This window comes from Hemitrygon akajei, chromosome 13, assembly GCF_048418815.1.
Source record: "Hemitrygon akajei chromosome 13, sHemAka1.3, whole genome shotgun sequence".
NCBI lineage: Eukaryota > Metazoa > Chordata > Chondrichthyes > Myliobatiformes > Dasyatidae > Hemitrygon > Hemitrygon akajei.
Genome location: NC_133136.1, coordinates 9,081,120 through 9,225,298, shown reverse-complemented (window position 1 = coordinate 9,225,298; position 144,179 = coordinate 9,081,120). Strand labels below are relative to the sequence as shown.

Below are 144,179 nucleotides of genomic sequence, written 5' to 3'. Positions count from 1 at the left end.
GATTGAACTTTCAAAGTGACTGGTGTTTTGGTTTCACTCTACTTCCCTTTATTTTCTCTCTTGGCTCAGCCACCGCCCCCAAACCTGATGTGTGTGCATATGTTTAAAATACAGCTTTATCTGCCTGAAATAGAGCTTGAACGTGGGCAAAAAGTTCAAATTTAAATGGGAAGTCCTACAAAAAAAAAGTATGTGGCCCAGTCCATCACAGGTAAAGCCTTCTCCTCCATTGAACACATCTACATGGAGCGCTGTCACAGGGAAGCAGCATCCATCATCAAGGATCCCACCATCCAGGCCATGCTCTCTTCTTGCTACTGACAATGGCAAGGACTTACAGGAGCTTCAGGACACGCACCATCAGGTTCAGGAACAGCTATTACCCCTCATCCATCAGGCTCTTGAACCAAAAGAGATAACTTTGCTTGGCTTCACTTCCCCCATCTTTGAGATGTTCCCACAGCCAATCAACTCACTTTTAAGGACTCTTCTCAATATTTAATGGTTATATATTTATTATCATTATTTCTTACGTTGGCAGGAGTTTAGATTTTCATAGTGTTTCTGTATAGGGATTCGACTGTATGGTTTTGTCACTGAGATGTTGTTCAAAGTTCAAAGTAAATTCATTACCATAGCGGAGGTAGTTAATGAATACTGTGCTTCAGTATTCACTACGAAAAAGGATCTTGGTGATTGTAGGGATGACTTCAGGAGACTGAAAATCTTGAGCATATAGACATTAAGAAAGGGGATGTGCTGGAGCTTTTGGAAAGCATCAAGTTAGTTAAGTCTCCGGGACCAGGCAAGATATATCCCAGGCTACTGTGGGAGGCGAGGGATGAGATCGTTGAGCTTCTGGCAATGATCTTTGCATCATCAGTGGGAACAGGAGAGGTTCCGGATGATTGAAGGATTGCAGATGTTGTTCCCTTATTCAAGAAAGGAAGTAGAGATAGCCCAGGAAATTATAGACCAGTGAGTTTTACTTTCAGTGGTTGGTAAGTTGATGGAGAAGATCCTGCGAGGCAGGATTTATGAATATTTAGAGAGACATAATATGATTAGGGATAGTCTGCATAGCTTTGTGATGTAAGTACAGCAGGTAAGAAGGCATGGGATCAAAGGGGACCTTGTTTTGTGGATCCAGAACTGGCTTGCCCACAGGAGGCAAAGAGTGGTTGTAAGCGGGTCATATCCTGCATGGAGGTCGGTGACCAGTGGTGTGCCTTAGGGATCTGTTCTGGGACCCCTACTCTTTGTAATTTTTATAAATGACCTGGATGAGGAAATTGAGAGATGGGTTAATAAATTTTCTGATGACACTAAAGATGGGGGTGTTGTGGAAAATGTAGAGTGCTGTCAGAGGTTACAGCAGGACATTGATAGGATGTAAAACTGGGCTGAGAAGTGGCAGATGGAGTTCAATCCAGGTAAGTGTGAGGTGGTTCATTTTGGTAGGTCAAATATTATGGCAAAATATAGTATTAATGGTAAGACTCTTGGCAGTGCGGAGAATCAGGGGGATCTTGGAGTCCGTGTCCATAGGACACTCAAAGCTGCTGCACAGGTTGACTCTGTGGTTAAGAAGCCATACGGTGCATTGGCCTTCATCAATCGTGTGACTGCGTTTAAGAGACGAGAGGTAATGTTGCAGCTATATAGGACCCCAGTCAGACCCCACTTGGAGTACTGTGCTCAGTTCTGGTCGCCTCACTATATGAAGGATGTGGAAACCATAGAAAGGGTTTACAAGGATGTTGCCTGGATTGGGGAGCATGCCTTACGAGCATAGAATGAGTGAACTTGGCCTTTTCTCCTTGGAGCAACGGAGGATGAGAGGTGACCTAACAGAGCTATATAAGATGATGAGAGTCATTGATCACGTGGATAGTCAGAGGCTTTTTCCCAGGGTTGAAATGGCTAACACTAGATGGCACAGTTTTAAGGTGCCTGGAAGTAGGTACAAAGGAGATGTCGGGTAAGTTTTTTACACAGAGAGTGGTGAGTGCGTGGAATGGGCTGCTGGCGATGGTGGTGGAGGCAGAACGATAGGGTCTTTTAAGAGGCTCCTGAATAAGTACATGGAGCTTAGTAAAATAGAGGGCTATGGGTAACCCTAGGTAATTTCTAAAGTAAATACATGTTTGGCACAGCTTTGTGGGCCTAAGGGCCTGTATTGTGCTGTAGGTTTTCTATGTTTCTATGTTTCTAAAATATATAAATGTCACCATATACTGCTCGGAAATTCATTTTCTTGCAGGCATTCACAGTAGAGCAAATACAATAGGATCAATGAAAAACTTAACCAAATAACCAATGGGCAAACAAGACATCAGTGCAAACAGAAAATCAATCAATCAATCATGCTGAGAACATGAGTTTTATTGTCCTTGAAAGTGAGTCTATAGGCTGTGGAATCAGTTCAGTGTTGAGGTGAATGATGCTATCTGTGCCGGTTCAGGAGCCTGATGGTTGAGGGGTAATAACTGTTCCTAAACCTGGAAGTGTGGGACCTAAGTCTCCTGTATCTCCTGCAGCAAGAAGAGGGCATGGCCTGGATGATGAGGGTCCTTCATGATGGATGCTGCTTTCTTGTGACAGCACACCTTCTGGACCAATCTGGGGCCCACAGACCCCTTTCTTTATGGTATTGGTCCATGGCATAAAAAAGGTTGGGAACCCCTGTTATAGAGGTTCAAAATATCCTCCTGAATCAATAGTCTTCTAAGGCTGAGCATGTACAGCACCAGCAGGTTCACTGATGGGCAGAAGACTGCCTCATAATAGTATCCTTTGGGATAATTTCCCACCTACGCATTGGAATATTCAGCTGTCACCACTCCATCTTAGAATTATTTAGTGGTTGACCTTCAGGACCTTCAGGAGGTTGCTGAGGCTCAGATGAAACTCACAAGGTGGCACGGTGGCATAGCCGTTAGCATTACGCTCTTACTCGGGTTCAGTTCCGCCGCTGTCTGTAAGGAGTTTGTACATATCTGCCAAGCTTTGTGGGCATGCTGTGTTAGCACTGGAAAGCACATCCTTGTTGGTTGTTAACACAAATGATGCATTTCATAATACTTTTGATGTGCATCTGATAAATAAACTTAAATTTTGAATATTAAATGTTCCCTTTACGACCACATGGGTTTTCTCCGGATGCTCCAGTTTCATCCCTTATTCCAAAGACGTATGGATCAATAAGTTAATTGGTCACATGGGGTGTAACTGGGCATTGGAATGATGCGTTTCTCAATGTGCTGTGTCTGTAAATAAATGTTAATAATGATGATGCTGTTCTGGTAGTGGAAATTCACCCTTCCAGTCCACCAGTCCTCTCTTGTGTCCCCATAGAACTGGATTTAATCCAGTAAATCATTGGCCTAAGTTTGTTATATGTGATGTTCCTGGTTTAGTTTAACCGAGTACACATTAAAGATAACAATTAGCTTTATTTGCCATCTTTACATTGAAACATTAAAATATATAGTGAAATGTGTTGTTTGTAACAACGGCCAACACAGTCCAAGGATAGTTCAAGTTTAATTGTCATTCAAACCGGACACATGAATACAGCCAATCGAAACAGTGTTCCTCTGGGTCAAAGGTCCAAACACAATACTAACAGTCACACACAGCACAAAGCACATATAACACATATAATTATGATAGCAGTGACACATAAAACTGTGCTGGGTAGCCCACAAGTGTCAGCATGCTTTTGTTAGCAACATAGCATATTACCCCTACGCATTTGGAATATGATGGGAAAATGGAGAACCGGGAGGAAGCCCATGCAGTCATGGGGAGAACGTACAAACTCCTTACAGGTGGCAGGAGGAATCCAGCTTGCTGGTGCTCTAACATATTGCGCTAACTGCCATGCTACTGCGCTGTCCTGAATTTATTACATGAATACCATATTCTGCTTTCCGTCTTTGCTTTTCCCTTTGCACTACCTCATGTTCTGAAATGATGTGTATGGACAACTTGAGAAACTAAGCCTCAGGGACAGTTATTAGCTTCAACCATCAGGAAGGAGGTATGGGAGCCTCAGGACCGACACCACCAAGTTCAGGAACAGTTATTACCCATGAACTATCCGGCTCCTAAACCGGAGGGGATAACTTCACTCACCTCAACACTGAACTGTTCCCACAGCCTCTGGACTCATTTTCAAGGACTCTTCATCTCATTTTCTTGATATTTACTTGTTTACCGCCTGTTACATTGCTGGTTAGGGCAGCAATGAAGGTCCCCCATCTTTGGCAGAGTTCAGGGTTTCCTTCAACACGTCTGTAGCTTCCCCTTGGTGTTCAGTACTGTCAGTCCTGGGTGGAAACTCGGGAATACCATCACACACAGATGTAGAAGGATTCTTCATTGCTGTTTCTATAACAGTTTTGTTTTACCAGTCAGGGTTGTTAGCCCTCAGCTGATCCTCTGAACCTGGAGGACCAGTGGACCACTCTTAGTCTGGCCTCTACCCTTCGACCTGTTTGACATGGGTGATCCTACCCAGAAATATAGCGTAAACCCCTGACTTCAGCCAGCATAGCTCTTTGGGTTATTGAGGCACTCAAGCCTCCAAACTACGACAAGGTTGATTGAATATTTGTTTATTATTATTAATATTAATATTTCTTTTTTTAATTTTGTATTTGCACAGTTTGTTATCTTTTGCCCACTGGTTGACTGTCCTGTTGGTATGATCTTTCGTTTATTCTTTTGTGGCTATTGGATGTCGTGAGTATGCCTGCAAGAAAGTGAATCTCAGGGCTATATATGGTGACATTCATGTACTTTGATAATAAACTTACTTTGAACTTTGAACTTCTCACTGGATTTTAATACATGTGCCAATAAAAAAACAATATCCATATGAATAGAAACAGATAAGCACACACAAAATGCTGGAGGTCAGGCCTCATCTAAGGAGAGGAATGAAGAGTCAATGTTTTGGCCAAGTCGCTTCACCAGGGCTGGAAAGGAAGGGGGCAGAAATCAGAATAAGAGAGTGGGAGAAGGGAAAGGAGTACAAACAGGAATGGGATTGGTGAAGCCAGTTGAAGGTGCAGGTGGATGGGTCAGGAGAGGGATGAAATGAGAAGCTGGGAGGTGATAGTTCGAAAGGTAAAAGGGTGAAGAATAGTAACAGATGCCATGATAAAGCTTGAAATTGGTTATATTAGAGAAATTATATTACAAAAGGAAGTAAATCATCAAGAACATCAAGTACTGTAGATCTATCTAGCCCTCTAGTGAATTGCTCATTAGCGGCAGAGCTGGACTTGATGTAGACCACGTTGCCACCTGCTACAGGAAGGCATCGGAGTTGCTGCATGCTCAAACAAATGATGCAAATTATTTTCTTGGAGGTTTTTCCTGTGATTGCAAGACCCTGTTGGACATTGGTAATGCGGAATACTGCGAGTTCAGTTCACTGGTTCATTGGCAAGACCAACGGGTTACTGTAGGTTTACTGCTAACTTATATGTGTTATATGTGCTTTGTGCTGTGTATGATTGTTGGTACTGTGTTTTGTACCTTGGCCCGGGAGGAACACTATTTCATTTGGCTGAATTCAAGGATACTCATGCATGGTTGAATGGCAATTAAACTTGAACTTGATTTCTGACAGTGAGTCAATTTAGTTGAAATAGCTTGGTAAAATGGATTCTTCGTATCTTCTGGGCTGTCTTTTCTGTAACGGGTGCTGAGGAATGTCAGAAACATGGCTGTTTTATTTGTATGGAAACCCATTTCTCAGTAAAGGTTAGTTTTAAAACAGATGTCAAAATATCTGGCCAAATATGAATGGAAGGTGTTAAATAGGACATGGAACACAGAACAGTATAGCAGAGGAACAGGCCCTTCAGCCCACAATATTGTGCTAATCCATTGATATTAGTAATCAAATGGGCAACCTAACTAATCCCCCTCTGCCTACACAATGTCCATATCCTTCCATCTTCCTCACATTCATCTGCCTACGAATACACTCTTCTTGGGCTTCCAGCTGGGTACAGGTGTTGATTTTAAGAAACAGTTCAATAACAAACTCCGCCATTTTCATCAGGGATGATGTTTAGATCTGTGGTATATTTATCCTTGTCATGGCTTTTGGGACCATCTGGGGAAGGAAGCTATTGAAATAAGACTAGAGAATAAGAATTTTAAAAAAGTTGAAATCTCACTCCAAAAAAAAACTGGAAACCTGATTGGTTGAGGACTAACCAATCAGGAGGGACAGGCAACAGGGGTTTTACATATACCACTGAAATAGACATGCCTAGGCATCGTCCCTGATGAGGATGGCAGAGATTGTTATTGAAACCTCGGTTAAAGTCATTACCTGTACCCGGCTGGTTTATTTGTCAGAGACGCCAGGAAAGCGTTACATCATTATTTATGTGCCTATCTAAACGTCTCTTAAAAGTCCTTAATGTATCTGCCACTACCAATATCCCAGACAATGTTGTTCCTTTGTTCAAGCATGGGAGTACGGATGACCCTGGGGGTTGAATTTCAGTGGTGGGCAAGTTATTCTTAGATTCTTAGAAGCAATGTTTACTTTTATTTATTAATTTGCACAGCGTGGAATAGACCCTTTCAGCCCTTTGAGTTGTGCTGCCCAGCAACCCCCGATTTAAACCTGGCACAATTTTCAATGACTAATTAACCTACTAACCGGCACATCTCTGGTCTGTGGGAGGAAACCTAAGCACTCAGAGAAAACCCATGCATTCAACGGGGAGGACGTACAAACTCCTTATAGATGATGCCAGAACATGAACTCTGAATTCTTATGCCCTGAGCAGTAATAGCGTTGTGCTAACCACGATGCTACTGTGGTCCCCCTGGTATTATGGGTATTTGGAGAAGCATAGTCTGATTACTAATAGTTAGCTTGGCTTTGTGAGGGGCAGATCATGTCTCTTCAGCCTGAGAGATATTTTTGAGGATGTGACAAAGAACGTTGATGAAGGTAGAGCAGTGAATGTGGTGAATATGGATGAATATAAGTATCTGTAGTAGCTTTTGGTATCCTCCTTAATATTAATGGCTAGCTTACTTTCATATTCTATCTTTTCCTTCTTACTTATTTTTTGTTGCCTTCTGTTGGTTTTTAAAAGCTTTGCAGTCCTCTAACTTCCCACTAATCTTTGCTCTATCATATGCCCTCTCTTTGGCTTTTATGTTGGCTTTAACTTCTCTTGTTAGCCCCAGTTGTGTCAATTTGCCTGTAGAATACTTCTTCCTCTTAGGGATGTATATATCCTGTGCCTTCCAAATTGATTCCAGAAATTCCAACCATTGTTGCTCTGCTGTCATCCCTGCCAGTGTTCTTTTCCAATAAATTCTGGCCAGCTCCTCTCTCATGCCTCTGTAATTCTTTCTACTCCACCATAATACTGATACATATGACTTTAGCTTCTCCTTCTCAAATTTCAAGGTGAATTCAATCATATGATCACTGGCCCTTAAGGGTTCTTTTACCTTAAGCCCTCTAATCAATTCCAGTTCATTGCACAATGCCCAATCCAGAACAGCCGATCCCCTAGCGGGCTCAACCACGAGCTGCTCTAAAAAGCCATCTCATAGACATTCTAGCAATTCCCCCTCTTGGAATCCAGAACCAACCCAATTTCTCAAATCTACCTGCATATTGAAATCGCCCGGACGATTGTAACATTGCCCTTTTGGCATACATTTTCTATTTCCCATTGTAATTTATAAAACACATCTTTACTACAGTTTGGGGGTCTGTAACTCGCATCAGGGTCTTTTTAGCCTTACCTCTACCCACAATGATTCAACACCTTTCAACCCCATGTCATCTCTTTCTAATGATTTCATTTCATTTTTTACCAACAGAGGAATGCCACCCCCTTGGCCTACCTGCCTATCCTTTCGATACAATGTGTACCCTTGGACATTAGGCTCCCAGCTATAATCTTCTTTCGGCCATGATTCAGCGATGCCTACAACATCATACATGCCAATATGCAACTGTGCTACAAGTTCAACTACCTTCTTCTGTATACTGTGTGCATTCAAAGATAACACCCTCAGTCCTGTATTCACTGTTTTTGATTTTGTCCATCTTTTACATTGCTGTTGGCTGCAATTCTGCCCTTTCATCAGCCTCTCCGTGCTAGTAGTCTCACTACACACTGCTTCTCTTTGTAAACAAACTAACCTCAACTTCAGCACTATCACTCTGGTTCTTATCCCCCTGCCAAATTAGTTTAAACCCTCCTGAACAACTCTAACAAAATGTTGCAGCTCTATAAAATCCTGGTTGGACCACATTTGGACTATTGTTTTCAGTTCTGGTCACCTCAGTATAGGAAGGACGTGGAAGCTCTAGAGATGGTGCAGAGAAGATTTACCAGGGAGCTCTCTGGATCAGAGAGCTTGTCTTATGAGAATAGTATGAGTGAGCTGGGGCTTTTCTCTCTAGAGTAAAGGAGGAGGAGAGTGGTGGCTTGATAGAGGTGTACAAGGTAATAAGAGGCATATATCTACCAGATCTCTGGACTTTTCCTGAGGGTGGAATGGCTACTACGACAGAGCATTAGCTTTAGGTGACACAGGGGGAATGTTAGAGATAGTGTCTTTACAGAGATCAGTGAGTGTGTGGAATATGCTGCTGGGGTGCTGGTACAGGCAGATACACTAAGAGCATATAAGAAACTCTTAGTTCGGCACGGGGATGATAAAAAATAGAGGGCAATGTAGGAGGGAAGTGATCTTGAGTAGGTTAAAAGGTTGGCACGTCATGGGTTGAAAGCCCTGTACTGTGCTGTGCTGTGCTGTTATGTTCTAGTCTATATATATATTTACAGTACATCCTTGTCTTCACAATCTTTCCAGGAATATGTCAGTCATCAGCTCCTACTGTCACAGGCACTGACTCTGCTGCACGGGGCGGGGGGGGGGGGGGGTGGGGGTGGGGGTGGTGAAACAGGTTCAGCAAGCTTGCTCAAGAATATGCACGTTTCAGCTAATTAGTGTTTCATTATTGTGATAGTTAACTTTCTTCTTTTTGATGTAGTCTTGTTGTGACTTGACCAAAAGCTTCACAATGTTTGCTCTCCCTGCTTACCCTCGTCCTTGTCTGGGAAAGTGGACTAGGAATGGTAGTCATTTAGGATTTAGTTATTGCTTCCAACTGCAGTGTTGGCATTTAACTTTCAGTTTGAGTTTCTTAGTTAATAGTCCTGCTATTGTATTTTTTTTTCCTTTAAATTCTGCAACAGTTCTCATTAAAGCCAGTGAACTGTTGACCAGCTTCAGTCTCTCTTTCTCTCTCTCTCTCTGCACTTGGGCCATATCCAAACATTCTGACACTTACCATCCCACTTCAAAAACACTCTCACTTATTGGATATTGTTTTACCCACAATTTGCTTCTGATCAATTTTTACCAGGGTCTTTCCCAAACTATTCAAATGTAAAATAATGCAGTTCAGGTCTTTAACCTGAGGGCCAATGCTAGCTCTTTCAATTCCTGAGCTCTGCATATCCACATAACATTCATGTCAGGAAGAAACTTTGATGTAATTTGAAGAATAAAATATCTTAATCTCAAATAATCCAAAAAACATACAGTAGATGGCGCTGTTGGCCAAACAGTTTTATCACACAATGGCTCAGAACGTATCAATTACAATGGCTGGAAGAAGAAACACATTTCAGATGAAATAGGACCAGAAGACTATACAACGTACAATCAGTGGCCATTTCATTAGCTACATGAGTGGAGCCCGCTGTGGTCTCCTGCTGTTGTAGACCATACACTTGAAGGTTCGATGTGCTGTGTGTTTGCAGATGCACTTCTGCACACCTGCTGCTGTAATGTGTGGTTATTTGTGTTACTGTAGCCTTCCTGTAATCTTGAACCAGTCTGGCTATTCTCCTCTAACCTTTATCATTAGCAAGACATTTGCACCCACAGAACTGCCACTCAGTGGATGTTTTTTTTGTATTTTGCACCATTTTGGAACTCCAGAGATTGTTGTGTGCGAAAATCCCAGGAGAGCAGCAGTTTCTGAGATACTTGGTGGCCATGAAGGAATTAAATTACAGAAAGAAACATTGAACTCAAATGAGTCAAGGACAGTGGAAATAGACAAACCAATTGTTTTTGTTCTTGCCATGTGCTTGAAGGAATGGAGACTGCCAATTTGTGAAGCTGCTCGGAAACCTCCATTTTGTGAACTGGTTTTGCTCAGGAATCGCTGTCTCAAATTGCTTTAAGGTGGACACAACGATGCTCCTGATAATCTGCTGGATTAGAGATAACTTCTGAATAGGAAGTTAAATGTGAGGTGTCCTTTGGTTTGATAGAACATGCAGGTTTACGAATAGGGGAGTCTGTGTTTGGCCTGAGTAACTGGAAGCTAGTAACTGACTGGTCTGCTCTGATTCAGAACAGAGACATTCATTATAAATTGTCACTCGTGAGAAGGGCAATAGAATGATGCTGGCTTGGACCAGAGCCAATGGGAAGGTGAGACTCGTTAGCCTGATAAGCCAGAGCCAATGAGATCAAAACACAATATTTGAATTGATAAAGGAGCACACACAAAATGCTGGAGATGCTTAGCAGGTCAGGCAGCATCTATGGAAATGAATAGATGGTCAACATTTTGGGCTGAGACCCTTCTTCAGAACAGAGCTCAGTCCTGAAGAAGGGTCTCGTCCCAAAGTGTCGACAGTTTATTCCTCTCCATAGATGCCAGTGGCTTGTGTGTGTTGCTTTGAATTTCCAGCATCTGTGGACTCTCTCGTGTTAGTGATTTGAACTGATAAGGAGTGAGAGACTGAATGCAGAGCAGTGGGAACTTTGAAGACTATTGAGAGGAAGACTTCCACACCAGAGCTGAGAGAAGAAGAACCAGTTGTTTGCCAATGGGAGACCCCTATATCGATGTTGTAAATTGGACAAGTGGTCTGACTGAACATCAGTACAGAGGGAACAGCAGAATTCATGAGTTAAGTTTCTCCCAGTACGTGGATTGTTACACCAGGGGTAATAGGACTATTGACCTGCTGTATGCAAACGTACAGGATGCATATAGTGCATCCCCGCTGCCTGCACTGGGGAAAGCTGATCACAACCTGGTTTTGTTACAGCCCAGATATAAATCAATTGTGATGAGGCATCCCACTACCACACGCTCTTTTAGAAAGTGGACTCCTGAAGCTGAACAGGCCCTGAGAGACTGCTTCGGTACTACTGACTGGGATGTACTGCAAGGGGGGCTCTGTGGGGGCGTTGAGGAGGTCACTGAATGCACAACGGACTATATTAATTTTTGTGTGGATGCCGTTGTTCCTGTTAGAACTGTTCGCTGCTATCCCAATAATATGCGGTGAGGATGAGATTGTGCTGTCGAACCTATTGAAGAAGTTGTTCAGCTGGTTCGCTTTCTCCACATCTCCACTTATGTTTGCCCCCCGCTTTGCACCGCATCCGGTGATGATCTTCATCCCATCCCACACCTCCTTCATGCTTTTTTTCTGCAGCTTTTGTTCTAGCTTCCTCCTATACTGCTCCTTTGCCCCCCTTATCTGTACTCTGAGTTCCTTCTGAACTCTTTTAAGCTCCAACCGATCACCATCTTTAAAGGCCTTCTTCTTCTGGTTTAGGAGGCCTTTGATGTGACTAGTGATCCAGGGCTTACTATTGGGATAGCAGCATGCTTTTTGAGTTAGTGATTTAGATGCATATCATATTTTTACTGAGTTAAGTATTGTATGTAATTAGTTTTTGCTACAACAAGTGTATGGGACATTGGAAAAAAAAAGGTTGAATTTCCCCATGGGGATGAATAAAGTATCTATCTATCTATCTACCTATCTAAGTTGTTGGCCCAGGGTCAATGTAACTACGTTAATGTTTGTGCAGACACAATAAAATGCAAACTTTGATTATTTAAGAGTTAAGTAGTGAATTGCCTAACCTAGATCAGTTGTCAGTAGGTCAACATACTCAATCCACCCTGTCTGACATCAATAATCATACCACAGTGTAGAGGTGTACCTAATAAAGTGGATGCTGAGTGTCTTTCCCCTGAAAATCGAGCATTTTCTGAGTGTAGGTCCTGAAGTGTGCTGTTTTGTGGTAGCTGTACAGAGCAATACATAAAAATGATTATAAGTTACAATCAGAAATATATAAGCAGTGCACTAAGAGAGCAGATCACGAACAAGAGATAATCTGCAGATGCTGGAAATCGAAGCAACATACCCACGAAATGCTCATGTGTACAAAGTTGCAAGGAGTAGTGGGAGACTGCAGGATTGGGAAAAAATTAAAAAGCAACAAAGAACAACTAAACAAGAAATAATGAAAAGGAAGATAGCGTATGAAAGTGAATTAGCACAAAATATAAAAACAGATAACAAAAGTTTTTATAAATATATAAAGCAGAAGAGAGTGACTGAAGAAAATGTAGGTCCCTTTTAAGACAATAAGGGGAAATTGATATTGGGTAATAAGAAAATGGCTGAGGCATTGGACGAGTATTTTGCGTCAGTCTTCACGATGGAGGACACGTCTAATATGCCAAAGAATGATGTTATGGACGAAATGGGAGGTGAGGACCTCAATAAAATCACTGTCACTAAAGAGAAAGTGATGAGCAAACTAAAGGGCCTGAAGGTAGATAAGCCCCAGGTCCTGATGGGATGCAACCCAGGTTGCTGAGGGAATTGGCAGTGCTTATAGTGGACGCATTGGTAATCATTTACCAAAACTCTCTGGACTCTGGTCAGGTCCTGGCGGACTGGAAGACAGCAAATGTCACGCTACTTTTTGAAAAAGGATGTAGGCAAAAGACAGGCAACAATAGGCCAGTTAGCTTAACATCTGTAGTCGGAAAAATGCTTGAAGCTGTCACTATGGAAGAAATAGCGAAACATTTAGAAAGGAGTGTTTCCATTGGACAGACGCAACATGTATTCAGAAAGTGCAGGTCCTGTTTGACAAACTTACTGGAGTTCTTTGAGGACATAATGAGTGCAGTGGATAGAGGGGAACTGGTGGATGTCTTATACTTGGAATTTCCAGAAGGCGTTCGATAAGGTGCCACACAAGAGAGTTAAAGATAAGATTCGGATGCATGGAGTTGGAGGAAGTGTATTGATAGATAGATAGATAGATAGATACTTTATTCATCCCCATGGGGAAATTCAACTTTTTTTCTAATGTCCCATACACTTGTTGTAGCAAAACTAATTACATACAATACTTAACTCAGTAAAAAAAAATATGATATGCATCTAAATCACTATCTCAAAAAGCATTAATAATAGCTTTTAAAAAGTTCTTAAGTCCTGGCGGTAGAATTGTAAAGCCTAATGGCATTGGGGAGCATTGACCTCTTCATCCTGTCTGAGGAGCATTGCATCGACAGTAACCTGTCGCTGAAACTGCTTCTCTGTCTCTGGATGGTGCTATGTAGAGGATGTTCAGAGTTATCCATCCTGATTAATAAGGGTGTCAAAGGGTATGGGAAGAAGGCAGGAGAATAGGGTTGGGAGGGATCATATATGAATCATGATGGAATGGCAGAGCAGACTTGATGGGCTGAATTGATTAGTCCTCAGGGTGAGATGGGATTTAGAAGGAAAGGGTTTGATTGATCTTAGAGTAAATTAAGTGTTCGCCACAACTTAAAACTAATAAATAAACTTCAAGACTTTGGCCTCAATATCTTTTTTTTTCATTTCAATATTTTTTATTGATTAAAAAAATTATATGAATAGATACAAATCTACTTATGCAATTGGATCCTCGATTTTCTCACTTGCAGACCCCTGTCAGTTCAGATTGGTAACGTCTCCTCCACGGTCTCCTACAACATAGGTGTAACACATCTGTGTGCTGAGCCCTCTGCTCTACTCAATTTACACTTATGACTGCGTGGCTAAGCACAGCTCCAATACTATATGAAAATTTGCTAATGACACCTCTGTCATTGGCCAAATCAAAGGTAATGATTAACCAGCATATAGGAGGGAGATTGAAAATCTGGCTGAGTGGTGCCACAACAACAATCTCCTACTCAATGTTGACAAGACCAAGGAGCTGATTATTGATTTCAATAGAAGGAAACCAGAGGTCTTTGAGCCAGTCCTCATTGGAGGATCAGAGGTGGAGTCGGTCAGGAACTTTAAATTCCTCAGTGTTATAATGTCTGAATCCAGCATTATGTGCAATTATGAAGAAAGCACGGCAGAGCCTGTACTTCCTCGAAGTCTTTGAAGATTTTGTATGACATCTGAAACTTTAACAAATTTCTATAGATGCGTAGTGGAGAATATATTGACTGTTCCCAGTGAGGCCTCCTGTGCATCGGCAAGACCCGACGCAGATTGGGGGACTGCTTCGTTGAGCACCTCCACTCTATCTGCCATAACAGACACGATCTCCCGGTTGCCACCCACTTCAACTCTGCTTCACATTCCCAAACTCAGGTTGGAGGAGCAACACCTTATATACAGTCTGGGTAGTCTCCAGCCCCTTGGTATGAACATTGAATTCTCCAACTTCCGGTAATTCCCTCCCTCTCCCTTCCCCCATCCCACTTTCACTCTGCCTCCTCTTCCAGCTGCTGATCACCTCTCTCATGATCCTGCCTTCTTCTACTACCCATAGTGCTTTCCCCTTACATTCTTTCTTCACCTCTCCTGCCTATCCCCTCCCTGCTTCCCCTCCCCCACCCCTTGATCTTTCTTCTGATTGGTTTTTCACTTGGCACCTTTCACCCTCCCCCCATCTTCTTTATAGGGCCCCTGCCCCCTCCTTCTTCAATCCCGACGAAGGGTCTCGTCCCGAAACGTTGACTGCTCATTTCAACGGAAGCTGCCCGACCTGCTGAGTTCCTCCAGCTTGTCGTACATGTTGATTTGACCCCAGCATCTGCAGTGTACTTTGTGTTTGATAATTAAACTGGATTTGATTTGATTTGAAGGTGAGTTGTTAAATTAATTCAGTGTTGGGGTGGGTTAAGTTATCCCCTATGGTTCAAGAGTCTGATAGTTGCAGAGTAGTAACCATTCTGATATATCTTCCTGCAAACGTGTTACCCTGTGACTATTTGCAATTTTCTTTAAGGCATGTCTGCTATCTGTCTTTATCATATTCTGTCCTTCCATTAGCGAACACAAACTTCAGAATAACTATTGACCACAAGGTGGCAATGAAGAGTCAACAACCTGCATCATGAATCACATGCAGCTTTTTTAGCTCTGTTTTTGCACTACTTATTTAAATAGTCCAGCATAGACTGGATCAGCCCAACAGCCTTTTTCTGTGCTTAGTGTTCTATGAGTTTGACTCCAATTGAACTGTAAGTATCCCAGCTATGTTCCCTGTCTTTATCCTTGCAGCTGCTCTGTTTGGTTACCTGTGAGAAGTCAGGATGTGTATGTGCTATGTAATAATTCAGCTTACACATCTTGAGTGCATCAGTTCAAACTTCAGTTGAGTGCAAGGGGTTGGGAACATGGGGGCGGTGTGGGTGCAGATGGACCCACCTGAGGCACCAGGCAATTTGACTCCAAACAATTGGTTTATTGATCATTACGGAACGTCTCTCTGGTGCTTCCCGCTCCCTCCCCTCTCCCTCCCCCTTTTCCCAACCATGCTTCCCCTCTCCCTGCCTCCTTCCCACTCTCAGTTCACAACACAGATCCATATCAGAATCAGGTTTATCATCACTCACAGATGACTTGAAATTTGCTTTTTTTTTTACGGCAGCAGTACAGTGCAATACATAAAATTACTACAGTACTGTGGATAAGTCTTGATATATATATAATGTGCCTAAGACTTTTGCACAGTATTGAATGTACAGTTGGCCCTCCTTATCCGCGGGTTCTGCATGCGTGGATTCAACCAACCGCGGATCAGGAAAACCCGGAAGTTCTCTCTCCAGCACTCGTTGTTTGAGCATGTACAGAATATTTTTTCTTGTCAGTATTCCCTGAACAATACAGTATAACAACTATTTACATAGCATTTACATTGTATTGGGTATTATAAGTAATCTAGAGATGATTTTAAAGTACAGGCAGTCCCTGGGTTATGAACAAGTACCGTTCCTGAGTCCGTCTTTAAGTCGGATTTGAAGTCAGAACAGGTACATCCGGTATTATTTAGCGTCAGTTAGTCAAACGTTTGTCTTAGTATATAGTTTATATTTTACCTTTCTATGCATATAAAACACCTAAGAAACATATGTATTTTAATAATTAAACCACTGCATTGCTTAGTAATAATTGTAGCTTTCATCGGGGCAGGGCCTTTCACATGCTCCATCAAAATTGTTCTGACTGTTGACCAACTGTAGCCTAACACTTTTCCAATGACCGATGGCGTTTCACCTCTTTCCGATTGCTTTTTAATTCCACTTTATTTTCAATCATGATCGTCATTATTTTCATGAGCACAAACACTGCAGATTCAGAGCTGCACCGCCCGGTCCTAATGTCCACCACACTGAGACAGGTTAAATAAGGTCCGGGGTTCCACTGGGTCCTAAAGACCACTGTACTGAGACAGGTTAAATAAGGGACTTGAGCATCCGCGTTTTTTGGTATTCGCAGGGGGTCCCAGAACCAATCCCCCGCGGATAAGGAGGGCTGACTGTATGTATATATATCTCATTGTCATTTATAGATTTTTAAAATATATTGCTACAAAACAACACATGTCAGTGCTATGAAACATGTTTCTGAATCTGAAACAATCTCCTCGCTCAGCTGGTCAAGTTTGGATTGCTCCAATAAGAAATGTTCTAATTGCATTTACTCCAGACGATGTACAAAAATTCAGGATGATTATCTTGGTGTAAATAATCTCTCAACCTTGAACATTTTGTGACTTGAGGATAATCCTTTAAATGTTCTCTTTATTGGTTGCTCTCTTCTTGCTGCTGCCGTCAGGAAGGAGGTGCTGGAACCTCAGGACCCATGACACAAGGTCCAGAACTGTTATTACCCTTTAACCATCAGGTTCCTGAAAAATTACAGGAATAATATTAGTATGGATAGAGGATTGGACAATTGGTAGTAGGTAAAGAGTAGGAATGAAAGGAGCCTTTTCTCATAGGAAGGAAAGGAGCCGGTGACTAATGGTGTTCCACAAGGTTTGGTGTTGGAACTGCTTCTTTTTTACATTATATGTCAATGATTTGGACGAAGAAATTTATGGCTTTCTGGCCAAGTTTGTGGACGATAAGGAGGTGGTGTTGGGGAGGCACAAAGGCTGCAGAAGGACATATTCGGATTTGGAGAATGAGCGAAGAAGTGGCAGATTGAATACAGTGTAGGACAGTGTATGATCGTGCAGTCTGGGAGAAGGAACAAAAGCATAGACTGTTTTCTAAACGGGCAGAAAATTCGAAAATCGAAGGTGCAAAGAGACTTGAGAGTTCTCATGCAGGATGTCCTAAAAGTTAATTTGCAGGTTGAGTTGGTGGTGAGGAAGACTAGTGCAATGTTAACATTCTTTTCCCGAGGACTAGAGTATAAGAGCAAGGTTGCAATGCTGAAGCTTTATCATGCAATGGTGAGGCCTCACTTGGACTACTGTGAGTAGTTTTATCCTCTTATCTAAGAAAGGATGTGTTGACATTGGAGAGGGTTCAGGGGAGTTCATAACAATGATTCCAGCAATGAAAAGGTTATTGTTTGAGGAGTGGTTGATGGCTGTGGACCTGTACTCATTGGAAGTTAGAGGTGCTGGGCAGGGTGGCGGGTGTGGAATCTCATTGAAACCTATTGAATATTGGAAGGTCTGTATAGAGTGGATGTGGAGAGAATATTTCCTGTAGTTGTTGAGTCTAGGACCAGAGGGACAGACTCAGAATAAAGACACGTCCATTTAGAACATAGATCAGGAGGAACTGCTTTAACCATAGGGTAGTGTATCTGCGGAACTTGTTGCCCCAAGCGGCTGTAGAGGCCAAGTCATCGGGTGTACTTAAGGCAAAGTTTGATAGGTTCTTGATTAGTCAGAGTATGAACGGTTACGGGGAGAAGGCAGGAGAGTGGGGTTGAGAGGGAAAATGGATCAGCCATGATGAAATGACAGACAGGCTAGACTCAAAGGGCTGGATAGCATAATTCTGCTTTTATCTCTTATAGACTTGTGGTCAGATTGATCTTAGAGAGGGTCGACACAACAGCGTGGGGCAAAAGGCCAGTACTACGATGTAATCTCCTATCTTCCATGATCTTAAAAAACTGGCAAACATTTATTGTTGTTCCTAACTCCTCCGAGAGGGTAGAGTGAGCTACCATCGAGTTGATGGAACTCGAGCAAGCGACGTTGCAGATTGTAACATGGCAACGAGGGGATAATGCCACTCTTCTCGCAGTGACAGGAGTGATCTCTCTCTCACCCTCATTCATGAGAGGGAGAGCCTGTCTGAGAGATCAGACTGATGGGATGGTAGTTTTTGATGGATCCTCAGGGGCCTGCTATTGTTTGCACGGTGGGCAGTGGGGGGTACTGATGCTTTTGCTGGACCAAGTGGTGTGGGGGCGGGGGGACGGTTGATGCTTTTGCTGCTGCTGGTGTGTGGGGGAGGAGCTTTGGGGTTCTAACATTTTTCTGTCATTCATTCTTTGGGGTTTTACCCCTGTTTACGTGGATTTCTGGGAAGAGTAAGAGCTTCAGGTTTATACTGTATGCACTCTCTGATAGTAAACTGGACCATTGAACCTTCAATCACTGTGCTCCATTGTGTGTAGGATCTCCCCAGTGTGGCTGAGGATGGGGTCAGCACCACATCGTGGGCTGAAGGGCCTGTACTATTCATAGAGTAATAGAACAGAAACAGGCCAATCAGCCCATCCAGTCCATGCTGAAGTATTCATCTGCCTAGCCCAATGATCTGCACCTAGACCATAGCCCTCCATTCCTCTTCCCATCCATGTACTGATCCAAATTTCTCTTAAATGTTGAAATCAAATCCACATCCATCACTTGTGCTGGCAGCTCGTTCCACACACTCACCACCCTCCGAGTGAAGATGTTTCCCCCTCATGTTCCCCTTCAACATTTCACCTTTCACTCTTAACCCAGGTCCTCTTGTTCTGGTCTCACACAATCTCAGTGGAAAAAGTCTGTTTGCATTTACCCTATTTATGCCTGCATTAAATTTGTGTACCTCTACCTAAATGGGAAATGTTCTATCTTGTTTCATGGATTTGAATTGGAATTCTAATTGGTGTAGTGTACAGAAGTTATTTAGTAACTAGTTCGGAGGTATAACATCACTGAAAAATGATAGTCCATTTCAGACAGAACAAGTTTAAATGCTATAAGAGATAAGCAAATTATAAAATATACGATTGAATAATGAATGATAAACTACAGAATGAATCTTTCTTTCATTACAACAGAGATAACATTTTCAAAACTTGACGGGAAAGAACTTTGCTGGTCATATTGCATAGTTTTTAGCAGTTGCTTGGGAGGGAAAAGCAGGCAGGAGAATGAGAAATTGTGTCACAGTAATGGCAGATCACCAGCAGAGGGCACCACAGGACAATGAGGCAAGTTTGTGCCCGATATCAGAATCAGAATTAAGTTTATTACTGCTGTATTGTGAAATTTATTGTTTTGCAGCATCAGTACAGTGCAAGATATAGAAACATTACTGTAAGTCAGAATAAAAACTGTTAAAAAATAAGTAGTGCAAAAGTAGTTGTCCTTCCACAGTCCGAAGATGTACCATTTAGTAGGTTAATTGGTCATTGTAAATTGTCCTGTGATTAGGTTAGTGTTAAGCAGATTGCTGGGAGGTGTGGCTCATTGGAAAGGAAGGGCTTGTTCCATGCTGTAGCGCTAAATAAGTAAATAATGGTTCAAGGTTATGTCTCTGGGTTGATTGGTCTGACTTCTTTTGGGTGTCATGACACAGTAGCGGATAGCACAACTCTATTACAGCTTGGGGCGTTGGAGTTCAGAGGTCAATTCTGGTGCAGTCTGTAAGGAGTTTGTACGTCCTCCCTGTGAACATATGGGTTTCCTCCAGGTGCTCTGGTTTCCTCCCACGTTTCAAAGAATTACCAGTTAGCAGGTTAATCGGTCATTGTAAATTGTCCTGTGATTAGGCAAGGGTTAAATAGGTGTGTTGTTGGACAGTTCAACTCACTGGGCCAGGATGTCCTGTTCCACACAGAAGAGAGAGCAACATAATGAGGTTCATGTGTTGGTGGCCCATTCAGAAACCTATTGGTGGAGGAGTACAAGCTATTCTTAAAACATTGGGTGTGTTTCTTCGGGCTGCTGTACCTCTTCCTTGATAGTAGTGATGAGAAGAGGGCATGGACTGGATGTTGAGGGTCCTTAATGATAGATGCTGCCTTTCTGAGACACTGCCTTTTGAAGATTTCCGTGATGGTGGGGAGGCTAGTGCCCATGATGGAGCTGGTCGAGCTCACAACACAATGAAACTTTTTCCCGATCCTATGCAACAGCTCCTCTATATCAGAGAGTGATGCAACCAGTCACAACGCTCTCCACGGTGCATCAGTAGAAATTTGCTAGAGCGTTTGGTGACATACCAATTCTCCTCAAACTCCTAATGAAGATCGGCATGCCTTTTTCTTGATTACATCAGTATATTGAACTCAGGATAGATCTTCAGCGATGTAGACACACAGGAACCTGAAGCCGCTCACCCTTTCCATTGCTGATCCCTCGATGAGGACATAGCCATAGCTGATTTTACATTTAGAATTAGAATGGAGATGAGGAGGAATTTCTTTAGCCAAAATGTGATGTGAATCTGTGGAACTCGTTGCCACATGTGGCTGTGGCAGCTAGATCATTGGGTATAATTAAGGTGGAGGTTGATACGTTCTTGATTTGTCAGGTCATGAAAAGTTACAGGGAGAAGGCAGGAGAATAGGGTTGAGAGGAAAATGGATCAGGCATAAGACACAGGAGCAGAATTTGGCCTATTGAGTCTGCTCCGCCATTCAATCATAGCTGATCATTTTTCCCCTCCTCAGCTCCACTCCTCAGTCTTCTCCCTGTAACCTCTGATGCTGTGTTCAGTCAGGAACCTATCAAGTTCTGCCTTAAATATACCCAATGACCTCAGCTGCTTGTAGTAACAAATTCCACAAATTCACCACCATCTGGCTAAAGAGATTTCTCTGCACCTCTGTTTTAAATGGACACTCCTCTATCTTGAGGGTGTGCCCTCTTGTTCTAGACTCCCCCACCATGGGAAACATCCTTTCCACATGTACTCTGTCTAGCCCTTTTAACATTCAAAAGGATTCAATAAGATCCCCCCTTATCCTTCTAAATTCCAGTGAGTACAGGCCAGAACCATCAAATGTTCCTCGTTTGATAACTCTTTCATTCCCAGAATTATCCTTGTGAATCTCCTCTGAACCTTCTCCAAAGCCAGCACATCTTTTCTTGGATGAGAAGCCCAAAATTGTTCACAATACTCAAGGTGAGGCTTCACCAGTGCCTTAAAGCCTCAGCATCATATCCTGCTCTTGTATTCTAGACCTCTTGAAATGAATGCTAACATGGCATTTGCCTTCCTCAGCACCAACTCAACCTGCAAGTTAACCATCAGGGTGTTCTGTACCTGGACTCCCAGTTTTTTTGCATCTCAGATTCCTGGATTTTCTCCCCATTTAGAAAATAGTCCACACATTTATTTCTACTACCAAAGGCATGACCATGCATTTTCCAACATTGTATTTCATTTGCCACTTTCTTGCCCATTCTCCTAGTCTGTCTAAGTTCTTCTGCATCTTACCTGTTTCCTCAACACTACCTGCCCTTCTACCGGCCATTGTATCATCTTCAAACTCGGCAACAAAGCCATCTATTCCATCACCTAAGTCATTGATATTTACCATAAAAAGAAGTGCCTCCAACACCGATCCCTGTGGAGCATCACTAGTCACAGGCAGCCAATCAGAAAAGGATCCTTTTATTCCCACTTGCTGCCTCCTATCAATCAGTCAATGCTCCAATTATGCCAGTAGTTTTCCTGTAATACCATGAATTCTTAACTTGGTAAGCATCCTCATCTATAGCACCTTGTCAAAGGCCTTCTGAAGGTCTGAATATACAACATCCACTACATCCCCTTTATCTATCCCACTTGTAATCTATTCAAAGAATTCCAACAGGAAGAAATGGTGAAGCAGACTCAATGAGCCGAATAGCCTAATTGTGCTCCTATGTCTTATCGTCTTATGCTCAGGAGTAGGATGGGGCTGAAAATTTCCAATGTGGACATTACCCTCCCCTTCAAGAAATCACACTATGCTATTTTGGGAAAAGATATGGCTTTTTGTTTATAAAATATACATGAAAAGTATTTCACCAATTCATCAATTACTTTACCAAGAAAGGTGAATGTGACTGGGGAATCTTTTTAATTGATGGAGGATAGTAACAGGCTGGCAGTAGTGTGGTACAAAGTCTGGAGCAGCCTCCGCTTGATTTGGATTTGGTTTCAAACTCATTTATATAATGATAGAGGAGCTGAATTAAGCCATTCAGCCCATCAAGTTTGCTCCCCCATTCCATCATTGATGATTTACTATCCCTCTCAACCCCATTCTCCTGCCTATCGCAGATACACTGGAACATATGGTGAAATGTTACTTGAGTACTTGCAATGGATTGAAAAGCCCAAGTACTTACAGTGGACTGAAAAGCTTGACAAAAAGACATTAAGAAAGATGATGTGCTGGAGCTTTTGGAAAGCATCAAGTCGGATAAGTCACTGGCACCGGAGGTGGGAGGTGAGGGAGAAGATTGCTAAGACTCTGGCAATGATCTTTACATCATCAATGAGGATGGGAGAGGTTCTGGAGGATTGGAGGGTTACAGATGTTGTTCCCTTCATCAAGAAAAGGAGTAGAGATAGTCCAGGAAATTATAGACCAGTGAATCTTACTTTCAGTGGTTGGTAAATTGATGGAAAAGATCCCAAGAGGCAGGATTTATAAACATTTGGAGAGGCATAATGTGATTAGGAATAGTCAGCATGGCTTTTTCAAGGGCAGGTCATGCCTTACGAGCCTGATTGAATTTTTTGAAGATGTGACTGAACACATTAATGAAGGCAGAGCAGTAGATGTAATGTATATGGATTTCAGCAAGGCATTTGATAAGGTAACCCATGTAAAACTTATTGAGAAAGTAAGGAGGCATAGGATCCAAGGGGAAATTGCTTTGTGGATCCAGAATTCAGACAGACAGACAGACATACTTTATTGATCCCGAGGGAAGTTGGGTTTCATTACAGCTGCACCAACCAAGAATAGTGAAGAAATATAGCAACATAAAACCACAAATAATTAAATAATAATAAGTTAATCATGCCAAGTGGAAATAAGTCCAGGACCAGCCTATTGGCTCAGGGTGTCTGACACTCCAAGGGAGGAGTTGTAAAGTTTGATGGCCACAGGTAGGAATTACTTCCTATGACACTCAGTGTTACATCTCGGTGGAATGATTCTCTGGCTGAATGTACTCCTGTGCCTAACCAGCACATTATGGAGTGGATGGGAGTCATTGTCCAAGATGGCATGCAACTTGGACAGCATCCTCTTTTCAGACACCACCGTCAGAGAGTCCAGTTCCATCCCCACAACATCGCTGGCCTTACGAATGAGTTTGTTGATTATGTTGGTGTCTGCTACCCTCAGCCTGCTGCCCCAGCACACAACAGCAAACATGATAGCACTGGCCACCACAGACTTGTAGAACATCCTCAGCATCGTCCAGCAGATGTTAAAGGACCTCAGTCTCCTCAGGAAATAGAGACGGCTCTGACCCTTCTTGTAGACAGCCTCAGTGTTCTTTGACAGTCCAGTTTAACGTCAATTCGTATCCTCAGGTGTTTGTAATCCTCCACCATGTCCACACTGACCCCTTGGATGGAAACAGGGGTCACCGGTGCCTTAGCCCTCCTCAGGTCCACCACCAGCTCCTTAGTCTTTTTCCCATTAAGGTGCAGATGATTCTGCTCACACCATGTAACAAAGTTTCCCACCGTAGCCCTGTACTCAGCCTCATCTCCCTTGCTAATGCATCCAACTATGGCAGAGTCATCAGAAAACTTCTGAAGATGGCAAGACTCTGTGCAGTAGTTGAAGTCTGAGGTGTAGATGGTGACGAGAAAGGGAGACAGGACATTCCCCTGTGGAGCCCCAGTGCTGCTGACCACTCTGTCTGACACACAGTGTTGCAAGCGCACATACTGTGGTCTGCCAGTCAGGTAATCAATAATCCATGACACCAGGGAAGCATCCACCTGCATCACTGTCAGCTTCTCACCAAGCAGAGCAGGGCGGGTGGTGTTGAACGCACTGGAGAAGTCAAAAAACATGACCCTCACAGTGCTCGCCGGCTTGTCCAGGTGGGCGTAGACACGGTTCAGCAGGTAGACGATGGCATCCTCAACTCCTAGTCGGGGCTGATAGGCGAACTGGAGGGGGTCTAAGTGTGGCCTAACCATAGGCCGGAGCTGCTCTAGAACAAGTCTCTCCAGGGTCTTCATGATGTGGGAGGTCAATGCCACCGGTCTGTAGTCATTGGAGCCACTGGGGCGTGCCGTCTTTGGTACAGGAACGAGGCAGGACATCTTCCACAGCACAGGAACCCTCTGGAGACTCAGGCTCAGGTTGAAGACATGGTGAAGTACTCCACAGTTCGCTTTCCCACAGAAGGCAAAGAGTAGTTGTAAACGGATCATATTCTGCATGGAGGTTGGTGACCAGTAGTGTGCCTCAGGGATCTGTTCTGGGACCCTGACACTTCGTGATTTTTAGAAATGACCAGAGTGTGCTAGCCTCTCTGACTGGAGGCCTGTGACTAGCGATGTGCTGCCGGTGCCATTGTTTATTGTCATCTCTATCAATGAGCTGAATGCTAATGTGGTTTACCGGATCAGCAAATTTGCAGGTGATCCAAGGCTGTTCACCTTGGAGACCTGCTGTGGATATGGGTACGGCCCGGTGCGAGACTTACACCATCTCCCCCGGATTTTCAAGGGCCAGCGAGAGTTCACCGGCATAGTGGACAACAAAGAAGGCTGTCGGGGTTTGCAGAGGGATCTGGATCAGCTGGAGAAAAGGGTTGAAAAATGGCAGATGGAATTTAATGCAGACAAGTGGGAGATGTTGCACTTCGGTAGTGAATGGTAGGGCACTGAGGAGTGAAACTATGTGATCTGGGAATACAGGTCCATAATTCATTGAAATGGCGTCACAGGTAAGTAGGGTCGGAAAGAAAGCTTTTGGCACATTGACCTTCATAAATCAGAGTATTGAATACATGAGATGAGATGTTATGTTGGAGTTATATAAGACATTCATGATGCCTAATTGGAGTAGTGACAGCAGTTTTGGGCACTTACTACAGGAAAGATGTAAATAAGATGGAAAGACTACAGCAAAAATTTTCAAGGATGTTGCCGGGTCTGGAGAACCTGAGTTATGAGGAAAGTTTGAATGGATTAGGACTTCATTCCTTTGAACGGAGAAGACAGAGAAGATATTTGATAGAATATCCAAAATTATGAGGGATATAGATAAGGTAAATGCAAACAGTTTTTTTCCACTGAGGTTGGGTGGGACTACAACAAGAGGTCATGGGTTAAGGGTGAAAGGTGAAATATTTAACGGGCATATGAGGGGAAACTTTTTTCAGTCGGAGGGTTATGTGGAAGGAGCTGCCGGCACAAATGATGCATGCAAGCTTGTTTTCAACGTTTAAGTGAAGTTTGGATAGGTACATTGGTGTTAAGGGTATGGAAGGCTATGATCCTGGTGCATATCGATGGGAGTAGGCAGTTTAAGTGATTTCAGCATGGACTAGATGGATCAAAGGGACTGTTCCGGTGCTGTACTTCTCTCTGACTCCTTTGCTTCAGAGAGAAAAGCCTTAGCTTGCTCAAATGGATGCCAATTAAAGAACAGATTAAAGTCCATTGATGCTGAAAAGAGCACGTATCCCCTCAGAAATCTGATCTGTCAATATCAGGTTGAAGTGGGTTTGAACTGCAGACTGAAAGCATTGCAAGAAATCAATGCCATGGGCCCTGTGGGCCTCTACCGTTTGCCATAAAGAGTTGGGATTCTAAATTTCTCGAGCATCTGTATTTACTAATTGTTGTCTCAAATAGAGTCGTTAAGCCCTTGTGCTTTCTGTTTCATCTTGCCAAGGTAATTGTGAGGGGCCTGGTTTTCCGCTTTCTCTGATTATTTAATTTGGACTCTCGATTAGCACTGATTGCCAAGTCCCTGTGTTGAGAATGCTGAGCAAGCTTTGTGGCTCAGTTGCACCTCCGATGTTCTGTTGGAATTCCTTTGTAAAACCTTTCGTTCCAATCTCCACATGGGAGTCTGCTGTTTCTCCGCTTCTGGGTTCAGTTGTTGCCAGCACCCCTTTGCACAGCACTTAGTTAAATAAGTAAAGCAAAAAAAGAGCAAAAAAAAATAGTGAGATAGTATTCAGTGTCCATTCAGAAATCTGATGGCGGAGGGGAAGAAGCTGTCCCTAAGATGCTGAGTGTGTGCCTTCTGTACCTTCTCCTCATGGTAACAATGAGAAGAGGGCATGTCCTGGGTGATGGATGCCACCTTTTTGAGGCGTTGTCTTTTGAAGATGTGTTCAGTACTGAGGAGGTTAGTGCCCATGATGGAGCTGACTAAGATAGTAACTTTTTGCAACTTCGTGCAACTTTTTCTGACCCTATTGAGAAAACTTGAAGGACGATCAGGGTGCTTTTGAGGTAGAAATGGGTGTTTGCTGATCAGCATGGGTGCAGTGGGCAGAAGGGCCTACTTCCATATTTTATTCTGTATGGCAATGACATTTTCAGTTGAATAGCCTTACTCAATGCTGTTAGAAAAAGGAAATCCACCAATGGGAGAGGAAGGGAGTGTTGTATCAAAGCACCTTTGTTCCACTTTATTGTGTTAACTCTGACTGGTTTCATTCACTTCTCACTGTAGCTTTGTTTTACTTAACCAGGTAAGTAATGTCAGCAGGTTCAAGTGTTGCAACATAGCCCTTGGTGAATCAGCCTGTCAGATACATAATAGTACAGCAGGTATCGGTGGCACAATAGCGTGGTGACTATTGCAATTGCTTTATGGTGCCAGTGATCACAAATGGGGGTTCAATTCCCACCACAGCCAGTGAGGAGTTTGTAATTTCTATCTGTGACCGTGGGGGTTTACTCTGTGTACTCCAGTTTCCTCCCACATTCTCAAGATGTACATTACCGTGCAAAATTCCTAGGCAAGGGTACCAAAGGCTTTTGCACAGTACTGTAGTAAATTTATGTATTGCACTGTCCTGGTGCTGCAAAAAAAAAAACAACAAATTTCATGATATGTGTGAGTGATGGTAAACCTGATTCTGATACAGGTCTCAATTGTGGGCTGAGAGTGGGAAGGAGGCGGGGAGAGGGGAATCATGGTTGGAAAAAGAGGAAAGGAGAGGAGGGAGTGGGAAGCACCAGAGAGACATTTTGTAATGATCAATAAACCAATTGTTTGGAATCAAATGACCTTGCCTGGTGCCCCGCAATCCCCCGCCCCCGGCACAGCTTCTCTTGTGGCACTGCAGACTTACCATTCCCAACATCCTTTGCTCTCACCAGATTTACAAACTTGCTCTCTGCTCCACATTGACAGATACAGTGCTGTGCAAAAGTCTTGTGCACCCTCGCTATATATGTGTGCCTGAGTACTGTACAGTTGGGATTAGTAGGTCATGAGCATGCTATATTGGCACCAGAAGCACGGTGACACTTGTAGCCTGCCCTCCAGCACATCCTCGTACTGTGTCGGTTGTTGACTCGAAACAACGCGTTTCACCTTATGCTTTTGATGCTTCGATATACGTGTGACAATGAAAGCTAACCATTAATCAGATGGATGCTTATAGTTACTCTGTGAAAGATGGCTAATTCACACACAGGTACAGAGCACTGTATGGATCTTTGTAGGATTCGTCTGTTGCTCTGAAATCTCCACACCATGCTGCTGTATTCCTTTTCTTTTTGTTGTAGTTGTTTTTACCCTTCATCGGGAATGAGGTTGTTTTGCCGTTGTTGCTTTGTTGCTTGTTGTGTTCTGTGTTGTTCTGCTGAGCATTGTGGGCATTTTATGTTGGTGCCAGATTGTGTGGCAACGCTGGCAAGCTGCCCCCAGCACATCCTTCGGTTGTGTTGATTATGATCATAAACGACACTTTTCACTGCATTTCACATGTGAACCAAGCTAAAACCAAGAGGGCATAGGATTGTGATCATAATTTGAAAAGGACATCATGGGCAGCTTCTTCACACAAAGGGTAGTGTGCATTGTCAGGAATAATGGTTGAGGTTGGCACATCAGCAATGATAGCATAGCAGTTAGTGTAAAACTATCACAGCAAAGGTCGTTGAAGTTTGGAGCTCAATTCCAGTGCTGGATTTTGTACATTTTCCCTGTTGAAACACATGGGTGCATTTACGAAAGGGAAATTGCATGTTTTGTACATATAGAGTTTTATGTTGCATTAATCTAGAGGGTGAGGAAGTGTAATGTATGGAACCATTTCTTTTAGAGCAATAAACCACTCTTAGCACTATGTATTGATCTGTTGTCTATGCATGTGTATTGTTCTCTCTCTCTCTCTCTGTCACTGCAATGTGAAAAGACTTATTAAAGCCATCTCCTGCATGTGTACTTTCATTTAATGTTTATGTAGTTGTGCACAGACACAACACACTACTGATAGAAGATCTGTTTAAATTCATGAAGGGTTGAAGTTACTTATTTACAGAGAAACTCTTCCTTCCCACTGACAAGAACCAGTAATGTAAGATTATCTATAAAGAAGCAGAGAACACAATGCAGGAGATGATTGCTGTGATCTGGAATGTACTGCCTTCAAGATCAGTACACGTAAATTCAGTTGTGTCTGCCACAGAGGAATTGTCTAAGTGTTGCCTAAGAAAGTTACATTAAAGTATGAGGAGCATTTGATTGCGCTGGGCCTGTTCTCACAGGAATTTAGAAGAGTGAGGGGAAGATCTCATTGAAAGGCGTAGATAGAATGGATATGGAAAAAATGTTTCCAATAGTGGGTGAGTCTAGGACCAGAAGGCACAGTCTCAGAATCGAGTTATGTCCCTTTGGAGCAGAGTCGAGGAGGAATTTCTTTAGCCAGAAATCAGTGAATCTGTGGAATCTATTGACAAAGATGGCTGCAGAGGCCAAGTCATTGGGTATATTTAAAGTGGAAGCTGATAGGTTGTTTATTAGCCAGGGTATCAAAGATTATAGAGATAAGCATTGAGTTGAGAGGGATAATAAATCAGCCATGATAGAATGGTGGAGCAGACTTGATTTGCTGATAGAGCAAAACACTTGTTGTTCATACAGACCAAATCATTACACAGTGCACTGAGGTAGTACAGGTACAGCACGGTAGAGTAATAGTTAGTGTAACACTGTAACACGCCAGCAACCCAGGTTCAATTCCTGCCACTACCTGTCAGGAGTTTGTACGTTCTCCTCGTGATCATGTGGGTTTCCTCCCACATTTCAAAGACCTATGGCTTAATAGGTTAGTTGGTCACAAAGGCATAATTGGCAGGAGTCAGGCTTGTCGGACCTACTACCATGCTGTATCTCAAAGTTCAAAGTAGACTTACTATCAAAGTCTGTATACTATATACAATCTTGAGATTCGTCTCCTTACAGTTAGCTGCAAAAGAAAGAAACCAAATAGAACCCAATGTGCAGGAAAAAAACAAATCATGCAAACAATGTAAGTATGCAAATACTTAAAATTCATCGAAGTGGGTCTAGAGCCACAAACCCAATCACAGCCAGTCCAGGAGCTCGTAATTGCCTCAGTTCAGTGCAGAGATGAGCAAGCAGATCACTGGTCCATCTCTCACCTCCGGCCCCAACACCATGAACTTTTCAATTTGTCCTGGTGCTTAAATTGGCCAAATATTGGTTCATTCCTCGCTCTCTTATCTAAATGAAATAAAAAAATAAAAATAAAGCAAATCATCATCATTACATGCTGTGTTGTATGACATAGGTGATCATGGTCTTTATGGCCATGATTGGTCCAGGCAAATGTTTCTACAGTAGTGGTTTGTCATTGCTGCCTTCTGGGCAGTGTCTTTACAAGATGGGTGTCCCCAGCCATTATCAATACTTTTCAGAAATTGGCAGTGGTCACATAACCAGGACTTGTGACATAAGACCATAAGATATAGGAGCAGAAGTAGGCCATTAGGCCCATCGAGTCTGCTCCGCCATTCAACCATGGGCTGATCCAATTCTCCCAGTCATCTCCACTCTCCTGCCTTCACCCCATACCCTTTGATGCCCTGGCTAATCAAGTACCTGTCTATCTCTGCCTTAAGTACACTCAATGACTTGGCCTTCACAGCCGCTTGTGGCAACAAATTCCACAGATTTACCACCCTCTGACTAAAGTAATTTCTCTGCATCTCTGTTCTAAATGGACATCTTTAAATCCTGAAGTCGTGCCAACTTGTCCTAGACTCCCCTACCATGGGAAATAACTTTGTCATATCTAATCTGTTCAGGCCTGCTGCTTATATGCACCAGCTGCTCATACAACCATCTACCGCCTACCCCCTGCTTATCAACTCAAGTTTAATTGTCATTCAACTGTACATGAATACAGCCAAATGGAACAGTGTTCCTCCTGGGCCAAGGTACAAAACACAGTACCAACAGTCACACACATCACAAGGCACATATAGCACATAGAAGATAGCAGTAAACATACAGTCACACAAAAATATATAATATAGGCCAGATCCCTGAGTGACATGTCCTGTAAATTGATGGTGCATGGGTGTTATCAGCAACAGCAGGCAGCTCCCAGCAGTCGCAGATGACCATATGCACGCACCCAATTCAGCTTGTCATCGTACCGATCAAATACTGATAACAGCGTGAGGGTAGGACTGATCAGGGTTGAAGAGAAACCGTGCCTGGAGTCAGTGCAGGTATAGGAGATCCTTCATGAAAACTTTGCTTTAGCATTTACTATTGAGAGGGACTTTGTTGTTTGACTTTGGCACACCTTGAACTGCTGGTAGGGCCTACTTCCACTGTAGCCCAATAAATAAATAAACAAACAAACAAATAAATAATTATCTTCTTATTCCGGGTTCTTCCCCCTTCCTTTCCAATCCTGATGAATGTTCCCAGCCCGAAATGCTGACTCTTTATTCATTTCTATCGATGGTGCCTGACCTGTGGAGTTCCTCCAGTCTTTTGTGTGCGTTACTCTAGATACAATCATCTCCCTTGTTTACTACACTTCATTTTAAACTCACAGTTACAGTTTGATTGTTGTGAAAATTCTACATGGTAATATACTAAACATCACGTTGTTGTATGCTAATTTGTGAGCCAGTAGCTACAGTAAACGTGCTTTAAACGTGTTCTCTGTCTGGTTTTAACTAAAACACTCGCAATACCAGTTTAAAGGATTTTTCTCCAGTGACAGCTTAGCTGACTCTATTCAAATGGATTTCCATTTCCAATTCAGCACTCTGTTTCACAAGAATCCTACACTGTGAGCAGCTGAATGTACGGCTGTTCACCTTTAAACGATGTCGTCACGGTTGGCAAACTGCCAACGAGGAAATACAAAGGTACAGCTTAGTGCTTCTTCAACAGGTCACATCCTGCGCAATGCACGCAAGTATTACTGAGTTTTAAACGATCACCAGCTGCAAAAAGCTTTAATCAACTAGTTGAATGAAAACTATCATGATCCAAGATTTGGATAACATACCTACAAATCCTCTGCATCCGTGGCACTTCCCTTAACAGCTGCCGAATTACAGGTATATCCAGTTTGAAAGAACTGCTTCCATTTTAAAACGGTGAGTACTATTAATTCTCTCTGATATTTCATTCAAAGGCAATAATTCCACAGCTGTAAATTATTTTATTTTTGAAATCTACTTTTTGTTTTCTGGTTGAAGTATTACATAGAACCATGCCAATTAATGGATACTTCCTTGGCTTTGAATAAGCAGGAAAATTCATTTTAGTACAGAGAATAGAATATAGAACATCATAGTCCGTCATGTTGTGCCGACCTTTAATCTACTCTAAGATCAATTTAACCTTTCCCACCCACATAGTCCTCCATTTTTCTATCATCTATGTGCCTATCTAAGAGTCTCTTAAGTGTCCCAAATGCACCTGCCTCTAGCAGTGCCTTGTACTCCCTTTGTAAAAAAACTTAACTCTGGCTTCACCCCCCTCCATAATTTGCTCCAATCACCTTAAAGTTATGCCCCCTCCTTTGGAAGTGAAATATTCCATTGTTCAATGCAACCTATATTATTTGTCCTTTTACAAACACGAGAAAGTCTGCAAACGCTGAAAATCCAGAGCAACACCCACACAATGCTGGAGGAACTCAGCAGGCCAGGCAGCATCTATAGAAATGAATAAACAGTCGGCGTTTCGGGCTAAGACCCTTTGCAGGACTTGTAAGGGGAAAAGTCAGAATAAGAAGGTGGGGGTGGGGAGGGGTGGTTGGTGATAGGTGAAACTGTGAGAGGGGAGGGGTGAAGTGAAGAGCTGGGAAGTTGATTGGTGAGAGAGATAAAGGGCTGGAGAAGGGGGAATCTGATAGGAGAGGGTAGAAGACCATGGACAAATGGTCTTCTACCTTTATACCTGTACATATACTATATACATGTGCACAACAGACACTCCTCTCCACAGCCCCTTAGCACCCGCAGACTGAGGCGTCTAGCCATCATGCCTCGATGCGTAGGCTTCTGATTGACTTTCAGTCTTTGATCTTCATTAATAACCCTTGGATAATGAATGAGGACCGCGGATTAGGGCTCCAAGCTCTCGACCTCAAATTCCGGACTCACTGATGGCAGGACCTTGAACACTAGGTCTCAGAGTCTGTACTTGCCTACTAACTGGGGGGTCTCCAGCACTCGTGCCTTCTACCACATGGACCTCTGATCCCACAAGCCATCGACAACTCACTGACCTGAGTGGCCACCAGCCCACATCCTCACTGGTCTCCCCAAGGATGTCCTTCATCACTTATACACATTGCAAGAGTTCAAACCTGGAGCGGCCACCTAAACTCTAGTTTGACCTCTAATTCCCCCAGATCCTTGTCCCTAAACCTTAACCTGACCCCAGACTCCCCTCTCTGTCACCAAAACCATTTATACCAACCTAAAAATCAATTAAACAGAAGGCAGCATCTATCACCAGGGACCTCATGACCTAGAGCATGCTCTTTTCTCACTGCTGCCATCAGGAAAAAAGGTACAGGAGCCTCACGACTCATACCACCAGGTTCAGGGACAATTATTACCCCTCAAACATCAGGCTCCTGAACCAAAGGGGATAACTTCACTCACCCCATCACTGAACTGTTCCCACAACCTATGGACTCACTTTCTCAAACTCTTCATCTCATGTTCTATATAGTTATTGCTTATTTTATTATTATTATTATTATTAATATTTCTTTTTTTTGTATTTACACCATTTGTTGCCTTTTGCACACTGGTTGAACGCCCAAGTTGGTGAGGTCTTTCATTGGTTCTATTATTGTTATTATTCTATTAAAGATTTATTGATTATGCCCACATGAAAGTGAATCTCATGGTTGCATATGGTGACATATATGTACTTTGATAATAAATTTACTTTGAACTTTGAATTTGTAAACGACAACTAAGTCTGAGGCATATTCTGAACGGAGACTGCAGCTCAATGACATCTTGACCGGAAGCTTGGTAATTCATTTTTAGATCCCTGCTTCCCTCTGATGTTCATGGTCATGTCTGGTACAGGTTTAGAGAGGGTGCAGAGGAGATTTACCAGGACACTGCGTGGATTAGAGAGCACATCTTATTAGGATAGTTTGAGCAAGCTAGGGGTTTTCTCTTTGGAGCGAAGGAGGGTGAGAAGCATATTGATGGAGGTACAGGTATATAAGATTATGAGAGGCATAAATAGAATGGACAATCAGCATCTTTTTCCAAGAGTAGTGTTAGCCAGTTCCAGAGGACATCTGATTAAGGTTTGTGGTGGAAGGTTTAGCAGAGGTGTAGGTATTTTACACAGAGAGTTGTGGGTGCCTGGAATGCACTGCTGGGACAAGTGCTAGAGACCAGTACAATAGGGATATTTAAGAGACTCTTAAGATTGCCGTTGTTTTATTATTTCTGGTCCTGTAGATGCGGCCTCCTCTATATTGGTGAGACCTGCTGTAAATTGGGGAAACCACTTCTTTGGCATCTCCACACCACCCGCCACAAACAGGACTTCCTGGTGGCAAAGCATTTTAATTCTGATTCCCATTCCCATTCCAATGTGTTGGTCCATGACTTCCACTTGTGCCAAGATGAGGTGGAGGAGCGACACCTTATATTCCTTCTGTGTATCCTCCAAACTGATAGCATGAATATCATATTCTCCTTCCAGTATACAAATTTCACGCCCCCTCCCATTTCCTCTATTCCCCACTTTGTCCTTTTATTTCTCACCTGCCTATTACCTCCCCCTGGGTTCCCTCCTCCTTCCCTCTCCTGTAGTCGACTCTCCTCTCAAATCAAAATCCTTCCGTTGGCTAGAAAAAGCTACTTTCTATAAATCAGTGAATTCAAATGAATCAAGGGCAGTGGAAGCAGACAGACTAATTGTCTTTGTCCTTGCCACGTGCATGGGGATAGAGGCTGCCATTTTGTGAAGACACTTTATTCTCCATTTTGTGTGCTTGACATGCTGGGCTTGATCAATATTTTAAAGAAGACACAATGATACTTCAGGTAATCTGCTAAGCTGCAGATCATTTCCAAATAAGAAGTTATTTGTGCGATGTTCTTTGGTTGGATATATCATGCAGGTTTGTGAATGTTGGGGTTGGTGCCTGCCTGGAGTGATTCGAGCTGGTTGCTGATTGAGAACAAAGAACCATAAGTTATCAATTGTCATTTGATGGGAAGAGGGCAATAAATGGATGCTGGCTTGGAGTAGAGCCAATAACAAGTTGTTAAAGGACAGACACATTACCTGTGGCCAGTGACACTGGAATGCAATATTTGAATTGATAAGGAATAGATATAAAAGTGGATGGTTCGTGTGTGCTGCCAGCGATGACTTCGAAGAATAACCATCGCAGAGTGACCCTGAGTGAATTGGGACTACGAGAAACGCCTCGTAGACTCCTTTGCTCAGGTAAAACCTTTGCTGATCTTTCTTTATTCAGGAGAGTCAGGCCGTCGTTCACACAAGATATTTCATGTATGAATTTATGTGTTTGTTAATTTAAACAATAAAGGTACTGGTCAGTAAATTCTCATCACCCTGTGCCTCAGTGATCATTCTTATAAGAGATAATTTTTACCACACTTTTTTTTCCAGTCCTTGACCTTTCCCACCCACCTGGCTTCACCTATCACCTTCCAGTTGACATCTTTCCCCTCACCCCCCTACTTATTCTTTCCAGTCCTGAAGAAAGGTCTTGGTCTAAAACATTGACTGTTTATTCTCCTCCATGGATTCTGCCTGGCCTGCTGAGTCCCTCCAGTATTTTGTGTGTCTTGTTCTGTATTTACAGCATCTGCAGACTTCCTCACATTTATTCTACCTAGTTAACACTTCATGAATCAAGGGTGGTCTGAGCAGTTCACTACCCCAATTAATATGATCTCAGTCTATACACATTGTGCTTGGGCAATAAAGTAATATATTAAATAAATTTCATTGTGATTAGGAATACTAAAGGCTGTTCCTAATCTGTAGATGTATAACTACTGAGATGTCCTCCATCTTCAAAGGTGGAGGCTTCTCTTCCTCCACCATCAATGCATCTCTTCCATTTCACACACATCTGCCCTCACCTCATCCTCCCACCACCACACTAGGAATAGGGTGCCTTTTAACCTCACCAGGAATAGGGTGCCTTTTGACCTCACCAGCCTTCATGTCCAGCACATGATTCTCCATAACTTCCACCATCTCCAGTGGGATGCCACCAGCAAGCCCATCTTTCCCTCCCCCACACTTCCCACTTTCTGCAGGGATCCCTCCCCTACGCAACTCCCTCGTCCATTCATCTGTCCCTACTGATACCCCTCCTGGCACTTATCCTTGCAAGTGGAACAAGTGCCCCTATACCTCCTCCCTCACTACCATCCAGGACCCCAAACAGTCCTTCTAGCTGAAGCGACACTTCACCTGTGAGTCTGTTGGGATCATCTACTGTATCCAGTGCTCCCAGCTGGCCTCCTGTGTATCGGTGAGATCCAATGTAGATTGGAAAACTGCTTCACCAAGCACCTTTGCTCTGTCTGCCAGAAAAAGCAGTATCTCCTGGTGGCCACCCATTTCAATTTAACTTCCCACTCCCATTCTGACATATCAGTCCATGGCTTCCTCTACTGTTGAGATAAGGCCACAGTCACGTTGGAGGAGCAACACCTTATATTCCGTCTGGGTAGCCTCCAACCTGAAGGTATGAGTACCGATTTCTCCAGCTTCCAGTAATTGCACCTCCACCCCTTCACCATTCCCCATTCCCACTTCCCTCACTCATCTTATCTCCTTACCTGACAATACCTCCATCTAGTTCCCCCCCACTTTCCTTTCCTCCATGGTCTGCTACCCTCTCCTATCAGATTTCCCCTCTTCCGGCCCTTCATCTCTTTCACCAATCAAGTTCCCAGCTCTTTACTTCACCCCTCTCCCAGTTTCTCTTATCACCTGCCACCTTGTACGTCTTCCTCCGTTCCCCCCTCCACTTACTCTTTTCTAGTCCTGATGAAGGGTCTCAACCGAATACATTGACTATTTACTATTTTCCATAGACACTTCCTGGCCTGCTGAGTTCCTCCAGCATTTTGTGTGTGTTGCTATTGTGGATGCATTCCATTTTAAAAAGGGACATTCAAAAAGATTATCAAATTACCAAACACACCCAAGGGATTGTGTTACCAAATTGTGGATGGTGCTATTTTGTTTAAAACCCTTCTCTCCCATCTTGTTCTGCTTTCTGGAAGTCAGAAATAGGAAGGGATCAATCACTGTGCTGGGAGTAGTCTATAGGCCCCCAAATAGCCTTCGGGACACTGAGGAGCAGATAAGCAGGCAGATTTTAGAATGGTGCAGGAAATACAGGGTGGTAGTTATGGGTGATTTCAACTTCCCTCACATTGACTGGCACCTCCTGAGTGCAAGGGGGATAGATGGGGCTGAATTTGTCAGGTGTGTTCAAGAAGGATTCCTGACACAGTATGTGGACCGGTCGACGAGAGGAGAGGCTATACTGGATCTAGTTCTGAGTAATGAACTTGGTCAGGTGACAGACCTCTTGGTGGGGGAGCATTTTGGTGAGAGTGACCACAACTCCCTTAGCTTCAGCATAGCTATGGAAAGGGATAAAATCAGACGAAATGGTAAAGTGCTTAACTGGGGAAGGGCTAACTTTGAAGGGATGAGGCAGGAACTAGCGAGAGTAAATTGGAAACAGATGTTCAAAGGGGAAAGCACAGAAGTAATATGGGAGAAGTTTAGGGACCACCTGATCTGGGTTCAGGATAGGTTTGTCCCACTGAGGCAAGGAGAAAATGGTAGGAAAAGGGAACCGTGGTTGACGAAACACGTGAGGCAACTTGTCAAGAGGAAAAAGGAAGCATATGTTAGATATAAGAAGCAGGAAGTAGGAGGGGCTCATGAGAAATATAGGGTAGCCAGGAAGGAGCTAAAGAAAGGACTTAGGAGAGCTCGAAGGGGGCATGAGAAGGCCTTGGCATGTAGGATTAAGGAGAACCCCAAGGCGTTCTATGAGTATGTGAAGAATAGGAGGATGACGAGGACGAAGGTGGGACCACTAAAGGATAAAGAGAGCAACATGTGTCTGGAGGCGGAGGAGGTTGGGGAGGTCCTAAGTGAATACTTTGCTTCAGTATTCACAAGTGAAAAGGATCTTGATCAGGATGAGGTCGAAGTACATCTGTGTGCTGGACAATGTGGAGATTAAGGAAGAAGTGCTGTACCTTCTTAAAAACATTAAGATTGATAAATCCCTAGGGCTGGATATGATACACCCCAGGTTGTTGTGGGAATTGAGAGAAGAGATCGCAGGAGCATTAGCTATGATCTTTGAATCCTCTTTGGCTACAGGGGAAGTGCCAGAGGACTGGAGAATGGCAAATGTAGTTCCCTTGTTTAAAAAAAGGTAATAGGGAGAAACCTGGGAACTATAGACCGGTGAGTCTTACGTCAGTGGTATGCAAACTACTGGAAAGGATTCTTAAGTACAGGATCTACGAGCATTTGGAGAAGTACAGTCTACTCATAGATAGATAGATAGGTACTTTATTCATCCCCATGGGGAAATTCAACATTTTTTCCAATGTCCCATACACTTGTTTTAGCAAAAAAATTACATACAATACTTAACTCAGTAAAAATATGATATGCATCTAAATCACTCTCTCAAAAATCATTAATAATAGCTTTTAAAAAGTTCTTAAGTAGTTTACTTAGATACATTAAATACAAACAACCCCGGCACTTTAACATATCTTACTCCTGGCGGTTGAATTGTAAAGCCTAATGGCATTGGGGAGTATTGACCTCTTCATCCTGTCTGAGGAGCATTGCATCGATAGCAACCTGTCGCTGAAACTGCTTCTCTGTCTCTGGATGGTGCTATGTAGAGGATGTTCAGGGTTTTCCATAATTGACCGTAGCCTACTCAGCGCCCTTCGCTCAGCTACCGATGTTATACTCTCTAGTACTTTGCCCACGACAGAGCCCGCCTTCCTTACCAGCTTATTAAGACGAGAGTCAACATGGCTTTGTGAAGGGAAGATAGTGCCTCACGAGCCTGATTGAGTTTTTTGAAGAGGTAACAAAAGAAATTGAAGAGGGTAGGGCTGTGGATGTGGTCTACATGGACTTTAGCAAAGCGTTTGACAAGGTCCCTCACGAGAGACTCATCCAGAAAGTCATGAGGCATGGGATAAGTGGAACCTTGGCTGTTTGGATAAAAAAATTGGCTTAAAGGAAGAAAGCAGAGGGTAGTTGTGGAAGGAAAGTATTCTGCCTGGAAGTTGGTGACTAGTGGAGTACCGCAGGGATCTGTCCTGGGACCCCTGCTATTTGTGATTTTTGTAAATGACCTGGATGTAGAGGTGGAAGGATGGGTGAGTAAGTTTGCGGATGACACGAAGATTGGAGGAGTTGTGGATGGAGCTGTAGGTTGTCGAAGGTTACAAGAGGATATAGACAGGCTGCAGAGTTGGGCAGAAAAATGGCAGATGGAAGTTCAATCCAGACAAGTGTGAGGAGATGCATTTTGGAAGGACTAACCAGAAGAATGAGTACAGGATTAATGGTCAGTTACTTAAGAGTGTGGATGAACAAAGGGGCCTTGGGGTTCAAATTCATACATCCCTCAAGGTCGTTGCACAGGTTGATAGGGTAGTTAAGAAGGCCTATGGGATGCTAGGCTTCATTAACAAGGGTATTCAGTTCAAGAGTAGAGAGGTCATGTTGCAACTCTACAAATCTCTGGTGAGACTGCACTTAGAGTATTGTGTTCAATTCTGGTCACCTCATTATAGGAAGGATGTGGAAGCTATGGAGAGGGTGAAAAGGAGATTTACCAGGATGTTGCCTGGTTTGGAGAACAAGTCATATGAAGCAAGGTTAGCAGAGCTGGGACTTTTCTCTTTGGAGCGTAGAAGAATGAGAGGGGACTTGATAGAGGTCTACAAGATTATGAGAGGCGTAGATAGGGTGCATCATCAATACTTGTTTCCCAGGGCACCAATAGCAAACATCAGAGGGCATATGTACAAAATTACGGGAGGGAAGTTTAGGGGAGACATCAGGGGTAAGTTTTTTACACAAAGAGTTGTGAGTGCCTGGAATGACTTACCAGGGATGGTGGTGGAGGCTAAAACATTAGGGGTATTTAAGAACCTCTTGGACAGGCACATGGATGAAAGGGAAATGGAGGGTTATGGGATAGTGTGAGTTTAGTACTTTTTTTTAAGGATTATATGGATCGGCACAACATGGAGGGCTGAAGGGCCTGTACTGTGCTGTAGTGTTCTATGGTTCTGTGGTTAAATTCAATAGCCTCAGTAGCATAGCAGTATGTGGAATGCTGTTACAGCTCAGGGCATTCCGGAGTTCAGAGGTTAATTCTGGCACCATTCTTGAAGGAGCCTCTGTAGGTCCTCCCCATGAAATGCACGTGTTTTCTCCAGGTGCTCTGTTGACAATCATCTTGAATGCTACAATGAAAGTGAAGATTTGGAGGATGCAGTCATCAAAACATGTAAGAAGGCAGTCCATTATCTGCACTAGGTGCCAGTCCACAGACACACCCGGTTGGTTAATTGTTTATTGTAAATTAGACCATAAGACTATAAGATATAGGAGCAGGATTAGGCCATTTGACCCATCGAGTCTGCTCTGCTATTTCATCTTCCCTCTCAGCCCTAATCTCCTGCCTTCTCCCCGTTTCCTTTCACGCCCTCACCAACTAAGAATCTACCAACTGTTACGTACCCTGTAACTGGGTCACTTACCAGCAAAGATAGAGAGGTCTGTTGAAGTCTGATGGTACTATTTTTAACAGTATTTATTGATAGAAATACACAAAAATAATACCAATGCAAACACACAGATAATATACGTCGTCAATACTAAATCTAAAAGTGCGGGTATAATAATAATCAATAAGAAATAGCTCTATTGTTGTCTAGGGGATAATGTATTGTCCGATGGAAATATAAAAGTCACTTTAGTTCAGTCAAGCTGTAGGCTGCAGCCTTTGGTTGGAGAGAAAGACAGATTAAAACTTGCCCATTCCTTTTATGATGTCAATCCTTCGAGAGTCGTTGGGAGTTGAGTTCCCCGTTGTTAGCTAAAAACCGTTTTTCTGTGGCAAAGGCCACCGATTCTGGGGCAAATGGAAGCGGACGCATGTGGCCTTCCACCGGCTTTCGCTATTACGGGATCGCTAGCGTTTCTTCTGGTGCGTCTGAGGGGCTGTTCCCCCAGACCCTCTTTTTATCCTGACTCACAGGGTCGCAGATGTCGATCAGGTTGGGATGATGCAATCCCTCCACCAACCTCCCCCTCGGTTCATTGCCTGGGGGGGGGGGGGGGGGGCTTCGATGAATTGTGCAGGATGCAATACACAAGTCCGTCTCCAAGAGACAATAGCCGGTATCAATGGGTCCGCCTTTCGGAGGCCAGGACACATTCCAACCCTTTTGTGGATTCTGCATGTCTTTCTCTCATTTCCTGTGTCCCCTGAACTGACTTAATAGTGATCTTGCGATTCTCACAAAGGAGGGGGCTACCCCGCACCCTTCGGCCCCTCAGAGCTGTGGCACATTCGTAACACAGCAAATATGCATAAAACTTGGCCTCTACAGGCATCTGTGGCAATGAATTCCACAGAGTCACGACTCTCTGGCTAAAGGAAATTCTTCTCATCATTCTAAAAGGACCAGGGGTGCAGTGCTAGCCGAAGCGCACCCGGCACATCTTTAAGAAAAAAGCCGAACTAAACAAGCTAATTAATTAGGTGCCACCCGGGGTGATTTGACTATCTCAGAAACTGCAGATCTCCTGGGATTTTTACGCACAACAGTCTCTGGAGTTTACAAAGAATGGTGCCAAAAACAAAGAACATCCAGCGAGTGGATTTAACAAGATTGTTTTGGTCACAGAACAGCCACTCGCTGGATTTTTTTTTGTTTTTGGGACCATTCTTCGTAAACTCCAGAGTCTGTTGTGCGTAAAAATCTCAGGAGATCAGCAGTTTCTGAGATACTCAAATCACCCTGGGTGGCACCAAATTAATTAACTTGTTTAGTTTGGCTTTTTCCTTAAAGATGTGCCGGGTGCGCTCCGGCTAGCACTGCACCCCTGAAAAGGACGTCCCTCTATTCTGAGGCTGTGCCCTCTGGTCTTAGACTCTCCCACCATAGGAAGTGTCCTCTCCATATCCACTCTACATCCACTCTGTCAAGGCCTTTCAATATTTGATGTTGTCCCATGATTACGTTAGGGCTAATCGGGTTTGTGGGTTGTCGGGGTAGAGTGGCTCAAAAGGCTGGAAGGGACTGTTGTACAGTTCCTGCACCAATGACAATGTTCATGTATATTATGTATCTGAATCACAATCAGGTTTATTATCACTAAGGAATGTTGTGGAACTTATTATGTGACAGCAGTACAGTGTAGTACAGCCCTCTGTAGGCTACTCAGACAGAATTCCGCCAACAATTTTTTCTCTCTGGTGCCCTTCCTCCTTCCCTTTCTTCCATGGTCCACTGTCCTCAGCTATTAGATTCCTTCTTCTTCACGCGCTTCACCACTTCCATCTATCACTAGCTTATTTTTCAAGCACTTCCTTTCGAATCCCAATGAAGTTGCTCTGCCCGAAAAGCTGACTGTTTATTCCCCTCCATACATGCTGCCTGACCTGCTGTTGTTCTGGGATGCTCGAGGTTTCCAGCATTTGCAGAATCTCTTGTGTTTGAGATTTGAGCCTTGTTTTCTCATCTTTGGTGTCCCGTGGCATGTTTGTAGAGTCATAGGACAATACTACATAGAAACAGGTCCTTTAGTATCGAGTCTGTGCCGAACCGTTTATCTACCTAGTCCCTTCGACCTGCACCAGACCATTGCCCTCTGTGCCCTTCCCATCCATGTACCTATTTAAAGTTCTTGTAAATGTTGAAATTGACCCTGTGTGTCTATATATATATCTGTATGTGTGTGTGTGTGTGTATTCAAGTTAATTGGGCCATCAGTTAATTGGGGCAACTCTTAAAAACAAAGATAAATTTAGAAAATTGCCTTGATTCCCTTCATTTATTTGGGATGCTGAACCGCTTAATGGGGCAGGAAACTTGCCAAACTGGTTTTTACTAGTGTCATTCGTGTGCACTTTAGTGGTCACTGGACACTACGCCATGCTTAAAACTAACAGTTTTTAAATAGCACAAGTTGCGTGTGTTTGTATTCAGTGATTTTTATCACTGAGAGTTGGTGAGACATAAGCAATGAGACAATTCAGAACTGTTTTGCTCACTGTGGTTTCAAGCGTTCAAGCTTGGAGATGCCAGAAACAGCCAGGAGTGAAAATGAAATGATTTCACTATGTCAACAAGTTAGGGACGATGAAGAATTTGAGTTATCTGTTGACAATCATCTTGAATGTTACAATGAAAGTGAAGATTTGGAGGATGCAATCATCAAAACATGTATGAAGGCAGTCCATTGTCTGCACTAGGTGCTTGTCCTGATTTTCTTCGTTGCAGACCCTCACTTAATTCCTCCATCAATGACTGTTCGAAACTAATATACAGTTCTGTAGTGTTCTTATATGTTGTGTATTTCATTTAAATAAGCAATTTGCTACTCAGTTTGTATTTTTTATAACTTTTTAACTATTTCCATGAAACTTCGGCAAAATTGTGGCAGCAGCTTAGTTGGGCCAAAATGTACTGGTCCTAACTTGTCCCAATTAACTGGCATCCAAAAAGCTGGAACGGAACAAAATAGTATTCACTTGGCCTCTGCGTCCTTAGTGTATCTCTGTAGTCTGGTAGCCAGAGCTGTTAACTGTTACTTGACAGTTTCCAGGGCTTCAGCTATGGACTTCCATAGTAGCTGAGACGAGTCTTGGGTCTTCCCACCTTTCAGTTAGTCTATGCACTCTTCTCCAAAGAAACAGGAGAATTATTTGCACAGTCCCAGACCAACAACATGCCAGTACCTGAACCAACCAAAACAGCATCTGAGGAGTACTGGAAGAGTATATGGGAGAAGGAAGCATCATGTAACACCAGAGCCCAATGGCTGAAAGACCTACAAGCAAGCCTCTGCAATCTCCCAGAGGAAGAACCAGTCACCGTCACAGCAGAAGATGTCCAGCAACGGGGAGCAAGAATGAAGAACTGGACATCACCAGGGCCTGACATGATCTATGCCTGTAGGCTGAACAAACTAACAACATTACATACATGGCTGGTAGCTCAAATAAACTAGATGCTTGAAGCAGGCTCCCACCCCAACTGGTTAACTCAAGGAAGGACAGTACTCATAGTGAAGGGTCCTCACAAAGGAGCAACACCATCAAACTACCGGCCTATAACCCGCCTGTCAACAACATGGAAACTCCAGTCAGGCATCATAGCCACCGATCTGAAGGAACATGTGTGTAAATTCCTGAGACCTGCTCAGAGGGAGATTGGTAATGGAACCAGAGGTTCCAAACACCAACTACTGGTAGACACCGCAGTCATGTGAGACCGCAAGACCAGGCAAACTAACCTAAGCACAGCCTGGATTGACTATCAGAAAGCGTACGACTCAATGCCCCACACATGGATCCTGGAATACCTGTCTCTGTACAAGGTCAACAAGACACTAAGGACCTTCATCAAGAACTCAATGGGCCATTGGAACACAATGCTAGAGGTTAACTTGAAGTCAATAGCACAAGTGGCCATTGGATGTGGAATATACCAGGGTAATGCACTATCCCCATCACTGTTCTGCACAGGCTTGAACCCCCTCAGCCAGATCATCTCAGAGAGTGGACATGGGTACAGGCCACCAGCCACCTTCTGTACATGGATGACATCAAGCTGTTTGCCAGAAACGGAAGAGATATCGACTCACTAATCCACCTGACAAGGGTGTACAGCAGAGACATTGGGATGTCATTGGGCTGGAAAAGTGCAGCCGGATGGTAGTGAAAAGAAGCAAACCCATCGAGGCTGAGGGAGTTGAATTACCTGAAGGCCACATACCAGATGTAAAAGACAGCTACAAATACCTGGAGATCATGTAGGCACATGGAAGCCACGACGAGGACACAAGGAAGGCTGCAACATCCAAGTACCTCCAAAGAGTGAGACAGGTCCTAAAAAGCCAGCTGAATGGGAAGAACAAGCTCAGAGCCATCAACACATTCACCCTACCAGTCATGAAAAATCCAGCCATAACAGCGTGCAGGCCAAGGAACGAACTGGAAGCCACTGACATCAAGACTCAGAAACTACTAACAATACATGAAGGACTCCATTCAAAGTCCAATGTCAAGCGACTGTACACCTGCCGGAATAGAGGAGGACAGGGACTTGGAAGTGTCAAGGCCACAGTCCTGGATGAAATGTGAAACATCCATGAGTATATCAGGAAGATGGCCCCCAAGGATGATCTGCTAGGAGAATACCTCAGACAACAGTCAGAGGACATGGAAATGGATGTGGGTGAAGCAAAGCCAGAGGCCATGGCAGGACAAACCACTACATGGGATGTACCATTGCCAGATACCAGAGGTGGCTGACATTAGAAAGTCCCACCAATAACTGGAAATGGCAGGGCTGAGGGAGAGCACAGAGGTACTGCTCATGGCTACACAAGAGCAATAGAAGCTGGGTCTAACACACCAGACAAGATCCAAGATGAAGATTGTGCAAGGAATCCACTGAAGCATTCCAGCACATAGTGGCAGGGTGCAAGATGCAGGCAGGGACTGCATACAGTGAATGGCACTAACAAAATGGCACAGCACAGGAACATCTGCACTGAGTGTGGATTGGACACTCCCAAGTCCAAATGGGAAACACTCGAGAAGGTATGGAGAATGACAGAGCTGGGATCCTGTGGGACTTCCATAAGCAGTTACTGGCCAGCCAACCAGACATGGTAATACTGGACAAGGATAGGAAGAAAGCAATCGTAATAAATGTGGATCAGCGAGGATACTGTGCTGAACCCTCAAGCTCCCAAGCCTCTGGCAGTGGACATGTGATTGAAGAAAAAATCCACATAAATACCACCCATCAGGGGTGAGAAAAAAGTAGTATATAGTTCTTTTATGCATTGTACTGTACTGCTGCCACAAAGCAACACATTTCCCAACATCTGTCAGAGGTAATAAACCTGATTCCGATTGTGATTCTGACCCATTGAAGTCATTACCTGCCATTGTATTGCTCAGTGTTGCATATTTATCACAAGTAGTGCCTGCAGAAAACTTATCTTTACCCACAACTCGTTTCTGTCAACACCTTCAGAAGGTGGAAGAGGTCATGCAAACATGGGAAAGTGCAGTAAGGTCGAGACCGACATTGAGCCTGTAGCAAGGTTGCAAAATATGGGGGGGGGGGGGGGGGGAGAAAAAGTGAAAAAATTGTTAGGCTTTGCCTTGTTTTTACCAAATTGTACATCGTAAACAGAGACGTTTAAACAGAAAGGCAGAAGGTTTATATTGTAACAGTGTGAACAGGTGGTGTGTCATATTACACAAGTCTGTCCACATTTGTCATTGAGAGGTGTATAAAGGAGATTGACTCAGCTGCAAGAGGAATGTTCAAGAGAAGGTTGCTATGGGATACTAAAAGCTTTTTTAAGTATATAAAGTGTAAAAGAGAGTTGAGGGTAGATACAGGACCAATACAAAATGACGCTGGAGATATTGTAATGAGAGACGCAGAGATGGCAGAGGAACTGAATACGTACTTTGAAACAGTCTTTCCAGTGTAAGACATCTGCAGTATACTGGACATTCAAGAATGTTCGGGAAGTGAAGAATGTGCAGTGAAAATTATGACTTAGAAGGTGCTCAGAAAGCTTAATGGTCTGAGGGTGGATAAGTCTCCTGGACCTGATGGAATGTACCCTCAGGTTTTGAAGGAAGTAGCTGGAGGGATAGTGGAGGCATTAACAACGATCTTTCAAGAATCGATAGATTCTGGCATTGTACCAGATGACTGGAAAATTGCAAATGTTACTCCACTATTGAAGAAAGGTGGGAGGCAGCAGAAAGCAAACTATAGACCTGTTAGCCTGACATCAGTGCTTGGGAAGTTGATGGAATCGATTGTTAGGGATGAGATTACAGAGTACCTGGAGGCACATGACAAGATAGGACAAAGCCAGCATGGTTTCCTGAAAGGAAAATCCTCCTGAATACTGCAATTCTTTGAGGAAATTACAAGCAGGGTAGGCAAAGGGGATGCAGTAGACGTGGTGTACTTGGATTTTCAGAAGGCCATTGACAAGGTGCCGCACATGAGGTTGCTTAGCAAGATGAGAACCCATGGAATTACAGGGGAGTTACTAGCGTGGGTGGAGCATTGGCTGGTCAGCAGAAAACAGAGTGGGAATAAAGGGATCCTATTCTGGCTAGCTGCCAGTTACCAGTGGAGATCCACAGGGGTCGGTATTGGGACCGTTACTTTTTACAATGTATGTCAATGATTTGGACTACGGTATTAATGAATTTGTAGCTGAATTTGCCGATGATACAAAGATAGGTGGAGGAGTGGGTAGTGTTGGGGAAACAGAGAACCTACGGAGAGACTTAGATATTTCAGGGGAATGGGCAAAGAAATGGCAAATGAAATACAATGTTGGAAAGTGTATGGTCATGCACTTTGGTGGAAGAAATAAATGGGTAGACTATTATTTAGATGGGGAGAGAATTCAAAATGCAGAGAAGTAAAGGGACTTGGGAGTCCTTGTGCAAGATACCCTAAAGGTTAACCTTCAGATTGAGTCGGTTGTGAAGAAGGCGAATGCAATGTTGGCATTCTTTTTTAGAGGTATTGAATATAAGAGCAGGGATGTGATGTTTAAGCTCTATAAGGCACTTGTGAGACCACACGGAGTATTGTATGCAGTTTTGGGCTTATTTTTAGAAAGGACTTATATTGACATTTATACTGACATTGGAGAGGCTTCAGACAAGATTCACGAGAATGATTCCAGGAATGAAATGTTTACCATAACAGGAAAGTCTGGCAGCTCTTGGGCTGTATTCCCTGGAGTTCAGGAGAATGAGGGTGGATCTCATAGAAACATTCCAAATGTTAAAGGGCCTGAACAGGTTAGATATGCCAAAGTTATTTCCCATGGTAGGGGATTCTACGACAAGAGGGCACAACTTCAGGGTTGAAGGATGTCCATTTAGAACATGGATGAGGAGAAATTACTTCAGTCAAAGGGTAGTAAATTTGTTGCCACAAGCAGCCATGGAGGCCAAGTCATTGGGTGTATTTAAGGCAGAGATAGATAGGTTCTTGATTACCCAGGGCAACAAAGGGTATGGGGAGAAGGCAGGGGAGTGGGGATGACTGCAAGTATTGGATCAGCCCATGATTGAATGGCAGAGCAGACTCGATGGGCTGAATAGCCTACTTCTGCTCCTATATCTTATGGTCCTATATCCTTAACTATCTTGTGTCAGCAATTTATACAGCAGCATGTTGAGAAACACAGCAGTGGTCATCAAACTTTCAATAGGACAGGGATGGAGGATGAACTCTACAATTTATGTTCTCAGTATTATTAATTTTTATTTGCACATCGTTTGTCAGTCACGTTTGTGTCAAATATTCATAAATTCAATTGTATTTCTTTATTTTCCTTTAAATGCCTGCAAGAAAATGAATCTCAATATAGTACATTGTGACATATACCTATTTTGACAATAAGTTTACTTTGATCATCGAGCACTACTATGGCCTGTGGTGGAACTGGAATTGGAATTGGTTCATAATTGTCATGTGTACCAAGGTACAGTGAAAAGCAAGCCTTGCCTACTGATCATGCAGATCCTTTATCAGTCTTTGTTTATCTATAGTTTTTCAAAAATGTTATCGTATTTCTTTACTTTTCTGATATCATTCCATCAAAATTAATCTCAAGGTTATATGTTTTGTTGTATGTTTCCAGCCACTGTCTGTTAGGAGTTTGTACGCTCTCCCTGTGAATGCTTGGATTTCTCTGGGTGCTCCGGTTCCATCCCACAGTCCAAAAATGTAACGGTTGGTAGGTTAATTGGTCATTGTAAATTGTCCCGTGATCAAGGCTTGGGTTTAATCAGGGCTGCTAGGTGGCATGGCTCAAAGGGCTGGAAAGCCCTGTTCTACACCGTATCCCAATAAGTAAATAGGCAGACAGACAAATATATTTTTAAAAAAAAGCAAATCTTTTAATCTGTGCTGATGGCGGCAATGTTTTGGATAGCCAATCTTCATTTGGAACAGTTACACAAGAAAATTTACCAATGGTCTGATCTGAATGTTCATCATGCCTCTCAGTGGCCACTTTATTAGGTACATCTGTACACCTGCTCATCATGCAAATATCTAATCATCCAATCACGGGGCAGTAACTCACTGCACTAAAGCATGAAGATATGATCAAGGGGTTCAGTTGTTGTGCAGACCAAATATCAGGATGGGGAAGAAATGAGATCGTAAGACCACAAGACATAGGAGCAGAATTAGGCCATTCAGCTGATCGAATCTGCTCTGCTATTTCATCATGGCTTATCCTGGGTCGCATTCAACCCATACACCTGCCCTCGTCACCATACCCCTGATGCTGCAACCAATCAGGAATCTATCTAACTTCTGCTTTAAATATACCCACAGACTTGGTTTCAACTGTAGTCTGTGGCAGAATATTCCACAGATTCACCACGCTTTGGCTAAAAGAATTCTTCCTTACTTCTGTTCTAAAAGTTTGAAGTGACTTTGACTGTGGAATGGTTGTTGGTACCAGATGGGGGGTGGTTTGAGTATCTCAGAAACTGCTGATCTCCTGGGATTTTCATTCTTGACAGTTGCTGGAGTTTATAGAGAATGGAGCAAAAAGCAAATTAAAAAATCCAGTGAATGGCAGTTCTGTGGGTAGTGTCAGAGAGATCAGAAGAAAGTGGCCGGACAGGTTCATGCTGACAGGAAGGCAACAGAAACTCAAATGACTCTGAAATTTGTTGCCACAGACAGCTGTGGAGGCCAAGCCTTTATGTATATTTTAGGCAGAGGCTGAGAGATTCCTGATTGGCCAGGGCATGAAGGGATACGGGGAGAAGGCAGGAGACTGCAGCTGAGAGGAAAAATGGATTCGCCATGATGAAATGTTGGAGAAGACTCAGTGGGCCAATTAGCCTAATTCTGATCATATATCTTATGGTCTTATGGTCTTATAATGGTGTACAGAAGGGCATCTCTGAATGCACAACATGTTGAACCTTGAAATAGATGGGTTACAGCAACAGGAAGGCACCATCATACACTCAAAAGCCACTTTATTAGGTGCAGGAGGTAGCTAATAAAGTGGCTACTGAATGTACATCTGATTAGAAGAAGTACAAACACACCATTCAGAGTTATGAAACATCTAAGCAATATATAGGATTCTCTAATATCTTTCTTTTTTTTTTCTTCAAATAAGGTTATATAATTATTGTGCCCACAATGTACCACAGTGAAATCAGGACATTGGAAGTCAACAGCCATGAAAAAGAAGAAAGAAAACCACTTTATGGATCTGCTATCTCACAAATCAAAGAAGAGACTGAATACATTAAAAAGGTGAAATATTAATAATTCTGATGACAATCTACTTTGCTTTTGAGTGAATATATGGCTTCACAGGAGCCGCAGGTGGATACTTTGCTTTTGATCTACAGGTGGATAAATCAAAATAACCACCCGTGGCTCCTGTGAAGGATAATTTATTCAGGGTGGGGGGCGAATCTGTGGAATTCATAGTCACATATGGCCGTGGAAGCCAAGTCATTGGGTATATTTCAAAGGGAGGTTGATAGGTTCTTGATTAATCAGGGTCACAGGGAGAAGACAGGAGAAAGGCCATGAGTGACTTTGTCAAGCACCTTACTAAAATCCATGTAGGGCAGACACATCCACAGCACTACCTTCATCAATCATCCTCATCAGCTGATCAAAGAACTCAATCAAGTTGGTAATACACAACTTGCCCTGCACAAAGCCTAGATGGCTCTCTCTAATTAGACCATAGTTTTCCAAATGCTCTTAAATCCTTCACATGTTGGATTTGGACTTGCCCAAAACCAGCTGTTGTCAATTAACACTCCTTAGCTCCTTTCAAATGCCTTTGTAATTTGTCCTTCTCCAATTTAATACTCCCCCGCAAATGTTGTTGCATGAATGAAATCACTGAAGGAAAGTACTGGTGGATATGAAGCAGGCATTATTTGGAGCTGCTTTTGGTGGAAAGATCTGGCTAACCCAACATGGGGCTTAATATTTTATGTGCTAAACATTTCCATATTTACAATGTATCTACAATGGTTTTCGTTGAAACTACATGCAAACTTCATACATCCGAAATTGCACCCCCACCACAGACATCTAAGTGAATTTTAATCAGCGTTGTGATTTAGGCTTTTAGGAACCTATTGTTCAGAGTTGCATTTTAAACTAAGTCTACATATATTCAGATTTGAAGATTAGTGGCTGACGTCATTTGCTAAATATAAGTGTGCTGAGAAGTTGTTCGAACAGCAGAGTCCATACTTATCTTTATCTATAGCTATCTTAAAACTTATGGTGTTGTGGTCACTGTTCCATAACTGCTCACTGTTGGGGGACGGGGAGGTGTCTGCAGTACAGTCCCACAGAGGGATTCCACCTTTCCTGGTTTTGAGTTTTCCCCATGTAGACACTATTCTGGCCCCTCTAAATGCAGCTGCGATATTGTCTCTGATGAGTAGTGCAACTCCGCCCCCCCCCACCCTTCTCTATCTTTTCTAAATCATTGAAACCCTGGGATATTGATCAGCTATTCTTGTCCCTCTCTCAATAAAGTCTCTGTAATGGTTATACCACATCATAGTTCTGTGTATTGACTGATGCTCTAACTTCATCACCTTTACCCATAACACTCCTAGCATTAAAATACACACACTTCAAACTGTCCATCCTGTCGTACCTCTTTACTTTGCTCCTGCCTGACATCTACCTTTCTCTCCATCCCTCCACTTTCTGACCTGGTGTTCTGGTTCCAACCCCCTGCAAAACTAGTTTAAACCCTCCCGAGCAGCACCGGCGAACCTCCTGGCCAGGACATTGGTTGCCTTCAGTTTCAGTGCTTCCCACCCTCTTGTACAGGTCACCCCCTTCCCCAGAAGAGGTTTCAATGATGCAAGCATCTGAAGCCCTGCCCGGTACCAGTTCCACAGCCATTCATTCATCTATACTATCATTCTATTCCTGCCCTGACTCATACATGCCACTAGGAGTAATCCAGAGATTGCTACTTTGAAAGTCTTTCTCCTCAGCCTCTTTCCTAATTCCCAAAACTCACTGTGAGGATCTCTTCCCCTTGCTACGTATGTCACTAGTGCCAATATGCACCATGACCTATGGCTGCTCATCATCCCCCTTGAGAATCTTCTGCAACTGCTCTAAGACATCCTTGACGTCCATAGTTTTTGGGAACAGTTCAGTGATAGACAAGTAATGGGTCATTTGATTACTAATTTTATTAGTTGAGCACAACATTGTAGGGCTTTCTCATGTGCTCTACTGTTCTATGTTCTATATTCTAACTCTGATAATCTGATACCCTTACAAATTTGGTGGTGTCAGAGTGGCAGGGTTTCTGTAGATTTATTAATATTCCAACATAATTTTAATTCATATTCTTTAGATATTTAGTAGCAGCATTTTAATTTATCCAGTTTAAAGGGAATGCAGAATGGGTCCCTGATGATTTAAATCGAGTGTGGGAAGTAGTGTCCAGTGAGTGTTATGGAAGTGCGGAATTTAGGGTCCCAGTTAGTTTAAGGAAAAGCCTGGGAAATTGGACCTGGAGAACTTGAAGGAAGTATGAGAAACCCTGTGAACACCATCATGGGTACAACCCTCCCCACCATTGAGGACATCTTCAATAGGTTATGGAGATGTCTATCAAGAAGGTGACATCTGTCATTAAGGACCCTGAAGATCCAGGACACATCCTCTTCTCATTACTACCATCAGGGAAGAGGTGCAGGAGCCTGAAAAAATGCACTCAACATTTTAGGAACAGCTTCTTTCCCTCTATCATCAGATTTCTGAATGGTTCATGAATACCTCACTACTTTGTTCTCTTTTTGCACTTTTTATATTTCTTATTGTAACTTATAGTAATACTTTATGTATTGCACTGTACTGCTGTTGGTAAGCAACAAATTTCACAATGTATATCTGATAATAAACCTGATTCTGATTCTGATTATGGACACTGAACTTTTGAGATTTCAGACAATTATTATTTTGTGTTACGAGTGTTATAAAGCATTAAACATTTAGCAAAAACAGGCGAAGAACTACTTTTCATTTTAGACAAAATCCACAGGAGCCCCAAGAATTTGATTTATCAACAGATTCAGAGTTGTTGAAATTCTGATTTTTCCCAAACTGTTATCCTCCTAGATGCGAATTACACTACAGAATCTGCGATGGGAGATGTTTGAAGCTGAAGATGGACTAATTCACAGCCCAACTCAAGAGGTAAAGGTACTATTAGATATGTTTGTTGATCTTACTGCAGCTGGCGGACGATGTCAAAGTCAAAGTAAGTTAATTATTAAAATATGCATACTGCATCACCATATTCTACATTGTGATCCATTTTCTTGCAGGCAGTTACAGGAAAATGAAGAAACATAATACATCCAAAACCAGGAATTTATAGGCTGATGGGTCCAACATTAGTTGAGGGAAAGTTATTGGAATGTATTTTAAAGAATTGGATATATGAGTATTTGGATAGACATGGACTGATTAAGGATGGTCAGCAGTGCTTCCTGTGTTGCAGGTCATGTCTAAGTAATCTTATAAAGATTTTTGAGGAAGTTACCAGGAAAGTGGATGAAGACAAGGCACTGGATGTTGACTACATGAACTTTGTAAAGTAGTTGACAAAGTCGCACATGGCAGGCTGGTCAAGAAGGTTCAGTGATTCGGCATTTAGGATGAGGTAGTAAATTGGATTAGGCATTGGCTTTGTGAGAGAAGCCAGAGAGTAGTAATAGAGGTAACACACACAAAATGCTGGTGGAACACAGCAGGCCAGGCAGCATCTAGGGAGAAGCACTGTCGATGTTTCGGGCCGAGACCCTTCGTCTGGACTAACTGAAAGGAAAGATAGTAAAAGATTTGAAAGTAGGAGGGGGAGGGGGAAATGCGAAATGATAGGAGAAGACCGCAGGGGGTGGGGTGAAGCTAAGAGCTGGAAAGGGGATTGGCGAAAGTGATACAGAGCTGGAGAAGGGAAAGGATCATGGGACAGGAGGCCTAGGGAGAAAGAAAGGGGGAGGAGAGCACCAGAGGGAGATGGAGAACAGGCAGAGTGATGGGCAGATAGATTAATGCCCCTCCTCCCCTTCTTACCTCATCCCTGATATATTTAAACAACACACACAAAATGCTGGTAGAACACAGCAGGCCAGGCAGCATCTATAAGGAGAAGCACTGTCGACGTTTCGGGCTGAGACCCTTCGTCCTGACGAAGGGTTTGAATTTCCAGCATCTGCAGATTTCTTTGTGTTTGCATGATATATTTAATCTTTTTCCCCCTCCACCTTTTTTAGTCTCTCTCTCTGCCCATCACTCTGCCTGTTCTTTATCTCCCTCTGGTGCTCCCCTCCCCCTTTATTTCTCCGTAGGCCTCCCATCCCATGATCCTTTCCCTTCTCCAGCTCTGTATCCCTTTTGCCAATTACCTTTCCGGCTCTCAGCTTCACCTCACCCTCCACGGTCTTCTCCTATCATTTCAGATTTCCTCCTCCCCCTCCTACTTTCAAATCTCTTACTACCTTTCCTTTCAGTTAGTCCTGTCGAAGGGTCTCGGCCCAAAACATCAACAGTGCTTCTCCCTATAGATGCTGCCTGGCCTGCAGTGTTCCACCAGCATTTTGTGTGTGTTGCTTGAATTTCTAGCATCTGCAGTTTTCCTCGTGTTTGAGTAGTAATAGAGGGTTACCTATCTGACTGGAGGCCTGTGACTAGTGGTGTGCAGCAGGAATCAGTGCTGGGTCCTTTCCTGTTTATCATCTATATCAGTGATCTGGATGAAAATGTGGTAAACTGGATCAGCAAATTTGTGGATGACACTAAGATTGGAGGTGTAGTGGACAGTGAGGAAGGCTTTCACGGCTTCCAGAGGGATCTAGATCAACTGGAAAAATGGGCTGAAAAATTGCAGATGGAATTTAATGCAGGCAAGTGCGAGGATTTGCATTTGGTAGGGCCAACCAGGGTAGGTCTTACACAATGAAGAGTCGGGCACTGAGGAGTGTGGTAGAACAAAGGGATCTGGGAATACAAAGGCATAATTGATTGAAAATGGCATCACAGGTAGATCGGGCTGTAAAGAAAGCTTTTGGTACATTGGCCTTCATAAATCAATGTATTGCATACAGTAGATGGGATATTATGTTGAAGTTGTATAAGACATTGGAGAGCCCTAATTTGGAGTATTGTGTGCAGTTTGTTGTTTACATCATACCTACAGGAATGGGGTAAATAAGGTTGAAAGAGTACAGAGAACCTTTACAAGGATGTTGCTGGGTCTAGAGGACCTGAGTTATAAGGAAAGATTGAATAGGGTAGGACTGCATTCTTTAGAACATCAAAGATTGAGAGGAGGTTTGATAGAGGTATATAAAATTATGAAGGGTATAGATAGGGTAAATGCAAGCATGGTTTTTCCATTGAGGTTGGGTGGGACAACAGCTAGATGACATTGGTTAAATATGAAGGGTGAGATGTTTAAGGGAATATGAAGGGTCAGAGGGTCGTGAGAGTGTGGAATGAGCTGCCAGCACAAGTGGTACATGCAAGATTGTTTAAGAGAAGTTTGGGATGGTACATGGATGGTAGGGTATGGAAGGCTATGGTACTGGAGCCAGTCAATAGGAGTAGGTAGTTTAAATGGCTTTAGCATGGATTAGAAGGGCTGAAGGGCCTGTTTCTGTGCTGTGCTTCTCTATGACTCTGTGACTGGTGGAGTGGGACCTACGGCTCCTTACCTCCTGCCCAACTATGATAATAGTGAGAAGAGAGCATGGCTTAGATGGTGGAGGTCCTTGATGATTGATGCTGCTTTCTTCTGGCAGTGCTCCTTGTGAACGTGCTCTATAATGGGGGTGGCTTTGCCTGTGATGGGCTGAGCTGTATCCACCAGTTTTTGTGAACATTCCTGTTCCTGGGTACTGGTGTTTCCAAACCAGGTCATGATACAACCAGTCAGGATACTGTCCACTGTGCATCTAAGGAAGACTGTCGAAGATTTAGATGACATGTCAAATCTACGCAAATCTCTTAGAAAGTAGAGGTGCTGTTGTACCTTCTTATAATGGCACTGACTTGCTGGTCCCAGGCCAAATTCTCTGAAATGGTGATGCCATGTATTTAAAGTTACTGACCCTCTCCACCTCCAGTTTCCCGAAGAAAACTGGCTCATGGACCTCCAGTTCCCTTCTCCTCCAATCAACAATCAGTTCATTGGTTTTGCTGATGGTGGGTGAGAAGTTGTTGTTGAGGCACCATTCAACCAAATTTTCAAACTCCCTCTTTTATGCCAATTTGCATCTAGATTTGATTTGGTCAATAACAAAGATGTCATTAGCAAACCTAAATATGGCATTAGAGCTGTACTTAGTCATAGGATATAGGGTAGGGGAAAGTTGCTGTATGTCAACTGTGATGGTTGTCTGTCGTGTCCAACAATGACAGGGGACTTTTGGCGGGAGAATTTTGAAAGCGGAAAAGCCATTGCACTGGGCCAGTTCCACTATCTTGACTTCAGAAATCCACGTCCGGTGGTACAAAGAAGTGACACAAACTGGGTCCTTCCTTGGTTGCAGTGGATGACCAGGACATTCTCTGTGCTTTGTCATCCCCTTCGATTTCCATGACACACTGCAGAACCACCTTCCTGTCTGCCAGAGCTAACTTTGCAGGCTAGGATAGGCATGTCCCTATCTCACCAGGGTATGACACTGCTGGCTACCCTCAGCATCATGCCAACGGTAATCCATTATCAATAGGACACCATGATGCTTAGGAACAGTTATTAGCCCTGAACCATCAGGCTCTTGAACCAAAGGGGATAACTTCACTCAAGTTCATTTGCCCCTTTATTGAAATGTTCCCAAAACCTATGCACTCTCCTTTAAAGATTCCTCATCTCATATTCTTGATATTTATTGCTTATTTATTATTATTATTAGTCCTCTTTGACCTTGCACAGTTTATTGTCTCTGCACAGTGGTTGAATGCCCGAGTTGGTACAGTCTTTCATTGATTCTATTATGGATTTATTGAGTATGCCAACAAGAAAATGAATCTCAGGATTGTATATGGTGACATATACAGTATATACTTTGAAAATACAATTACTTTGAACTTTAAACTTTTTACTTGTCTCACAGTGGGTTAGGCCTTCCTCTGCCTTGAAGTTGTCAGTTGCTTCTGCACCAGATTATGTTGTTCATTCTAGTTGGTCCAGGGCACCATCTTCCTCAAGGAAGCTGATTCCCAGTGCATGAGAGAAGCCTGTGGCAGCAGAGAGCAAGGGTCAGCTAGCACAAGCAGATGGCAATACTGACTTTTTCCCAGAGTGAAAATGGCTAATACGAGGGAGCATAATTTTAAGGTGATTGGAGGAAAGTATAGGGGGAGGTCAGAGATAGGATATTTACACAGTGTATTGGGTGCATGGAGACCCCTGCCAGGGGTGGTGGTAGAGCAGATACATAAGGGACACTTAAGAAACTCTTAGATAGGCATATTGATGATAGGAAAGTGGAGGGTTCTGTAGGTGGCAAGGGTTAGATTGATCTTAGTGTAGGTAAAATAGCCGACACAACGTCATGGGCTTAAGACCTTGTATTGCACTGTACTGTACTGTTCCATGTTCTATATAACATCCAGTATTCATGTCAAAATGCTCTTTGTTATTTAAACTCTGTGAATATCTTTGACATTGAGAAGTATTCAAAATCACATGAACCAATTAGAAAAAAACCAAAATGAAGTTAAATTAAATTGCGTTAATTGAATCATAGAGTCATAGAACATTGTAGCACAGAAACAGACCTGTTGACTCATCTAGTCCAAGCTGGACTATTATTCTGACTGGTCCCATTGATCTGCACCTGGGCCATAACCTCCATACCCCTTCCATCCATATACCTATCCTATCGTAATGTTGAAATTGAACCCATATTCATCACTTCCTCCCTCAGCTCGTTCCACACTCCCACCAATCTCTGAGTAAAAAAGTTCCCCCTTGTGTTCCAATCAAACTTTTCACCTTTCACCCTCAACCAATGATCTCACCCAAACTTAGGGGAAAAAGCCTGCATACATTTACCCAATTTACACCCATCATAATTAAATTAAGTTTAAACTGGGGAGAAAACAAATGCACTTCTAAAAAAGATGTAATTGTTCCGTCCTTGTCAGTTGTTTGTTTTGTAACATGTCTAGAATGATGTAGGCGATCATGGTCTTTCCATGACCATGATTGTTGTTGGCAAGTTTTCTACAGAAGCGGGTTTGCCATTGTCTTTTTCTGGAGTGTGTCTTTACAGGATAGGTGACCCCAGCCATTATCAATACTCTTCATCATCTGTTAATTGATTTGTTGTGTGTAAAGGTTTTGAAAATATAGTATCAATAGAAATTTTGTTTCCGTCTAGTCCTCTAATATAGTACATAGAACATTGAACAGTACAGTACAGTGCAGTGCAGGCTAGTCGATCCACGATGTTGTGTGGACCTTTAAATTTACTCAGAAATCAGTCTAATCCTTTCACCCTGCATTACCCATTTTTCTATTATCTATATGCCTATTTGTTTATTAAATGTCCTTTCTGTATTTGCCTCTGTGACCACCACTGGCAGAGCATTCCATGGACTTACCACTCTGTAGAAAAAAAACTTACCTCGACATCCTCCCCGATATGTTCCTGCAATCACCTTAAAATTATGTCCCCATGTATTAGCCATTTCTATCCTGGATAGATGTCTCTGGCTGTCCACTCGATCGATGCCTCTTATCATCTTGTACTCAACAGTATAGGAACAGCTTCTTCAAACTTCAAAGTTCAAAGTAAATTTATTATCAAAATACATAAATGTCACCATATACAATCCTGAGATTCATTTTCAAGAATATGAGGTGAAGAGTCCTTGAAAGTGAATCCATAGGCTGTGGGAGCAGCAGTGAAGGGGTGAGTGAAGTTGAGAGAAGTTATCCCCTCTGGTTCAAGAGCCTGATGGTTGAGGGTCAATTACTGATCCTGAACCCCTGGTAGTGTGAGTTTTAAGCCATTAGAATTCTGAATGGACATTGAACCCATGTATGCTACCTCTCTTTTTTTTCTTTATTTGCTCTCTTTTTGAACCACTTATTGGCATATACATATTTATATATAACATTATAATATACAGTTTTTAAAAAATAATTATATATTGAACTATACCACTGCTGAAAAACAACAAAATTCATGACATACAATATGCCAGTGATATTAAACCTGATTCTGATTCTGACATTGTACACCTCTATTAAATCACCTTATGACTAACTTAGTCATATTTTAACTTTTAATGTTGTTTTTACTTGAGTACATACGCCCACAACAAAATATGATTTGACTCACTATATGACACCACCTGTTCCATGCTACACCCTAAGTGATGCAAGAGTTATCTTTGTTGTCACACCTAATATTGTACTTCATTGCCATTCCTTGGGAATTTCTATTCATAACAATGGATTTCTGCTCCACCTACCTTGATAAAAATTCCCCGAAAGCTGCTCCATTAATTAGCAAACACGACGAAATCTGCAGATGCTGGAAATTCAGACAACACACACAAAATGCTGGTGGAACACAGCAGGCCAGGCAGCAGCTATAAGGAGAAGCACTGTCGACGTTTCGGGCCACGACCCTTCCACTGTCGACATTTCGGGTCGAGACCCTTCCACTGTTGACGTTTTGGGCCAAGACCCTTCCACTGTCGACGTTTCGGGCCTCGACTCTTCCACTGTCGACGTTTCGGGCCGCGACCCTTCCACTGTCGACGTTTCGGGCCGAGACCCTTCCACTGTCGACGTTTCGGGCCGCGACTCTTCCACTGTCGACGTTTTGGGCCGAGACCCTTCCACTGTCGACGTTTCGGGCTGAGACCCTTCCATTAATGAATTGCTTTGTTTGGAATTGAGATATACACTCAATGGCCACTTTATTAGCTACCTCGTGTATCTACTCAAATGGTCTCTGAGTGTATGTTCATTGCCTTCTGCTGCTGTAGCCCATCCACTTCAAGGTTCAACGTGTTGTGCATTCAGAGATGCTCTTCTGCACACTTCTGTTGTAAAATGTGTTAATTTGATTTACTGTCACCAGTTTGAACCGGTCTGGCCATTCTCCTCTGATCTCTCCCAATAACAAAGCAATTATTGCTCACAGAACTGCAACTCACTTGTTTTTTTGTTTCTTGCACCATTCTTTGTAAACTCTAAAGACTGTCATATGAAAATCCCAGGAGATCAGCAGCTTCTGAGATACTCAAACCACCCCGTCTGGCACCAACAATCATTCCACGGTCAAAGTCACTCATATCAAATTTTTTTCTCATTCTGATGTTTGGTCTGAACAACAACTGAACCTCTTGACCATATTTGTATGTTTTTATAAAAACACAAAATTCTGGCAGAACTCAGCAGGCCAGACAGCATCTATGGAAGGAGGTAGTGACGACGTTTTGAGCCGAAACCCTTCATCAGGAGGGTTTTGGCCCGATGAAGGGTTTCCTGATGAAGGGTTTTGGCCTGAATCGTCGTCACTACCTCCTCCCATAGATGCTGTCTGGCCTGCTGAGTTCTGCCAGCATTTTGTGTTTTTATTTATTTCCAGCATCTGCAGATTCACTCGTGTTGCCTTTGTATGTTTTTATGCAGTTGCTACCATATGATTGGCTGATGAGATATTTAATTAATGAGCAGTTGTACAGATTTACCTAATAACATGGCCACTGAGTGTAGTTTATGGTCAGGAATTTGAACTGCTGGCATTTGCCAACATTGTGATGGCAATTTTGGGATATCAACACAAATCTTGTCCAAGCTCCACCAGAGAATTCAGACACAAGAGCTTCTGCAGATTCTGGAAATCTGAAGCAAAACACATAACATACTCAAGGAACTCAGTAGGTCAGGCAACGTTTATGGAGGGGAATGAACAGTCAGCATTTTGGGCTGATGGACCAAGACAGTGGTCAGAGGCTGGAATAAAAGTCTGGGGGGGGACGGTGAAGGAGAGGACTATGTGCTGGTAGGTAATAGGTGAGACAGGAAAATAGGAAGGTGGGGGAGGGAAGGGGTAAAAGCGAATGATTGAGAATCTGGGAGGTAATAGGCAGAAAGGGCAAAGGTCTGAAGAAGAAGGAATCCAATAGGAGAAAAGAGTAAACTGTGTGATAGAGAGAAGGAAGTGAGGAATCAGAGTGAGGAAGATGTGGATAATGAGTAGGTCACACAAGGGTGGGGGTAAGGTGAAGACAGGAGGTAAAGAGGGCACAGGGATAAGGGAAAATCAAGAGTAGGAAATCAGAGAGGAGCACTTTCTGGAAGTTAGAAAAGATTAAAGATTACACTCACTCTTTATTCTTCTCTATAGAAGCTGTCTGACCTGCTGAGTTCCTCCAGCATTTTGTGTGTGTTACTCTAGATTTCCGGTATTTGCAAAATCTGTGTTTGAGATCAAAGGTTAGCTTTACTTGTCACATGTACATAAAAATGCATCGTTTGTGTTAAATCAAATTATTGAGCAGCCCAAGAGTTCCAGTGCCAATATGGCATGCCCACAAATGACTAACCCTGACTGTACATCTTTGGACTACGGTAGAAAACCAGAGCACCCGGAGGAAACCCACACAGTCAAGGAGAGAATGTACAAACTCCATTACAGACAGCAGTGAGATTCAAAGCCCCGAACTTAATAGTGTTGCACTAACTAGTACGCTATCATGGCACCCCTAAATCAATATTGTTGCCAACTCTAAATCTAATTTTCTAATTTCACTCTTAAATGTATTCCAATATTCTTTATACTCAAGCGACTGCTTGATCCTAGATCCGATATCGAGCATATTCTTCCTTCTTTTTCCTGACCAGATTTTCTCAGTATTCTTCTTCATCCAAGATTCCCTAATCTTGCCTGTTTTCCCTTCATTCCAAATAGAACATGCTGTACCTGAATTCTCCCTATTTCATGTTTAAAAGCCTTCCATTTACCATACATTCATTCTCCTGCAAGCACAATAAATTTTTGTGAATTACAAACCAGTTTGCTAGGATTCCCATTCTCCAAATCCTTATGGCCTTCCCACAATTGAGCACATCTACATGGAGCATTGTCGCAGGAAAGTAGCTTACATCATCAGGGACCCCCACCACACAGATCATGCTCTCTCCTCATTGCTGCCATCAGGAAGGAGGTACAGGAGCCTCAGAACTCACACCACCAGGTTCAGGAACAGTTACTACTCCTCAAACATCATGGTCTTGAACCAGAGGGGATAACTTCACTAAACTTTACTCGTCCATCATTGAAATGATCCTACAATCTAGTGAACTCACTCTGAAGGACTCTTCATTTCATGTTCTCAATATTTATTGTTTATTTACTTACTATTATTATCATTATTATTTCTTTCATTTTGTATTTGCAGTTTGTTGTCTTTTGCACATTGGTTGAATGCCCAGCTGGTGAGATCTTCCATTGATCCTATTCTGGTTATTAATTCTATTATGTATTTATTTACTATGCCTGCAAGAAAATGAATCCCAGGGTTGTATATGGTGACATATCTGTACTTTGATAATAAATGTACTTTGAACCTTGAACGATCGAGAACATGAGATGATTGGTCCTTGAAAGTGAATCCATAGATCAGTGATGGGGTGAGTGAAATTGAGAAGTTGTCCCTTCTGGTTCAAGAACCTGATGGTTGAAGGGTAATAACTATTCCTGAATCTGGTGGTGTGAGTCCCAAGGCTTTGGTACCTTCTTCCTGATGGCCTGTGTGGTAGGGTCCCTGATGCTGGATGCTACTTTCCTGCGACAATGCTCCCTGTAGATATAAACAGCATTATAAAAAAGTGGTTTGAAGTGTTTACAACGCAATGCAGTGACTGGGGGTGGGGGGGGGGGGGGGGCTACATAGAATGGTTGATCAGATTAACTGCCTGGGGAAGAAACTTTTAAGATGGCGTGAGGTTATTTTGTTAATAGCCCTAAAGTGTATTCCAGGAGGGGGCTTTTGGAAAAGGCAGTTTGCTGAGTGAGTGGTGTCCGCAATGATTTTTCCTGTCTGTTTCTTTGTCCCGGACACATACAAGTTCTGCAGTGATGGTAGTCTTTTCTTCTGACCTGACAGTTTACTTTAGTTTTCATATGTTGTGAGAGGATGTGGCAACAAACCAGAACTTTATAGTTGATGCTCACATTTAATCGTCATTCAACCATGCGTGAATACCCATGAATGTAACCAGATAAAACAGCATTCTTCCAGGGCCATGGTGCAAAACACCACACACAGTCATGCACAGCACACACCACACATTCCTGTAGCATATATAAGATAGCAGTAAACATGCAGAAGCACAAAAAATAATAATACAACCTGAGTGTCATGTAAGGATGGTCTCAATGCTGGCAGTGCAGGATTGCACCAGTATGTTCTGGGGAAGATGGAATTTTACCAAAGTAACAATAACCCAATGGCCAAGTCATTGAGTATATTTAGGGCAGAGAAAACAAGAACATAAGAAATAGGAGCAGGAGTTGGCCATCCGGCCCATCGAGCCCGCTCCACCATTCAACAAGATCATGGCTGATCTGACCATGGACTCACCTCCACCTACCTGCCTTTTCTCCATAACTCAATTCCCCTACTATGCAAAAATCTACCCAGCCTTGTCTTTTAAAATATTTATATATTTACTGAGCTAGCCTCCACTGAGGTTGATAAGTTCTTGATCAGTCAGGGCATGAAGGGTTACTGGGAGGAGGCTGGATATTGGGACTGAGAGGAAAATGGGCCAGCCATGATGAAATGGTAGAGCAGATGTGATGGACCAAATGGCCTCATTCTTTTCCTATATCACATGGACTTATAACACTTTATGTGATTTTTTACAGATACCACTGGCAGAGTCATCTGATACAAATGAATCTGACCCGTCTATGACTGAACTGTGCTCCAAGTATCATCAGATTCTGGATGAGATTAAAGCCAAGGATGCAGAGCTTTGCGCTCTTCTACAAGAAAACGAAGAACTGGCTACACAGGTATGGTGTGGCAAATCATAAACATCTCCTGATGAAGGGTCTTGGCCCAATAAGTCAACTGTTTGTTCCCCTCCTGTATTGTAAAGGGTTAATCTTTGTGCTTGTTGAACATCTCGCCACCACTGTGGCCTTGAATGTCGCAGAGCTGGCTGCAGGTTCCTAATGTGGGAACATTGTGGAAGTTAGTTGAACACAGGTAAGGGACTCACTGAGGTTGTTTTTAGCCAGGGGAAATGGTGGGATTAAGCCCCCAATTGCTGTTAATGCTCTCAGTGGCATGCATCTCAAGCTGTCTCTGACAACTAGGTCCAGCTCCTGGCCTTCACAAGCCTGGTGGAACCCTTTCTACTGACAGGAGAAGGGGCAAAGGCAGGCTACTGGCCTTAAAAACCAGTCACTTTAGACAGACGAGGCTTGTCTGCTATGGTTGGCAGCTCATCTTGGAGGAGGAAAACTCTGATCTCAAACCTCTACTGCTTTGTGGCTATACCCACTCATGGGGAAGGCATTGGGAGTAAACCCCGAGGGGAACATCCAGAGCTGAATTCCCTAAGGCTGTCTTAAATTCCGTTCAACACTGACCGGCAACTGCTGCGATGCCGCTGGTGCTGAACTGTATTGATCTCTAATGTTCCTTTGGGCTTATCAGCTGCGTGGAGAGGGGTGGCCTGTTGTATGGGTGCTGTTGTCTCTCCATATCGTACTGGTGTGCATTTCATGTAGGCAACTGGGATGCCCCATCCATAGTTAACCCAGACTAATGGAGGTCCTCAAGGGATGGTATTTGTAAATAGAGATGACGAGTGATGATTGGTTCTAATTCAGTGGTTTGAGATGGTGCTATGTATTGGTCCACTCACAGCAGAATTTCGTATCAGTGGAACACTATAAAATAGAGCATTTGGGGGCTTGGGGTAGTTCTTTTGGGGCTTCACTGTTGGGCTGGCCATGAACAGTATCACAGATCAGGCAGTACTGGAGGAGTGCTGCAGTGAGAGGGGCCCAAGCATGCCTGGATAATTATTTTAATGCTTGCTGTGTTCTGTCCTAATAAACGTAGTTTTGTAGTTTTAAGTAGATAATTGGAGTTGGTGTTTTTCTCTCTTATCGAGTTGGATACAAGAATGCATTGTTTTATCAAAACCATAAGACCATACCACAAGACATAGGAGTAGAATTAGGCCATTCAGCACATTGAGTCTGCTCTGCCACCCCATCGTGACTGATCCATTATCCCTCTCAACCACATTTCCTGCCTCTCCCTATAGGCTTTGGCACCCTGACTAACCAAGAACCTAGCAATCTCTGCTTGACTTGTCTCCACAACTGACTGTGGCAATAAATTCCAGAGATTCACCACCCTTTGACTAAATAAAACTCTCCTCAGTGCTGTTCTGACTACACATATTTCTATTCTGAGGCTGTGTCTTGTGGTCCTAGACTTCTTCCACTGTAGGAAATATCCTCTCCATGTCTACTCTATCCAGATCTTTCAATATTTGATAGGTTTCAGTGAGATCACCCTTCCCCTATTCTACTAAACCCCAGTGAATACAGACCCTGAGCCATCAAATACTCCTCATAGCATTCCTGAGATCATTCTTGTGAACTTCCTCTGGACCTACATTTCCATAGACGCTGCCTGACCTGCTGAGTTCCTCCAGTATTTTGAGTGTGTTACTCAAGCTATGTCTTGTTAAATGTTGTGACAGAGACTATGGTGCAACAGGAAAGCAAACTGGATCTACAGGTGGGAGCACAGGTCATGAATTCAGTACTGTAGGAGGTTGTTTGGCTTAAGATGTTTTTCCTTCGGGCGGAATGTTGTTTATCTGGCATTAGAAATAATGCAGTTCTCAACTTGCCTTTGTTAAAATTCCTCCCTCAACCAACATCACTATGAGAAAGCATAGTTAGTCACAGAAACCAAGGTGCTCTTTCTTCCTGAAGAAGACAATAAGACCATTGCTGTTCTATAGGGACATCCTCAGAATCAGATTTGATATAACTGGCATAGGTCGTCAAATTTGTTGTCTTTGTGACAGCAGTACAATGTAATACGAAGTAGGTAGCCATCTATCCTGGGGGTCATGGGTTTGAGCCTCTGGTGGACTGTGTCCTCTCCAGGGTGCAAGCCTGGGCGGGAAGATTTGAAGAACTGGCTGTTGCCCATGCAGCGGGTTCCCCATCTCCATGTCACTGATGTATTCCAAGGGAAGGGCAAGTGCCAGTACAGCCTGGCACCAGTGTTGTCACAGAGGTTGTCAGAGTGAAGTTGTAAACAACATCAAACTGCCTTAGGGATCCCAGCTCCGGATTTCTTCCTCGCGGTTTACTCCCGAAGCCTTTCCCATGGGAAGGTATGGCCGCAAGTAGCGGAGGTTTAAAATCAGGTGAGCTGCCATCCAAGGCTGACGAGCCCCACCTGCCCAAAGCAACTGGTTTTGAGGTGCCAGTAGTCCACCTTTGCCCCTTCGCTTGTCAGGAGAAAGAGTTCTGTCGGGCCTAGTAGCCAAGCCACATGTGAAGGCCAAGAGTTGGACTTGGTTGTCAGAGGCTGTTAAGTGATGCATGCCATCTGGAGCACTTTATAGGTAGTGGGAGATTATCCCCACTACCACCCCTGGCTGTGACAACCTTAGGAACCAATGCAATACGTAATAGTAGAAAAAAACTGAATTACTGTAAGTACAATATATATACTAAATAATTAAATTGAATAAGAAATGCAAAAATAGAAACAAAAAAGTAGTGAGGTACTGTTCATTGGTTCAATGTCCATTCAGAAATCAGATGGCAGAGGGGTTGAAGCTGTTCCTGAATCTATAAAGGTGTATCATCAAGCTTCTGTACCTCCTCCTTAATGGTAGTAATGAGAACAAGGCATGACCTGGGTGATGGGGGTCCTTATTGAAAGCATCCAGAGAATTGGCCTCCACTACCTTCCGAGGCAGTGCATTCCAGACCCCCACAGCTCTCTGGGAGAAGAAGTTTTTCTTTAACTCTGTCCTAAATGACCTACCCCTTATTCTCAAACCATGCCCTCTGGTACTGGACTCTCCCAGCATCTGGAACATATTTCCTGCCTCTATCTTGTCCAATCCCTTAATAATCTTATATGTTGCAATCAGATCCCCTCTCAATCTCCTTAATTCCAGCGTGTACAAGCCCAGTCTCTCTAACCTCTCTGCGTAAGACAGTCCGGACATCCCAGGAATTAACCTCGTGAATCTACGCTGCACTTCCTCTACAGCCAGGACGTCCTTCCTTAACCCTGGAGACCAAAACTGTACACAATACTCCAGGTGTGGTCTCATCACGACCCAAATGTCTTTGATGCTGGGGAGGCCAGTGCCCATGATGGAGCTGACTAATTTTACAACTCTCTGCAGCTTATTTTGATCCTGTGCAGTAGCACTCACACCCCACCACCAGCCCCCAACCCCCATTCATACCAGATGGTGATGCAGCCAGTTAGAGTGCTCTCCATGGTAACAACTATAAAAATTTACAAGTGTCCTTCTATTCTGAGGCTGTGCCCTCTGGTCTTTGGTTCTTCACTATTGGAAACATCCTTTTCAGATATCACCTCTTTATGCCATCATAATACTCCTGTATTATTGTTGAAACTATCACTGGTCAATTATGTCATCCAATCCTGCATTCTGCACGTCTGCAATTCTCACACAGCAAAGCTGTGGGTTACATAGAGCAGTACAGCACAGTACAGGCCCTATGGCCCACAATGTTGCGCTGACCTTTTAACCTATTCCAAGATTAATTTACCTCCAAGAGGATCATAACTTTGTTGTAGGGTTTGAAGGCTTGCATTCCTCAGTGAGAGCTATGCTGGACAGAGTCAGGTCCTTGTGCTTTGGTTCTTGATCGAGTCACCCATGCCAAACAGGTCAAAGGGTAGAGGCCAGACTAAGAATGGTCCACCAGTCCTCCAGGCTCCGGGGTTCAGGTCAGGGCTAACAACCCTGACTGGTCAAACAAAACTGTTGTGGAAAAAGCAATGAAGAATCCTTCTACATCTGAGTGTAACAGAGATGGAGGACTTTCATTGGTGCCTTACATGCCAGTGGCATAATGGGCAGTAAGTAAAATCAATCTAGCCTTTCCCTCCAAAGTAGCCCTCCATTCTTCCATCCATGTGCCTATCTAAGAGTTTCTTAAATGTCCCTAAAGTATCTGCTTCTAACTCCACCTATGGCAGCATGTTTCACGCATCCACCAGTCTCTGTGTAAAAAAAAAGCTACCTCTGACATTCCCCCATTCTTTCTTCCAATTATCTTAAAATCGTACCCTTTTATTCTTTATTCAGATTTATTTATCACATGTACATTAAAATATACAGTGGAAAGAGTTGTTCGTAGCAGTTAGCGTAACACTTGCACTATCCTAACCGCTATCTATAAGTACTTTCTCCCCGTGACCCAGCGGGTTTCCTCCAGGTGCTCCGGTTTCCTTCACATTCCAAAGACATATGGGTTGGTAGGTTAATTGGTCACGTGGGTGTAAATGGGCCAGGAGGGCCTGTTACTGCTCTGTATCTCCAAATAAATAAATCAACACTTCTGACTATCCTGGGGGAATCCAAAAGAGCATATCCACAATACTCAGCAAAATACCACAGGGCATAGCAGGCAGCTAATGTCTCTTGTATCAGCCATTCCCACTCTGCGACAGTGTCTCTAGCTGTCCACACTATGTCGTTTATCACACAGATCAACCTTGAGTGGATGGTGATGAGTTAATTTCCTAAAACACTACTTCTTGTAAGTATGGTGCTGTTGGGGAGGGAGTTCCATGGCTTATCACTGGCACCAGTGAAGGAACTTTGAACTGAATGTCTCTATGTGCTGATTCCCCTGCCAGAGAGTAGTATCCCCGTGGAGAACATTCTAACTGGTCGCATCACCACCTTGTATACAGGAGCCACTGAACAGGATTAAAAAAAGCTGCAGAGCATTGTACACTCAGCCATCTCCATCATGGGCACTGGGGACAGCATTAAGGACCCCCAACACCCAGTAAAAATATAAAAATATAAGTAGTGCAGAAAGAGAGCAAAATATTGAGGTAGTGTTCATGAGTTCTTGGTCTGTTCAGAAATCTGACGGCAGAGGGGAAGAAGCTGTTCCTAAAATGTTGAGTGAGTGTGCATCTTCAGACCCCTGTATCTCCTCCCTGGTGGTAGCAATGCAAAGAGAGCATGTCCTGGATGGCGAAAGTTCTTCATGATGGATGCTACCTTCTTGGAAACACTGCCTTTTGAAGATGTCCCTGATGGTGGGGAAGCTTTTGCCCGCGATGGAGCTAATTGAGTCTACAGCCTTTGGCAGCTTTTTCTGGCAAGGGGAATTGGCCCCTCCATACCAGATGGAGACAGAACCATTTAGAAGCATGAAAATGGAGCATGAAATGTTTAAAATCAACCACTGGACTTCTTACAAGTAAATAAAAACAAAGGGATACCAGTAAAGCTGGACCGAAGGTTAAGACTGTGGGTTCTGCCCTCTTCTAGATCCATTATCTTCAGTTACCATTTACAGTATTCAATATTCATTATTTACATTTGGTTACAAGCTTTGGAAGAATATTAAAATCTGTACCTCTGCTTTTCCCATAGAGTAGTGGGTCTGTGGAATTCTGTACCCAGAGAAGCAGTAGAGTCTATCTCATTAAATAGATTTACGACAGATAAACACAAGAGATTCTGCAGATGCTGGAAATCCACAGCAATGCAAACAAAATGCTGGAGAAACTCAGCAAGTCAGGTAGCATCTATGGAAAGGAATAAGCATGCTGAGCCCCTTCAATAGATATGTTTTTATAAAGCAGGAACATTAAGGGTTTTGGGAAAAGGCAGGTAGGTGCAGCTGAGCCACACACAGATGCATCATGTTCTTACCCAATGGTGGAGCAAGTTTGACGGGCCAGACTCCTTCTCCAAATTTCTGATAGTCCTATATTGTGCAAAATATTCAACTTTTCTTGCCACTAGCAAATCAATCACTTCTAATAGAAACTCAGAACAGTTCAAAGCTACAGTATTAATAACTGTATCTGTGTTGGTGTCTAATATTATAATGAAGGACTCACACCTCAACCATTATGCTTGAACCAAAGGGCTCAACTTCACTCAACTTCAGTCACCCCAACATTGAAATGTTTCCACAATCTATGGACTCACTTTCAATGACTCTTCATTTCATGTTCACAATAGTTATTGCCTATTTAATTATAATAGCTATTTCTTCGTTTTTCAATTTGTACAGTTGGTTGTCTTTTGTACATCAGTTGAATGCCCAAGTGGTGTGGTCCTTCACTGATTTGGTATGGATTTATTATTCTATAGATTTATTGATTATGCCCACAAGAAAATGAACCTCATGGTTGTATATGATGTTATACACGTACTTTGATAATAAATTTACTTTGAACTTTGATGAGACATTTGGTTAAACAAATCAGCAGATTGCGTTTCTTTATATTCAAAGTGAGCTTCATTGAACAGGGTGCTGGAGGTAATAATTGTACAACTCAGTTCCAAGGTTCAGGACTGGAAGATGGAAAGGGTGAAGTGATGGTCAGTGGTGGGTGTAGTGTAATTAATTTTTCAGTAACATTTGAGTAGTATTGTAAATACTTCTGGTTAATATGGCACACCTGAACTCATGCAACAGCCTACTGGTAGTTCAAGAGGTGAGAAATGCATCACTAAAAACTCCTTTTCTGGGGTAAATTGTATTAAGTTATTGCTGCAAACAGTGAGGAGGAGATTGATGGCTAGCGGAACGGTGTGTTGCAGAATCGATGCAGATGGCATGAGCCAGTCAGAGAGGAGAATTTGGAGCAGTGGAGTTCCAATGTCTGTATAACTGACCGAAATGTGAGGTTGGGTCGTTTGGGACACCAAGCTGATTTGAAGAGCTTGAGAGCGGCTTCGGGATGGGCGACAAAACCTGGGTCCAGAGTGAGCCACTGGGTGGCATGGTCTAGGCCCCAAGCCCTTTGCAGCAGCCAGATCCTAGAGTGAGCTATGATCTGCTATTTAGACAGTTTAAACACTAGGCCAGATCAGAGGTGAGAATTGATTTTGCTCGCTTTTCATGGTGTTCATTCCTTCTCCAGGGTGCCGGAGCCTTTTGCTGTTCTGTTGTTTAATCAATTTAAACACTGGTCCGAATAAACCGAAAAGACAGGGTGTCGGTTGAGAGAAGGGCTGATTTTGCTCGTTCTCTGCGGTGGACCTTGCCATGGCGCTGAGGCTATGTCAACTGCCCCAACTGCTGTTCTCCGTGCCCACTAATATGATGGTCTAATAAGTGAGGCTTTGGGCCTACTCTGGGCTGCTCCGGGGGTTCGAATCCGAGGACTCAGTTTGGTTTGGAATGTTGTTTGTTTGTTCGCATCAATTGTTTGCATGATTGAGTGAGTGAGGTGCTACATTTTAGAAGGAATAATCCAAATAGGACATACATGGTAAATGGTAGGGCATTGAAGAATGCAGTAGAACAGAGTGATCTAGGAATAATGGTGTATAGTTCCCTGAAGGTGGAATCTCATGTGGATAGGGTGATGAAGAAAGCTTTTGGTATGTTGGCCTTTATAAATCAGAGCATTGAGTATAGGAGTTGGCATGTGATGTTAAAATTGTACAAGGCATTGGTAAGGCCGAATTTGGGGTATTGTGCACAGTTCTGGTCACTGAATTATAGGAAAGATGTCAACAAAATAGAGAGAGTACAGAGAAGATTTACTTAGAATGCTACCTGTGTTTCAGCACCTAAGTTACAGGGAAAGGTTGAACAAGTTAGGTCCATATTCTTTGGAGTGTAGAAGGTTGAGGGGGGACTTGATAGAGGTATTTAAAATTATGAGGGGGATAGATAGAGTTGACGTGGATAGGCTTTTTCCATTGAGAGTAGGGGAGATTCAAACAAGAGGACATGAGTTGAGAGTTAGGGGGTAAAAGTTTAAGGGTAACATGAGGGGGAATTTCTTTACTCAGAGAGTAGTAGCTGTGTGGAACGAGCTTCTAGTAGAAGTGGTAGAGGCAGGTTCGATATTGTCACTTAAAGTAAAATTGGATAGGTATATGGACAGGAAAGGAATGGAGAGTAATGGGCTGAGTGTGGACCAGTGGGACTAGGTGAGAGTAAGCATTCGGCACGGACTAGAAGGGCCGAGATGGCCTGTTTCCATGCTGTAATTGTTATATGATTTATGTTTTTTTACCTTTTTCTCTTGGGCATCGGGTGTTGGTCTTTTATTTTATTTTCTTTAATTGGGTTCTTTCGGATTTCTTGCTTTGTGGCTACCTGTGAGCGAAGCTGTATAATTTATGCATTCTTTGATTACACTTTGAATCCTTAAATATTGTTTGATTAAACATTTGTTTCATTATGGGTTAAATGTAAGAAGTACGCGAATGGTATACTTCATTATGCAACATGTCATATGCGGGTGTCATCATCATCATCATTATGTGCCTTATCGTATGATGTGGGCTATCATGGCTCTTGGCAAAGTTTTCTACAGAAGTTGTTTGCCATTGCCTTCTTCCAGACAGTGTCTTTACAAGAGGACACAGGTTTAAGATGCTGGGGAGTAGGTACAGAGGAGATGTCAGAGATAAGTTTTTTACTCAGAGAGTGGTGAGTGTGCAGAATGGGCTGCCGGCAACGGTGGTGGAGGCAGATACAATAGGGTCTTTTAAGAGGCTTTTAGATATGTACATGGAGCTTAGTAAAATAGAGGGCTGTAGGTAACCCTAGTAATTTCTAAGGTAGGGACATGTTCGGCACAACTTTGTGGGCCGAAGGGCCTGTATTGTGCTGTAGGTTTTCTATGTTTATAAGACAGGTGACCCCAGCTATTATCAATACTTTTCAAAGATGGTCTGCCTGGCGTCAGTGGTCACATAACCAGGATATGCACCAGCTGCTCATACAACCATCCACCAGCTGCTCCCATGGCTGTGCATGACCCTGATCAGAGGGGCTAAGTAGGTGCTACACTTGTCCAAGAGTGACCCATAGGCTAGCAGAGGATAGGAGTGCCTCACACTTCCTTTGGTAGAGACCCACCCTGCCACCCAACATATGTGAGTGCCTCACTAAAAAAAAAAGAAAAGAAAAACTAAGTGGACAAGTATCCTGACTCCTGTGTTTTTCCTTCAATTAGTTTCTGGAATTGCAACAGTGGGGTTGGTGACTGAAGCCTGGCGATCAATCAGTAATGGGGATCTGCACTCAGGTTTAGATCAGAGATTTTGGACTCTACATCAGTCTATATGTTAGAGTCAGGGATTGTTGATGAGGGTTGAATTGAGATCAGAGCAAGGGTTTGACATCAAGTTCAATAAGCAGTCAAAATGAAGAAACCGAGATTGCGATCAGGTCAGGGATCTGAGATTGTGGTCAGGTCAAGGAAAGGAGCCAGCAATCGGTTTAGCCAAGGAACTATGATGGCAGGGTGGGTCTCTACTAAAGGAGGTGTGAGGCACTCCTATCCTCTGCTAGCCTACGGGTCACTCTTGGACAAGTGTAGCACCTGCTTAGCCCCCGATCAGGGTCATGCAAAGCCATGGGAGCAGGTAGAGAGGTGTCTCCACCCCACCACCCACAAAAAAGCCTGAAGTTTAAAAAATATTTTCAAAGACACTTGTGATTTTTGTTGAAGAATACCACATTTATAGAACAAATAGGGTAATTTTTCTCCAGGAGAATGGTGCAATAAGGAGATCTTGCATTGTTTTAGCTTGTTATCTTATCTCAAAGATAGTTAGAAGAAGATTACAAAGAAGTTTAATGTGATCTGTGTAGTGGGATATAATTATGTAAAATTTATGTTGTAGCTAGCAGACAGCTATTCTAGAATGACAAAAGAATTCCTTTTCCATTAATGAAGTGAACACTAACTACAGCAAAATCAGAACTATTTTAAGAACTCAGCCAGTCAAGCAGTATTTATGGAAATTGGTTCAAAGTTCAATGTAAATTTATTATCAAATTATGTATACAGTATATCACCATATATTACCTTGAGATTCATTTTTTACAGGCATTTACAGGAAAATAAAAAATACAGTAGAATTTATGGAAAAACTACCCTTAAGTAATTGGTTTATTATAGTCAAATGTACTGAGATAGAGTGAAAAGCCTACTTTGCATGCTGTCCAGGTCGATTATGTCATATATGAGTACATCAAGGTATTACAGAGTGAAAAGTTAAAGTCCAATAGCAGAATACAGAATAAAGTGATACAGTTACAGAGAAAGTGCAGTGCAGGTAATCATATAAGGTGCAAAGGTCATGATGAGATAGATCAATACGTCAGGAGTTTTTTTATCATGCAAGAACCAAATTCAGGTTTAATCTCACTGGCCTATGTTGTGAAATTTGTTGTTATATGACAGCAGTACATTGCAATACATAATAATAAAAACTGTGAATTACAGTAAGTATATATGGTTAAATTAAATAAGTGGTGCGAAAAAAAGAAAAAATAAGTGAGGTAGTGTTCATAGCTTCAATGTCCATAAAGCTGTTCCCAAATCGCTGAGTGAATGCCTTCAGGCTCCTGTAACTCCTTCCTGATGATAGCAATGAGAAGAGGTCATGTCCTGGGTGATGAGTGTCATTAAGGATGGATACCTAATTTTTCAGACATTGCTCCTTGAAGTTGTCCTGGATGCAGTGGAGGCTAGTGCCCATGATGGAGCTGACTGAGTTCACAGCTTCTTTCAATCCTATGCAGTAGTAACCAACCCCGCCCCCTCTCTACCAGACTGTGATGCAACCAGATAGAATGCTCTCCATGGTATATCTGTACAGATATGTTGAGTGTCTTTGGTGATATACCAAATTTCCTCAAACACCTAATGAAATGTGCCACTATCATGCCTTCTTTGTAGCTGCATCAATATGTTGGGTCCAGGATAGATCCTCAGAGATATTGACACCCAGAAAATTGAAACTGTTCACTCTTTCCGGCTATTCCTCTTTTGCACAGTTTATTCATTTTTATACATGGCCCTGTACTGCAACCACAAAAAAAAAAACCAGATTTCATGATATAAGTCACTGATTAAAAACCTGATTCTGATTCTGAGAGGTCTTTGTGAAAAGCAGACAAGGGAGGAGAGGGGAAGATGTGACAGGAAGTGGGATCATGTTAGAGCTGGAGATTTTCATACCTCACAATACAAACATAGAAGGAATCTTCATTGCTGTTTCTGTAACAGTTTTGTTTGACCTGTCAGTGTTGTTAGCCCTGAGCTGAGCCCCCGAACCTGGAGGTCTGGAGGAAATGTTGTGAAATTTGTTGACTTTGCGGCAATAGTACAATGCAATGAATAATATTAGAGAGAAACTGTGAATTACAGTAAGTACATATACAAACGTTTGTATATTAAATAGTTAAATTAAATAAGTAATACAAAAATAGAAATTAAAAAAGTAGCAAGGTAGTGTTTATGCTTTCAATGTCTTGTCAGAGATCAGATGGCAGACGGGAAGAAGCTGTTCCTAAATCACTGATCATGTGCCTTCAGCTTCTGCACGTCCTTCCTGATGGTATCAATGAGAAAAAGGCATGATCTGGGTGATGGTGGTCCTTAATGATGGAAGCCACCTCTCTGAGGCACCTTGGGTACTGTGAAGCCTTGTGCCCAAGATGGAGCTGATTAATTTTACAACTCTCTGCAGCTTACTTCGATCCTATGCAGTAGCTCCCAATACCAGATGGTGATGTAGCCAGTTAGAATGCTCTCCACAGTACATCTGTAGAAATTTTGGAGAGTTTTTGATGACATACCAAATCTTCCCAAACTCCTAAAGAAGCCTGCAAGCCACAACAAGGTTGTTGTCCTCTTGGAGGTACAGTATAAGTAGTTGATGCTGGCAGAAGAAGCCAGATAATATAAAACATTTCTCTTCTGAGTCTTCACACCCTTCACCTAGCTATGAGGTAATTGAACGTGTTTACATTATAATCCTGTAAAGGAATGTGTGATGTAATGTTTTGCCGCCACTCACCTTCTTAAATGTATCTTGTCTTTAGTTGGAGGCCACTCAGGAAGCAGGTGCTGCAGCACTCCGGAATGCTTCACAGAAACTCTACAAGCACTATCAGAAGCAAATGGATGAACTGAAGCAGAGGCATGAGCAAGAGATGCAGAGACTGCAGGTAATGGATGGCATGGTGGTGTAGCTGTTAGTAAAACACTTTTACATCACCAGTGATCCGGGTTCAATTGAAAGGCCTAGAGCAGGGGTTCCCAACCTGGGGTCCATGGACCCCTTGCTTAATGGTATTGGTCCTCGGCATAAAAAAGGTTGAGAACCCTTGGCCTAGATAGAACGGATGTGGAGATGATGCTTCCTATAGTGCATGAGTCTGGGACCAGAGAGCACAACCTCAGAACTGAGGGACATCCATTTGAAACAGAGATGATGAAGAGTTTAGCCAGAGGATGGTGAATCTGTGGAATTCATTGCCACAGACAGCTGTACAGGCCAAATCATTGGGTATATTAAATGCAGAGGTTGATAGATTCTTGATTAATCAGGGAGTCAAACGTTACAGGGTGAAGGCAGGAGAATGGGGTTAAGAAGGATAATAAATTAACCCTGATGGAAGGTGCAGCAAACACAAAGGGCCACATGGCTTAATTCTGCTCCTTTGCATTATGGTCTTATGGTCAATACTACCACTGTCTGTTTGGAGTTTGTACATTTCTCCCCATGATCACGTGGGTTTCATCCTGATGACTATAAGTCTTAAGTGTAGACTTAAGCCATTTGGCTCAACAAGCCTGCTCCGCCATTCCATTATGGCTGGTATATTTTCCCTCTCTATACCATTCTCCTGCCTTCGCCCTGTAACCATTGACACCCTTATTATTCAATAACCTATCAAACTCTGCTTAAAATGTAGCCAGTGACTTGACATCCATTGCTATCTATGGCAATGAATTCCAAAGATTCACCACCCTTTGGCTAAAGAAATTCCTCCTCATCTCTGTTCTAAAGGGATGTCCTTCTATTCTGTGACTTATGCCCTCTGGTTCTAGATTCCCTCACTGTTGGAAACATTCTCTTCATGTCCACTCTATCTCAGCCTTTCAATTTTCGACAGGTTGCAATTAAATCCCCCCCCCCCCCCCACCGCATTCTTCTAAACTCCAGCAAGTAAAAACTCCGAGCCATCAAATGCTCCTGATACATTAACCCTTTTTCCCCCTAGGATTAATGTTTTTGAACCTCCTCTGGACCCTCTTCAATGTCAGAACATCCTTTCTTAGGTAATGGGTCCAAAACTCAGGTTTCCTTTGACATTCCAAATTCGTATGGACCAAAATGGTTAATTAGTCACATGGTGTATTTGGGCACAGTGGGTTCATTGGGCTGGTAGGGCCTGTTACTGGGCTGTATCTCTGAATAAAATAAAAGTAAATGTCTGAATATTATATATTAGAAAGAGTAGGAAGAATGGGTAAAACTAGGACTTTTGATATTCTCTATCAGATGGAATCATGTGTCAATAGATTTCTTTATCAATGTTTCTGGGTAAGGGGCAAAGATCAGCGTTATAAAAAATGGTGCTAGACTTTTTGCATAGTACTGTAGTAATGTTATATATTGCAGTATACTGCTGCCACAAAGGAAAAACAAATTTCATGACATACGTGAGTGACGATAAACCTGATTCCAATATGAGTCTCTATTGTGGACTGAAATAAGGAAGGGGGCAGGGAGAGGGGAACCATGGTTAGGAGAGGAACCATGGTTAGGAGAGGGATCATTCTGTAATGATCAAACATCAAATGACCTTGCCTGGTGTCTCAGGGCTGGGTGCGTCTGCCCCCACACCATCCCATTCCCTGGCATTCCTGCACTCCTTCTCTGCCACCTGTCCTGCACCCTTCCCACAGTGCTCCACGCTCACTATTCCCAACATCCTTTACTCCCGCCAGATTTACAAACTCACTCTCTGCTCTATGTTTGCAAATACAGTACTGTGCAAAAAGTATACTTGCCATGGATGGTGGTGGAGGCTAAAACATTAGGGGTATTTAAGAGCCTCTTGGACAGGCACATGGATGAAAGAAAAATAGAGGGTTGTGGGTAGTGTGGGTTTAGTACTTTTTTTTAAGGATTATATGGGTCGGCACAACATGGAGGGCTGAAGGGCCTGTACTGTGCTGTAGTGTTCTATGGTTCTATGGTCTAAGTCTTATGCACCCTAACTATATATATGTTCCAAGGTTGTCAAGCCGAGGAGTGGTAGTGAAGACAAGCTCCCACTACCTAAAAGTTCTCCTCATGGCATGAGCCTCAAATAGCCTCTGACAACCCAGCCCAACTCCTGGCCTTCTCGTGTGGCTTAGCCTGTAAGCCCGGCAGAACTGTTTCTACTGACAGGAGAAGGGGCGAAGGCGGGTCCTGGCGCCTTAAAACCAGTGCTTCGGGTAGATGGAGCTCGTCAGCCTGGGAAGGCAGTCCATCTAAGAGAGGGAAAACTCTGATTTCGAACCTCCGCTGCCTTGTGGCCATACCCACTCATGGGAAAGGCTTCGGGAGTAAACCTTGAGGACAAATCTAGAGCTGGAGTCCCTAAGGCAGTCCGACATTGCCTTCAACCTCGTTCTGGCAACTCCTGCGACGACACTGGTGCCAAGCTGTATTGGCCCTTGTCCTTCCCTTGGACAACATCGGTGGCGTGGAGAGGGGAGATTCACTGCACGGGGAACTGCTGGTCTCCCATACAACCTTGCCCAGGCCTTTGCCCTGGCGAGTACACTCCAGCATCGCCTCACCGCGATGGCACAACAAGACTTTCCAGGCACAGATCCATGGTCTCGCGAGACTAACGGATGCTTCACTCTATATATATATATATATGTGTGTCTAAGACTTTTGCACAGTACTATACATAAATATATATCAGCATGTATATACAATGTAAACAGCATTATTTAGTGTTTACAGTGCAATGACGGGGGTTATAGATGGAGGTGGGTGTATGGGCATTGATTAGATTTACTGCCTGGGGGGAAATGTCTTTTAAGTTGGTGCGAAGTTTTTGTTTTAATAGCCATATAGCTTTCCAGAAGGGAACTTTTGGAAAAAGCAGTTTTCAGGGTGGGTAGTGTCCACAAAGATTCTTCCTGCCCGCTTCTATCCAGTATAAGATTGACTGGAATCTATCCAATCCAACATGGAAGGTGGGTTATCTTCTGTTGATGAAAATTACAAAGCTGCAGGTGTTGGGCATCTAAAATTAAAACCAAACAATACTCAGCAGGTCAAACAGCATCTGATTAAACGGCACATTTTCCACTTGCCGTTCCTATTCCACTTTCAATAATAACATTTCTTCACTCTTTTATCGGTAGCCACCTACTCCAGAGATTGCAGTTCTATCTACTGAAAAGGTAGTCTCATCTTCTAATAAGAACACAGGAAAACAGCAGCACCTCCCTGCCATTCAATATGATCAGAACTTTGGGCACCATGGAAGCATAGCAGTTAGTACAAAGCTATTACAACTCACGGCGTTGGAACTCGAAGTTCAATTCAGATACTGTGTATAAGGAACCTGTGCATATCCTTCCTGTGGAATGCATGGGCTTCCTCCCGGTGCTCCTGTTTCCTCCCACAGTTCAAAGATGTATCGAGCAGGGCAATTGGTCATTGTAAATTGTTCCGTGATTAGGATAGGGTTAAATTGGGGTTATCAGGGGATTGTTGGGGTGGCGCAGTTTGATTAGCCTATTCTGCACTGTATCACCCAAATAAACAATTATATAAATGGTACCAGAGTTTCCAGCTTTGTCTGGTTTTACTTGATCTCCTTTTGGTCTCATTCCCAGCAGAGATTTGGAGGCAGATTGGCCTCCAGTCAGACCCTTCTGTGTGTTATAGTGTGGATCGAAGGGAAGCCATACAGATGTTAGAAAGCTATCATTGTTAGAAGATCAGGTAATCTGGCAGTCTTTGACCAGTGCTGATTTAGGGTTATGGAAAGACCATTACGTTAGCAGTGAAACCTTTACCAGGGCGTTACATACAATAGAGGTCAATGAGTTTGAAACAATACAGAGATCTTGCCAGGACTTAAGGTCTTGAATTATAGGAAAAAGTTGAATAGGTTAGGACTTTTTTTTCCTGGGAGCATTCAAGAGTGAGGAAGGATTTGACAGAGATATTCAGAATCGTGAGAGGCGTAGATAGGATAAATGCAAAGCAGGCTTTTCTCCAGTAAGATTAGGTGAGTCTTGAACTAGAGGTCATAGGTTAAGTGTGAAGGGGAAATATTTAAGGAGAACCCAAAGGGGAAGCTCTTCAGTCTGAGGGTGGTGAGAGTGTGGAAATAGCTGTTAGCAGAAGTGGTGGATTTCAATTTCAACATTTAAGAGAATTTTGGATATATCATGGATGGGAGAGGTATTGTAGATATTGGTTCAGGTTAGGCAGAGTAACAATTTGGCATAGACTGGATGGGCTAAATGGCTTGTTTCTGTTCTGTTGTGCTCTATTTTGCTTTAATTTCCCTTGTTTTGCTTCCCTTTTAGGCATTTGCGGAGAAGCAGGAGAAACAGTTGCAGAGAAGTATCGAAAATTTCAATGACCTTGAGGTGAAACTGCAGCAGAAACAGAACAGAGCGATGGAGCTGGAAAGGAGAATAGAAAGGATGGAAAAGGTAGAATGAATGAGCCTGAACAAAAATAATTACTAACTTGGGACATGTACCTAGTACTGTACATGATTGCATTAAGGTTTGGCAAATGAAACTTATAATGAGAAAACAGCTTTGTTATTCATGAGATGCTAATACCATCTAGGTCTATGTCAAACTCAGCACTTTAAAATTGCTTTTTGACTTTTGATCTCAGCAGGCAGAGTTAAGATTCGTGTGGAGATTACTGATTAAGGTCAAGATCAAAGTCAAAGTCTTGAGTTTATTGTTCCACAGTACTGTGGAAGAGTCTTAGGCACCCTAGATTGTTTATAATTGTTTCAGATGGTATGGCATCCAGAGAGCCCTGATCTCAACATCAATCAGGCTGTCTGGTTTTACCTGGAGAGGCAGAAGCAAGCGAGACATCCAAAGTCTGCAGCAGAAATATGACAAGTTCTCCAAGATGTCTAGAACAACCTACCAGACAATTTTTTAAAATAAAACTGCATGACAGTGTTCCTAAGAGAACTAATGCAGTTTTAAAGGTGGACAACACCAAAATATGATTTTAATTTTCTACTGTTTTCTGTTCTCTATAGTAATTTTTTTGAAATTTAAAAACTTTTAATTTCATAATTTTTGAAAGCATCTTTGCTTTACATATTTTTTACACGTGCCTAAGATTTTTGCACAGGCTGTTTGTACAAGTACTTGTTTGCACAGGTGTAATTAAAAATTACTTGCAGCAACTTCACAGGTAAATAGTTCACATATGTAGCATTCACAAGAAAAACATAAATTAAACATAAATTCTACACAACGTTTACAATAAAGTACATTAGAACAAATCCATTTTAGTGGAAAATGATCATAGTGTTGCCAAACTGTAGTGATTAGCGGTCTGCTGGTTGGTTCAAGAACTGAATGGTTGAAGGGAAGTAGCTGTTCTTGAACCTGGTGGTGGGGGAATTCAAGCTTCCGTACCTCTGACCCAATAACAGCTGTGAAAACGTGGCATGTCCCAGGTTGTGGGGATCTGTGATGATGGACATTGACATCTTGAGGCAGTGCCTCCTATGGATACAACCGATTGAAATATTATTGGACTATATTGTGTATTCAATATTTAACTAATATTTGAGTAATCTATATAAATATGTGAAATGAATATATTACCATACTACCATGTGATATGCAGCCTCACTTAAAGACAAAGTTAGATCTGCACTCCCAGATTCCCGTGTCTTCCTTTGAATTAGTTTAATGTTTTCAAGTTACAAACATGACAGGCTAAGTCCACTACTCTCTACAGCTTCTTAAGTTCTTCCACATTCCAACTGATGTCTCAGGTCACAATGCAGGCAAGCAAGATACACACTTTTACAGAACACCTATAAAAGTTTGCTGGAGTTTTCCACACAAGTCAATCTCCTTAACCTCCTAAGAATGTAAAAATGCTAGTGCACCTACCTTATGATTGTATCTATGTGCAGGTCTTCAGATCTGCTAACATTCAGGAATTTAAAGCTGATGGCTCTCCACTGCTGTTCTCCAGATGTAGACTGTTCACTGTACTTCCACTTTCCTGAAATCAACAATTATCCCTAAAGTTTAAACACAAGAGATTCTGAAGATGCATAATTCCAGAGCACCACACACAGTATGCTGGAGGAACTCAGCAAGCCAAGTGGCATCTTTGGAAATGAATGAACAGTCAAAATTTCAGGCCAAGAGGTTAATTTTGTGGCACAAGGTGACCTACCTCATTCCCGTAGATTTAAACATCAACAATTAGATCACAAAGATTTGTCATATGTACACCGAAACATACAGTGAAGTAAGTAATTTTGCATCAAAACAAATACAGTAGTGCTAGAAAGTTTGTGAACCCTGTAGAATTTTTTCAACTTCTGCATAAATATCACCTAAAATGACGATAGACAATAGACAGTAGGTGCAGGAGTAGGCCATTCAGCCCTTCTAGCCAGCACCACCATTCACTGTGATCATGGCAGATCATACACAATCAGTACCCCATTCCTGCCCTCTCCCCATATCCCTTGACCCCACTATCTTTAAGAGCTCTATCTAACTCTCTCTTGAATGCATCCAGAGACTTGGCCTCCACTGCCTTCTGGGGTAGAGCATTCCACATATCCACCACTCTCTGGGTGAAAAAGTTTTTCCGCATCTCTGTTCTAAATGGCCTACCCCTTATTCTTAAACTGTGGCCTCTAGTTCTGGACTCACCCATCAGCGGGAACATGCTTCCTGCCTCCAGTGTGTCCAATCCCTTAATAATCTTATATATTTCAATCAGATCCCCTCTCATCCTTCTAAATTCCAGTGTATACAAGCCCAGTCGCTCCAATCTTTCAACATATGACAGTCCCGCCATTCCGGGAATTAACCTTGTGAACCTACGCTGCACTCCCTCAATAGCAAGAATGTCCTTCCTCAAATTTGGAGACCAAAACTGCACACAATACTCCAGGTGTGGTCTCACCAGGGCCCTGTACAGCTGCCGAAGGACCTCTTTACTCCTATACTCAATTCCTCTTGTTATAAAGGCCAACATGCCATTAGCTTTCTTCACTGCCTGCTATACCTGCATGCTTACTTTCATTGACTGATGTACAAGAACACCTAGATCTCGTTGTACTTCCCCTTTTCCTAACTTGACTCCATTTAGATATTAAACTGCCTTCCTGTTCTTGCCACCAAAGTGGATAACCTCACATTTATCCACATTAAACTGCATCTGCCATACATTTGCCCACTCACCCAACCTGTCCAAGTCACCCTGCAATCTCATAACATCCTCCTGACATTTCACACTGCCACCCAGCTTTGTGTCATCAGCAAATTTGCTAATGTAACTTTTAATCCCTTCATCTAAATAATTAATGTATATTGTAAACAGCTGCGGTCCCAGCACTGAACCTTGTGGCACCCCACTGGTCACAGCCTGCCATTCCGAAAGGGACCCGTTAATCGCTACTCTTTGTTTCCTGCCAGCCAGCCAATTTTCAATCCATGTCAGTACTTTGCCCCCAATACCATGTGCCCTAATTTTGCCCACTAATCTCCTATGTGGGACTTTATCAAAAGCTTTCTGGAAGTCCAAGTACACTACATCCACTGGCTCTCCCTTGTCCATTTTCATAGTTACATCCTCAAAAAACTCCAGAAGATTAGTCAAGCATGATTTTCCCTTCATAAATCCATGCTGACTCGAACTGATTCTTCTACTGCTATCCAAATGTGTCATAAATGTAGTAAGTTCTTCACGTATTTCCTAAAACTAGATAAAGAGAACCCAATTAAATAAATACCACAAAAACTTTATACTTGTTCATTTATTTATTGAGAAAAATGATCCAATATTACATGTATTTATTGGAAAAAATATGTGAACCTTTGCTTTCAGTATCTGGTGTGACCTCCTTGTACAGCAATAACTTCAACCAAACATTTCCGGTAACCGTTGGTCAGCCCAGCACATCGGTTTGGGGGAATTTTAGGCTATTCCTCCTTACCCTACTTGAAGAACTGTGCTCAGTTCTGGTTGCCTCACTACAGGAAGGATGTGGAAACCACAGAAAGGGTGCAGAGGAGATCTACAAGGATGTTGCCTGGATTGGGGAGCATGCCTTATGAGAATAGGATAAGTGAACTTGGCCTTTTCTCCTTGGAGCAATGGAGGATGAGAGCTGACCTGATAGAGGTGTATAAGACAATGAGAAGCATTGATCCTGTGGATATTCAGAGGCTTTTTCCCAGGGCTGAAATAGCTAGCACAAGAGGGCACAAGTTTAAGGAGCTGGGGAGTAGGTGCAGAGGAGATATCAGGGGTAGGTTTTTTATGCAGAGAGTGGTGAGTGCGTGGAATGGGCTGCCGGCAACTGTGGTGGCGGCGGATACGCTAGGGTCTTTTGTGAGACTCCTGGATAGGTACATGGAGCTTAGAAAAATAGAGAGCTATGGGTAATCCTTGGTAATTTCTGAAGTAAGTACAGCATTGTGGGCCAAAGGGCCTGTATTGTGCTGTAGGTTTTCTGTTTCTATGTTTCTGCATCTTTCATGACAAAAGCAGTTGCTGTCAGTAACCTGACTTTGTGTGTCATTTTTATAGGGCAGGGCACCTCCACAACCCACACCTCCAATCTCATCTCAGTGATTGGAACACCTGACTCCAAATAGTTTTGTAGAAGGCATTTACCCCAGAGGTTCACATACTTTTTCCAACAAATGCACCTAATATTGGATCATTTTTCTCAATAAATAAATGAATAAGAATAATGTTTTTGTGGTATTTATTCAAATGGGCTCTCTTTATCTAGTAGTAGGACTTAAGTGAAGATCTGATCACATTTTGGGTCATATCTCTGCAGAAGCAGAGAAAAATGTTCTGGGGTCCAGCACAACTGTACGTGAGTATTGTGATGGGCAGCCTGCAAGTGCTGTCACGATTCCAGCACCAACAATGCATGTGCGCCACTCATTAACCTGCATATCTTTGGAATGTGGAAGGGAATTGGAGCACCTGCAGGAATCCCATGCGGCCATGGGGAGAACATACAAACTCCTTTCAGACAGCAGCAGAAAGCATGCAGACCTGTTCAAAAGGTTCAGTTGTTTCCATTATCAATATAAAGTGTATATGTTCTCCTTGTGACCACATGGGTTTCCTTGGGTGTGCCCACACCCCAAAGACATATGGATCAGGTTAGTAAATCGTGGTTAGTAAATGTTATGCTGATTCTGGAAGCATGGCAACACCATGGACGTGGCGAGGATGTTTCCTCTTCTGACACAGTCTAAGACCAGAGGGCAGAGGCTCAAAATTGAAGGACATCCCTTTAGAGCAGAGATGAAGAGGAATTTATTTAGCTAGAGGGTGGTGAAACTGTAGAATTCGTTGCCACAGATATCTGTGGAGGCCAAGTCATTGGGTATATTTAAGACCATAAGATACAGGAGAAGAATTAGGCCATTTGTCCCATCGAGTCTGCTCTGCCATTTCATCATGACTGATCCAATTTTCCTCTCAGCCCCAATCTCCTGCCTTCTCCCCATATCCCTTCATGCCGTAACCAATCAAGAATCTATCAACCTCTGCCTTAAATATACATAAATACTTGGCCAATGTGGTGAACTACATATACCTGTCTGGACACGCCCCCTCTGCTGACTGCTCCTGTGGCTCCTCCCACAGACCCCTGTATAAAGGCGATTGGAGGCACTGCTCCTCCCTCAGTCTCCAGGATGTTGTGTGATGGTCTCTTGCTGCTGATAGTGCTCTCTTCCAGCTAATAAAAGCCTATCTCTCGCCTCATGTCTCCGAGAGTTATTGATGGTGCAACAGCCTCCACAGCTGCCTGCAGCAAAGAATTCCATCGATTCACTACTCTCTAGCTAAAGAAATTCCTCTTCATTTCCATTCTAAATGGACACCCTTCTATTCTGAGGCTGTGTCCCCCAAGAAGGCTGCGTGCTCTGGTCTTAGACTCTACAACCACAGGAAAACCCTTTCCACATCCACTCTGTCAAGGCCTTTCACCATTTGATAGGTTTCGATAAGGTCACCCCTCATTCTTCTGAATTTAAAGTGGAGGTTGATAGGTTCTTGATTAGTTGGGGCATCAAAGGTTACGGGAAGAAAACAGGAGAACGGAGTTTTGAAGGAAAATCAATCAGCTAGTGTTTCTATGTTTCTACATTCTCCCAGTGATTATGTGGGTTCCTCTGGGTGCTCTAGTTTTCTCCAGCATTCCAAAGATGAACGGGTTAGGGTTAGTGAGTTAAGGGCATCCTATATTGGTGCCAGAGGCATGGCGACACTTGTGAGCTGCCCCAGCACAGCCATGGACTATGTTGGTCATTGACACATTGACACATTGACGTATTTCACTGTACATTTTGATGTACATGTGACAAATAAAGGTAACCTTTAACCTTTAACTATGTCAAGTAACTGTGAGGAGCCACATTTTGGTATTGGTATTGGAATAGTTGAGTATTGTCACATATGCGAACTATATTGGTCTCTGCTGTTCATTTTGGTTCATTAGATGTGTGGAGAGGGGGAGTTTGCTACATGGACAACAGCTTGCTCTCCATATCGTACTGCCCTGGCTTGTGTATCTAGGCAGCTAGGACGCAATATCCATGGATGCCTACCATACCAAGATTCAGTGAAAAGCTTGTTTTGCATACCATTCATACAAATCAAATAAAGCTAATCTTTATCAGTAATTAGCATCGATGAAAACATGGAACTGTCTAACAGCTAAAATACTGTAACCACACAGTGGCTGCAAAAGACAATTCAGTTCTTTCAAGCAAATGAAGATAGGCCTTGATAGCAAACCATGCATGACACAAATACATGAAGGTTGGTTTTGTATAATATCTAATTTTGTATTATTTAAGATGAGTGGCAGGCTGAGAAGAAGAAAGATGTAAACAACTTCTTGTAGTTTAATTTCTTCCAGTGCTTGTACAATCACATCAAATTCATTATCAGTTCTGTTTTTACAAAAATTGCTTTAACCATTAACATTATCAGTTCTGTTTTAACATAGGCTGGTTTAACCATTAATATTTGTCTTAAACTAGCTTGTGAAGGAAGTTCAAAAGTGTATATAAGCCAATATTGTTCAAGTAAGTAACTAGAAGATAAAAGCAAGGACGTGTGTTACATGTGCGTTGTGTGTACTTCTGTGCCTTACATCCTGGTCTAGAGAAACGTTCTCTCATCTAACAGTACACCTGCACATAGTTAAATGACAATAAACTTGACTTGACTTGACCTAACTAATGTTGAGGCATTTTAAGGCACTGGTGAGGACTTACTTAGAGTACTGTGAGCAATTTTGGGGCCCTTATCTAAGAAAGGATGTGCTGACATTACAAAGGATTCAAAGGAGGTTCATAAGAATGATTTCAGGATTGAAAGGCTTAACATTTGATGGCTCTAGGCCTATACTCACTGGAATTCAGAAGAATGGGGGGGGATCTCATTGTAACCTATTGAATGTTGAAAGGCCTTGATAGAGTGGACGTGGAGAGAACGTTTCCACGTGGGGTATCTGAAACCAGAGGGCACAGCTTCAGAATAGAACAACGTTCATTTAGAATGGAAATGATGAGGAATTTCTTTAGCCAGAGAGTGGTGAATCTGTGTAATTTGTTGCCACTAGGGGGCTGTGAAGGCCAAGTCACTGGGTATATTTAAGAGAGAAGTTGATAACTCTTGGTTAGTCAGAGCATGAAGGGATACAAGGAGAAGGCTGGAGACTGGAGCTGAGAGGGAAATGGATCAGCCATGATGGAATGGTGGAACAGATTCAATAGGCTGAATGGCCTAATTCTTATGGTTTTATTGTCTAATGGTAAGTAATACAGTACTGTGCAAAAGTCTTAGGCACATATACATAACTAGGGTGTCAAAGACTTTTGCACAGTACTTAGATACTTTATCATGTTGATTGGGGAACTGTCTTTTCAGTTACCAAATAACAACACTACAGAGCTAATACAAAGCAGAGTACTTTTATTTCTGTTTCCCAACCGCTTTCCTATTTTAACCAATATACAGTACTGTGCAAAAGTGTTTGTCACCCAAGGTATATATACGTATATGTGCCTAAGAGACACACACACACATGTGTGACTGCACGTTTACCACTACCTTGTATGCACAACATGTGCCTTGTGTTGTGTATGACTGTTGGTACTGTGTTTTGCATCCTGGCCCCGTAGTAACAGTTTTGTTTGGTCGTGTTCATGGGTATTCATATATAGTTGAATGTTAACTAAACTTAAACTTGAACTCGAATTTGTACATTATATCCTCCTGCTGGTCTTGACTGAAGACCGGTTAACTTTTCTCAATCCTATCTATTTCAAGTTAAGATCAGTTCTATTAATTTGGAAATGTGCTGTACAGTTAAAGGGCTCTCATACTCAAATATATTTTTCACAGGAGAAGAAAGAGTTAATGCAGAGGAAGCAGTTAGTGGAGAATGAGATGGAATGTACGCATCATGCTTCTATGGATGTTCCAGACAGCGCAAGGAGGTAGGATGTTTACTTCTCAGACATTTCTCCTTAGATACTTTTTCATGTTCATTTGCTTGCTTGGTTTGCTGGTAGAGAGAACACAGGTGGAGCTGAAGAGGCCTAGGGGCCAGGAAAATTCAATAAAAGAAAGCAAGGCTCGAAAGCCAAACACACAAGGTTCTGCAGATGCTGAAAAAAACCACACAAAATGTTGGAGGAATTCAGCAGGTCAGTCAGCATCTGTGGAGGGGAATAATAAGTTGAAGTTTCAGGCCGAGATTCTTCATCAGGACTGGAAAGGACAATGGAAGAAACCAATATAAGAAGGTGGGGGAGTGGAAGGAGTACAAGCTGGCTGGTGATAGGTGAGAGTAGGTGAGGGCGAATAGAGGTGGGTGGGGAGGGTGGATGGAGTGAGAAGCTGGGAAGTTTTGGGGGGGGGAAGTGGTTTCACTGTAGTCAAGTGAAATGAACACATAAGATGCATTGTTAATTACTGTGCAGGCAATAGTTAAGTCTTCATCACTTTTTCATGGTGCCCTGAAGAAGGGTCTCAGATTGAAACATCATCCGTTTATTACTCTTCATTAATGATGCCTGACTTGCTGAGTTTCTCCAACATTCTGAATATGTTGCTCAAGATCTCCAGCATCTGCAGAATCTCGTGTTTATCACTTTTTCCTAACATTGTGGTATCATCTCTATTTCTTCATATCTCCTATGATCTGTATTGTTCATCATTCCTCTACTTCTCTTCCTCTAGTTTACTTTTATTCTCCTTTGCTTGTTACTAGTCATTACAAAATACATTCAGTGACCTCTTTTTCAGGTACTTTTATGCATTGAGTTGCTGCCACATGATTGGCTAATTAGATATTTGCATTAATGAAAATGCAGACATGTTCAAGAAGTTCCACTGTGGTTTAGACCAAACATCAGAATGGGAAAGAAATGCAATCTTTAAAGGCTTTGACCATGGAAGGACTGTTGGTACCAGATGGGGTGGTTTGAGTATCTCAGAACTGCTGATCTCCTGTGATTTTCACATTCAATGGTCTCTAGATTTTACAGAGAATGATGTGGAAAAAAAACCCAAAAAGAAATCCAGTGAGCAGTAGTTCCGTGGTAAAAACACTTTGTTAATGAAAGTGGTTAGGGGAGAATGGTCAGACCGGTTCAAAATGACAGGAAGGTGACATCATCATCATCATCATTATTGTGTGCCATGTCATATGATGTAGGTGATCATAAGACCATAAGATATAGGAGCAGAATTAGGCCATTTTGGCCCATCAAGTCTGCTCCACCATTCCATCATGGCTGATCTAATTTTCCTCTCACCCCCAATCTCCTGCCTTCACCCTGTATCCCTTCATGTCCCGACCAATCAATAATCTGTCAACTTCTGCCTTAAATATGCATAAAGACTTGGCCTCCACAGCTGCTAAGACCATGGTTGTTCTGGACAAATTTTTCTACAGAAGTGCTTTGCAATTGCAGTCTTCTGGGCAGTGTCTTTACAAGATAGGTGACCCCAGTCATTATCAATACACTTCAGAGACTGGTGTCAGTGGTTGCATAACCAGGACTTGTGATTCGCACCAGCTGCTCCCATGGCTTTATTATAGGAAGGCAACACTAACTCAAATAGTCAGTGGTGAATTTCTGATTGCAGAACATGTTGAACCTTGAAGTGGATGGGCTACAGCAGTAGAAGACCATGAACAAACCCTCAGTGGCCACTTGTTCAGTATAGGAGGTACCTAATAAAGAGGCCACCAAGTGTAAATGTAATAAAAGTGAATATATGAATAGATTAACACTGGCTTCTCACTGCAGGGAAGTTTACAGATATTTGTCTGAGGTACACACTGGATTGAAGAATTGTAGATGATTATCTGCTTCAAGTGTACAGTTCTGTCCGGCCCTCACCACCCGTGTCCGTGCATCCCCCTTCTAGTCATACAACTCTTCAGTGAGTGAAAAGGAAAGAAAAATCTAGATAAACAATATACCCACACTTCTGAAATCTACTCTCAATGAACCAAGCTTGCAGTAGCATTGTAGAAATAAAAAAAATAAATTTATCTACAGCCATATTAAAACTGACACCGAACTGACTGACTCCATTTCACTTTCCTCTCAGGATCGGTTACTTTTCTGATGAAGATTTTATTCTTCAATGAATAAAAGAACCATGAATTATTTCTTCAAACAATCGCTGTTTATCATCTGCCGTCACACAGCTTAATCTAATCTTCCAATATACCTCATTCATCCTACTCCTCATATCATCTGAACAGGGTACATTTGCTTTTAAAAGCCTGGAATTTAAATATAAAATTGTATCATATTGTGACCTTCCTTCACACAAAGATTCAAATCAAATTAAATCAAATAAAATCAAGTTCCACCATACATGGGTGCAGTTGAATGAAACAGTATTCCTCTGGGGACAAGGTGCAAGTCATGCACAGCATATTCAAAACAGCAAGCAAAGAAACATATACTTAGCCCAAGACTCCGAGCGACATGTCCCAAAAATTAATGGTACAGTACCCAGCATATCAGCCTGTCATTCCACTGATTGAACACTGGAGGGCAGCACCCACAGGGGAGGCCAGTCACAACTGAACATGGATGCCACACTACACCGCTTCCAGCATCTAAGTAACATATATTTACATTGAACAGAAGTTAAAAATATTTTTACCCTTTCTTAACTGATCAATATATTGCCTCAGGCCATGGATTCATCTTTCAAGCTCTTTTTTAAAGTTCATATGAATATTGAAATGAAGCGTGATTATTGTGTTATCTTTGTTCCATGGTCTTTGAGCATTCCGAATTATACTCTTCAGAAGGCTACAGTGCATATAAAAAGTATTCACCCTCCCTTGGAAGTTTTCATGCTTTATTGTATTATAACATTGAATCACAGTGGATTTAATTAGGCTTTTTTTGACACGGATCAACAGAAAAAGAGTTTTTCAAGTCAAAGTCCCAGGGATGAAGTAGTTGCCACAAGAGGACACAGGTTTAAGATTCTGGGGAATAGGTACAGAGGAAATGTCAGGGGTAAGTTTTTACTCAGACAGTGGTGAGTGTGTGGAATGGGCTGCTGGCAACGGTGGTGGAGACAGATATGACAGGGTCTTTTAAGAGACTTTTGGATAGACACACAGAGCTTAGAAAAATAGAGAGCTATGGGTAAGCCTAATAATTTCTAAGGGTGGGACATGTTCGGCACAACTTTGTGGGCTGAAGGGCTTGTATTGTGCTGTAGGTTTTCTATGTTTCTAAAGTGAAAACAGATCTCTACAAAGTGATTTAAATTAATTACAATTATAAAACAAAATAATTGATTCCATGCATTCACCCCCCTTTAATATGACATACCAAATCATCACTGCTATAGCCAATTGGTTTTAGAAGTCACATAATTAGTTAAATGGAGATTATTGTGGGCAGTCAAGGTGTTTCAATTGATTGTAGTAAAAATACACCTGTGTCTAGAAGGTTCAACTGTGACTGGCCAATGACCAGGAATTTAAGGACTTTATTAAGGAAATGGTTGTAAAACCGGATGTAGTGTGTATTCAGGAAACTTGGTTGAAACCAGCTTTAGACTTTGTGGTATATGGGTATACAATGATAAGGAAAGATAGAAATCTAGAGGGAGGAGGGGATTGTGCTATGTTAATCAAGCAAGGTATACCGTATAGGGTACTGGAAAAAGGAGACGATCAGGAATGCATAGTGGTGGAAATATGGTAGAGAGGGGAGGGAGTGGTTATAATTAACTACTACAATCCATGTAAAAGGTTGGATTTGGACAGCCTATTAAGGATACAAGGACAAAATAGACATAAAGTAGTGTGGTGTGCAGATTTCAATGCTCACAGCACAATATGGGGGGATCTGATTACAGATTCAAATGGAAAGGTAATTGAAGATTTGATGGAAGAAAGGGATTTGGTGTGTATGAATGATGGTAGAGGAACAAGGATAAACATAACAGGAACTGAGTCAGTATTAGATATTACGTTAGTGTCTAATGTCTTGGCTGGCATCAGTAACTGGGGAGTTTGGACTGCTTCAACGGTAGGCAGTGATCACTACCCAGTTGCATGTTCAGTGGGTGAAAGAGTTGAAGTAAGACCAGGTGGTGGAATCCCAAAGTGGGTGTTTGGAAAAGCAGATTGGGGTAAGTTCCAGAAGTTAAGTGAAGAAGCATTGACAAAGATGGACATTTCTGGAGATATAGATGAATTAAACAGTCAGGTGACTTCAGCAATTATTATGGTAGCAGAAGGATCTATACCCAGGAGTAAAAATAGGATGAATAGAAAACTAGTGCCATGGTGGACAGAGGAATGGAGGAATGTTGTCAGGCTGTAAAAAACAGAAATAGAGCATTCAGGCTAGTTAAAAGAACCCATAATATGCAGCATTTGATTCAATATAAGAAGGCACAGGCAGTGGTGAGAAGAACTATAAGTCAAGCTAAAAGGGCAAGTTGGAGTTTTTGCAACAAAATAGGAAGAACAATGCCTGTGGGAGAGGTATGGGGAATGATTAAGAGGATGGGGGGAGATAGAAGGGAATGGGAATATCCAGTAATGATATCTGAGGAGGAAACAGCAGTCTCCAGCAGGGATAAGGCTGAGATCATGGCCAAGTCATTTGTAAAGATACATAGTTCAGAAAATTTGTCTGAAGGAGGGAGAAGGAGAAAGGAAAGAACAATGAGTCAATACCCAGGTGTGTTAAACAGGAGGGAAGAAACAGATGATATAATTGATGATCCATTTACTTTGGCAGAAATGGTGAGAGCAATAAAGAGATCGAGACCAACCTCCCCAGGGCAAGATCTAATATGCTATGTTATGCTAAAAAATCTAGGAGAAGGAGCGCTCTTGAAGTTACTGCATTTTTACATCAGAGTGTGGGAGGAGGGAAGATTACCAAGTGTATGGAAAGAAGCAGTAGTAATTCCAATAAGGAAACCTGGCAAGGATCCGTCAAAACCCACTAGCTTCAGGCCAATAGCACTAACATCAAATATATGTAAGGTAATGGAAAGGATGATAACAGAAAAGGTTATCAAATGATCTTAAGAAGAGAGGAATGCTGGCAAGTTATCAGAGTGGTTTTAGGAAGGAAAGGAATGCCATGGACCCAGTGATAAGGTTAGAGACTGAAATAAGAAAGGCCCAGGCAAATAAAGATTCAGTAGTTGCAGTGCTTTTTGACATTGAAAAAGCCTATGATATGATGTGGAAGGAAGGATTATTAATTAAATTGCACAAGATGGGGGTTGGGGGGAGAGTTTTGTAATTGGATTAAAGATTTTTTGTTTGGTAAAAAAATTCAAGTTCGGATTGGATCAGAATGATCAAAACAGTACATAGTGGGAAATGGCACACCTCAGGGTAGTGTGATTAGCCTGTTACTTTTCATCATTATGATCAATGATGTCTTCACAAAGGTACCAGTGGATATAGGTAGGTCACTGTTTGCGGATGATGGAGCCTTGTGGAAAAGAGGCAGGAACATGGAGCATATTATCAGGAAACTACAAGGAGCAATTGATGAAGTGGTAGAGTGGGGTTATGATTGGGGATGTAGATTTTCAGTAGAAAAAACTCAAACTGTATTTTTCACTAGGAAAAGAATTGAGGTAGGGAAGAAGTTAAGGATGTATGGGATTGATTTAGAAAGGGTTGGATCATTTAAATTTCTGGGAGTTATATTTGATTCACGATTAACATGGGCAAACCATATCAGGAAAGTTGAGGAGAAATGTAAAAAAGTAATAAACGTGATGAGATGTTTGACTGGTAGGGAATGGGAGCAAGTTGTTCAGCATTAAAGAGAATGGATGTGACTTTAGTAAGATCTGTGTTGGATTATGGACGTGTAGCATATGGATCAGCAGCTAGGTTTCTTATAAGGAAACTGAATGTGATTCAGGCTCAGGTTTTGAGAGTGTGCAGTGGGGCTTTTAAAACATCACCAGTATCAGCCCTGCAGGTAGAAATGGGAGTAATGCCTTTGGAATTAAGAAGGATGCAATTGATAGCAAATTACTGGGCTAATTTGCAGGGACACAATGATTCTCACCCTGCTAAAGGAGTGTTGCAGGAGTCCTGGGAAAATGGGAAGTTTCAGAGGGAAAACTTTAGTCGGGTAAGGAATGATATTGCTAGATCATGTGGAGTGTTTGATCTAAGGATAAGTCCTTCAGTAGTTTATCCGGTTGTAGCTCCATGGAAGCTGGTATGGCCTGACGTAGACTGGCATTTGTTAGAGGTAAAAAGGAAAGGAAAACATAAAACTGATTTGGTAAGTGCATTTAACTGTCATGTGATGGAAACGTATAGTGATTATACTCGGGTCTATACAGATGGTGCTAAGGAACCTGAAACAGGAGTGACAGGGTTTGGGGTGGCTATACCAGCAAAAGCAATTGCAATCAGCAGAAGAACATCTGATAAGTTAGCGGTGTATACAGTGGAGATGATGACAGTGTTGGTTGTGTTGCGATGGGTGGAGAAAGCTAGACTAGTCAAAGGGTTGATATGCTCAGATTCATCCTCAGTACTAGCAAGTTTAAGGTCTTCTCACTCAAACAGCCGGCAAGATGTACTTCATGAAGTCCTTCAGTCAGTCACAAGAGTTGCAAATCAGGGAGGTCATGTTAAATTTCTATGGGTTCCAGCTCATGTAGGGGTGAAGGGGAATGAAAGGGTGGATGAGTTGGCAAAGAGGGCATTAAAGAAAGAAAATATAGAAATGCACATTAGTATCAGTAAAGCAGAGGTTAAGTGTGTAATCTGGGAAAAAATCAACCAAATGTGGCAAGAAAGATGGGACAGGGAGGCATTTATATCAAATGCAAAAAAAGTGTTGCAGATACTAGGGTAGGTAGTAGATACAGAAGAGAGAAAATTGTGTGGACTAGGTTAAGGCTGGGGCACTGTGCACTAAACCAAACATTGAAATTGATATGGAAACACCAGACAGGACTGTGTGAGGAATGTCAGGAAGAGGAGTCAGTAGAACATGTAGTTCTGAGTTGCAGGAAGTATGGGATACAGAGAGAGATGATGAGAATTAATCTAAGGGAATTGAGGGTGCAGGAATTCACATTAAAAGGGTTGCTGGGCATGGGTGAGAGAACACAGGTTAGGGTATTTTTAGCTTTCTTAAGGGGTACAGGGTTTTTTTTTATAGGATATGATGGATAAAACAGGAATAGGGTACTAGGATGGCCAAAGATGGGAGGATAAAGTGTAGGTTAGGGTATGTGTGTGTGTGTGCGATTGGGTGAAGGGATTTAGAATGTGAGTCTATCGCACACTCCGGAGCAGAAGGTGGTGGTAATGCACCATTAAGCTGGGTGCCAACTGCCATAAAGTGTGTGTGTGTGTGTGTGTGTGTGTGTGTGTGTGTGTGTGTGTGTGTGTGTGTGTGTGTGTGTGTGTGTGTGTGTGTGTGTGTGTGTGTGTGTGTGTGTGTGTGTGTGGGAGAGGGAGAGACACAACTGTGATAGGTTGTAAAATTAGATTTACATGGATACCTGTGCATGGAGGGAAATGAAATTGTGAATGGCATTGCAAATTCTTCCTTATAGAGTGAGCAGTTAGGAATTAGAATACCCCTAGGCAGAGCAGAATTGAGAAGTAGGATTTTTTTAAAAAAAGGTATAGAGAAGAAATGGCAAGAGAATTGGAAAAATGAATTAAAGGAAAGTCATTTCTTTTCTAGTCACCCTCTAGTTAAAAAAGTCTCAGACTGTTACTCTTTAAATCATAGAGATATGGTGAAATTAACAAGACTTAGGTTGGGGCATTGTGGGCTAAACTATTACTTAAAGATAATAGGAAAACATACAACTGGATTATGTGACTGTGGTAGTCCAGAAATAGTTCAGAATGTTTTGCTGAGTTGTAATCGATATAAAACTGAAAGAAGAATATTGTTCAAGAGGCTGTCTGACTTAAATGTATTTTGTTTTTCTATTAAATCTTCGTAAGGCCACCAAGAGAACCACCATCTGATTGAAAAGTTTATTATTCTGTTTCTACATGCGACTAGTTTATATTTGAGAATTTGAGTTTGTTGAAATTCTGTAATTAATTGTACATCCTGCGGAGGGCAGTAATATACCCAGATGCGTCTAAACTGCCAGAAGTAGTAGAAGAAGAAGAAGGTTCAACGGCTGGTGAGTCAGTATCCTGGCAAAAACTACACCACAAAGACAAAAGAACACTCCAAGCAACCTTGCAAAAAGATTATTGAAAAGCTCAAGTTAGGAGATAGATACAAGAAAATTTCCAAGTCACTAAATATCCCTTGGAGTACAGTTATGTCAATCATCAAGAAAAGGAAAGAATATGACACAGTTGCAAATCTGTCTAGAGCAGGCCGTCCTCAAAAACTGAGTGACCGTGCAAGATGGGAGGTCACCAAGAGACCCTTGACAACTCTTGAGGAATTACAAACTTCAGTGGTTTGAGATGGGAGAGACTGCCTGAGTGCTTCACCAGTCACAGCTTTACAGTGGGAACGGCAAAGAGAAAGCCACTGTTGAAAAAACCTACATGAAATCTTAGCCAGAGTTGCCAGAAGGTTAGGTGGGAGACTCTGAAGTTAGCTGAAAGAAGGTTCTATGGTCTGATGAAACCAAAATTGAGCTTTTTGGCTGTCAGATTCAGTGCTATGTTTGGCATAAGCCAAATACCACATATAATCAAAACACACTATCCCTACTGTGAAGCATGGTGGTGGCTGCATCATGCTGTGGGGATGCTTCGCTGCAGCAGGCCTCGGAAGGTTTGTGAAGGTAGAGGGTAAAATGAATGCAGCAAAATACAGGGAAATCCTAGAGGAAAATCTGATGTAATCTGCATGAGAACTGTGACTTTAGAGACGATTTGTTTTCCAGCAAGACAACTACCCCAAGCGTAAAGTCAATGATACACAGGAATGGCTTTAAAACAACAAAGTTAAAGTGGTGAATATTTTTTATAGGCGCTGTATAAGCTAATTTCATCCATGTATTCTCTACTTTTGTTTCTATTGCCCATATAAATAATCTATATTTAATTTTCTGGGCTGAGAAAAAACCAGGCTTCATTGCAGCCTTCAGGATGAGACCTAACCCAACTGTTATTTTCATTTTGCCTATATTCTTGGAGGTCGGTGACCTGTGGTGTTCCACAGGGATCTGTTCTGAGACACTTACTGTTTAAGCTTTGTATAAATGACTTGGATGAGGAAGTGGAAGAGTGGCTTAGTATGTTGGCAGATGACACAGAGGTTGGTGGTGTTGTGGATAATGTAGAAGGTTTCCAAGGGTTAAAATGGGACATTGACAGGATGCAGAGCTGGGCTGAAATAGTGGTCAACCTGGAAAAATGTGAAGTTATTCACTGTGGAAGGTTGAATTTTAAGGCAGAACACAGGGTTAAAGGCTAGATTCTTAACAGTGTGGAGGAAGAGTGGGATCTTGGGTTTCATGTCCAGAGATCTCTTGAAGCTGTCGTGCAGTTTGGTAGTGGTTAAGAAGGGATGTGGTGCATTTGCTTTCATTAGTCAGGATATTGAGGGAATTGCACATCAATGCAATTCCAAAGAAAGCATGGCAGCACATCTACTTCCTTAGAAGTTTATGAAAATTTGGCTTGGTATCTAAAGCTTTGGCAAACTTCTATAGATACATGTTGGAGAGAACATTGACTGGTTGCATTACAGCTTGGTATGGAAATACCAATCCCCGTGAGTGGAAAATCCAACAGAAAGTTGTGAATACAGCCCAGTCCATTCTTGGTCTTGCTGCTTCGGCCCCCGCAGCTTCTGCTCCAGCCTCCCACATGATCCGAGAGAACACATTGTCAGGCAATGGGAATTTAGCAACCATAATTTGCCTCAAGATGGCAAACACTTCCGCCTTTGTAATCTGAATAGCATCCGTGACCTCACTGCTGCATTGCCTCACACCTACAGCCTCTGTGTCCATCTCCCGAGTAAATACAGATGCAAAAAACTAAATCCATAAGATATAGGAGCAGAATTATGCCATCTTGCCTATCAGATAGTCTCCTCCACCATTTCATCATGGCTAATCCAATTTTCCTCTCAGCCCTGATCTCTTGCCTTCTCCCATGCCCTCTTTCATGCTCTGACCAATCAAGAATCTATCAACCTCTGCTTCAAATATATATAAAGACTTGGCCTCCAAAGGTGCCGGTGAGTGATTCATCACTCACTGGCTAAAGAAAATCCTCCTCATCTCCATTCTAAAAGGATACCCCACCATTCTGAGGCTGTGTCCTCTGATGTTAGACTCTCCCACCATAGGAAACATCCTCTCCATGTCCACAGTATCAAGGCCTTTCATCATTCGATAGGTTTCAATGAGGTCACCCCTTATTCTTCTGAATTTCAGCCAACACAGGCCCAGAGCCATCAAACAGAGCCTTCATATGGCAAGCCATTCAATCCTGGAATCATTTTCATGAACTTCCTCTGAACCCTCTCCAGTTTCAGCTCATTCTTTTTAAGATAAATGACCCCAGCAGTGCTTTATAAAGTCTCAACGTCACATCCTTGCTTTTATGTTCTAGTCTTCTTCAAATGAATGCTAACATTGTATTTGCCTTCCTCACCACAGACTCAACCTGCAAATTAACCTTGAGTGAATCCTGCACAAGGTCTCCCCAGGTACCTTTGCACCTTGTTGTTTGTGTATTTTCTTTTCATTTAAAAAAATAGTCTATCCTTACATTTCCTCTACCAATGTGCATGACCGTACACTTCCTGCCACTGTATTCCATCTGCCATTTCTTTGCCCATTCTCCTAATCTAAGTTCTTCTGTAGCCTCACTACTTCCTCAAAACTACCTGCCCCTCCACCTATCTTCATATGGTCTGCAAACTTTGCAAGAAAGCCATCAATTCCATCATCCAGATCATTGACAGATAACGTAAAGAGGATAGACCCAAAGACAGACCCCTGTGGAGCATCACTATTCACTGGCATTCAGCCAGACACAGCTGCCTTTCTTCCCACTCTTTGCCACTGCTTTATCCATGCTAGAACCTTTCCTGCAGACCATGGGTTTGTAACTTTTTAAGCAGACTCGTGTGGCATCTTGTCAAAGGCCTTCTGAAAATGCAAATGCACAACATCAACCGATTCTCCTTCATTTAACCTACTTGTTATTTCTTCAAAGAATTCTAACAGATTTTTCAGGCAAGATTTTACCTTAAGGAAACCATGCTGACTATGGCCTATTTTATCGTGTGCATCGAAATACCCTGAGACCTCATCCTTAATAATCAACTCCGACATTTTCCCAACCACTAAGGTCAGACTAACTGGCCTATAATTTCCTTTCTTCTGTCTCTCTCCTTTCTTGAATAGTGGACTGACATTTGCAATTTTCCAGTCTTCCTGAATCAATCTAGAATCTAGTGATTCTTGAAAGATCATTACTAATGCCTCCATAATCTCTTCAGCCACCTCTTTCAGAAATCTGTGCTGTACACTATCTGGTCCAGGTGACTTATCCAACTTCAGACTTTTCAGTTTCCCAAGAACCTTCTCTCTAATTAGGGTAACTTCACACACTTCATGCTCCCAGACACCTGGAACTCCCACCATACTGCTAGTGCCTTTCATTGTGATGACTGATGCAAAATACTTATTCAGTTCATCCACCATATTGTTGTTCTCCTTTACTACGCCTGCGGCATCCTTTTCCACTAATCTGACACCCTCACTTTTACAGTTTATGTATCTGAAGAAACTTACAATATCGTCTTTAATATTATTGGCTAGTTTACTTTCGTATTTCATCTTTACCTTTTTAATGACATTTTAGTTGCCTTCTGTTGGTTTTTAAAAGCTCCCCAATCCTCTAACTTCCAACTAATTTTTGCTCTATTATATGCCCTCTTTTTAATGTTGTCTTTGACTTCTCTTGTTAGCCACAGTTGTGTCATCGTTCCTTTTCTATACCTCTTCTTCTTCGGGATATATATATCCTGTGCATTCCAAATTGCTTACAGAAATTACAGCCATTGCTGCTCGCTATCATCCCTGCCAGCGTTCTTTTCCAATCAATTCTGGCTAACTCCTCTCTCATGCCTCTGTATTTCCTTTATTCCGTTGTGATGACTTCAGCTTCTCCTTCTCAAATTTCAGGGTGAATTTGATCATATTATGATCACTTTCCCCTAAGGGTTTTTTTTTACCTTAAGCTCTCTAATCAATTCTATTTCATTACACAACATCCAATCCAGAATAGCTGATCGTCTAGTGGGCTCAGCCATGAACTGCTCTAAAAAACATCTCATGGGCACTCTAGAAATTTTTCTTCTGGAATCCAGCACCAACCTGATTTTTTCAATCTACCTACATATTGATGTCCCCCATGACTATTGTCACATTGCCCTTTACGTGTGCATTTGTAAACACCCCAGCTTGCTGAGGTGTTTACAAGTATATTTAACCTCTTGCTGCAACAAGCTGTTGTTTCAACATGCCTTAAAACCTCCACCATCATCCCAGTGCCCAAAAGATCAGCTGTGAAGTGCCTGAATGACTATCGCCCTGTAGCACTGACACCCATAGCCATGAAGTGTTTTGAGAGGCTTGTGCTCTCACACATTAAGGCCATAATCCCACCTGATCTGGACAAACATCAGTTTGCCTACTGGGCAAACTGCTCCACAGAGGATGCAATCACAACAGCCCTCCATATTGCTCTGACTCACTTAGAGGAACCGAACACCTATGTGAGGAGGTTATTTGCAGACTTCAGTTCTGTATTTAGAACCATAGAACATTACAGCACAGAAACAGGCCTTTTGGCCCTTCTTGGCTGTGCCGAACCATTTTTCTGCCTAGTCCCACTGACCTGCACCTGGACCATATCCCTCCAAACCCCTCTCATCCCCGTACCTGTCCAAGTTTTTCTTAAATGTCAAAAGTGAGCCCGCATTTACCACTTCATCTGGCAGCTCATTCCACACTTCCACCACTCTGTGTGAAGAAGCCCCCCCTAATGTTCCCTTTAAACTTTTCCCCCTTCACCCTTAATCCATGACCTCTGGTTTTTTTTCTCCTCTAGCCTCAGTGGAAAAAGCCTGCTTGCATTCACTCTATCTATACCCATCATAATTTTATACACCTCTATCAAATCAACCCTCATTCTCCTACGCTCCATTTAACACAGTCATCCCCCATAAACTGGTCAGCAAACTGAACACTCTTGGCCTTGGTTCCTCCCTGTGATCATGGGTCATGGACTTTCTCACAGACCGACCACAGCAAGTCAGAGTTGGTAAGCACACCTCCACCACTCTCATCTTAAAAACAGGCACCCTGCAGGGCTGTGTGCTGAGCCCTATGCTCTACACACTCTTCACGCATGACTGCACCCCCATCTACACCTCCAACTCCATAATTAAATTTGCAGATGATACCACAGTGGTTGGCCTGATCTCGGACGAGGATGAAACAGCCTACAGGCTCAAGGTGGATCATCTGACGGAGTGGTGTAAGGACAATGACCTGGTCCTTAACACTTCTAAAACATAAGAGATGATCATTGACTTCAGGAGATCAAAGGAGAGAGTACACCCCCCCCCCTCCATATACATGGAGAGGTAGTGGAAAGTGTGGAAAACCTAAAGTTCCTTAGAGTTATGTTGTTGAAACAGCTGACATGGACCACTAACACCTCGCTGCTTGTAAAAAAGGCAGAACAAAGACTCTTCTTCCTCAGAAAGCTGAAACAGGCCAAACTCCCACAAAAGCTGCTACTTAACTTCTACAGAAGCACAATTGAAACCATCCTGACAAACAGCGCCACAGTGTGGTATGCCAGCTGCACAGCCGCTGAGTGACAAGACCTGCATCGTGTGGTGAAGGCAGCCCAGCAAATTGTCAGGATGGAGCTCCCAGGACTGGACACCATCTATTCCAGCAGACTCAGGAGGAAAGCAATCAGCCTAACCAGCGACATCACACACCCCGGCCACTCCCTGTTTGACCCGCTGCCGTCCAGCAAAAGGTTCAGGACACTAAAAGCCAGAACAAATAGACTGAGGAACAGCTTCTACACCAGAGCTGTGGCCTCCATCACACCACTCCCACAGAACAGAGACTGAAACTGTGAGCACACACAAGGACTCAAATACTTGCACAAACGACACTTTGTGCATCACTGTGATATTCTGGTGCTGCTACAACTTATTTTCTGTTACTTATCTATTTAATACTGTTTTTCTATTACTGTCTTGCTTTTATCTACCGCTTTATTTAATTGCCTGAGAGGAAGCCAAGCAGAGTTTCATTGTACCTATGTATAATGACAATAAAGATCATTCACTTCATTCATTCATTCATTTTCTATCTCCCATTGTAATTTGTGGGCATCATTTCTTACTACTACTTGGGGGTCTGTATACAACTCCCATCAGGGTCTTTGTACCCTTTCAGTTCTTTTGCTCTATCCATAATGATTCAACACCATCTGACCCTATGTCATCTGATTCTAATGATTTGTTGCCATTTCTTAACAAAGCAACACTGCCCACTCTGCCTTCCTGCCTGACCCTTCTATACAATGCTTATCATTGGACATTAAGCTCCAGTAAAGATCTCCCCCATATGTTAAGATTCTCCTTCACCTTGTCTGTTAGGGCAACCTCACATTTTCTTTCAGCCTTCCTAATTTTCTTTTTAAGTGTTCTCTTGCATTTCTTATATACTGTACTCGTCAAGTACCACATTTGTTTCTGCCTGCCTATACCTCCTATGCACCTCCTTTTTCTTAATCAGGGCCTCTGATCACTATTGAAACATGTCTCGATGTGTCTTCTAGTTCAGTCTCATTTATCTCCATCTGAATCAGTAATTCATCTTTCTGGTTCCAAATGGGGTGTGAATTTGTTTTATTGAACTGCAGAGAATTGTGAATGCTATTACCTGGAAGCACGTGGTTCCAGTCTAATCTATCCTACCGAATGAGCTTTCGTAACAGGGCGCCACGATCACGGTCGTGTAATTCAGTCTCATTGTTTTCATCTGCATTTACCACAGTACCTTGCATCTAACGTGTACTGAAAAAAACTGAGGCACCTCCAGCTGTATAACTGAAGTCCCTTGAGCAGACACAGCCACAGATATATTCTCCTCTCCCCTCCCTTAAATAACTAAACCAATCAAATGTAAGCCCCTCTTTGCAAAGAGAAAAGAATGGTTAGACTTGTAGCATAATGTGGTGAATTACATATACCTGTCTGGACACCCCCCCCCCCCCCCCCCCGCTGACTGCTCCTGTGGCTCCTCCCACAGACCCCGGTATAAAGGCGATTGGAGGCACTGCTCCTTCCTCAGTCTCCAGGATGTTGTGTGGTGGTCGCTTGCTGCTTCTGCTTTCTTCCAGCCAATAAAAGCCTACCTTAACTCATGTCTCTGAGAGTTATTGATGGTGCATCACATCACAAAGAGATTCAGAATCGAAACAGGCCCTTCTGAGTGTGTACTAAATCAAAGGACAGGAGTTGGGATGTTAGGAACTTGCATAAGACCAAATTTGGTGCATTGTGTGAAGTTCTGGTCATCTACCTACAGGAGAAATATCGATAAGATTGAAAGAGTGCAGAGAAAATTTACAAGGATGTTGCTGGGACTTGAGGACCTGGTTATAGGGAAAGGTTGAATCGGTTAGGTCTTAATTCCACAGGGTGTGGGATAATGAGGTGAAATTTGATTGTGGTATATAAAATTATAAGTGGTGTTGATTGGGTAAGTACAATCAGGCTCTTTCCATTGAGGTTGGATGAAACGGGAGCTAGAGGTCGTAGGTTAAATGTGAAAGGTGAAACATTTAAGAGGTATCTAGGGGAACATCTTCACTCATAGGGTGATAGGGGTGTGGAACGTTCTGCCAGTGTAAGTGCTGGATGCAGGTTTGATTTCAACTCTTATCGGAAGTTTGGATAAGTACATTGATGGGAGGGGTATGAAGGGCTATGATCCAGGTGTGGGTCGATGGGACAAGGCAGAATAATAGTTTGGTATGGACTAGATGGGCTGAAGGACCTGTTTCTGTGCTGTATTGGTCAATGACTCCGTGACTCTATGACCATCGATCACCAGTTATGCTAATCTTGCAATAATCTCATTTTCAAAGTTTCAAATGTTCAAAGTAAATTTACTTTCGAAGAATGTATAAATTATGCAACCTTGAGATTTGTTTGCCTACAAGCAGCCACAATGCAAGAAACCCAAAAGAACCCAATTTTTACAAAATTAATAATTTTATTCTTCCTGCTTTCTGCTCACCCCTTCCCTGATTCTGCCACACAGCTACATGCCAAGGTCAGATTTCAAAGCCCTATTAATTTACTAAATCACATTTCTGTGAGACGTGTGAGGAAACAGGAACACAAGAAATATTCCATGCTGTTGCCGGGGGATCGTTCAAACTCCACGCAGGCAGTTCAAGATTCAACCAAGGTCTCTGGCAGCATGAATCATAGATTCTACTGACTGTGTGCTTCTTGCAAGGGTAGACCTTCCCAGATAATTCTCTCATTCCTGGATGCATTGGAAAATTCAGAACTCACACTTCAGTTTAGGACCCCCACCACCCCATCCTGGCCATGCTCTCTTCTCGCTACTATCATCCTGTGGGAGCCTTAGGTCCCATACTAGTAGGTTCAGGAAGAGTTATTACCCTTCAACCATTAGGCTTCTGAACTGGAGTTGATAACTTCTCACCTCAACACTGAACTGATTCCGCAACTGACAGCCTCACTTCAAGGACCCGACAACTCATATTCTCAGGATTATTTACTTATTTTATTTCTACAATTTGTCTTCCTTTGCACATTATTTTTTGTCAGTCTTTGTTTATGAAGAGTTTTTTGTAAATTATATTTTATTTCGTTATTTTCATGTAAATGCCTACAAGAAAATGAATCTCAGGGTAGCATATGGTGACATATACATACTTTGAAAGTAAATATATTTTGAACTTTGAACTTAGATGTAGTTGCATGAAGTCCTAACTCTCTCCATTTATAACCATGAATTGCAGAATACCTTATCTCTAACTGACCTTGTTTATGTTAGGGCCACCATGGTTACATAGCTCAGGGCATTGGAGTTTGGAGATCAATTCCGGCGATCTCTAAGAAAGTTTGTACGTTTCTTCCCGGGTGTGCATAGGTTTCTAATCAATTGCAATCTTACTGTACTGACACATGGTGCACTGAGCTATTATTAATAGGTATTTAAAGAAATCAGCTGGATAACTACACACTTTTCAAAATCCTGGTTTATTTATTTCAGCACTTTATCTTTGATCCTTAACTTGCTTTGATTTATATTTATTTACATTTGTTCATTTTTAAATATTTTCTGTTTTTATGCATTCACCTACAGAGTATTTGAACACAGGTAAAATCTTAAATTTTGCTATGATGAGCATCGTTTATTAAATCCCTCTCCGCTCCTCCACGATCACCACCATTAACACAGATCATAGAACATTACAGCACAGTATAGGCCCTTCAGCCCACAATGTTCTGGCAACCCTTTAACTTACTTGATCAATCTAACCTGACTGTCCTCATGAAGGGTCTCAGCCTGAAATGTTGACTGTTTATTCTTCTCTATAACTGCTCCCTGACCTCCTAAGTTCCCCCAGCATTTTATGTGCATTGCTCTAGACTTCCAGCATCTGCAAAATCTCTTGTGTTTATCAATCTAACCCTTCCCTACCCCATAGCCCTCCAATTATCTATAATCAATGTGCTTATTTAAGAATCTCTTAAATAATGTATCTGCTTCTACCAACACCCCTGTGGAATGTTCCACATTCCTATACTCTCTGTGCAAAAATATCTACCTCTGACATCTCCCCTATATATTCATCCAAACACCTTAAAGTTGGTATTAGCCTTTTGTCTTGTATTCTCTGTAGGTAGGGGGAAGTCTAGGACCAAAAGGCCCTGCCTCAGAATAGAAGGAAGACACTTTGGAATAGAGATGAGGAAGGATTACCAGATGGTGGTGAATCTGTGGAATTCATTGTCACAAATGATTGTGGTGCCCGGGTCATTGGGTGTATTTAAATCAGAGGTTGATAGGTCCTTGATTAGTAAGGGAATCAAATGTTATGGGGAGAAAGCAGGAGAATGGGGTTGAGAGGGATAATATATCAGCTATGATGGAATGGTGGAGCAGACTCATTGGACCAAATCACCTAATTTTGCTCCTTTCTCTTATGGTCTTATAGATCCATATCCCTACCATGTTCCATGTACCACATTGGTCCACATGAACTCTTCTGTCACTGGTTATACACTCAAAAAAACAATCCTCTATAACATCCTAACTTTTGGCCATACACCTTCTGCTACCGCTTTTGACTTGACAGCTGTTTATATATCAGTGAAGCAACTTTGATTTTTTTTAAATGCATGTTACTATATAAATGTAGTTGTTGTTGTTATTGCATTCCTCAAACCAGCTCTGGAGAATCCAGTCTAGGAATGAAATAAGTTGATATTTGTTCATGCAGAACCTCATCTTGTTTGTCCATGGCCTGTCTTTCCTTAACCTTTGGCTCAATCTATGTAACGTGTAAACATCCTGAAGTTCCTTGAAGAATTCAAGGACAAGGAGATGGCTGATGAACTAAATGAGTATTTTGCATCAGTCATCACTGTGGAAGACAATAGCAGTGTGCCTGATGTTGTGGTGTGTGAAGAAAGAGAGGTGAGTGCAGTTACTATTACAAGAGAGAAGGTGCTCAAAAAGCTGAAAGACCTAAATCACCCAGACCAGATGAACTGCACCCTAGAGTTCTAAAAGAGGTAGTGTTAGAGATTGTGGTGGCATTAGAAATGATCTTTCAGAAATTATTGGACTCTGGCATGATTCCAGAGGGCTGGAAAATTGCAAGTATCACTGCACTCTTTAAGAAAGGAGGAAGGTGCCAGAAAGCAAATTATAGCACAGTTAGCTTGACCTCAGTGGTGGGGAGGATGTTAGAGTCAATTGTTAAGGATGAGGCGATGGAGTATTTTGTGACACAGGACAAGATAGTACAAAGTCAACATGGTTTCTTTCAGGGAAAATCCTGCCTGACAAACCTGTTGAGTCTTTGAGGAGATTACAAGTAGGATAGATAAAGGGGATGCAGTGGATGTTGTCTATTTGGACTTTCAGAAGGCCTTTGACAAGGTGCTAAATATGAATCTGCTTCCCAAGTTAAGAGCGCATGGTATTACAGGAAAGTTACTAATATGGTTAGAGCATTGGCTGATTGGTAAGAGGCAGCGAGTGGAAATAAAATGATCCATTTTGGGTTGGCTGCCAATGATTAGTGGTGTTCTGCAGGGGTCAGTGTTGGAACCACTTCTTTTTATGCTGTATATAAATGATTTAGATAATGGAATAGATGGCTTTGTTGCCAAGTTTGCAGCTGATATGAAGATTGGTGGAGGGGCAGGTAGTGTTGAGGAAACAGGTAGGATGCAGAAGGACTTAGACAGATTAGGAGAATGGGCAAGAACGTGGCAAATGAAATTCAATGTTGGAAAATGCATGGTCATGCACTTTGGTAGTAGAAATAAATGTGTGGACTATTTTCTTAACAGGGAGAGAATCCAGGAATCTGAGGTGCAAAGGGCCTTGGGAGTCCTTGTGCAGAACACCCTGAAAGTTAACTTGCAGGTTGAGTTGGTGGTGAAGAAGGCAAATGCCATGTTAGCATTCATTTCAAGAGATCTAGAATACAAGAGCAAGATGTAATACTGAGGCTTCATAACGCACTGGTGAGACCTCACCTTGAGTATTGTAAACAGTTTTGGGCCCTTCATCTTAAAAAAGATGTGCTGTCATTGGAGAGGGTCCAGAGGAGGTTCACAAGGATGATTCCAGGAATGAGAGGGTTGTCATATGAGGATTGTTTGATGGCTCTGGGTCTGTACTTGCTGGAATTCAGAAGGATGAGGGGGATCTCATTGAAACCTTTCGAATGTTGAAAGGCCCAGACAGAGTAGATGTGGAAAGGATGTTTCCCATAGTGTAGTCCCAGAACTATCAAAATCTCCTCACATGTTAACCCTTTCATTCCCAGGATCATTCTTGTGAACCTCCTCTGGACCCTCTCCAATGCTACATTCTAGCTGGTGTGATTTCTATAAGATTGATGTGGAAATATTTGTTAGCAGGTTCCAGAGTCTTCAACTGGAGTCTTCCACATTGCAGGAAAAGATCTTTCACCTGGATAATGTTGTCACACAGCAACACCGAAATCTATACAGTGTGATCAACAAGGTAAGCTGGATGACATAAAGTTTATTATATTTCTTAAAGTTAAATATTAATTTCAATAGGGATCAAAAAACCCCTGTCTCCTGCTGCCTTGGTTGATCAGAATTACCTACTTAATTATTCCTCATTATGCCACTGATGCTTAGGGCAGCATCGACCATCTCTGGCAGTGTTCATGGCTTCCTTAATCATGTAAGTAGCTTCCTCTGGGTTTTCACTACTGTCAGTCACACAAGTCCTAAATGGAGACTCAGGAATACCATCGCACTCAGATGTAGAAGGAACCTTCATCGCTGTTTCCGTAACAATTTAGATTTAACAGTCTGGGTTGTTAGCCCTCAGCTGAACTACTGAACCGAGAGGACTAGTGGATCACTCTTAGTCTGGCCTCTACCTTTTGGTCTGCTCGGCATGATCAAGAGGCAAAGCATAAAGCCCTGACTCCAGCCAGCATAGCTCTCCGGGTCATTCAGGCACGCATGCCTTCAAGTACAACAACAAGATTGTGGTTCTCTTGGAGGAGAATCAGAAACAGATTCAGATTCAGGTTTCTTATCGTTGATATATTTTGCAAAATTTGTTTATTTATTTTATTTAGAGATGTAGCACAGAACAGAACCTTTCAGCACTTTGAGCCGTGCTGCCAACAACAGCCAATTTAACCCTAGTCTAATCACAGGACAATTTATAATGACCTATTAACCTACTAACCAGTATACCTTTGGACTGTGGGAGGAAACTGGAGCACTTGGAGGAAACCCACATCATCACGGGGAGAATGTACAAACTCCTTACAGAGGACACTTGGACTGAACTCCAAATTCCAACACCCCAAGTTGTAACAACATCGTATTAACTGATAAATGTTGTTTTGTGGCAGCAGTACAGTGCACTACATAATAAAAACATTGTTACAGTAAGAAATTTTAAAAAAATAAATAGAAAAATAAAAAGAGGGCAAAGTAATGAGGCAGAATTCATGGGTTTACTGCCCATTCAAAAATCTGATGGTGGAGGGGAAGAAGCTGTTCCTAAAATATTGAGCATGTCTTCAGACTCCTGTATCTCCTTTGATGGTAATAATGAGAAGAGGGCATGTCTTAGGTGGTGGGGGTCCTTAATGATGGACATCATCTTTTTGAGTCATCACATTTTGAAGATGACCTCAATGATGGGGAAGTTAGTGCCCATGATAGAGCTGGCTGAGTTTACAACTTTTGGCTGCTTTTTCCAATCCAGTATATTGGCACATCCATACCAGATGGAGATGCAATCAGTTAGACTGCTCTCCATTATACATCTCTAGAAATTTGCTAAAGTCTTTGATGACATACCAAATCCCTTCAAACTCCTAATGAAATATAGCTACTGACGTGCCTTCTTTGTAATTTTATCAATATATTAGAAACATAGAAACATAGAAAACCCACAGCACAATACAGGCCCTTCAGCCCACAACACTGTGCCAAACATGGACTTACTTTAGAAATTACCGAGGGTTACCCTTAGCCCTCTATTTTTCTAACCTCCATGTACCTGTCCAGGAGCCTCTTAAAAGACCCTATCGTATCCATCTCCACCACAGTCACCAGCAGCACATTCCATGCACTCACCACTCTCTGCGTTAAAAACTTACCACTGACACCTCCTCTGTACCTACTCCCCAGCACCTTAATCCTGTGTCCTCTTGTGGCAACCATTTCAGCCCTGGGAAAAAGCCTCTGATTATCCACATGATCGATGCCTCTCATCATCTTATACACCTCTATCAGGCCACCTCTCATCCTCCGTCTCTCCAAGGAGAAAAGGCCAAGTTCACTCATCCTATTCTCATAAGGCATGCTCCCCAATCCAGGTAACATCCTTGTAAATCTCCTCTGGACCCTTTCTATGGCTTCCACATCCTTCCTGTAGTGAGGCGACCGGAACTGAGCACAGTACTCTAAGTCAGATCTGCCAAGGGTCCTATACAGCTATAACATTATCTCTTGGCTCTTGAACTTAATCCCATGGTTGATGAAGGCCAATGCACCGGATGCCTTCTTAACCACAGAGTCAACCTGTACAGTAGGTTTGAGCGTCCTATGGACACGGACCCCAAGATCCCTCTGACCCTCACACTGCTAAGAGTCTTACCATTCTGCTATCATATTTGACTTACCAAAATGAATCACTTCACATTTATCTGGGTTGAACTCCATCTGCCACTTCTCAGCCCAGTTTTGCATCCTATCAACGTCCCGCTGTAACCTCTGACAGCCCTCCACACTATCCACAACACCCCCAACTTATCTGTCATCAGCAAATTTACTAACCCATCCCTCCACTTCTTCATCAGGGTCATTGATAAAAATCACAAAGGGAAGGGTCCCAGTACAGATCCCTGAGGTACACCACTGGTCACCGACCTCCATGCAGAATATGACCCATCTACAATCACACTTTGTCTTCTGTGGGCAAGCCAGTTCTGGATCCACAAAGCAATGTCCCCTTGGATCTCATGCCCTGCATGGGGTATCTTATCAAATGCCTTGCTGAAATCCATATACACTACATCTACTGCTCTTCCTTCATCAATGTGTTTTAGTCACATCCTCAAAAAATCCAATCAGGCTCGTAAGGCATCACCTGCCTTTGACAAAGCCATGCTGACTATTCTGAATCATATTATGCCTCTCCAAATGTTCATAAATCCTGCTTCTCAGGATCTTCTCCATGAAAGTACCAACTGCTGAAATAAGACTCACTGGTCTATAATTTCCTGGGCTATCTCTACTCTCTTTCTTGAATAAGGGAACAATATCTGCAACCCTCCAATCCTCTGGAACCTCTCCTGTCCCCATTGATGATACAAAATCATTGCCAGAAGCTCAGCAATCTCCTCCCTCACCTCCCACCGTAGCCTGGGGTAAATCTCGTCCGGTCCCGGTAACTTATCCAGCTTGATACGTTCCAAAAGCTCCAGCACATCCTCTTTCTTGATGTCTATATGCTTAAGCTTTTCAGTCCACTATAAGTCATTCCTACAATTGCTAAGGTAATTTTCTGAGTGAATACTGAAGCAAAGTATTAATTAAGTATCTCAGTTATCTCCTCTGGTTCCATACACACTTTTTCACTGTCACACTTGATTGGTCCTATTCTCTCATATCTTATCCTCTTGCTCTTCAAATACTTGTAGAATGCCTTGGGGTCTTCCTTAAAGCTGCTCACCAAGACTTTCTCATGGCCCCTTCTTGCTTTCCTAATTTCATTCTTAAACTCCTTCCTGCTAGCCTTATAATTTTCTAGATCTCTATCTTTACCTAGTTTTTTGAACCTTTCATAAGCTTTTCTTTTCTTCTTGACTAGAGTTACAACAGCCTTTGTACACCACAGTTCCTGTACCCTACCGTCCTTTCCCTGTCTCGTTGGAACATACCTATGCAGAACACCATGCATCTTTCCAAACTCTGTCTCCCTATCTGTTCCTCGATGTCCCTGTTACTATTGGGTGGTCTAAAAAACACCCAGTAGAGTTATTGAAGCCTTCCACCCACAGAGACTCAGTAGACAATCCCTCCATGACTTCTCCCTTTTCTGCAGGTGTGACACTATCTCTGATCAGCAGTGCCATGCTCCCACCTCTTTTGTCTTCTTCATTGTCCTTTCTGAAACAACTAAAGCCTGGCACTGTAAGTAGCCATTTCTGTCCCTGAGCCATCCAAGTCTCTGTAATGGCCACAACATCATAGCTCCAAGTACTGATCCACACTCTAAGCTTGTCAGTTTTGCTCATGAAATTAGACACATTAAATTGCATTAAATTAGACACATCTCAAACCATCAGTCTGAGCATGTCCCTTCTCTATCACCTGCCTATCCTCCCTCTCACACTGTCTACAAGCTTTCTCTATTTGTGAGCCAACTGCCCCTTCCTCCATCTCATCAGTTTGGTTACCACCTCCCAGCAGTTCTAATTTAAACTCTCCCCAATCGCCTTTGTAAACCTCCCCGCCAGGATATTGGTCCCCCTCGGATTCAAGTGCACCCATCCTTTTTGTACAGGTCACTCCTGCCCGAAAAGAGGTCTCAATGATCCAGAAATCTGAATCCCTGCTCCAATCCCTCAGCCACTCATTTATCTTCCACCTCATTCTATTCCTAAAGTCACTGTCATAAGGTACAGGCAGTAATTCCGAGATTACTACCTTCAAGGTCCAGCTTCTCAACTTCCTAACTCCCTGTAGTCTGTTTTCAGGACCTCCTCCCTTTTTCTTCCTACGTCGTTGGTACCAATATGTACCACGACCTCTGGCTGTTCTCCTTCCCACTTGAGGATATCATGGACACGATCAGAAACATCCTGGACCCTGGCACCTGGGAGGCAAACTACCATCCATGATTCTTTCCTGCGTCCACAGAACTGTCTGTCTGACCCCCTAACTATAGAGTCCCCTATCACTGCTGCCATCCTCTTCCTTTCCCTACCCTTCTGAGCCACAGGGCCAGATTCTGTGCCAGAGGCATGGCCACTGCCGCTTCCCCCAGGTAAGTTGCCCCCCCCCCAACAGTACTCAAACAGGGGTACTTATTGTTAAGGGGGACATCCACAGGGGTACTGTCTAGTATCTGACTCTTGCCCTTCCCTCTCCTGACTGTTACTCACTTATCTGTCTCCCGAGGCCCCAGTGTGACTACTTGCCTATAGCTCCTCTCTATCACCTCCTCAGTTTCCCTGACCAGACGAAGGTTATCGAGCTGCATCTCAAGTTCTCCAACCTGGTCCCTAAGGAGCTGCAGCTTGACTCACCGGGTGCAGTCATCTGGGAGGCTGGGAGTCTCCCGGACATCCCACGTCTGACACCCAGTACAGAACACCGGCCTCACAGACATACTTCCTATTCCTATTCTTCACAAGTAAGTTACCTCGCCTCAACCCATTATCGCCGAAGCCCCGTTGAGCCAAAGCCCTCCTACTCTGACCCCCCCTACTCCATCACTTGCTCCTCTAATGCCCACTCTGTAAAGCTGTCTTCTTTTAATACTCTTCCCGCCAGTCTAACTCACTGACATCCATGCGCCTGCGCAGTCATTCCTCGCTCCTCAATATTGGGCCAGGATAGATCTTCAGAGTCATTGACACCAAAGAACATGTAACTGTTCACTATTTCTAGTGCTGACCCCTTGATGAAGACTGTTATATGTTCCCTTGACTTACCCTTCCTTATGTCCATGATCAATTCCTTGGTTTTACATTGAGTGTGTTGTTGTTGTAAGGACACCACACAACCAGCCAATCTGTCTCACTCCTCTACACAACCTTGTCACCATCAGAGATTCTACCAGCAACAGTTGGCAAATTTATCAATTGTGTGTGTGCAATATCTAGCCACATAGTCATGGGAGTAGAGAGAGTCGAGCAGTGGGCTAAGCTTGCACCCCAAGGATCAGCATTGTATTTTCCTCGAGGATAACCTCACACTGTAGTAGTGAGCGATAAAGAGGGTGCTGTGCTCATTCCTCCATACTGTGCAAGATTACAGTCCCAAGTTTGGAGATCAATTAAAATGAGTTTCTTGGCCCCCTGCCAGCACTCAGTATCAAAGCTAACACATTGTAAAACTGCAGTGGTGGATGTATCACCCTGAAGAGGACCACAACCTTGTCATGGTTTGAAGGCTTGCATGCCTCAATGACCTGGAGAGCTATGTTGGCTGGAGTCAGAGTTTTGCCCTTTGACTCTTGGAAGGGTCACCAATGTCAAACAGGTCAAAGAGTAGAGGCCAGACTAAGAATGGTCCACTGGTCCTGCAGGTTCAGGGTTTCAGCTCAGGGCTTAGAATCCTGAATGGTAAAACAAAGTTGTTATGGAAACAGCAATGAAGGTTCCTTCTACATTTGAGTGTGATAGTTTTCTTGAGTCTCCATTCAGGACTTGTGGACTGACAGTACTGAAAACTGAGAGGAAGCTACTGACATGATGAAAGAAGCCATGAACACTGCAAGAGATAGAAAACTTTTATTAACAGGCAGTAAGTTAGTGGAGGTAGCAGAGGACTTTGGGCATTTTCTAGATAATGGAAAGTAGGTATCAATGGTTCCTCTGAGGTGTGCACATGTGCATGCAGACTCAACTTTTGCTAATAATGCACAAAGGAATTTAAACTGAGCTCGAAAGGTTGTCACCATCTACCTCATTGGCACGTTAAGTATATTTCACAATCATAATCAATCACATTTCCTTATCTGGTTTCTGATGCGGACAGTGTTGACAACCATGGAGTTTGCGATGATTTATCTGCAGATTTTAGAACTGGCTTATTTCTACTGTGTTTATTGAAGAAATTATTGATTCACTATGTCAAATTCCAAAGTATCAAAGGGCATGAAGTGCAAAAGAACTGCTCGTTCATTTAAAGCAAAATAGCTAAATGAAATAGTAGAAACGCTCATGAGGTCAGGAAGGTGCAGCTGCAAGAAATATTTATGGACAATACAGAAACTGGTGTTACCTTCATGAATTGTCACTGGAGAAAATGCATGTGGGAAGAAGTGAAGTGATATTTGGAAACTTGAATTTTAAAAGCATCATTTAGCAGGTAAATCACATGTGGATGGTGTGCAAAAGCTCCAGTGAGAAAATCCTTCAATACCTGCTACAGGCCTGCTAGTATGTTTTGTGATAGTGCAGATAAATGAGAGTGAAAATGATCAAACTCAGAGGAGATCAAAGTTCTTATTGACAGTGTTTTGCTAGCTGTTAAAATGAATGCTTCCATATATAAAATTCAGTATGCACATGTTGTTGCCACTGGGCAAAAAATTACACAGCACAAGGCTTTTGCGCACACTGGTCATTACAAAGTAGAGGGAACATTGGTCAGTATCAGAAATGTCAAGGAAAGGGATTTGGCTGGCAGCTGTGCAGAAGCAGACTTCAGAAATATGTTAAAGTGTTCTTCATCCTTTTGTCTGAGGCAGTTATTGGCCAAAGAAACTCCAAAATGGTATGGTGCCTTGAGCTGAAATTTGCTGGGCACCACTGACCATATCTGGAGCCAATCTTATATTGTGTGTCATGTGCACAACAGATAGAGAAATTCCTCATTTTAAGTAATACTTCATCTTTAAGGAAAATTGGTTCAAAACAGAACCTCAAAATATGGTGCTACATAAATCTAAAAAAGATGGCATGAAAATGTCTCAGTATCCAATGATTCTTATGTTTATCTGTTTTCTGTATGGTTAAATAAAATCCCATTTTGTATTGGGCATTTGGGCTAATAACAGGATGTCATTTTATGCAACGATTATTCTCAGCCCCCTCCTTTGCTCTCTGTATACCCATGACTGTGTCAGCACCCTCAGCACCAATCTACTAATTAAATTTGCTGACGACACTACGCTGTTTGGCCTAATCTCAAATAATAACGAGGCAGCCTACAGAGAAGAAGTCATCACTCTGACACAGTGGTGTCAAGAAAACAACCTCTCCCTCAATGTCACAAAAACAAAGGAGGTGGTTGTGGACTACAGGCTCCTCTAGTGGAGCCTGGATGGATCTAGGGTTGAGAGGATGAACAGCTTTAAGTTCCTTGGCATAAACGTCACTGAGGATCTCACGTGGTCTGTACATACCAGTTGTGTGGCAAAAAAGGCACAACAGTGCCTCTTTCACCTCAGAGGGTTGAAGAAGTTTGGCATGACCCCCACATCCTAAGAACTTTCTATAGGGGCACAATTGAGAGCATCCTCACTAGCTGCATCACTGCCTGGTATGGGAACTGTACCTCCCTCAATCGCAGGACTCTGTAGAGAGTGGTGCAGACAGCCCAGCGCATCTGTAGATGTGAACTTCCCACTATTCAAGACATTTACAAAGAGAGGTCTGTAAAAAGGGCCCGAAGGATCATTGGGGACCCAAGGCACCCCAACCACAAACTGTTCCAGCTGCTACCATCCAGGAAATGTTACCACAGCATAAAAGCCATAACCAATTGGCTCTGGGACAGCTTCTTCCACTAGGCCATCAAACTGCTTAATTTCTATGATATATTGACTACCCTGTTGTAGATGATGTTTATTATAAATTACTATAAATTGCACATTACACATGTAGATGGAGATGTAACGTAAAGATTTTGACTCCTCATGTATCTGAAGTAATAAAATATCTAAAGTAATAAAGTAAGTAATAAAGTCAATTCAATTCATTTCAAGTTTTGGTTGGGAAAAATCAGTTAGTTGATCACTCACTTCCTGGAAGCCCACTTGAATAATTACCTTGCCAGTTTTCTGTAGTGCTTTGTGCGTCCAGCATTTCCCTAGATGTAAATGGTGGGCGATATAATATAAATTTATTTAGTGATACAGCACAGAACAGGCCCTTCTGGCCCAACAAGCCGTGGTGCCCAGCAAACCCCCTATTTAACACCAGTTTAGTCACAGGACAATTTACAATTAGCCTACTAACCTGGACCTCTTTGAACAGTGTGAGGAAACTAGAGCACCTGGAGGAAACGTACATGGTTACAGGGAGAACATATAAACTCCTTACAGATGGCACCGGAACTGAACTCTGAAACCTGAGGCCCTCAGCTGTAATAGTGTCATGCTAAATGCTACACTATCATGGCACCCTAATGACAAGAGATACGGAGCTTAGGCACATACATTGAGGTGTAGATCAGCCATGATCTGATTGCTTAGGAAACTTGAATGGTTGAATGATTCCTCATGATGTTAATATCAAAATAGCCATTTTGATTAACCAGGAATCCTTAAGCAGTTACAACTTAAGTTAACTAATATTGACTATTGGATATCCCACAAGATTTGTTATATCAACGATCTTTATTTGGGGCAGCATGTTATTGTAGTGGCTAGTGTAACATTACTACAGCACCAGCGACTTGGGTTAAATTCCGCCGCTGTCTGTAAGGAGTTGGTACGCTCTCCCGTGACCTTGTGGATTTCAAACACTAGAAAATCTGCAGATGCTGGAAATCCAAAGCAACACACGCAAAATGCTGGAGGATCTCAGCAGGCCAGGAATCCTGAAAGAGGGTCTCAGTCAGAAATGTCGACTGTTTACTCTTTTCCATAGATGCTGCCTGGCCTGCTGAGTTCCACCAGCATTTTGTGCGTGTTCCACATGGATTTCCCCTGAGTGCTCTGCTTTCCTCCCACGGTCAAATAATGTGCGTTAGGATTAGTAAGTTAGCATGCTATGTTGATGCAGGAACCATGGCAACACTTGTGGGCTGCCCCCAGCACATCCTTAGATTGTCTTGCTCATTGACATGAGATGGTGTATTTCACTGTATGTCTCGATGTCTCAATGTACAATGACTTTTTTAATGTAACACATACAAAATGTAGGAGAAAGTCAGCGGGTCAGGCAGCATCTATGGAAAGGAATAACAGTTGACATTTCCAGCCCAGACATTTCAATCCTGATGAAGGGTCTCAGCCCAAAACGTTGACTCTTTATTCTTTTCCATAGGTGCTGCCTGACCTGCTGAGTTCCTCCAGCATTTCCTGTGTTACTCAATGCACATATGATAAATGAAGCTGTCTGACCAAACTCGCGTGACGGTGAAATCATGTCTGCCTTACCTTTTTTATTTGACACTTTTTGTTTTCTTTTATTCTCTTCACAGATTCAAAACTTAAAAATGGAGTTGGAGAAACAGGATCAAGTCATAGCAAAACTAAAGGAACAATTGGGCATACTTGAAGCAGAGGTATTTATTGATTTATTGGGATACAGCACGGAACAGGTCCTTCCAGACCTTCAAGCCATGTGGCCTGGCAGTCCCCCAATTTAATCCTTGCCTAATCACAGGAAAATTTATAATGACCAATTAACCTACTAAATGGGCAACACAAACAAAATGCTGGAGGAACTCACCAGATCAGGTAGCATTTATGCAAAAAAGTAGAATCGACGTTTTGGGCCGAAACCTTTCAGCAGGACTGAAATGCTTGGGCCCGAAATGTTGACTGTACTTTTTTCCAGAGGTGCTACCTGATCTGCTGAGTTCTGCCAGCATTTTGTGTGTATTGCTCGGATTTCCAGCACCTGCATGTTTTCTCTTGTTTGTGGTTTGATCCTGTGTGGCGTGTGGCCAAGTGGTTAAGGCGCTCGACTAGCGATCTGAAAGACATGAGTTCGAGCCCCAGCCGAGGCAGAGAGTTAACAGGGCACTTAGGGCAAGAGCAGGGCACTTAACCACACTTTGCTCCAGTCCACCCAGCTGAAAGTGGGCGAAATGCTAGGGGTTAACCTCGCGATAGACTGGCATCATATTCAGGGAAGAGTCTAGTACTATCAGTTGCTTCACGCCATGGAAACCGGTATAAGTACTGGCCTGATGAGCCTACAAGGCTTGGGACAGACTTTAACTTTAACTTAACTGTGGTTTGATCCTGCCAACTGGTACATCCAACTGGAAACTGGAGCACCCAGAGGAAACCCATGTGGTCACTGGGAGAATATGCAAATTCCTTACATACAGGCAGTGGAGTGAAATGATCCTGGGTCATTTGTGCTGTGAAGTGTTGTGTCTGCCCCTGTGCTACTGTGCAGTATATATAAACAAAAATAAAGCATTGATTGAGGTTCGTTATCAATATGATCAGCAATGATAATGATTAGGAAATATTATAATCAGCTATGGTTGACAGCTCATTTAGAAGGAAAGCTCTGATCTCAACGCTCCACAAACGCTATTCCCTTCTCTTAATTCCTCTGTCTCCACTGCATCTGTTCTCAGGATGAGGCTTTTCATTCCAGAGCGAAGGAGATATCTTCCTTCGTCAAAGAAAGGGTCTTCCCTTCCTCCTCCATCAACATTGCCCTTAACCGCATCTCTTCCATTTCACGCACGTCTGCTTTTACCCCTTCCTCCAGCCATCCCACCAGGGATAGGGTTCCTCTTGTGCTCACCTACCACCCCAACTGCCTCCGCATCCAACACATAATTCCAACGTGATCCCACCACTAAACACATCTTTCCCTCCGCCCCACTTCCTGCTTTCCGCAGGCATTGCTCCCTATATGACTCCCTTGTCCACTCGTCCCTCCCCATGGAGCTCCCTCCTGGCACTTAGCATCATTTACTGTGTCCGGCTTACGTGGTGTGGCCTCCTCTACGTTGACTTCCAGCATAGAATGGGAGAGCGCTTCACCGAGCACCTTCGCTCCGTCTGCGAGAAAAAGTGGAATCTCTCAGTGGCCATCCATTTTAATTCCACTTCCCATTCCTATTCCAATATGTCCATCCATGGCCTCCTCCACTGTTGTGATGAGGCCATACTTAGGTTGGAGAAACAGCACCTTAAGTTCCGTCAGGGTAGCCCCCAACCTGATGGAATGAACATTGATTCCCCGAACTTCCGGTCATGCCCCTCCTTTTACCATTCCCCATCCCCTTTTCCTTCTTTCACCTTATCTGCTTGCCCCCCCCCCCCCACCACCACCTTCCTCTGGTGCTCCTCCCCTCTTTCTTCCATGTCCTTCTGTCCTCTTCTATATGACTCTTCCTTCTCCAGCTCTGTAACTCCTTCACCAATCAACCTCCCAGCTCTTTTACTTTATCCCTCTCCCTTCTGGTTTCACCTATCACCTTGTGTTTCTCTCTCCTCTCCCCCCACTTTTTAAATCTATTCCTCAGCTTTTACTCCAGTCCTGCCAAAGTGTTTCAGCCCAAAACATCAGCTGTGCTCTTTTCCACAGATGCTGCCTGGCCAGCTGAATTCCTCCAGCATTTTGTGTGTGTTGCTTGGATTTCCAGCATCTGCAGATTTTCTCTTGTTTGTGATCTCAAAGGTCTGCTACCCTGCGGCTATACTCACTCATAAGTAAGGCTTTGGGGGATAAACCCGAGGAAAAATCCAGAGATAAGACAGCCCTATATTGAATTCAGCACTGACTGACAACTCCTACTGGCGCCAAACTGTATTCCCTTCGCCATTCCCTTGGATTCACCAGCTGTGTGGAGATGGGAAGCCTGCTACATAGATAATAGAAAATAAGGTATAGGAGCAGAATTAGGCCATTTGGCACATCAAGACTGCTCTGCCATTTCATCATGGCTGATCCATTGCCTTCTCAGCCCCAATCGCCTGCCTTTTTCATGGATCCCTTCATGCCTTGACTAATAAAGAACCAAGAGAACAAGGAAATACAAAAGGAAAAAGTAGTCGTGGTCATTTCATATTTAGACTAGAGATAACAAAGTTCCATCGATAATCATTAACCTATAAAATGACCAGATTCAAGTGCTGTAACACCTACTGAAAACTAGAAAGTTCCTAGAAAAATACAGATGTAACTGCACCATAATTACTGAAAAATTAACTGAACAATGCATGTGTATAGGTAACTATATAAAATTACAAACAAGCATACAAGAAAAGTAACAACGCTACGTCCCAATCCAACAGTTGACATTGCTTATGTGACATGCACATAATTCTTAAGCAAAGAAAATTACTCCTGTCTCTGCAAATGTAGCCTGGTGCAGATCAATGTGATTAGGCAGATTCATAGTTTGGCGTTGACTAGATTGGCTGAAGTTAGGATTAAGCAGAGTGGCCATTGTGGGAGCGGTCATTGTGCGAGTGGACCAGTGTTGCAGTGGGGAATTGAAGCTTTGGCTCATTGAGCCTAGGAGAGGTTTAGGCCGTACTTAGATTTTTCTAAAATTATTTATTTTTTTCTTTCTTTTTGCACATTTAGAGCAGTGGGGATATCAGGCAAGATAGTGGAATGCACTTCTTGCAAGATGTGGGAAAGCAGGGAGACATCTGATGTCCCTGACGACTACACCTGCAAGAAGTGCATCCAGCAGCAGCTTTTTTCAGACCGTGTTAAGGAACTGGAGCTGGAACTGGATGAAAACCGGATCATTCGGGAGGCCAGAACGTTGATAGACAAGACGTACAGTGAGGTATGCAGTTACTCCCAAGGTGCAGGACACAGATAACTGGATGACTGTCAGGATGGTGAAAGGGGAGAGGCAGCCAGTGCAGAGTACCCCTGTGGCCATTCCACTCAGCAACAGTTATAGTGCTATGGATACTGGTGAGTGGTGGGTGCCTGGAAAGCACTACCTGGGGTGCTGATAGAGGCAAGAACATTAGAGACTTTTTAGAAAGATTTAGATGGGCACATGAATACGTGGAAAATGGAAGGATATGGACATTAAGCTGGCAGAGGGGATTAGTTAGGTTGCTTATTTGATTAGATTGGCACAACTTTGTGGTTTGATGTTGCAGTGCTGCACTGGTCAATATTCTGTGTATTATCAAATACATACAGTACTGTGCAAATGTCTTAGGGACATATATATATAGTTAGGTTGCACAGTACTTGGAGAGGAGTGTAAGTTTATAATTCTGGCAGGAGCAAAGGATACTAGGAATGGTGAAGATGGAGTGTCGTGGGAAGGGTATGTGACAAATAGCAAAAAAGGAGTTCCAGGAGCAGGGAGTGAGGTGCCAGCCTGAGATATCAGCCCTGGGATACTAAGCAAGGACATTTGATTTCAAAGAATTGGTTTATTGATCATTACAGAATGTCTCTCTCGGGCTTCCTGCTCCCTCGCCCCTTCCTTCCCCTTTTCCCAACCATGATTCCAGTCTCCCTGCCTCCTTCCCACTCTCCGTCCACATTAGAGACCCATATCAGAGTCAGGTTTATCATTCCTCACTTATGTTATGAAATTTGTTTTTCTTTTGTGGCAGCAGTACCATGCGATACTTGGAAGTCCCCCTCTAAGTCACTCACCATTCTGACTTGGAAACATATCGCCATTCCTTCATTGCTGCTGGATCAAAATCATGGAATTCCCTCCCTATCAGCACTGTCGGTGTACCTACACCCTAGGAACTGCAGTGGTTCAAGAAGGCAGCTCATCACCACCTTCTCAAGGGCAGCTAGGGATGGGCAATAAATGCTGGTTTAGCTGGCAACCCCCACATCCCGTAAATGAATAAATAAAAAATTAAATTATTACTACAGTACTGTGCAAAAGTCTTAGGTACCCTAGTTATATTCAATACATGTGCCTAAGACTTCTTGTACAATACTGTACATGTCACTATATACTACCTTGAAATTAATTTTCTTGCAAATAGAGAAGTACAGCACAGGTACAGGCCATTCAGCTCACAATGTTGAGCCGAACCAGCAAAAAAACAAATCAATAACAGCCAAACACCAATCCCTCTTATCTACACTATGTCCATATCCCTCCATCTTCCTTACCTATCCATGTGCCTATCTAAACCTCTCTTAAAAACCTCCAATGTATTTACCTCTACCACCATATCAGGCAGCGCATTCCAGGCACCCACTACTCTGAGTTAAAAACTTAACCCTCACATTCCCCTTGAACCTACCCCCTCTCAGCACCAATTCATACCCTCTGGTAGTAGGCATTTCAACCTTGGGAAACAGATACTCCGTATCTACTCTATCTATGCCTCTCATAATCTTATAAACCTCAATTAGATCTCTTCTTGTCCTTCGGCGTTTCAGAGAAAACAACCTAAGGCTACGTCCACACTACGCCGGATAAATCCGTAACCGAAGCTTTTCCTCTTTGTTTTTACCCTCCATCCACACCAAAATGTCATTTTCATCCCCCGAAACCGGACCTTTTCAGAAACGCTTTCCAGGGTGGGTATTTTTGAAAACGCTGCTCAGGCAGATCAGTGTGGACGGAGTAACCGGAGACTTTTGAAAACGCTGTCAGACGGCAGCGCGCTATTTCATTGTTTTCTTGAACGCAACCTAACAATTTCAGAACAGACGGCAACGAGACTGAAGCCAGAAGAGTTAGAAATGTACTCACCAAATACTTTGACCCATAACTTACTGAATAAATAAGCATATTCACTTTGCCCTATTTTCTGTCCTTGCTCATATGAAGGTGGTTTCCCTATTTATACAAGTACTTCTCTGACAATAGATGTGTAACAGCCTAATGTAACATTGTATAGAACTACAAGATAACACTGATGCAGAAATGTTGTATACATTTAAGAAGGTGCTTTATTAATGCAATAGAGTTAGTCAGTTTTTCAATGTTCGTTGTCAGCCGGGTAAGTCTGTCCGTGAACTCCCTGTCGGTTGCCGCCGTATGCTCCAGTATTTGTTTTTTCTAGTTTTAAGTTCTCCTGCGCGAGAGCCAACAGCTGTCCATCGTTTTAAGTTTTTCTAGTCTGTAACTACACAAACGCACACTTTTACGGCGAGATTCGACACCAAACATGTCGCTTGTTTTCGGTAGATGCATCCTGCGCTTGCGCAGGAGGAGGAGATTCGCCGAAATCTCTGTTTCAGTGTGGATAGAGATATTTTCAAAAACGCATAGTGTGGACACCTATCGCTTTTACGCGAAACTGGTGTTTTCAAAATTATCCAGTCTAGTGTGGATGTAGCCTTAATTTATCCAATCTCTCATGATAGCATGCACAGTAGAATAAAGGAACATAATAGAACAATGAAAAACTACACACAGAGACTGACGGACAACCCATGTGCAAAACACCAAAACTTAAAATGCCTTTCCTCTTGTGTAGAGGAAATAATAATAAATTTTTGGTCACCAGGAAATGAAGGAGACAATAAGACTGACATTACTAACTGACAGGACTACAACGCTATAATTCTATGAAATATGGTTGTTCTCTGCTAATATTTCCAAAGGAGAAGATCAGATCAATGTTATCACACTCACAGAGCAAATTTTTAGGATGCAGTGATTCACAGAATGACACACAAAGGAAGGCTGCAATCTGCACATGCTCTATCAACAGGATACTGATTTTTGGGAAAGCCATTTGACATTTTGTAATGGACAGTAATACACTTATTGGTGTCCTGAGAAAAATGCAGCAGAAATCGATAACATTTCCAGCTGATTTGATATTGCAAATACACTGTACTTTAAATCAATAATTCTGAGTCTTCATGATTCTTGTTTACGAGTATTGAGCCAATTTACATAACACATGGCTGATAATTCTATTACTTTCTGGATGACCTCCTTGTCCTCCTTCCATGGATTGTTGGGTTCTAACATATGACATCAATTTCAGTCTTTCATCTTAAACACTTCCGTTATTGTCTTTGACATCACTAATTTCATTTGTCATTCTGAAAGCTTCAACATAAGTTATATTGGTATGGAAACACCAGTGCCCAAGAACAGAAAAGCCTTCAAAAAGTAGTAGATACAAACCCAGTCCATTACAGGTAAAGCCCTCCCCGCCAGTGAGCGCATCTACGAGGAGCCCTGCCACAAGAAAGCAGGCTCCATCATCAAGGAACCCAACCATCCAGGCCATGCTCTTGTTGCTGCCTTCATGAAGAAGGTACAGGAGCCTCAGGACTGATACTACTAGGTTCAGCGAAAGTTACTACCCTTTAACCATCAGGCTCCTGAACCAGTGTTGATAACTTCACTCACCACAACACTGAACTGATTCCACAACCTATGGACTCACTTTCAAGGGCTCTACTACTCATGTTCTCAGTATTATTTATCTGTTTGCTTGTTTTTTTATTTATTTTGTATTTGCATACTTTGTTTTGCACATTGTCATTCATGGCTGTGTGTAGTTTTTCATTGATTCTATGATATTTCTTTGTTCTACTGTGAATGCCTGCAAGAAAATGAATCTCAGGGTGATGTGATAACATATGTAATCTCCAAGGTAGTAATCTGTAGATTACTCCCTGTGCCAAGGGCTAGTGCAGGTAGGAATGCGATGATGGCATGGATGAATGAGTGGTTGTGGAGATGGTGCAGGGGACAGGGTTTCAAGTTCTTGGATCATTGGAAGCTTTGCTGGAGATGGGGTGACCTATACAAGAGGAGTGGGTTGCACCTGAACTGGAGGGGAACCAATATCCTGGTCAGGAGGTTTGCTGATGTTACTCGGGAGAGTTTAAATTAGTTTGCAGGGGGCTGGGAACTGAAGCCCCAGGTCAGTAAGGGAAGGATTGGATAGGAAAGCAGATTTCAGGGAAAGTACTGAAAGGCAAATTTGAAATAACAGGTATGGTGGGTTGGATAATTTGAAGTGTAAATATTTTAATGAGTATTATTGGTAAGGGTGATGAACTTGGATCATGAATCCATATATGCAACTACGATGTTGTAGCCATTACTGAAACTTGGTTGAGAGAGGGACATGAATGGGTGATTAATGTACCAGGTTTTCAATTTTTTTAGAAAAGATAGAGGAGGAGCTAAAAAGAGGGAGGGCTTGCACTGCTAATCAAGGACAATATCACAGATGCATTCAGGGGAGACATAATGGAGGGGTCAGACACTGAGTCCATTTGAGTGGAACTCAGGAATAGGAGGGGTGCAATCACACTGATAACCACTGGGTTGTTGTCATGGGCAATTTTAACTTCTCTAATATAAACTGGGACCTCCATAGTGTAAGGGGTTTAGGTGGAGCAGAATGTGTTAAGTGTATCCAGAAAGGTTTATTAAATCACTATGTGGATGGTCCAACGAAAGAAGGGGCCATACTGGAGCTGGTGTTGGGTAACGACCCTGGCCAGGTGATTGACATTCCAATGGGTGAAAAGAGATTGCAACTCTTTAACTTTCAGGATAGCTATAGATAAGGATAAATATGGTCCTTGTGGAAGAGTTTTAAATTGGAATAGGGCAAATTATGAGGTCATTAGGCAGGAACTAAGAAGCATTAATTGTGAACACTTTTTTTTCTGGCAAGTCCATATCTGTCACGTGGAGGATGTTTAAAGATCAATTGCACAGAGTACGGGAAAGGTATGTTCCTGTTAGAATAAAGGATGGGGATGAAAAGATAAGAGAATTTTGGATGTCCAGAGAGGTGATGAATGTAGTCAAGAAGAAAAAGGAAAAATATATAAAGTTTCAAAAGTATATGAGGAGTATTAAGAAGCCAGAAAAGAACTAAAGAAGGGAAATTAGAAAGCCAGGAGGGGCCATGAAAAGTCCTTAGCAGGTAGGATTAAGGTGATTTCCAAGGCAAACTGTACATACATCAAGTGCAAGAGGCTGACTAGCTTGGACCATTAGTTTGGATGCAGAGAATGTGAGTGAGGTACTTAAGGAGTACTTTGCTTCAGTATTTACCATGGAAAAGGATATGGAGCGCCAGGAGATCAGTGTTGAGTGTATAAATACGTTAGGATGTTTAGAGCTCAAGGAAGAGGAAGTATTGGGCCGTCTAATGAGTATTAAGGTAGATAAGTCCCCAGAGCCTGATGGGATTTACCCTTGGTTATTGAAGGAGACAAGAGGCAAGATTTCTGGGCTCTTGACTAGTATCTTTGTGTCCTCTCTAGCCACAGCCAAGATCCCAGAGGACTGGTGAGTGGCTAATATTATACTCCTATTTAAGGAGAGAACAAGGGAAAATCCTGGGAATTATAGTCTGGTGAGCATCATATCAGTTGCAGGGAAATTATTGGAGAAACTGTGTGGCAGATCGTGCCTTACCAACTTCATAGAAATTTTTGAGGATTGGAATGTGAAGAAGAGTTTAACCAGGATGCTGCTTGGTTTAGAGGGCTTGTGCTATCATGAGATGCTGAATAAATTTGAGTTGTTTTCTCTAGAATGCCTGGAGGCTGAGGGGAGATTTGATAGAGGTTTACAAGATAGTGAGATGCACAGATAGAGTGGACAGAGATTATCTTTTTCCCAGGGTTGAAATTTCTAATATCAGAGGGCATGCATTGAAGATGGGGTTGGTTCGAGTTGGATGTGAAGGTTAAGTTTTTTACTCAGAGAGTTGTGGATGCTCAGAGTGCACTGTCTGATATGATGGTAAAGCAAATACATTAGAGGCTTTTAAGATTCGTTTGGATAGGCACATGAATGTAAGGAAGATGGAGGGATAGGGACATGGCTTGGGTAGGAGGGATTAGTGTTTTTAGCTGGTTTGGCACAACATAGTGGGCCGAATGGCCTGTGCTGTACTGATTGATGTTCTATGTTGTATACACACTTCGATAAAAAATTTACTTTGAACATATTGAATTGCTAATTGCTAAATTCATGGCACGATACTGGGTGGCATATTCATATAGTAGGACGGCATGGTAACATTGCGGTTAGCAGAATCAGTTTACAACACCAGCGATCACTGATCTGGGTTCAAGTCCTGCCACCGTCTGTAAGGAGTTTGTACGTGTAACCACATGGGTTCCTCCTGGTTGAACCCATGCAAACTCAATGGGCCAAATGGCCTAATTTTGTTCCAATGTCTTACAATATGGTCGTATATGTGTTCCTGTTTCCTCCCACAATGTAAAGACGTACATGTTAGCATTAGTGAATTGTGGGCAGCTATGTTGGCACTGGAAGCATGACGACACTCGTGGGCTGCCCCCAGCACAATGCTTGCTGATTTTATTTGACCCAAATGACAGATTTCACTATATGTGACAAACAGCGCTAATCTTTATCTTTAACCTTTAAAACCGTTAAGCTCTCAAGAATGGTTATCTGACTCTTTCCTCGGAGATGATTACCTTTCTTGTTTAGATGACTGCAAACATATTTTACTATTTTTGAAAAGTGAAACGCTGTGGATACTGTAAATACCCAGCCACTTAGCAAGTGTTAGAGTCAATGTTTCTGGACAGTGAAAGGTTCTGATGAAGGATCATCAAACTGAAACACCAACCCTGCTTCTCCCTCCACGGACACTGATTGGCATGCAGAACATTCATTCCTTTGTTTTAGACCATAAGACATAGGGGCAGTACTAGGCCATTCAGCCCATCAAGTCTGCTCTGCCATTCCATCATGGTTGATTTATTATCCCTTTCAATCCACTTCTCCAGCCTTCATCCCATAGCCTTTCACAACCTTATTAATCAAGAACCTATCGACCTCTGCTTTAAATATATTCAGCCGTCTCCATAGCCATCTGTAGCAATGAATTCTACAAATTCACCACCCCCTGGCTAAAGAAATTTCTCCTCATTTCTGTTCCAAAGGATCCTTTTCTGAACTTGTGTTCTCTGGTCTGAGAATCTGCACTGTTGGAAACATTTTCTCCACGTCCACTCTACCTATGTCTTTCAAAACTCAAGTTCAAGTTTGTTGTCATTCAACCATTCTCTGGCCTTGAACCAGTAACATTTAACAAACTGACCAATCGAAACCCTATCAAACTCTGCTTCCAATATACCCAATGGCATGGCCTCCACAGCTGTCTGTGGCAATGAATTCCACAGATTCACCACCCTCTGGCTAAAGAAATTGTTCCTCATCCCTGTTCTGAAGGAATGACCCTCTATTCTGAGACAGTGCCCTTTGGTCCTACATACCCCTAGTACTGGAAACATCCTTTCCACATCCACTCTATCTATGCCTTTCAAAACTCTAGTTCAAGTTTATTGTTACTCAACCATACCCATGTATAGAGCTAAACAAACGTCATTCCTCGGGGGCCAAGGTGCAAAACACAGTACGTATAGTCACACATAGCACATGTAATTACAATCCAGCGCATACAGTCACAAAATGACGTTAAGACCACATGACCTTAAGATATAGGAGCAGAATTAGATATTGGTACATCATGTCTGCTCTACCATTTCATCATGGCTAATCCATTTCTCCTCTCAGCCCCATTTTCCTGTTCTTCCCATATCCCTTCATGCCCTGACCAATCAAGAATCTATCAACCTCTGAAAATTTAAGGCAATGAATTGCCTTAAAAATTTGGCCTCCACAACTGCCTGAGGCAATGAATTCCACAGATTCACCACTCTTTGGCTAAAGAAACTACGTTAACAGGATGTTAATAAGTTTCAATGAGACCCATCCCCATTTATTCCAGATTATTCTTCAACTCAATATCTAACTGGCAATTTAACAATGAGCTTCAACTCTGTGATAATCCTTCTGCAAATATAACATGTGCATTCTAAATAAAACAGAGTGCCTCCTATTGGTTTAGCAGTGGAATACGGAATTGCTCACCAAAACACAGTGTGATTAATCATTTCTAATTGTATATTTACCAACAGAATAATCGTCTCAAATATAAAGTTGAAGTTGTCTCTGAAAACAAGAAGGAGAATAATTCACCAGTGTACTCTGCAAGGTAGGATCTTCCACAAGATTATCGTTCTTTCGTTATGTGCTGTCGTATGACATAGGCGATCATGGTCTATCCACAATCATGATCGTTCTAAGCAAATTTTTCTACAGAAGTGGTTTGCCATTGTACTCTTTCAACCTTATTTTCATCTTTCCTGATTGTTGTTTTACTGATGAAATTTCCTGTGATAGTTTATGTAGAGCAGAGGACTGTTCCTTCTATCTTCGCCAGCAGATTCTTCCCCTCAACCACAGTGAATCACTGCTCCCCACTATACTTGTTCATGAAATTGATCAAGAGTCAACAATTTTGGTCATCGTCATCATTATGATCCATGTAGTGTGATGTGGGCAATCATGGTCTATCCAAGACCATGATTGTACTTGGTAAATTCTTCTATAAAAGTGGTTTGCCATTGCCTTCTTCTGGGCAAGTGGCTTTACAGGAAGGGTGATGCCAGACATTATCAACAATCTTCAGATATTGTCTGCCTGGGATCAGTAGTTGCATAACCAGGACGTGATATGCACCAACTTCTCATATGACCATCCACTACCTGCTCCCATGGCTCATGTGACCCTGATTGCTGGGGTGGGGGGCTCCAAGCAGTTGCTACACCTTGCCCAAGGGTGACTTGTAGGCTAGCTGAGGAAAGGAATTCCTTACACCTCCTTTGGTAGAGACATATCTCCACCCCACTGCCCCTATGGCAGTATAGTATTGCAATTAAATAATTTCTGAGAGGGGGAAGGCGTAAGTGAGGAAAATTAAATTCATTTATGTACATTGTGCCAACTGTTGATAAGTGTACTTAGTGCAATAGCAGATGTGAATGACAAACTATTTAAATATAAAGAGACAAAAACATCATGGTAGTATAGCGGTTGTCATAAAGCTTTACAGCGCCAGCTCTCAGAAGGGTTTAATTAAAAACCGTGCCATCTTCTGGCTGTGGGAAGGGAAGCATAGCGGTAAGCATAATGTGTTACAGAATCAGCAATTGGAAAATTGGAGTTCAATTCCCGCCACTGTCTGTAAAGAGTCTTGTTTCCTCCAGGTGCTCTGGTTTCTTCCCACAGTCCAAAGATGTACAGATTAGAGTTAATGAGTTGTGGGAAAGCTAGGTTGACATTGGAGGCATGGTGACATTTGCCGGCTGCCCCTGATGCATCCTGAGACTGTGTTGGTCATTGACACAAACTATGCATTTCACTATATGTTTCGATATACATGTGACATATAACGTCATATACATGTGACATTAAATCTTTAAAATAAATAGATTACAAGGAAATTGTTTAAAGATTGGAGATTGTCAAAGGATTCCAAGAGAACTTAGATGAGGCAAATCCAACCAAGCTTTACCTCAGACTTTGTATGAATCATTTATTGTATTAATGATTCAAAGTACATTTGTTACTTTGAACCTTAAAGATTACAGATTAGCTTTATTTATCACATATGCATTGAAACATGCAGTGAAATGCATTGTTTCCTTCAATTCACATCATCAAGGATGGTGCTGGGAAGCCCAAAGATGTCACCATACTTCCAGCTCTAACATAACATGCCCACAATCATCAACTCTAACCCATACATCTTTTGGAATGTGGGAGGAAACTGGAGCACCTGGAGGAAACCAGTGCAGTCATGGACAGAACGTACAAACTCCTCACAGACAGCAGCAGGAACTGGAGCCCAATCTTACAGCTGGAATTGTAAAGCTTTGTACGAACCTTAGGACTTACAGTGCAGCCCTGAAGGAAAGAAATTGAACATAATCTTTAACTTAAAATTCATGTGACTGGTAGCAGGACCAGGTTTTTACATCAAGAAACCCATTAAATTTCATGAAAATTCATGCTTATATAAAATGTCAGCCATTTAATTCTTTTCTAACTTTAGTACTATTTTGGTTCCAGCCCTCTTCCCAAAACTACTTACACGCTCAGTAAAAACCAAACCCCTTACCAGATGCTGATGAATTGGAAAAAGACAAGTGCATGACCATGGATTAGCCAGCTCCATATCACAGCACACTTACCACAGAAGGAATCCTCATAGGAGAGAATTGTTGCCACTGCACAGAACCACCCACCACCTTCTCAGGTGCCAGCTAATTCAGAAACTGCCAGAAAATAAAGTGCAGTATGACATTTGTCTGAAACTGGATACGTACAGGGAAATCAAAGACCACTTGAGCTCCAAGGTTTTTAAAATACTATATCTATCAAGAAATGACGTGATATGGAAGAAAATTACCGAGGGGAACATTTAGGTGATCAGATGAAAATCCTCAGAAGCACAGGACGATAAAACTTTCACGTAATTCTTGTTAACGCTCAGCTCTGGAAAAGATTTCAACAACGCGAGCATTTAAAATGTCCAAACAATATGTCACCTACTGCTTCACAGAATACAGCCATTCCATAGGAATAAAATGTGGTTTAAATCTTTACTTCATGCTCATTTTGATCATAAATAGGGGAAATGAACAGTATATGTGTGTACAAACTAATTTGCTTGTTTTAAATAAAACTATTTAATGGTCTCTCATTGTTTGTTCTTTGGGGATCAAATGATAAGGAGAGGAAAACTGGAAGATGGTATTTGGGGAACACACACAGAATGCTGGAGGAGTTCAACAGAATCTAGAAAAACAAACAAGCCATTGACGTTTTGTGCTGAGGCCTTTTATCAGGACTGGAAAGGAAGTAGGAAGATACAAGAACAAGAAGGTGGGGTAGGGTGGGGGGCTGAGGACAAACTAGAAGGTAAAGCCAAGTTGGTGGGAGAGAGGGCAATGAAGTAAGAAGCTGAGAGTTGATAGGTCAAAGAGGTAAAGGGCTGAAGAAGAAGGAATCTGATAGGAGAGGAGAGAGGACAGTGGGAAAAAGGGAAGGAGGAGGAGCAGCAAGGGGAAGTGAGGAGAAGAGATGAGGTAGTAGGGGGGGCCAGAGTGTGGAATTCAAGGAGAGGGAAAGGGGAGGGAAAAAGTTACCAGAAGTTGGAGATATCAATGTGCATGTCATCATATTGGAGGCTACCCAGATGGAATATGAGGTACTGCTCCTCCAACCTGAGAGTGGCTCATCATGGCAGTAGATGAGCCCATGGTCTGACACGTTTATAAGACCATAAGAGATAGGAGCAGAATTAAGTCATTTGGCCCATCAAGTCTGCTCTGCTATTTCATCATGTCTGATCCATTTCTCTCTCAGCCCCAATATTCTGACTCTAGTCTTAGACTTCCCCACCAAAGAGAACATCCTCTCCTCATCCATTCTATCTAGGCCCTTCACTCTTCGATAGGGTTCAATGAGATGCCCCCTCATTCTTCTGAATTTCAGTGAATACAGGCCCAGAACTATCAAGTAAACTTTTCATTCCCAGAATCATTCTTGTGAACCTCCTCTGAAATTTCTCCAATGTCAGCACGTCCCTTCTTAGATAAGGGACCCAAAACTGCTCAATACTCCAAGTGAATGTCAGAATGGGAATGGGGATTGGAAATTAAATGGTTTACCACTGGAAAAGGTAGCGTAGTGCTTAGCACAACGCTTTACAGTACAGGTGACCCGGGTTCAATTCCCACCACCATCTATGAGAAGTTTGTATGTGCTCCTCGAAAAGCATAGGCTTCCTCCAGGTGTTTTGTTTTCCTCCCACAGTCCAAAGACATACTGGTTTTTGTAGGTTAATTGGTCATTGTAAATTATCCCGTGATTAAATCAGAGGATTATTGGCCAGTGTGGCTTGAAAGGCCGGAAGGTCATTGAAGATCCAGCTTTTGCGGATGGAGTGAACATGCTCAGCAAAGCAGTTCACCCGATCTACATCGGTTCTCACCAACATAGAGGAGGTCACATCAGAAGCATCAGGATATGATACTTCACCCCAACAGACTTGCAGGTGAAGTGTTGCCTTCCTTGGAAGGACTGTTTAGGCCCTGAATCGAGGTGAATGGGCAGGACTAGCACTTCTTCCACTTGCAGGGATATGCGCCAGGATGGAGATCAGTGGGGAGGGACAAATAGACAAAACACTACTTGGTTTGGTTGATCTGTGTTAACCATATCAAAAAGTGGAGATGGCTCAAAAGACTGAATGGCTTACTCCTGCTACTCTTTCCAAAGCTTTCAAATTTAATTCTTAATTGTAAATATTATCTCAGGCTTAAAAAGCAGATGAGTTTGGCAAACTATGCGCCGTTAATTTGCAGAGGTATCTGAAGATTCTCATCAGAATGGGGTGAATGAAACTGAATTGATACCACTTCCTCAACTGAAATTGGGGCACAGGCTAGCCTAGCACCTAGTGCAGTGATTTATAGAGCCAGCGATCACTAACAGTTTGGGAGAATGGGCAAAGAAGTGGCAGATGGAATATAGTGTAGGGAAGTGTGTGGTCATGCAGTTTAGCCGAAGGAATAAAGACATAGACTATTTTCTAAACAGGAAGAAAATTCAGAAATCTGAGATGCAAAGGGACTTGGGAGTCCTTGTGCAGGATTCTCTGAAGGATAACTTGCAGTCTGAGTTAGTGGTAGGGAAGGCAAATATGATGTTTGCATTCATTTCGGGAGGTCTAGAGTATCACATCGAGGATGTAACGCTGAGGCTTTATAAAGCACTGGTGAGGCCTCACTTGGAGTATAATTAACAGGTTTTGGCCCCATAGCTAAGAAAAGATGTGCTGGCATTGGAGAGGGTTCAGAGCAAGTTTACAAGAATGATCTCAGGAAAGAAAGGGTTATCATATGAGAAGTGATTGAAGGCTCTGGGTCTGTACTCACTTAAAAGAATGAGGGGTGATTTTATTGAAAGAATTAGATCAGTAGTTCCCAACCTTTTTAAGCTCAAAGCCCCGAAAGTACTTTCATACATGCCAATGTCTCCGAAAGCAATCTCATACTTGCAAACACCCCTCCAAGACACAATATATTTTCCGGTACCCACAAAGTGTAAAAACATGTCTACCATATGCAAATATGAGAAAATGATTCTGCTTTAAATTTTTATTTGTCTTTAAACCTAGCTTACACAGTACCTGTGTGCTGTACAGCAGCTTCAATATCAATGTGATCCTAGTTTTTAGCAGGAGTTAAAATATTTGACAGCTATAAGTCCCCACGTGTAACAATGTTCAAGTGGTTTCTGTTTTTTGTGAGTATGTGATTCACTGCATTGAAGCCTCTTTCAACAAGGCAGAAGGATAGAAATGCAATGAAGAGCAGTTTGGTTCTTCTCCAAAGACCACAAAACTTAGTATGACAGGGTAGCCACATACCATAAAAGCCAACATTTTTGAAAAGCATTTTTGCTTCTTCATCATTCTGAATTTTGTTAATTTCTTCTTGCAAGCCCTCTTGGAGTTCTTCCATCTTGCAAAGAAATGGGTTACTTACCTAGTCCAGAATGTTCCAGATTGTTCAAATCCTTGAATTGAATCTGAAAATCCTTCTTCAGTGACTGCAGGTGTAAGCAGTACTCTTGCAAATCGCCGTCTGTGAAAAAGAGTGCCATACTATCCATTCAGGGAAATTGTGAGAACATTCTTCTCCCAATGTTTTGTTCATATATTTCACATCATCTAATAAAAGTGGACATTTAATGGATGAGCTTTAATTTTGTTGATAGCAGATATTACAAAAGTCATGCTTGAAAGAAGTTGCTGGCTGAGGTTTTTGGCTGCGAGATGTTGATGATGAATTACACAATGGATTGCAAACAGACATGGAATTTCTTTTCTCATAAATGCCACTAAACCAGCATGGCGACCTGTCATATATGGCACTCTATCTGCTGCACAATATATCATGTTCTTAATCAGAATACTTTTATCCTTAATATACATTTTGAGCTTGTTGTAGATTGATTCTCTGTTGATATTTGTTTTTAACTTTTTACAAAAGAGAATCTCTTCATAAATTTTCCACTTTTGTTAAACCGTAAATATGTCATTATCAACGCCTCATTGTCTCACACAGCTGACTCAGCCAGTTGTATTCCCAAGTTAATTTTTTTTGTTGCTCTGTGCTTAGTTGATACTCCATGTAATCACTCGTTTCATCAGTACAACAAACTACAGAGTGTTTACTCATGTAAAATTTAAAATACTGATCTCCATTTGAGAACCATGCTGAGTACTTCTGATACAGCAGGCGTTATTAATCTTGAGATTTCTCAGACTTTGCTAACATTTTGGAAATGTTATAAGAGGCAATGAGACCACTACCAAAGTCATTTTTAGCTTTCTTGGCAAATGACTCAAGTGTGCAACACTTTTCAAATGTTTCTTTCTTCATCTGGAACTAGATAATACCAAAAGTAGCCTTTTTCAGGGTGTATTTTGCAGAAGTTTTCCTGCAATCTTGATGGTTTCATGGCTCCGTTAGACAGTACAATATTACAAATAAGACACATGGGTTGTCACCGATCTGATGGGAACAGAATAAAGCCATACTCCAGGTACGTAGCATTGTATTGATACACTTTCTGTAGTTCCTGTTTCTTAGCAGGATTTGAATTCAAGGCTTCACCACCTTCAGACTCATAGAGATCATGTCATTAACAGGCTAAATTAAACTAAAAATTAACACCAACTGGGAATGCCTATCAGATGTTGAAGTTGAAGACGATCAAAGCAGCAAAAATTATGTTGACAAAGATTCAGATTGGAATCTGAATATTAGCCGGGATAGAGCTACCTTTATGCTAGACAGTTAGTACGATTGACCAATCATGTATAGTCTTATTATTCCCTAAGATGGTTCTTAACCACACGTAAAAAGCCAAGGTCACTTTGAACACCTCACGAGGAGTCCTCAGAGTCCGCAGGTTCACTGATTGGCTCTATTTCACCATTTGGTTCCCGTCAGTGCTGCATCATTGCACCACCTGTTTCCCGTAGATCAGTAGAGAAAGTCGAGAGGCTGAACGTGACTTAGCAACTGTTAAATTGCATGAACTCGCTCCGTCCCACAAGTCAAGGGGAACTGTTGGGTACCTGATTGCTAATTTATGCATCCCCAATAATGTCTGTTTGGTTTGTAAGGTCGGATGAAATTGCTGAGTTGTGACTGGTTGCAAAGCTATGATTCTTTCCACGTTTCAGTGCCTCATCCTTTTTTTTTGGAAGTGCCTGCTCTACACATGATTGGTCAGGACTTGTGCCTTAAGTTAAGGTACTGCTTACTGTTCACCCCCCAAGAATCTTGAATGCTCCCCGATGACTTCTATTTCCCCTGGCACCCCCTTAGAACATGTAACCATCCCCTTGGGGAGCGGTACCACCCCTGTTTGGAATCACTGGCCTAGATAGAGCGGTCGTGGAGAAGATGTTTCCTGTTGTGGGGGGAGTCTAGAACCAGAGGGCACAGCCTTAAAATAGAGGGATGCCCATTTTGAACAAGGATGAGGAGGAATTTCTTTAGCCAGAGGGTGGTAAATCTGTGGAATTCGTTGATACAGATGGCTGTGGAGGCCAAGTCACTGAGGTTATTTAGAGTGGAGATTGATGGGTTCTTGATTAGTAAGAACATTAAAGGTTACAAGGAGAAGGCAGGAGAATGGGGGTTGAGAGGGGTAATAAATGAGCTATGATGGAATGGTGGAGCAGACTCGATTAACCAAATGGCCTTAAATCTGCTTTTATGGGCTTAATGCCTTATGGTGCAGTAATGCAGTGGTTAGCACAACCAATGATCACTGATCAGGGTTCATTTCCCACTGCCGTCTGAATTCCATTTTAGGCTGGACAATAATTCACATCTAAATGATGTTTAGAATCAGAACCAGGTTCACTATCACTGTATTATATGAGGTGATATTTGTTGCTTTGCGGTAGCAACTCAGTGCAGGCATAAAATTACCATAAAAACCTTAGTCCTGTCTGCTTGGTGGCAGCTCTGTGGAGAGGAGAGGTATGGAGGGCTACAGTACGTGCCAACTGGTTGCAGATGGGACTTGCTCACTGGACAACACAGTCAGCATGGACGAGTTTGGCTGTAGGGCCTGTTCCCATGCCGTGGGACTTGAACTGTCTTCCATGTGGAGACTGATGAACTGCTAAGCCCCTCTCCCTCACCATTAACGACCTCCTCCACGTTCCACTGTCCTTAGAGCATAGAACAGTACAGCACAGGGACAGGCCACACAGCCCACAATGTTGTCCCAAACCAGCTAAGAAGTAAATGAAAAAGACACAAACACGAATCCCTCCTACCAACACCATGTCCATATCCCTCCATCTTCCTTATATCCATGCACTTATCCAAACATCTCTTAAAAAAAGCTTCTAATGTATTTGCCTCTACTGTCATACCACACAACGGATTCCAGGCATCCATGACTCTCTGAGTAAAAAACTTAACCTCAGATGCCCCTTGAATCTACCTCCTCTCACTTTCAATGCATGCCCTCTGATGTTAGACATTCCTACCCTGTGAAGAAAATACTCCGTTCACTCTGTCAATGCCTCTCCTAATCTTATAAACCTCTATCAGCTTTCCCCTCAGCCTCTGGTGCTCCAGAGAAAACAGCCCAAGTTTATCCAGCCTCTAAAGCAGGCAGCAGTCTACTAGACTCCTTCTGCACACTCATCAAAGCCTCAACTACCTTCCTATTGTGGGGTGAAATTTTCTCTGGTGACATCACCTTTCTTATTGTTTTACTGGTGAAATTTCCTGTGATACTTTGTGGAGAGCAGAGGGCGATTCCTTTCATCTTCACCAGCAGATTCCTGCCTTCAAACACAGTCCATGAGGTGAGTTACTACTCCCCACCATACTAGGTCACGAAATTGGTCAGGAGTAACAATTTTGATCATCATCATCATCATTATGCGTCGTGTCTATGCCACGATTGTTCTTGGCAAATTTTTCTACAGAATTATTTTGGGCAGTGTCTTTACAAGATGGGTGCCTTCTTCTGGACAGTGTCTTTACAAGATGGGTGACTCCAGCCATTATCAATATTCTTCAGAGATTGTCTGCTTGATGTCAGTGGTCACATAACCAGGACTTGTGAAATGCACCAGATGCTCATACGACCATCCACCACCTGCTCCCATGGCTTCACATGACCCTGATGGTGGGGGTGGGGTTTGTCTAAGCAGGTACTAACACCTTGCCCAAGGGTGACCTGCAGGCTAGCAGAAGGAAGGAGCACCTTACACCTTTGGTAGAGACATATCGCCACTCCGCCACCCACAATTTTTCAGAGGATTAAAATCTGCACTCTCCTTTAATTCACACTGCTGAGTTCAGAAGTGTTCGCTACACTGGCTCCCACCTCAGCTCTTCTGCCACTCCTGTAGGTGTGCTTCCTTAAATTCAAATGTTTGCTAATTGGTAACATGTCCAGGCACTCCCCAGTCAACAAGGGCAAAAAGTAGAAAAACTTTGAAAAATATTGGTGAATCCTAAGTGAAGTGATTCACTTTGGAAGATAAAATTTGAAGGGATGATGCAGGGTTAGTGGCAGGATTCCAAGCAGCGTGCAGGGACAGCGGGATCTTGAGATACACGCCTAGAGGTCCTTCAAAACCGTGACCTGTACAAAAAGGATGGGTTGCACTTGAATCCAAGGGGACCAATATCCTGGTGGGGGGGAGGTGTTGCTAAGGCTATTGTGGAGAGTTTAAACTAAAATTGCTGGGGGGTGGGAACCGAACTGAAGAGACGGAGGAAGGGGCTGTTGGCTCACAAACAGAGAAAGCTTGTAGACAATGTGAGAGGGAGAACAGGCAGGTGATAGAGAAGGGATACGCTCAGACTGATGATCTGAGATGTGTCAATTTTAACACAGACATACTTTATTGATTCCGAGGGAAATTTGGTTTCTTTACAGTCTCACCAACCAAGAATAGTGCAGAAATATAGCAATATAAAACCATAAATAAATAAATAATAAGTTAATTATTCCAAATGGAAATAAGTCCAGGACCAGCCTATTGGCTCAGGGTGTCTGACAATCTGAGGGAGGAGTTGTAAAGTTTGATGGCCACAGGCAGTAATGACTTCCTATGACACTCAGTGTTACATCTCAGTGGAATGAGTCTCTGGTTGAATGTACTCCTGTGCCTAACCAGTACATTATGGAGTGGATGGGAGTCATTGTCCAAGATGGCATGCAACTTGGACAGCATCTTCTTTTCAGACACCACCGTCAGAGAGTCCAGTTCCACCCCCACAACATCACTGGCCTTACGAATGAGTTTGTTGATTCTGTTGATGTCTGCTACCCTCAGCCTGCTGCCCCAGCACACAACAGCAAACATGATAGCACTGGCCACCACAGACTCGTAGAACATCCTCAGCATCGTCCGGCAGATGTTAAAGGACCTCAGTCTCCTCAGGAAATAGAGACAACTCTGACCCTTCTTGTAGACAGTGTCAGTGTTCTTTGACCAGTCCAGTTTAACATCAATTCGTATCCCCAGGTGTTTGTAATCCTCCACCATGTCCACACTGACCCCTTGGATGGAAACAGGGGTCACCGGTGCCTTAGGCCTCCTCAGGTCCACCACCAGCTCCTTAGTCTTTTCCACGGTAAGCTGCAGAGGATTCTGCTTACACCACGTGACAAAGTTTCCCACCGTAGCCCTGTACTCAGCCTCATCTCCCTTGCTGATGCATCCAACTATAGCAGAGTCATCAGAAAACTTCTGAAGATGGCAAGACACTGTGCAGTAGTTGAAGTCCGAGATGTAGATGGTGAAGAGAAAGGGAGACAGGACAGTCCCCTGTGGAACCCCAGTGCTGCTGATAACTCTGTCTGACACACAGTGTTGCAAGCGCACATACTGCAGTCTGCCAGTCAGGTAATCAATAATCCATGACACCAGGGAAGCATCCACCTGCATCACTGTCAGCTTCTCACCCAACAGTGCAGGGCGGATGGTGTTGAACACACTGGAGAAGTCAAAAAACATGACCCTCACAGTTCTCGCTGGCTTGTCCAGGTGGGCGTAGACATGGTTCAGCAGGTAGACGATGGCATCCTCAACTCCTAGTCGGGGCTGGTAGGTGAACTGGAGGGGGCTAAGTGTGGCCTAACCATAGGCCGGAGCTGCTCTAGAACAAGTCTCTCCAGGGTCTTCATGATGTGGGAGGTCAATGCCACCAGTCTGTAGTCATTGGAGCCACTGGGGCGCGGCGTCTTTGGTACAGGAACGAGGCAGGATATCTTCCACAGCACAGGAACCCTCTGGAGACTCAGGCTCAGGTTGAAGACATGGTGAAGTACTCCACATAGCTGGGGGGAGGGGCACAGGCTTTGAGCATCCTGGGGCTGACACCATCTGGGCCTGCAGCCTTGCTTGGGTGGAGACATTTCAGCTGTCTTCTCACCTGTTCAGCTGTGAAGCCCACTGTGGTGGTTTCAGATGGAGGAGGGGTGTAGTCACAAGAGCAGGGTGGGGGGCTGTGAGGAGGGGTAGGAGGTGAGAGTAGAGTGTGTTGGTTGGTGGCCAACAGCAGATGAATAATGTGGGGGATGGGCAGGGGCCACAGTGTCAAATCTGTTGAAGAACAGGTTAAGTTCATTGGTCCTGTCCACACTGCCTTCAGCTCCTCTGTTGCTAGTTTGCTGGAACCCAGTGATGGTCCTCATCCCACTCCAGACCTCTCTCATGTTGTTCTGCTGGAGTTTCCACTCAAGCTTCCTCCTATACCTGTCTTTAGCCTCCCTGATCTTGGCTTTCAGGTCAACAAGCATCATGAACAAAGCCGATGAGCTTAGAGCATGGATCAGCAATTGGAGCTATGATATTGTGGCCATAACAGAGACCTGGATGGTTCAGGGGCAGGAATGGTTACTTAGAGTGCCAGACTTTAGAAGTTTCAGAAAGGACTGGGAGAGAAGCAAAAGAGGTGGGGGCGTGGCACTGCAGATCAGAGATAGTGTCATGGCTGCAGAAAAGGAGGAAGTCAAAGATGGATTGTCTACAGAGTCTCTGTGGGTGGAAGTTAGGAACAGGAAGGCATCAATAACTCTACTGGATGTTTTTTATAGACCACCCAATAGTAACAGGGACATCGAGGAGCAGATAGGGAGACAGATTCTGGAAAGGTGGAATAATAACGGGGTTGTTGTGGTGGGAGATATTAATTTCCCAAATATTGATTGGTATCTCACTAGAGCGAGGGGTTTAGATGGGGTGGAGTTTGTTAGGTGTATTCAGGAAGGTTTCTTGACACAATATGTAGATAAGCCTACAAGAGGAGAGGCTGTACTTGATCTGCTATTGGGAAATGAACCTGGTCAGGTGTCAGGTCTCTCTGTGGGCGAACACTTTGGAAATAGTGATCACAATTCTATTTCCTTTACCATAGCATTGGAGAGGGGTAGGAACAGATAAGTTAGGAAAGTGTTTAATTGGAGTAAGGAGAAATATGAGGCTATCTGGCAGGACCTTGGAAGCATAAATTGAGAACAGATGGTCTCAGGGACATGTACGGCAGATATGTGGCAAATGTTCAAGGGATATTTGAGTGGCGTTCTGCACAGGTACGTTCCAAAGAGACATGGAAAGGATGGTAGGGTACAAGAACCATGGTGTACAAAAGCTGTTGACAATCTGGTCAAGAAGAAAAGAAAAGGTTATGAAAGGTTCAAAAATCTAGATAATGATAGAGATCTAGAAGATTATAAGGCTAGCAGGAAGGAGCTTCAGCTAGAAGGGGTCATGAGAAGGCCTTGGCGAGCAGGATTAAAGAAAACCCAAGGCATTCTACAAGTATGTGAAGAGCATGAAGATAAGTTGTGACAGAATAGGACCAATCAAGTGACAGTGGAAAAGTGTGTATGGAACCGGAGGAGATAGCAGATGTACTTAATGAGTACTTTGTTTCCATATTCATTATGGAAAAGGACCTTGGTGATTGTAGGGATGACTTACACAGATTGAAAAGCTTGGGCATATAGACGTTAAGAAAGAGGATGCACTGGAGCTTCTGGAAAGCATCAAGTTGGATAAGTCTCCAGGACTGGACGAGATATAACCCAGGCTACTGTGAGAGGTGAGGGAAGAGATTGTTGAGCCTCTGGCAACGATCTTTGCATCATCAATGGTGATGGGAGAGGTTCCAGAGGACTGGAGGGTTGTAGATGTTGTTCCCTTATTCAAGAAAGGGAGTAGAGATAGGCCAGGAAATTATAGACCAGTGAGTTTTACTGCAGTGGTTGGTAAGTTGATGAAGAAGATCCTGAGAGGAAGGATTAATGAACATTTGGAGAGGCATAATATGATTAGGAATAGTCAGCATGGCTATGTCAAAGGCAGGTTGTGCCTTATGAGCCTGATTGAATTTTTTGAGGATGTGAAGGTAGAGTAGTAGATGTAGTGTATATGGATTTCAGCAAGGCATTTGATAAGGTACCCCATGAAAGGCTTATTGAGAAAGTAAGGATGGATGGGATGCAAAGGGACCTTGCTTTATGGCTCCAGAATTGGCTTGCCCACAGAAGGCAAAGTGTAGGTGTAGATGGATCATATTCTGCGTGGAGGTTGGTGACCAGTGGTGTGCCTCAGGGATCTGTTCTGGGACCCCTTCTTTTTGTGATTTTTATAAATGACCTGGATGAG

The 144,179-nt window shown here is 42.7% G+C and overlaps 1 protein-coding gene across 4 annotated transcripts; it reads left to right on the top strand.

The window, feature by feature from the left end:
* Positions 1–31,655: 31,655 nt before the first annotated feature.
* LOC140737629 (coiled-coil domain-containing protein 68-like) lies at positions 31,656–133,140 on the top strand. 4 transcript variants are annotated; one of them, XM_073064111.1, is made up of 11 exons: positions 31,656–31,969; positions 50,376–50,515; positions 53,384–53,467; positions 64,174–64,323; positions 76,402–76,527; positions 80,918–81,046; positions 89,016–89,110; positions 109,364–109,469; positions 119,111–119,194; positions 130,516–130,592; positions 132,512–133,140. In XM_073064111.1, the coding sequence occupies exons 2-11, from the start codon at positions 50,399–50,401 to the stop codon at positions 132,594–132,596; spliced, it is 1,053 nt and encodes a 350-aa protein (XP_072920212.1). In that variant the 5' UTR covers positions 31,656–31,969; positions 50,376–50,398; the 3' UTR covers positions 132,597–133,140. The 4 variants fall into 4 exon arrangements, with proteins under 4 accessions (XP_072920212.1, XP_072920210.1, XP_072920213.1 ...); XM_073064109.1 differs by having other exon boundaries at positions 109,361–109,469; XM_073064112.1 differs by having other exon boundaries at positions 31,660–31,969; positions 53,384–53,461; positions 109,361–109,469.
* Positions 133,141–144,179: the final 11,039 nt, after the last annotated feature.

What these genes read in the sequence shown, in the direction of transcription:
- LOC140737629 (XM_073064109.1), top strand. Translation starts at nt 50,399, where the DNA reads ATGTACCACAGTGAAATCAGGACATTGGAAGTCAACAGCCATGAAAAA. An exon ending in GCCCAACTCAAGAGGTAAAG is followed by an intron (nt 53,468 to 64,173) that starts GTACTATTAGAT and finishes GATTTTTTACAG; the next exon opens with ATACCACTGGCAGAGTCATC. An exon ending in TGGGCATACTTGAAGCAGAG is followed by an intron (nt 119,195 to 130,515) that starts GTATTTATTGAT and finishes ATTTACCAACAG; the next exon opens with AATAATCGTCTCAAATATAA.